General features: G+C 47.7%; 4 protein-coding genes across 11 annotated transcripts in view; 2 read left to right on the top strand and 2 right to left on the bottom strand.

Moving 5' to 3' along the window:
• Positions 1–3,014, top strand: part of LOC120915883 (inner centromere protein A-like) — a 10,848-nt gene extending 7,834 nt beyond the window's left edge. The window contains exons 2-3 of the mRNA XM_040326695.1: positions 354–1,239; positions 2,042–3,014. Coding sequence (XP_040182629.1) covers positions 354–1,239; positions 2,042–3,014 — 1,859 coding nt within the window. The remainder of the gene's footprint in view (positions 1–353; positions 1,240–2,041) is intronic.
• A 15,558-nt stretch (positions 3,015–18,572) lies between these two features.
• LOC120915723 (myo-inositol 2-dehydrogenase-like) lies at positions 18,573–115,632 on the top strand. Of its 2 annotated transcripts, XM_040326470.1 has the most exons (11): positions 18,573–18,653; positions 41,182–41,265; positions 93,846–94,195; positions 96,992–97,573; positions 100,436–100,506; positions 102,295–102,403; positions 105,420–105,550; positions 108,080–108,187; positions 109,473–109,591; positions 112,570–112,726; positions 115,014–115,632. In XM_040326470.1, the coding sequence occupies exons 3-11, from the start codon at positions 93,951–93,953 to the stop codon at positions 115,160–115,162; spliced, it is 1,671 nt and encodes a 556-aa protein (XP_040182404.1). In that variant the 5' UTR covers positions 18,573–18,653; positions 41,182–41,265; positions 93,846–93,950; the 3' UTR covers positions 115,163–115,632. The 2 variants fall into 2 exon arrangements, with proteins under 2 accessions (XP_040182404.1, XP_040182403.1); XM_040326469.1 differs by lacking the exons at positions 18,573–18,653; positions 41,182–41,265 and adding an exon at positions 90,571–90,701.
• LOC120915724 (urotensin-2) lies at positions 37,082–53,563 on the bottom strand. The gene is made up of 4 exons (XM_040326471.1): positions 53,330–53,563; positions 44,027–44,149; positions 41,160–41,197; positions 37,082–37,716 (listed from the first exon to the last, which is right to left on the bottom strand). Exons 1-4 carry the CDS (start codon positions 53,430–53,432, stop codon positions 37,597–37,599), a joined length of 384 nt encoding a protein of 127 aa, XP_040182405.1. The 5' UTR covers positions 53,433–53,563; the 3' UTR covers positions 37,082–37,596.
• Positions 115,633–134,351: 18,719 nt separating the features above from the next.
• Positions 134,352–139,205, bottom strand: part of TP73 (tumor protein p73) — a 201,279-nt gene continuing 196,425 nt past the window's right edge. For all 7 annotated transcript variants that reach the window (XM_040326467.1, XM_040326460.1, XM_040326462.1 and 4 more), the window contains exon 14: positions 134,352–135,270. In XM_040326467.1, coding sequence (XP_040182401.1) covers positions 134,950–135,270 — 321 coding nt within the window. In that variant the 3' untranslated portion in view covers positions 134,352–134,949. The remainder of the gene's footprint in view (positions 135,271–139,205) is intronic.

Genomic DNA, 139,205 nt, shown 5'->3' with positions numbered 1-139,205 from the left:
AGCTTCTTATACACAGTGATGGGTGATGGGGGGGAGGGGGCTGGAGAATCTCAGCTCTGATTACATACAGAGCCCGGGGGAGGGGACAGACACACTTATCATTTACAGTAGAGGAATATGATGGGGGCAGTTTTGATGGGGCAGTTTAATAGGGCCAATTTTGATTGGGGAAGTTTAATAGGGGCAAATTTGATGGGAGCAGTTTGATGGGGGCAATTTTGATGGGGGCAGTTTGATGGGGGCAGAGGGACATTTGGAATAGATTTATAGTCATGAATGGAAACTGGTTTGTTGAACATTATAGCTCATTATTTGGACATTTAAATTAATTTCCTTTGTTTTTTTTTCATCAGATCCCACGTCCACGGAGACCGCTGATACCGAGAAATTCAAGAAGCACCAAAGAAACCTGAAAACACAATGGAAGACTCCTTCAGTCGCTTCCACTAAAACAGCTGATACCAAGACGGTCAGCGAGGACCAAAGTAACCTGAAAAAAAAATGGAAGACCCCTTCGGGCGCTTCCACTGAGACCGCTGACACTAAGACGGTCAGCGAGGACCAAAGTAACCTGAAAAAAAAATGGAAGACCCCTTCGGGCGCTTCCACTGAGACCGCTGACACTAAGACGGTCAGCGAGGACCAAAGTAACCTGAAAAAAAAATGGAAGACCCCTTCGGGCGCTTCCACTGAGACCGCTGACACTAAGACGGTCAGCGAGGACCAAAGCAATGTGGAGATACAGAGGGAGACCCCTTTAGTCACTTCCACTGAGACCGACGATACCGAGACGGTCAACGAGGACCAAAGCAATGTGGAGATACAGAGGGAGACCCCTTTAGTCACTTCCACTGAGACCGACGATACCGAGACGGTCAACGAGGACCAAAGCAATGTGGAGATACAGAGGGAGACCCCTTCAGTCACTTCCACTGAGACCGACGATACCGAGACGGTCAACGAGGACCAAAGCAATGTGGAGATACAGAGGGAGACCCCTCCAGTCACTTCAACTGAGGAGGTCCCCATGATGTTTCCAACAATGACGGTGACAACGACAACAACAACGGAGACCAGTACTTATAATACAGGAATAGTATTCATCGATCCCAGTGTGAAATTTATCGTCAAGACCTACTATCAACTGAAGAGAAATGGCTACCTTCCATTAGCATGCATCTTAGCTGGAGTCGTTCTTCTAGTAGTCATCGTCATCATTTCATTAGGACTTTACTTTACGTAAGTTATTGCAAATTCTTCATAGGTTTTCTCCATTACACTTCATGCTATCACCCACTGTATGAGCCCTCCCAATATTTACCACTTTTCCTATAGGTGGGCAGTTGATCAGACCGAGGCGGTGTGTTTTTCTGTACTTATTGCCCGGGGTTTAGCAGCACAAGCCCCTCACTGGTCATAATGAGATTAACGCACCTCTTATGCCCCGTACATGCGATCGGATTTTCCGCCAGCAAAAGTCCGATGTGAGCTTTTGGTCGGAAATTCTGACCGCGTTTATGCTCCATCGGACTTTTGCTGGCGGAATTTCCGCCAGCAAAAGATTGAGAGCAGGTTCTCTATTTTTCCGACGAAAAAAAAAAATTCAGATCGGAAATTCCGATCGTCTGTGGCAATTCCGACACGCAAAATTCAGACGCATTCTCAGGAAACAACTTGACGCATGCTCGGGAAGCATTGAACTTAGTTTTCTCGGCTCATCGTAGTGTTGTAAGTCACCACGTTCTTGACGTTGAAAAGTTCAGAGAACTTGTGTGACCGTGTGTATGCAAGCCAAGCTTGAGCGGTATTCCGTCGATGTTTTTTTCCCAACGGAAAATCCGATCGTGTGTACGGGACATAACATTTGTTCTATGGGGGAGGGGTGAATGAACGGAGGCTGCTGGTAACAGTAACAAATGGGGTGATGGCGTGTGACTATTTGTTTTCGATCAAACACAGATTTAAGTGGCGTCAGCTATTAATTCTGAACATTTCTGCTGGTTTATGGACACATTCTTATAACATTTCTTTATCTCCACAGAATTTGTTACTGCAAGGAAAGACCGGAGATGGAGGGAGTACACACAATGAGAGAAGGAGACGCAAAGGAAGATGGTGTCATAGTGCAAATAGAAGATGGATGCACAGCAAAGGATGAAACGCGCATCATGATGGAGCAAAGCGGAGATATGGAAGGAGGAATCACTGAGAGGAACAAAATGCAAACATGGGTGCAAGAAAAACTCGCAGCGAGGAAAAAAAAACTTGCAAAGATGCAAAAAAATTGTGTAGAGACGCAAGAACTGTCAGTGAGGGAAATATTTGCAGAGATTCAAGGAAAAATGTCAGGCCTACAAAAAAAGTATGAAGAAATACTCATAGAGATAGAAGCCAAGGATGAAGAACTTGCAGTGATGAAAAAAGAACTTGCAGTGATGAAAGAACCAATAGCGACTAAAAATGAAGGTGCGGCGAGGGAAAAAGAACTCGCAGTGACCAAAAAGAGACAAAAAAAAGGAAAAATATCTCGCAGTGACCAAGAAGAGACAAAAAAAAAAAGAACTGGCAGTGAACAAGAAGAGACAAAAAAAAAAAGAACTGGCAGTGAACAAGAAGAGACAAAAAAAAAAAGAACTGGCAGTGAACAAGAAGAGACAAAAAAAAAAAGAACTCGCAGTGAACAAGAAGAGACAAAAAAAAAAAGAACTGGCAGTGACCAAGAAGAGACAAAAAGAAAAAGAACTGGCGGTGACCAAGAGGAGACAAAAAAAAAAAGAACTGGCAGTGAACAAGAAGAGACAAAAAGAAAAATAACTGGCAGTGACCAAGAGGAGACAAAAAAAAAAAGAACTGGCAGTGAACAAGAAGAGACAAAAAGAAAAATAACTGGCAGTGACCAAGAAGAGACAAAAAAAAAAGAACTCGCAGTGAACAAGAAGAACTTGCAAAGATGCAAGAGAAATTTGCAGAGACAAAAAAAAAAGAACTGCCAGCGAAGAAAGAACTCGCAGTGAGCAGTAAGAGAAATTTGCAGGGACAAAAGAAGAACCATCAGCAACTAAAGAAATAAGTGAGGGATGAAGACTAAGACTAAAGAGGAGGTCCGGCTTCACTTCCCGATTCCCTACTGCGCATGCGCGACTTGTGCTGCGCGATGTCACTGGTCCCCACTGTCTTCTGGGACCTGTGTGTCCTTAACAACTAATGACTTATCAGCTGTCGGCAGGTTTCCCGCTGACATCTGAATGAAAGCCAAAGAATTGCCAGCAATAACATTTTAAGAGGACACAGTAAGGGGGGTGGTAAGAGGGCACAGTAAGGGGGGGGGGGTAAGAGGGCACAGTAAGAGTGCACAGTAAGGGGGTGGTAAGAGGGCACAGTAAGAGGGCACAGCAAGGGGGGTAAGAGGGCACAGTAAGGGGGGTGGTAAGAGGGCACAGTAAGGGGGGGTAAGAGGGCACAGTAAGGGGTGGGGGTAAGAGGGCACAGTAAGGGGTGGGGGTAAGAGGGCACAGTAAGGGGGGGTAAGAGGGCACAGTAAGGGGGGGTAAGAGGGCACAGTAAGGGGGGGGTAAGAGGGCACAGTAAGGGGGCACAGTAAGGGGGGTGGTAAGAGGGCACAGTAAGGGGGGGTGGTAAGAGGGCACAGTAAGGGGGCGTAAGAGGGCACAGTAAGGGGGGGTAAGAGGGCACAGTAAGGGGGGGTAAGAGGGCACAGTAAGGGGGGGTAAGAGGGCACAGTAAGGGGGGGGGGTAAGAGGGCACAGTAAGGGGGCACAGTAAGGGGGGTGGTAAGAGGGCACAGTAAGGGGGGTGGTAAGAGGGCACAGTAAGGGGGGTGGTAAGAGGGCACAGTAAGGGGGCGTAAGAGGGCACAGTAAAGGGGGGGGTAAGAGGGCACAGTAAGGGGGGGTAAGACACATACTGGACAACATACAATGACTGGCATGCACTGACCTACACGAACAGAGGGGTGGGGGTAAGAGGGCACAGTAAGGGGTGGGGGTAAGAGGGCACAGTAAGGGGGGGTAAGAGGGCACAGTAAGGGGGGGGGGGGGTAAGAGGGCACAGTAAGAGGGCACAGTAAGGGGGGTGGTAAGAGGGCACAGTAAGGGGGGTGGTAAGAGGGCACAGTAAGGGGGGTGGTAAGAGGGCACAGTAAGGGGGCGTAAGAGGGCACAGTAAGGGGGGGTAAGAGGGCACAGTAAAGGGGGGGTTAGAGGGCACAGTAAGGGGGGGGTAAGACACACACTTGACAACATACAATGACTGGCATGCACTGACCTACACGAACAGAGGACGTCCAGATGTACATAAACTGACCGCTCCATGCTTTAGATCAGGGATGGGGAACCTTTTTTCTGCCAAGGGCCATTTGGATTTTTGTAACATCATTCGGGGGCTATACAAAATGATCAACTTAAAAATTAGCCTGTTATAGCGGGGATTAAACGTGTCCCCCCCTGCATCACTGGACCCCTTTACATTACACAGCACCCTGCATCACTGGACCCCTTTACATTACACAGCACCTTGCACCTCTGGACCCCTTTACATTACACAGCACCACTGAACCCCTTTAAATTGCACGGAACCCTGCATCACTGGACCCCTTTACATTACACAGCACCCTGCATCATTGGACCCCTTTACATTACACAGCACCCTGCATCACTGGACCCCTTTACATTACACAGCACCTTGCACCTCTGGACCCCTTTACATTACACAGCACCACTGGACCCTTTTACATTGCACGGCACCCTGCATCACTGGACCCCTTTACATTACACAGCACCCTGCATCACTGGACCCCTTTACATTACACAGCACCTTGCACCTCTGGACCCCTTTACATTACACAGCACCCTGCATCACTGGACCCCTTTACATTACACAGCATCCTGCATCACTGGACCCTTTACACTACACAGCACCCTGCATCACTGGACCCCTTTACACTACACAGCACCCTGCATCACTGGCCCCCTTTACATTACACAGCACCCTGCACTGTGCAGGACATTAATACATGAGTTACCATGACCATTGACCAGTGCAGGACATTTACCTAGGGTTGCCACCTGTACGGGATTGACCCGGGCAGTACGGGGTTTGAATCATGTGTCCGGGTCTCCTTCCGCCTTCAACCCGGACACATGATTCAAACTGTACTGTGGCTTAGCTGGTGGAAGAACACTAGTAGTTAAAGTTGGTAGGGGACTGTTCTTATCCTTATACAGCAGTTCTTACAATTTAATCTGAGCCCCAATGTCCTCTTCTATACAGATACACTGAGTAATGTAATTGCCGGGATCAGCAGCACAAGGATTACTCTGCAGTAGGGGTGTAACGGATCAAAAAACTCACGGATCGGATCGATCCTCGGATCAGGAGTCACGGATCGGATCATTTTCGGATCAGTGCAAAAAAAAAAAAAATGTGTGTGTGTAATATATACATATATGTATGTATGTATGTATGTATGTGTATATATATACACACACACACACACACACACACACACATTTCACGGTGGATTAAAGAGGAAGCAGGTGAGGCTGTTTGGGACTTGTTAAAAGTACAATCTTGATGTTTTTACAGCTATATATATATATATATATATATATATATATATATATATATATATATATATATATATAAGCTGTAAAAACATTAAGATTGTACTTTTAACAAGTCCCAAACAGCCTCACCTGCTTCCTCTTTAATCCACCCGTGAAATGTGCTCTCCCCCCCCCCCCCCTCCTCTCACACTTGTGCTTCTCTGCTACTATTCCCTCTCCATGTCGGCTTGCCAGAGCCCAGTGCACAGCGTGACACGCCTCCCCGGGGAGGCGGGGAGGCGTGTCACGCTGGGCTCTGGCAAGCAGACTGGGTGGAGCAAGATCGCTCCGGAGCTAGGCCGAAGCCGGGGACTTTCCTAGGCCTAGGCTCCGGAGCGCTCCGCGGATCGCGGGGTGTGCCGATCCGAACGGGGTGGCCCGTTCGGATCACGGATCGGTGACGATCCGTTACACCCCTACTCTGCAGGGACTATTTGATGGTTTTCGGGCTCAGGCGGAGTAATCCTTGTGCAGAGGTTCTCGGCAATTACATTACTCAGCGCCAGGGTATCTGTATAGAAGAGGACGTGGGGAGATTAGACTGTCGGGACTCAGAACTGCTGAATAAAGATAAGAACTTTCCCCTAATGACATTGTGATTTTTTTTTAAAGCGGGGGTTCACCCTATCGACAGGAAAAAAAAATTTTTTTTTTCTTTTACCTTTAAATCAGGCACTGTAGCGCGAGCTACAGTATGCCTGTCCCGAATTTTTTCCCCCCATACTCACCTTGTAGTCGTCCATCGAAGATACCGGGGAATGGGCGTGCCTCTGGAGACGGAGGATGATTGACGGCCGGCTCTGGCGCGTCACGCTTCTCCGGAAATAGCCGAAATAGGCTTGGTCTTCACGACGCGTGCGCATAGCCTGTGCGCACGCGCCGTGAAGAGCCGAGACCTACTCCGGCTGTCTTCGGGGAGAGTGACGTGCCAGGGCCGGCCGTCAATCATCCTCCCTCTCCATAGGCACGCCCATTCCCCGCGGGAGCCGAAATCTACGATGGACGACTACGAGGTGAGTACGGGGTTAAAAAAATCGGGACAGGCATACTGTAGCTCGCGCTACAATGCCTGTCTCGATGGTAACATCATGTGGGTCAGGGTGAACTACCGCTTTAATATGCAGCATGGGGGGAGGGGGTAAATGTCCTGCACTGGTCATGGTAACTCACAGTGCAGGAGATTAATACATGAGTTACTATGACCAGTGCAACTGTGTAGGTAGGACATTTACCCCCTCCCCCCGCCGCCATGCTGAATATTAAAAAAATCACAGACCGTCATCACAGTTAATAATCTTCAGACTGCATACAGAATGATGCAGTCTGAAGATTATTAACTTTGATGACTGTCTGTGATTTTTTTAATATGCACCATAGCGGCGGGGGGTAAATGTCCTGCACAGTGCACAGGACATTAATACATAAGTTACCATGACCAGTGCAGGACATTTACCCCCCCCCCCCCCCGACATGCTGCATATTAAAAAGATCATATTCATCATATTTACATTTAATAATTTTCAAATTGAATCATTGATGCATTTTGAAAATTATTAAATGTAAATATGATGAATATGATCTTTTTAATATGCAGCATGTGGGGGGGGGGGGTAAATGTCCTGCACTGGTCATGGTAACTTATGTATTAATGTCCTGTGCACTGTGCAGGACATTTACCCCCCTCCCCCCGCGGCTATGCTGCATATTAAAAAAATACGCCGTATTTCATGATGCTGTCAGCATATTTATGGCTGCCTTACTTGCTGCTGGAAATGGTTCCCCGTCGGTGGCGCTGGCTAGTGCCATCCCAGCCAGCCATGAATGTAATCCCCGCCCGCCGTGAGTGACGTCACGCCGCCGGGCGGGGCTGTAAGCATAGGGGAGCAGCTCATCAGCTGCAGTGCAATGGCTGGAGGCTGGCGCCGGCTAACAGGGGCGGGCGGAATAAATGCTATTGGCTGGAGGCTGGCGCCGGCTAACAGGGGCAGGCCGCAGGAGCGGAGTAAATGTATTGCTAAACACACGGACAATGAATGAATGATCGCCATGATCATTCATTCATTGTCAGTGTGTTTAGCAATACATTTACTCCGCTCCATAGTGACAATCAGCAGCGCTTTTTTTCTGATCGCATGGGGGGCCGCATGGAATGATTTCGCGGGCCGCAAACGGCCCGCGGGCCGCAGGTTCCCCACCCCTGCTTTAGATAGATATACACACACACACAACCAAATTAGGAGAGAGTAGATCGCACACACAGATTATAGGATGAGGCCGTACTACAAACATACACCCAACATTAGAGAAAGGATGACTAGCATCCAGTAGGGTAGCTTAGTCAGTGTAGGTCCTGCCCTAGAAGAGTCTACCTTGCCGTGGTGGGCAGGCTTGGAATCTCTTGGTCAAAAGTGTGTCAGCGAATGGGCGAGACGATCACTAGATCTTCACTTCTGGCCAATTGATTTTACTAAAGGACTCTTTGTTTAATCAGAGTATATATAGTTGGAAAAGGAAAAACTGTGATGCAAATCCACTGCGGGTTCCCGAATTGCACGTTTACCGGCGGCAGTTCACACTGCCCTAAGCGAACTGATGGGAGTGTCAGTTAAAAGTTAATGACACCCCCAAATTACGCGGTCGCGCTGTAAACAAAATTGATGTCCTTTTTTTCCCTACAAATAGAGCTTTCTTTTGGTGGTATTTGATCACCTCTGCGGTTTTTATTTTTTGCGCTATAAAAACGGAAAAAAAATAGAGCGACAATTTCGAAAAAAATATATATATTTTTTACTTTTTGCTATATTAAATATCCCCCAAAAATATATATATAAAAAAAATAAAACTTTTTCCACAGTTTAGGCCGATATAAAATGAAACTTCATAAGGGAGCCCTTTGTTGTGTGCATTATTTCCTGCTTTTATTTCTCTCATCTTCCAATATCACAAACACTTCCATTCTCTTAGTGGTGACCAAATAGCTTTTTTTTTTTGGATAAGGATGTTCATTTTGTAAATTTTTTTATTTTTTTAACATTATTTGTGTACACTCGCTATGAATTTTAAATTGATCAGTTTTTTTTTTCTCTTTCTGTAAAACTATTGAGACCATTGAGGGATAGAATAGAACAAAGCCTCAATTTTTAGTAGAGTGTGAGTATATGTAGGAGGCCTGCCCCCTGCCAATCCTAGTTGGGGATTGGTCAGGGCTCCTCACATGTACTCCATGTCACTACAACTCTCAGCCCTGTCCCTGTCCCTCTTCCAGAACATTCTCATTGAAAGCATGGGAGGCGTCCAAGAGCTGAAGCACATGTCAGTCATGCCCACTGCTACACTAACCACTCCTTCCCCCGCAGATCAAAACAAGCGGGCCTAGCATGCAGCATAGGCCTGCCTAAATTGTACCTGCCTGGCAGCCATCATCCAAAACACCTTACCTTGCACTCCATGCCATTACAACTCTCAGCCCTGCCCCTCTTCCAGGAAAATTCTCATTGAAAGCAGGGGAGGCGCCCAAGAGCTGAAGCACATGTCAGTCACACCCACTGCTACACTAACCACTCCCTGCCCCCAGATTAAAAACAAGCAGGCCTAGCTTGCAGCATAGGCCTGCCTAAATTTACCTGTGCTGAAAGGGCCTAAAACATCTAGCACCTACCTATGGTAGAGGGTGCTACATACATACAATACACACACCCCCATATATACACATGTAATAAACCCCCCGCACCCCCCAAATATACATATAATACACCCTCCCAATATATACATATAATGCACTCATATATAACAAACCCCCCCATACATACATATAAAACACCCCCATATATACATATAATAAACCCCCCATACACCCCACATATACATATAATACACCCTCCATATATACACATATAATACACCCCGTCATATATATATATATATATATATATATATTATATATATATACACACACACACACACATACATATACACACACATATATATATATATATTACACCCCCCATATATACAAATAATGCACTCATATATAACAAACCCCCCCATACATACATACATATATGCAGGGTAAGAGAAAATAAAAAAACAGAGGGCGCCTCCAGGTTAAACGTTTAAAAAGCTTGTTTAATACACAGACAACAGTGTTAACTTACATAATAAAATCTTAAAATCCAGTATGGAAATGTACTCATTCGATGCTGGGGGGGGGGCGGGCAGAAGGGACGTCGTTCCGGGCTAGTTGTTATGCTGATCTTGCTCTCTGGTTGCTCTCCTAAGCCTGTCAGTCCTTTTGCTGTGAAAACAGCTGGTCCGGAGGGATAGTGGAAACGAGGCCCGGAGCTCAGCGTAGGCCGCGGTGACGTCACCAAATGCCCTAGGACAACTTGCCCTAGGACAACGTTTTTGGAACCATCAGCTCATCACAGAACAGTGTCTCTCTCTCCAAGACCCATCGCATCACTCATTATTCCCAGGTTCATATTTTTCTTATTTTATTTTTGTCATTTTTCATTTTTTGAATTTTCTTTATTATTATTTTTTATAACAAGGATTCATCATCCATGCAGCTGACTCTTTCTTCACCCACGTGTCACTAATTTTCAGCGCCACAATCTCCTTTGTTTATCCATACATACATATAAAACACCCCCATATATACATATAATAAACCCCCCATACACCCCACATATACATATAATACACCCTCCATATATACACATATAATACACCCCTTTATATATATATATATATATATATATATATATATATATATATATATATATATATATATATATATATATATATATATATATATATATATATATTACACCCCCCATATATACAAATAATACACCCTCTCCCCCCAATATATACATATAATATACACCCCAAATATACATAGAATACACCCCCTCCCCAAATATACATATAATACACCCCCCATATATACATTTCCCAATATATATAATACAACCCAATATATACATATATTACACCCCCAATATATACATATAATACCGTACATCCCCCATATATACATATAATAAACCCCCAATACCCCCAAATATACATATAATACACTCCCTCCCCAAATATACATATAATACACCCCCCCCCAAATATACATATAATACACCCCCCATATATACATATAATAAACCCCCCATACACTTATAATACACTCCTTCCCCCAATATACATATAATAAACCCCCTATATATACATATAATACACCCCTCATACCCCCTAATTATACATATAAGTCACACCCACTGCTACATACACTAACCACTCCCTGCCAACAGATCAAAAACAAACAGGCCTAGCTCGCAGCATAGGCCTGCCTAAATTTACCTGCGCTGACAGGACCTTGAACACTACACATCTAGCACCTACCTATGGTAGAGGGTGCTACATACATATAATACACACGCCTCCATTAGGGTGACCACATTTCCACATTACCCCCCCCACACACACACAAAAAGATGATTTTTGACATATTTTTTGCCGATTTTTGGGGCAGGGGTGTATGAAATCAGCGGGCCCGTGTGCAAGATTTTGGTGGGACCTTCCTGACATACAAATGAAATCTTGTGTATCCGGACTAATGCCCCGTACACACCATCACTTTATGTGATGAAAAAAAATGACGTTTTTAAAAACGTCACTTTAATTGACCGTGTGTGGGGGAAAACGTCGTTTTATGTCTTCTAAAAAACGACCAAAAAAAATTGAAGCATGCTTCAATTTTATGTGTCGTTTTTCAAAACGTCAACTTTTACTTCACAGAAATTGACCGTGTGTAGTAAAAAACGTCGTTTTAAACGACGTTTTTTCACCCGCGCATGCCCAGAAGCTACTTATGAAGCGAGCTTCAATGGAAAACGTGGTGGAACGTAACCTCACTTTGCAAGATCATTGTGAGAAAAACGATGGTGTGTAGGCAACTTCGTCTTTGAAAGTTGAAGTTTCAAAAACGTCATTTTTTACTTCACAGAAAATGTCGTTTTTTTTCATCACATAAAGTGATGGTGTGTACGGGGCATAAGGGTGTGTTTATACCAGAATGCTGTGAGGGAAACCTGCGTTGTGTGCATTTCAAAATGCACTCCCATAGCGATCTGTAGTGGGTGTCAACTTAACCTTTTTACACTTTGCCTCCTGGCACACGTGATTTAAAAACTCCTGATCGCTTGCAGCGATCGCAAGCTTTCGGTTAGACGCCGGTAACTGTGAGGGGGTGCTCAGGGCGTGCGCTCTCGGCACAGCGCTACTAATCGCAATTCATTCAAATATGTGACCTCTCTGTGCCAAGGCCCAGGCACAGAGAAGCCACATATTTGTGTGTGGCCGGTGCCAAGGGGTTAATGGCTACCCAAATGCAGTGATTGCCTGCACCACAATGTATGATCAGCAGTACCATGCGATCCAGTTGCTGTGCCTTTTGTAAAGTAGCGCATGCACAGCTCTTGGTGCAGACCGAAATGGTTTCAGCCCATTCAAATGAAAGGGCTGAAATCGCACAGCACATGGAAGGCATGTGAATTGCAAAAGAACGCACAGCATGTTTCTATGTGATTTGTGGTGTGAACCAGCCCTGAGTCTTGGAGCCCATTGCTGAAAAACAGTCAAGCACTTGGCTTCACTAATTTGCACTGGCACCTGGAGCAATTGCCCTGAATCTCTAGCAAAGTTTCCAGGATTCCAAATGGTACAATTGTGCCCTCTATAGCGGCCCGTTTGTCTTTGAAGTTGGGAAGGGGGCAAGTTGTCAAAGAAGAATACTTGCAGTGATTTGGGGGATAAGAGCACGTTGTATGTGCTAGGGGGGCACACTTTGGGAGGGGAGAGAAATTGTGCTGGAAGGGGGGGTTGAATAAAAAATAATTTCTCTTCCCTCCTAAAGTGCCCCCCTAGCACATACAACATGCTCTTATCCCCCAAAATCACTTCTTTTTTGACAACTTGCCCCCCGTCTCTGTGTCTCCTCCTTCTGCAAGTGCCAAGCATTAATATTGTGTACTAACCTCAGATCAGCATGTCCCGTCCTGTTGAGTGCCGTGTGTCCATTCTCCAGTCCATGAGTTATTGTGAGGTGGGCAGGGGGAGGAAGGGAGAGATGCCCCCGCCTCGCAGCATGTGGGAACAGAAACACCCCACAGAAGCAGCAAGCCAGTCACAGGAGCAGAGGTGAAAGAACCAGCAGTGACTCCCCAGCAGCACTAGCGCGGAGGAGGAGGAAGTGAAATCCCCCTCCGCTTTCAACGTGGGCAGTGACGTCACTGGTTGCCAGACGCCAAGCGGCTATAGCAACCAGTGATCAGGAGTAGGTGGAGGCGGAGCCAGAGTCAGCGATATGGCGGCTCAGTCCGCCCCTGTTCCCAGACTGTCAGTTATATTGTGGGACACTGTATTGTCCCGCGATGAAGCTGTCCGGGACGCGGGACAAAGATGTACATTACGGGATAGACACGTGGTCACCCTAACCCCCTAATTATACATATAAGTCACACCCACTGCTACACTAACCACTCCCTGATCAAAAATAAACAGGCCTAGCTTGCAGTATAGGCCTGCCTAAATTTACCTGTGCTGACAGAACCTCAAACACTACACATAATAATAATAATGTTTACACTTGTATAGCGCCAATTACAGCGTTGCCGCTGTGTCTAAGCGCTGATAATGGTTGTCATTATTACCCAACTCAATGGTACTCATTTTACCGACCTCGGAAGGATGAAAGGATGAGTGGACCCCACCGGGATCGAACCTGCAACCCTTGGGACACAGGCAATCACAGACTGCTGCAAAGGAGCATTAGCCCCCTGCGCTATCTTACCAGCTTACATCTAGCACCTAACTATGGTAGAGGGTGCTACATACATATAATAAATACACCCCCCATATATCCCAAATATATATACATACTAGTTGAATACCCGGCGTTGCCCAGGTTTTCCTATCTTAACCTTTTGGGGAGGAAAATCATAGTAATATACCCATCTTTTATATAAGGGTGTAGGTAAGGGTTAATTTAACTGTCATATATTTTTATTTGGCATATAAGTAATATGTGTACCAGGTATTATTGAAATATCTCCAGGCGTACTGAAGTTATGTGGGAACATACATTTCCCATTGATTTGCATGGGACTTTAAACCAAAACCCTGACCCTCACAAATGGGGGTAGTTAAGGGATAAATTAACTATCCTATAGTTTAAGTGGACATATAAGTAACATGTGACCAAGTGTTATCGAAATATCTACAGCCGTTTGGAAGTTATGAAGTAACATGTATTTCCCATAGAGTTGAATGGGACTTTAAAGGAAAACCCCGACCATGGCAAATGGGGGTGGGTAAGGGTTAAACCACCTATCCTATGTTTGTTGCTGACATATAAGTAACATGTGTGCCAAGTTTCATGTTAATATCTTTAGCCGTTTGGACGTGATGCTGGAACATGAAGTAACATGTATTTCCCATAGAGTTGAATGGGACTTTAAAGAAAAACCCTGACCATGGCAAATGGGGGTGGGTAAGGGTTAAACCACCTATCCTATGTTTGTTGCTGACATATAAGTAACATGTGTGCCAAGTTTCATGTTAATATCTTTAGCCGTTTGGACGTGATGCTGGAACATACATACATACACACACACGTTGAGTTTTATATATATAGATATATATACAATACACCCCCCCCCCAAATATATACATATAATACACCCCCCATATATCCCAAAAAAATTATAAATAATAAAAAAATATATGTATATATATATATATATATATATATATATATTACACCCCCCATATATACATATAATACACCCCTCATACCCCCTAATTATTCATATAAGTCACACCCACTGCTACACTAACCACTCCCTGCCCCCAGATCAAAAACAAACAGGCCTAGCTTGCCGTATAGGCCTGCCTAAATTTACCTGTGTTGACAGGACCTCAAACACTACACATCTAGCACCTACCTATGGTAGAGGGTGCTACATACATATAATAAACCCCCCCCCCCATATATCCCAAATATATATAATACACCCCCCCAATATATACATATAATACACCCCCCATATATCCCAAAAAATAAATACACACACACATATATATATATATATATATATATATATATATATATATATATATATTTTACACCCCCCATATATACATATAATAAACCCCCCAAATATACATATAATACACCCCCAGGCATATATACATATACACTCCCCCCCCCAATATATACATATATTGCACCCCCCAAATATACATATAATACACCCCACATATATACATATAATACACCCCTCCATATATACATATAATACACCCCCCCATATATACATATAATACACTCCTCCCCCCAATATACATACAATACACCCCCAAATATGCATATAATATACCCCCATATATACATATAATACACCCCCTCAATATATACATGTAGCGCTACCCCCGCAGGAGCCGCTGGATAGATTTGGGATGGCATGTTACCTCATGGCTCCGGTGAAATGTCTAGGGTAAACGATGTATGTAATAGCAGTAAAGGAATGTCCACTAGTAGGAAGTCTCTTTATATGTGCTTTTTATTACCCAGCCGGGTAAAACAGTTAACAGGTGATGGAAGGATAGACGAAAGGTTGAAAGGAGAATAACATACTCAGGCCTTGGATATGGAAACAGTCCTGCTTCCGACAATAGTTAGTCTTTCTGCGCCACTCCAACTTGAGTGGGTATAGTGTACCTGGACAGGTCTCTCTCACCGACCTGGCAGCCAGAGTATCACTCGAATTTGAGAAGGATGTCTCTGCCACAGACTCTTCTAAATGACCGTCAGACAAGCGCCTCTGCCACAGGCCTTCCCTGAGTATAGATATGGAGGAACTCCTCCTGAGTGAAGTTTTGCCTGAACCTTCCTTCAATGTCGCCCAGGTACTGACAGAGAGGAATCACTCCCTCAGTGTCCAGTACCTCGATCCCCGATGGTTCATTCCAGTGCTGTTGGACCACCAGCCTCTCAACTGGACTCCCCACTGAACAGCTCAACTCGCTTGGGATCTTCGAAGGTGGGAACCCAGTCAGTCACTGGGTCCCCGTTCTGCTTGAACTGTTCCGGACCAATTTGGCTCCGGAACCACAAACTCTGCGTAGCACCCACGCCCCGGCTAGGTAGGCCATAACGCTCGGGGCGCGGTGATGTGGTCACCCTAAAGGTGGGTGCCACACTCCAGGATGGAAGACCCTCTCAAAAATGGCGTCTGCCTCATGAGTACCCTCTCCCAGCATGCCCAGCGAGGCCTAGGCCTCCTGATTGGCCGCTTGAAGAGAACACCCAAACCTCAGCTTCCACTGCTGCCACCTGCTGTCCCGGGGTGGAACAACACCCCAGGCACAGCAGAATGAGCCCACAGCACAGCCGAGCTGAAACAGAGAGCCCTACAATAATCAGAATTGAGATCAGAGTCACTTACACTCTGATCATTCCCCTTAAATTTACCAGCACCCGTACTTGGAAGTACATGGGCGCTACATACATATAATACACCCCCAAATATATACATATAATACACCCTCCAACATACATTTAATACACCGTTCCACCATATATACACAGTTCATTGAGGTAACCTTGAATGCCAACATGTACTGTGACATACTGAAGCAGAGCATGATCCCCTCTCTTCGGAGACTGGGCCGCAGGGCAGTATTCCAAAATGATAACGACCCCCAAACACACCTCCAAGACGACCACCTACTTGCTAAAGAAGCTGAGGGTAAGGCCCTTTTCACATTGAGGCGTTTTTCATGTGGTACAGCGCTAAAAATAGGCTTTCACACTGAAGCGGTGCGGTAGCAGGAACGCTCCAAAGGTCCTGCTAGCCGCATCTTTGGAGCGGTATAGGAGCGGTGTGTTTACCGCTCCTATACCGCGCCTTCCCATTGAAATCAATGGGAAACCGCGGTAATACCGCCTACGTGGGCGGTATTAACCCTTTTTCGGCCGCTAGCGGGGGTTAAAATCTCACCGCTAGCGCCCGAATATCGTGGTAAATACAACGGTATAGCGGCGCTACAAATAGCGCGGCTATACCGTCACCGCGGCTCCATGCCTCAATGTGAAAGAGGTCTAAAGGTGATGGACTGGCCAAACATGTCTCCAGACCTAAACCCTATTAAGCACTAGTGAACTCCATGCCCAAGAGGGTTAAGGCAGTGCTGAAAAATGGTGGCCACACAAAATATTGACACTTTGGACCCAATTTGGACATTTTCACTTAGGGGTGTACTCACTTTGTTGCCAGCGGTTTAGACATTAATGGCTGTGTGTTGAGTTATTTTGAGGGGACGGCAAATTTACACTGTTATACAAGCTGTACACTCACTACACAACATTATATACTCACACATACACAGTATATATATATATATATATATTTTTATGTTACCTGCCATGCAGCTCCACCATGGAGGAATCTTCAGAGGTTTTATCAGATACATCGTCTTTCAGCTCTTGAGGTTCTTTCAGTCTGTTATATATAATAATAATAATTAGGGTTGTCCCGATACCACTTTTTTAGGACCGAGTACAAGTACCGATCCTTTGTTCCATGTACACGCCAATACCGATTACCGATACTTTTTTTTAAAATGTGTCCATGTGTCCCCAAATGCAGCATTGTGTCCCCAAATGCAGCCATGTGTCCCCAAATTCAGCCATGTGTCCCCAAATGCAGCCATGTGTCCCCAAATTCAGCCTTGTGTCCCCAAATGCAGCCATGTGTCCCCAAACGCAGCCATGTGTCCCCAAACGCAGCCATGTCCCCAAATGCAGCCTTGTGTCCCCAAATTCAGCCTTGTGTCCCCAAATGCAGCCTTGTCCCCAAATAGAATTAGAGAGTGTGAATCTTCCTAACGGGAACAAAGACAGCAATAATAAACCTAACAACCTTAATACTCTCCTAAAATGGCTTTAGATACACTTTAAAATATTGGGCCAGATTCACAGAAGAGATACGATGGAGTATCTCAGATACACCATCGTATCTCTGATTTTTACTGGTCCTATCTATGCACCTGATTCATAGAATCAGATACGCATAGATAGGGCTGAGATCCGACAGTGTCACACTGTGTTACACTGTCGGATCTTTTTTTGGATTTAAAAATGGCGCCGGGGGCATTCCCGCTGATTTACACTGAATAAGATGTAAATCAGCGAGATACGCGAAATTCACGAACGTACGCGGACCCGACGCTGTGTTCTTACGTCGTTTCCGTAGCGCGGTACCCTTTGTATACTTACCCCTGCTAAAAGCAGGGGTAAGTATTGTTAAGTATGGCCGTCGTTCCCGCGTCGATTTTGAAATTTCCTACGTCGTTTGCGTACGCCGATTCACGAACACGCGCGTCGCAAGTCCCGCTCACGTCGCAACCACTGACGTCCTATTGACGTCAGTGGGAGCAATGCACGCCGGGAAATTCCCCGAAAGACGCATGCGTATTTAAATCGGCGCGGGAACGCGCCTGATTTAAATATGACACTCCCCTAGCCGCGGAATTTGAATTCCGCTGGGGGAGTTAGGATCCGCCGTCGCAAGTTTGGAGGTAAGTGTGTTGTGAATTTGACACTTTCCTCACAAACTTGCGAGGGCGGATCTTAAAACACATAGGTTACACGGATCTAAAGATCCGCTAACCTTTGTGAATCTGGCCCATTATGTGTATTGTTTATCTGGGTTCTAACTTGTCCAGTTAAAGAGCTTTGTACACACAGCAGCTTGTACAGCAGGGGGGTTCTTTGTTCGGCCATGACTCTGTAAAAATCTCCTCTGACACACCTGGGTATATAAAATTTGAAGGCTGCACACACCTGTATGACTTAAGGAAGTAGACTGCAGGAAGCAGGATGTAGACTGCAGGAAGTAGAAAGCAGGAAGTAGACTGCAGGCAACTAGATGGCAAATAAAAAGGAGAAAAACAGCAGGGCGCCAGGTCAGTGTAAGTAAAGCCAACAATACTTTATTCCAATATCCACTCACATCAAAGAAGCTTGCAAACTGCACGTAGAGGTGCTGTGTTATTGTGTGTGATGATACAGCATGGTAGATACTATCTAGACGGCGGCAGCAGCCCTCCTCTCCTCCATTAGGCTGCTTTCACATTGGGGATAGAGCCGCGGTGGCGGTATAGCAGCGCGATTTTTAGCGCTGCTATACCGTCGTATTTACCGCGGTATTCGGGCGCTAGCGGTGAGGTTTTAACCCCCGCTAGCGGCCGAAAAAGGGTTAAAAGGGTATTACCGCGGTTTCCCCTTGATTTCAATGGGAAGGCGCAGTATAGGAGCGGTAAACGCACCGCTCCTATACCGCTCCAAAGATGCGGCTAGCAGGACTTTTGGAGCGTTCCTGCTACCGCACCGCTTCAGTGTGAAAGCCTTCGGGCTTTCACATTGAAGCCTGCAGAGAATGATTTTTTCATGCGGTATAGCAGCGCTGTACCGCATGAAAAACGCCTCAATGTGAAAGGGGCCTTCGTGACATACCCGAGGACTGCTCTGCTCCGCTCTCCGCCTCCTCTCCACCCGCTCTCGGGTGAAAAAAAAAAAAAGCATTGGGAGCATTTGCCGCGAGTACAAGTACTCACGCAAATGCTCAGTATCGGTCGCGATACCAATACTAGTCGGTTCCGGGACAACCCTAATAATAATAATAAATATATGTAGCGTCCCCTTACTTTCTATGCGGGGGCTACACTAAAGTTAGTGGGGAATGGAAGGCTTAGTTTTACTCCCATTCGTGATTTATGGAAACTCAGGCTGCTGCCCATTTTCAGAAGCAGGGCCCGAGTTTCAGGTGCGGTACCCACCTTCACAGGGGCGTAACTAGAAATCACAGGGCCCCATAGCAAAATGTTGTATGGGGCCCCCCAGAGCCGCCCTAGTCTCAATGCAGCGTGACCTGTGCCCCATACAGCGTGACCTGTGCCCTATACAGGGTGACCTGTGCCCCATGCAGCGTGACCGGTTCCCCATACAGCGTGACCTGTGCCCAATGCAGCATGACCTGAGCCCCATACAGCGTGACCTGTGCCCTATACAGGGTGACTTGTGCCCCATACAGCGTGACCGGTTCCCCATACAGCGTGACCTGTGCCCAATGCAGCATGACCTGAGCCCCATACAGCGTGACCTGTGCCCCATACAGCGTGACCTTTGCGCCATACAGCGTGACCTGTGCCCCATACAGCGTGACCTGTACAGGGTGACCTGTGCCCTATACAGGGTGACCTGTGCCCTATACAGGGTGACCTGTGCCCCATACAGCGTGACCTGTGCCCCATACAGCGTGACCTGTGCCCCATACAGCATGGCCTGCCTGTGCCCAATACAGCCTGGCCTGCCTGTGCCCAATACAGCGTGACCTGTGCCCAATACAGCCTGGCCTGCCTGTGCCCCATACAGCGTTACCTGTGCCCAATACAGCATTGCCTGTGCCCAATGCGGCATGACCTGTGCCCAATGCAGCGTTGCCTGTGCCCAATACAGCCTGGCCTGCCTGTGCCCAATACAGTCTGAACTGCCTGTGCCCCATACAGCGTGACCTGTGCCCAATACAGCATTGCCTGTGCCCAATACAGCCTGGCCTGCCTGTGCCCAATACAGCCTCACCTGTGCAGAGGAAGAAGCAAGCCGGCCGGATCAGCAGAGAGCGGGATTGCCCGCTGTTAGGGTTGTCCCGATACCACTTTTTTAGGACTGAGTACGAGTACCGATACTTTTTTTCAAGTACTCGCCGATACCGAATACCAATACTTTTTTTTAAATGTGTCCCCAAATGCAGCCATGTCCCCCCACAGATGCAGCCATGTCCCCCCCCATATGCAGCCATGTCCCCCCCATATGCAGCCATGTCCCCCCCATATGCAGCCATGTCCCCCCCATATGTAGCCATGTTCCCCCCATATACAGCCATGTCCCCCCCATATCCAGCCATGTCCCCCCCATATGCAGCCATGTCCCCCCATATGCAGCCATGTCCCCCCATATCCAGCCATGTCTCCCCCCATATGCAGCCATGTCCCCCCCCATATCCAGCTATGTCCCCCCCATATGCAGCCATGTCCCCCCATTATCCAGCCATGTCCCCCCCATATGCAGCCATGTCCCCCCCATATGCAGCCATGTCCCCCCATTATCCAGCCATGTCCCCCCCATATGCAGCCATGTCTCCCCCATATCCAGCCATGTCCCCCCCATATGCAGCCATGTCCCCCCCATATGCAGCCATGTCCCCCCCATATGCAGCCATGTCTCCCCCCCATATCCAGCCATGTCCCCCATATGCAGCCATGTCTCCCCCATATCCAGCCATGTCTCCCCCCCATATCCAGCCATGTCTCCCTCCATGCAGCCATGTCTCCCCCCCATATCCAGCCATGTCCCCCTTACCTGCATCCCACCGCATCCCCGCTGCCGCCGACTGGTTAATACGCGCGGGGAACATTACAGCTTTCATTTGAATAGCAGTAATGATTTGCGCTGCGTATAGACACTCCCCCTTGCTCGGGATTGGACAGTTCACCCGAGCAAGGGGGAGTGTCTATGCGCGGCGCGAATCATTACAGCTATTCAAATGAAAGCTGTAATGTTCCCCGCCCGTATTACCCAGTCGGCGGTAGCGGGGATGCGGCAGGATGCGGTGTAGTGGCGACGGCGGCGGGGGGGGGGGGTGTGCAAGTATTCTATTTCGGTATCGGGGGTATTTGCGGGAGTACAAGTACTCCCGCAAATACTCGGAATCGGTCCCGATACCGATACTAGTATCGGTATTGGGGACAACCCTACCCGCTGTAATAGCTTTCATTTGAATTTCCAGTCTTCCCGGGGCTCATCGTCACATAGCCCCACCTCTTAGCCCAACGCCTTTGATGATGTCACATGTCCCACACTGGACCGGCGTTCTGTCAATCAAAGGTGCCGGGCCAAGAGGTGGAGCTATGTGACATGAGCCCCGGGAACACTGGAAGTTCAAATGAAAGCTATTACAGCGGGCAATTCCTCTCTCTGCTGATACGGACAGCTCGCCTCTTCCTCTCCTCTCTCTTCCCCTGGCTGGGAGACCATGCCGGCGATCAGGGCCGGTGCAAGGATTTTTGCCAACTCAGGCGAAGGTGAATTTTGCCGCCCCCCCCCCCGGCGCGCACGCACGCACGCACGCACATGTGCACACACACCAACACTATACAGAGAGATACCACATAATATATCTTGATAGATAGAGAACAATGCTAGTACTAGCTGTCTCCTATTGTGCCCACACTGCCCAGTGAAACTGACCTGCTCTCTCTGGTGGTCCTGGACAGCGTGGCTCTCTCTCTCTCTGGTGGTGGTGGAGGTACAGTGTGACGCTCTCTCTCTGGTGGTGCGATGCAGCGTGGCGCTCTCTCTCTCTGGTGGTGCGGTGCAGCGTGGCTCTCTCTCTCTGGTGGTGCGGTACAGCTTGGCTCTCTCTGGCGGTGCGGGTACAGTGTGGCGCTCTTGTGGTTCGGGTACAGCGTGGCTCTCATGGCTCTCTCTGGTGGTGCGGGTACAGCATGTCTCTCATGGCTCTCTGGTGGTGCAGGTACAGCGTGGCTCTCATGGCTCTTTCTGGTGGTGCGGGTACAGCATGGCACTCTGGTGGTGCGGGTACAACGTGGCGCTCTGGTGGTGCGGGTACAGCATGGCGCTCTGGTGGTGCGAGTACAGCATGGCGCTCTGGTGGTGCGGGTACAGTGTAGCGCTCTGGTGGTACGGGTACAGTGTGGCGCTCTGGTGGTACGGGTACAGCATGGCGCTCTGGTGGTGCGGGTACAGTGTGGCGCTCTGGTGGTGCGGGTACAGTGTGGCTCTCTGGTGGTGCGGGTACAGCGTGGCTCTATCTGGTGGTGCTGGGGCTATTAGTTCCCCCAGCACAGTCCTCTTTCTATTTCCCTGTCTCCTGTAGTACTGTACATGCTTTTCTCTGAGCTTTCTCTTTTTCCCCCCACAAGCAGACAGTAAGATCGATCAATTCCTCATTGAAATCCTCCTTTAGAGGGTTGCTTAAAGCGGGGGTTCACCCTATCGACGGGAAAAAAATTTTTTTTTACCTTAAAATCAGGCATTGTAGCGCGAGCTACAGTATGCCTGTCCCGTTTTTTTTAGCCCCATACTCACCTTGTAGTCGTCCATCGAAGATACCGGGGAATGGGCGTGCCTATGGAGACGGAGGATGATTGACGGCCGGCTCTGGCGCGTCACGCTTCTCCGGAAATAGCCGAAATAGGCTTGGTCTTCACGACGCGTGCGCATAGCCTGTGCGCAGGCGCCGTGAAGAGCCGAGACCTACTTCGGCTGTCTTCGGGGAGAGTGACGTGCCAGGGCCGGCCGTCAATCATCCTCCCTCTCCATAGGCACGCCCATTCCCCGCGGGAGCCGAAATCTACGATGGACGACTACAAGGTGAGTACGGGGTTAAAAAAATCGGGACAGGCATACTGTAGCTCGCGCTACAATGCCTGTCTCGATGGTAAAATGTGTCGGGGGGGGGGGTGAACTACCGCTTTAAGACTCCATAGAGACAGCTACTAGATTTCTCCAGGCTCAGCAGGCAGAGTGCATGCTGATGACTGTAATCCCCGAGACTACATTTCCCAGGATGCCCCACGAGTTCTTTCTGCTCCACTGTGGGAGGAGAGAAGAAGAAGCAGGAAACTTTCTTCTCTCTTGTCCCGTGCTGCACAGACATGAGAAAGGGGGAGGAAGGGACATCCTGACAGCGTCCCGCAGTTCCCCCCCTCACCTCACTGGGCAGACGGTCTGGACACCTATGGCTGGCAGAGCAGTAGTCAATGGGGGGCGAGAGCGGAACTGTCAGCGCGGCTCTGAGGCTGAGCTGTGTGTGAGAGCCGTGCTGACAGTTCCTTTAGATGCTGCCCGCAGAGACACTGAGACTGAGTCACTGACTACGGGCGGGCGACTGTCCCGGCGGGTCGGCGGCGGTGATGCTCTTATCCTCACCGGGCCCCCCTGATCCTCACTCAGCTGCGGGCCCCATAGCGCCCGCGTGGGTCGCTATGGCGGTAGTTCCGCCACTGCACCTTCAGGGTACGCGCATCCATGGGCCCCGCCACCGTGGCCTGCTTCGCTGAGGTTGTGCACCACGCAGAGCCTCATCCTGACATTGAGAGGGGCTCCAGCGACTTGCTGGGTCCCAATCTTCTGCTGAGAGGCTCCTAAGCTGGAGGCTGTGCGATGGGGATCCATTAAGAGGGGCTCCAGCGACTTGCTGGGTCCCAATCTTCTGCTGAGAGGATCCTAAGCTGGAGGCTGTGCGATGGGGATCCATTGAGAGGGGCTCCAGCGACTTGCTGGGTCCCAATCTTCTGCTGAGAGGATCCTAAGCTGGAGGCTGTGCGATGGGGGATCGGCTCGGGGGAACCTATAACTAGAGATTGTCCAGGAGGCCTAGACGAACCATCGGGGATCCGGTCACCGCACCATATGACAGGTATGCTCAAGCTGTCAGTGGGTGACACTGATTGAACTGACTGGGAATATTTGCTCAAATTGATCTCACAAATCCCAAGTTGTCCGGCCTGTGGCAGAGGCCCTGAGTCAGGCCTGTGGCAGAGGTCTGTTTCCTCCCAGTGATCCGCAAGTGACGCTCCGGCTGCCAGGCCTGAGATAACCGCCTGTCCGGGGGCACTTTACCCACCCTGATTGGGGTGGCGACGAATTGAGCTTTATCATTGCTGAGAGCAGGCTTGCTCTCTCTTCATATCCAAGGCCTGATACTAAAGTTCCTCTACGCTCATCAACCTTTCTCTGTCGTGTGCCGTGTTGATGTTGGCCGTGTTGGGCCTTGGAATAAAGCATTGAAAACTGAATTGATGTCTGGACACTTGTAGGTAGATTCAGGTACCTATGCCTAACTTTGCGGCGGCGTAGCTTACGGCATTTAAGCTACGCCGCCGTAAGTTAGCTAGGCAAGTACATGATTCACAATGTACTTACCTGCTAAGTTACGGCGGCGTAGCCTAAATCGGTGGGCGTAAGGGCGCCTAATTCAAATGTGTTTGAGGGGGGCGTGTTGTATGTTAATGGGGCTTGACCTTACGTTTTCCGCGAACTGCGCATGCGCCGGGCGCCTACATTTCCCAGTGTGCACTGCGGCTAAGTACGCCGCACGGGCCTATTGATTTTGACGTGGACGTAAACGGCGTAAATCCCGATTCACTGACGACTTATGCAAGCAACGTAAGAAATTTGAATTTCGACGCGGGAACGGCGGCCATACTTGACATTACTATTCCAATAGGGCCTAGCTCTAACTTTACGCGGCCTATCTCTTACGTAAACGGCGTAAAAGTACTGCGTCGGCCGGGCGTACGTTTGTGAATCGGCGTATCTACTCATTTGCATATTCTACGCCGACCGCAATGGAAGCGCCACCTAGCGGCCATCCAAAATATTGCAATCTAAGATAGGACGGCGCAAGCCGTCGTATCTTAGATATGTTTAAGCGTATCTCTGTTTGAGCATACGCTTAAACATAAGTCGGCGTAGATTCTGAGTTAGGTCGGCTTATCTACTGATAAGCCGGCCTAACTCTTACTGAATCTACCTATTGCTCTTTATTCACACTCACAGAAGTCACCCCTAGACCAAGTCAAAAAGGTAACTCAGTAAGCCGATCCCAAACTAATCAGCGGCTCCTTAGGGGGTGAGCGCTACATATATATAGTACAGTTGTGTGCAATGCATCTCCTCACTGATCCTGATTTACTAAAGGAGTGGAGCTTGTTCACGATTAAAATACATTTTCACACAAAGGGGAGTTCCAGACGTTTTTCATGTTTATTAAAAGTCAACAGCTTCAAAAAGTGTAGCTGCTGGCTTTTAATAAACATACACTTACCTGCTCCGCGGTCCAGCGCCGCGCCGCCCGAAGCTTCGCTCCTCTCCCCCCCCCTTCTACACCGGCGCCTCCATTGTAACTGTGGGCACCCGGCCGTGACAGCTTTCGGCTTCCTGGCCAGGCACTCACTGCGCATGCGCGAACGGCGCAGCGTTCCCTGAGTGGACAGGCGTTCGCCTGGGACCTGTCATGTGTCCCAGGTGATCGCCTACAGGGAGGGGCCGCCGTAGGCGATATGACGTATCGTCTAAGCCAGTGATGGCGAACCTTGGCACTCCAGATGTTTTGGAACTACATTTCCTTTACTACAGACCCTATTTTAGCCCCAGTGATGTCATCACTAAGTCTCAGTGTCTTCTCTATGCAATGCAGGCAGATCATGGCTGGTGGGAGGAGCCTGCAGGGGGCTGTACATATCTTCCTGAGAACATCACATCACCCCGGGCCTCAGTACTCCTCTCAAGAGCCCTCAGTCCTTAACCCCCTAAGGCCCGCCCTACGCATATATACTGCAGCAATAACGGCCCTCCTGCGCGAAATCACGCACTCTGTACATGATTTTGTGCACGGAGTCTGGGGCGCGTTCGGAACCCGCCGATCATTCTGAGGAGAAGCAGAACGGAGGTCTGCCTATGTAAACAGGGCAGATCGCTGTTCTGTCAGAGGGGGAAGATGGAGATCTTTACATTCTTTACATTCTTTTCATATCTTTACATTTACAGAAACACAGATCTTTACATTCCCCCAGACAAAGCACCTCCCCCACACAGTTAGAAGACACTCCCTAGGGAAACACTTAACCCTTTGTCCCGGATGTTAACCCCTTCCCTGCCAGTCTCATTAGTACAGTGACAGTGCATTCTGTTTTTCAGCACTGATCACTGTACAGTGGAACCTCAGTTTAAGAGTAACTTGGTTTGAGAGCGTTTTGATTTGCAAGCAACTTTTTTTTTTTAAACTTCTGACTCGGTTTGCGAGTGTTGACTCGCAAGACGAGCACAGAATTTAAGCTAAATAGGCCTGCAGTGCCTAATTTGGCCTGAGGTACGGGGGCGCAGGAGCCGAGAAAAGCCGAACATTGGCCTGCAGTACCTCATTTGGCCTATGGTACGAGGGCGCAGGAAACGGGCCGATGTGTCCTCTGGCCTTTTCGGACATTTTCGGCGTCCCCCCACCTCTGGCCGCATTCGGTATTGCATCCCATTGAAGTCAATGCAGAACAAATTATTTTTGCTTCTATTGACTTCAATGGGAAAACTCGCTTTGATATGCGAGTACTTTGGATTACGAGCATTCTCCTGGAACGGATTATGTTCGTATTCCGAGGTTCAACTATATTGGTGTCACTGGTCCCCAAAAAGTGTCAAAAGATTCACTTCGAGTCCGATTTGTCTGCAGCAATGTCACAGCCCCGCTATAAGTCGCTGTTCGCCACCATTACTAGTAAAAAAAAGTTATAAATAAAATTCCATAAATCTATCCTATGGTTTGTAATTCTAGATTTGGGAAGAAATTTACCATTCCTGTGAGTAGACCCTGCTGTATCACACATTTCACAGAGCCTGCCTTCTGAGCCCCGTGGTAGGTGTCAGTGAGAGAAATAATGCCCCATTGTTTCTGTCATTGGGAGGAACAGTGCCCCATTGTTGGCGTCATCGAGTAGGGAATTGTATACTATCATTTATGTCAATGGCAGTATTTGTGCCCCATTGTTGGTGTCAGTGGCAGAAATAATGTCCCATTCTTGGAGTCAGTGAATGAAATAGTGCCCCACGGGCTGGATAAGCAAATGGAAGCAAGGTTGTCTAAGTAAGGGTTGACCTTACTTGGACCACTCTCAGCCAAAAATATGTTTTAGTTTTGGGCAGAGTATAGAATGGTCTAGGTTTGATGACAGTCAACGGAAGTCCTTCAGACTTGAGGGAAGCGGGACTATGGCCAGTGGGTGTAGAAAATGTTCCAGTGCCAGTGTCAGTGAGAGTTAACCATGCATCAGGCTATGTGGGTGTAAAACAAAGCATAGTGCTTGTGCTCAGTAGGAGAAGGAGGAGAAATGGTGCCCCATCATTGGTGTCAGTGGGAGGTATAGTGCCTCAACATTGGTGCCAGTGGGAGGAATAGTGCCCCATCATTGGTGCCTGTGGGAAGAGTCAGATAAAGGCAAGCAAAGATGACTGTTCTAGGTATCCTCTGCATCTCTTTAAGGCAGGTGAAACTTTTGGAACCAGTTCATGGCTGCCTTATTATAATTAAAGCAGCCATACCATTGGGATCAATGACCATTTGTCAGGTCACTTCAGGCCAGGTGACAGATGCACACCGTTGGGGTCAGGAGTGCACCGCTATGGTAGTGGACCCTATGGCTGACTGCTGCAGATGGAACTCTGGGTGGTTCAGAATAGCAGGTCCCCCTGGAGTACCAATACTGCAGTCTAATCTTAGAGCATAATATTCCCCAGGGCGTGTAGTCTAAGAGCCAGCAGGTGTACAACAACCTATTCAACCTGTTCAACAGAGCCTCATTGCAGCCAGTGTCCCCATAGCAGCCAGCGTCCCCATAGCAGCCAGCGTCCCCATAGCAGCCAGCGTCCCCATAGCAGTCAGCGTGCCCATTGCAGCCAGCGTGCCCATTGCAGCCAGCGTGCCCATTGCAGCCAGCGTGCCCATTGCAGCCAGCGTCCCCATTGCAGCCAGCGTCCCCATTGCAGCCAGTGTGCCCATAGCAGCCAGTGTCCCCATAGCAGCCAGTGTCCCCATAGCAGCCAGTGTCCCCATAGCAGCCAGTGTCCCCATAGCAGCCAGTGTCCCCATAGCAGCCAGCGTCCCCATTGCAGCCAGTGTCCCCATAGCAGCCAGTGTCCCCATAGCAGCCAGTGTCCCCATAGCAGCCAGTGTCCCCATAGCAGCCAGTGTCCCCATAGCAGCCAGCGTCCCCATAGCAGCCAGTGTCCCCATAGCAGCCAGCGTCCCCATAGCAGCCAGTGTCCCCATAGCAGCCAGCGTCCCCATAGCAGCCAGCGTCCCCATAGCGTCCCCATAGCAGCCAGTGTCCCCATAGCAGCCAGTGTCCCCATAGCAGCCAGTGTCCCCATTGCAGCCAGTGTCCCCATTGCAGCCAGTGTCCCCATTGCAGCCAGTGTCCCCATTGCAGCCAGTGTCCCCATTGCAGCCAGTGTCCCCATTGCAGCCAGTGTCCCCATAGCAGCCAGCGTCCCCATAGCAGCCAGCGTCCCCATTTCAGCCTACCTGTGCTGGGTAAGAGAGAGGAGAGTGGAGGAGCCGCCACCGCCTGGTTGTTCAAAGCGCGGGGAACATAAGGTCTCGTACACACGATCAGTCCGTTTTAATCGGTTTGGACTGAAGTTCAGTTTCATCGGTCCAAACCGACCGTGTGTACGGCCCCTCGGTCTGTAGTCCTTCAGTCCAGAAACAGAGAAGTTGCTTTAATATCGGACCGATGGACGCCTGACCGATAGGTCAAAACCGATGGTTAGTACGCAAAAGCATCGGTTCCAAACCCGGGCATGCTCAGAATCAAGTCGACGCATGCTTGGAAGCATTGAACTTCATTTTTTTCAGCACGTCGTTGTGTTTTACGTCACCGCGTTGGACTCGATCGGTTTTTGAACTGATGGTGTGTAGGCACATCAGACCATCAGTCTGCTTCATCGGTGAACTTCAGTCCGTTTTCATCGGTTTGAACTGATCGTGTGTACGAGGCCTAACAGTTTTCAATTCAATAGCTGTGTTCCCCGCCGCGAGCCGCCATATACAGCCCCTCCCCCCTTGTCCGGGGTACTTTGATAGACAGATCACCCGTCCAATCCTGGGATCGCAAAATTCGAGCAGGTGAATGTAAATTTCGAGGGCTGGTAAAAGTATATATAAAGTTTATTCGTGACCCAGAAATACATTTTGGACATGGACATTTGAAAGTGGGACTTCTTATGGCCTATTGGGTTCATGAAAAGGTAACCCAAACTCCGCCTGGCTCTACTGGGACAAAACCACCTTTTACCTCCCACCTGTATAACACCCCTATCACTTATCCAAGGATTAGAGTGACACCAAATGTTGGGTAAAAATTGGCCGTTGAACGGCCCCCTTTATTAAAATAAAATAATTTAACAATAAACCAAAACAAAAAACAAGGCATTTTATTTGTCTACCGATCCTTGGAGGCACTACCTAGAAAATCTATTTTAACCTTATATCTGCTTAAAGCGGTGGTTCCCCCTTAAAAACAACTTTTTTTTATTCCACTGCCCCCCCACATTACAATCGAATTAAGGCTCTTATTTTTTTTTTGCTGCTGTACATACCTTGATACAGCATCTTCACCCGTGCATCCGGGTTGCGAGTCCCGCGGGAGTGGGCGTTCCTCACATGCTGTTGATTGACGTTTTGCCCAAAAACGAGCTCTCCCCCCGTCGCGTAAGCCGCGTCACGATTGGCGAAAGAAGCCGAACGGCGATGCGCATGCGCAGTATAGCGCCGACTCGCCGTTCGGCTCCTTTCGCCAACCGTGACGCGGCTTACGCGACAGGGGAGAGCTCGTTTTTGGGCAAAATGTCAATCAAACACATGTGAGGAACGCCCACTCCCGCGGGACTCGCAACCCGGATGCACGGGTGAAGATGCTGTATCAAGGTATGTACAGCAGCAAAAAAATAATAAGAGCCTTAATTCGATTGTAATGTGGGGGGGCAGTGGAATAAAAAAAAGTTGTTTTTAAGGGGGAACCACTGCTTTAAACACTAACTGGTCCCTGCCGCATTGCACCGACTCGGGGACGACCACCTTCAGCAGATATACCCATCCTTTGCCAGTTAATCCACATAACTGGTATTCACCGGGGACCCATACCTCGGATGTGTCCCCACCCATCAAATTCCCTAAGCCTGTTATACAATGCCTCCAAAGACCCAACCTAAGCCTGTTCTACAATGCCTCCAAAGACCCAACCGCCACAGCGCAAGGTGTGAAGCCTCACACCTCTGCGCCCCGCCAAAAACGAACCGCTCTTTGAATGACCTCCTGTAAACCCAGTGTCCACATGTCCATGCCCACCGAATTCAGGTGCACGCCATCGTCGCGGAGATACCTCCACGTTTCAAATTCAAGCTCCCGATGCCGGACCACCAACCCCCCAATGCGAGCCACAAACTTCCCAATCTCCTTGTTTGCTGTGTGTTTTCCTTTTAAGCCAGTTGGATTTGTATGATCCACATGATAAATGTCCATGTTTAAAGGAAAGATTTTAAGATGCTAGTCTTATCATTCGTCTTTCTTGCTGACCCCACTCTTTAGCCCTGGGTGCAGTCACTGCAAGTCAGACTTGTGTGATAAATGAGGATGTGGTCAGGAAGAGATTTCAGAGATGGATTAGGAACATGTTGGGGGATCAATAAACATCATATAGGACACCAATGTGAAGTATTGCTGCACAATTGAGGGAAAACAAGCTGCATATCTCATACAGAGCTGTTCAGGCGTGACCGTTTGGTTTTCTCTGTTAAGGATGAAGTAATAATGGCGAGGCAATCATCGGAGTTCCAGTGCATGGCGGAGATCCGTGACATGCCAGATCAGGGCTGGACTGGGACAGAAATTTGGCCCTGGACATCATCCAGACTGGCCCACTTTGATAGATCTCTCCTATGGCGGCCGGACAACTCCCGCCCCCCCCAGCCACCCAAGCCCCCTCTCCCCCTCCACTAGCCGTTCTACTTTATTAGAGTAGAACGGCTGGTACTGGTACTCTTATAGGCAGTACCAGTGGGGAAGCTAGACATTATTTCACCCGGGACAAAGAATCAGTTCGGTGCCCCCCCCCCCCCCATGGGTCAAGATTAGGCAGAAGTGAGAAACTCCCAGGCCATAGCTGTTGAGTAAGCTGTCTGTCCCCTCCCCCGTGCTCCTTCTGGTCCCCCCCATGCTCCTCTGCCATCCCCCCTGCTCCTCTGGTCCTCCCCCTGCTTCTCTGTTCCCCCCCCAGGTGAGCACTGCGGGGAGGGAGAGGAGGTGAGCGCTGCAGGGAGGGAGAGACAGAGAAGCGGAGGGGGGCGGCGGCCCGCTGTCACTGAAGCCGGCCCACTAAGCAATCGGCCCACCGGGAAACTCCCTGTAGTCCCAATGGCCAGTCCATCCCTGTGCCAGATACACTTTGAGTCAGGGGCGGTAAAGTGATTGTTTTCTGGCTACTTCTTGATTGTTTATTATAGCAATTTTGGGTAGGTTTTTGAGTATTTAGGAAAAGACTAAATTTGACATTGACATTTTTAAGTTTAAAGGGGTTGTAAAGGTTTGTTTTTCATTTTCTAAACAGGTTCCTTTAAGCTAGTGCATTGTTGGTTCACTTACCTTTTCCTTCCATTTCCCTTCTAGATGTTTTTTTCTCTTTGTCTGAATTTCTCACTTCCTGTTCCTGTTCAGTAAGCTTGCCCCCATCATCCGAGTCGTTCTGGCTGGGGATTAGTCAGAGTGCTCTCCCCTCCCTTGGGACTACATCCCTGCAGGGAGATGCTAAGACGGATTGCCCCCATCATCCTAGCCGTTCTTGCTGGGGGTTAGTCAGAGTGCTCGCCCCTCCCTTGGGACTACATCCCTGCGAGGAGACGCATCATCCGGGCCGTTCTGGCTGGGGGTTAGTCATCGTGCTCGCCCCGTCCCTTGGGACTACATCCCTGATGCTGACTAACCCCCAGCCAGAACGGCTCGGATGATGGGGCAAGTTTACTGAGGAGGAACAGGAAGTGAGAAATTCAGACAAAGATTGGATTTGAACAGGGGCTGGGGCAATTTCAAAGACAGTCAGTGCAGCATTAAAAAAAAATCTGAATTACACCCCCCCCCCGCTCCGCCTCTCCTACTAGCTTAGGGGGGGTGTATTTTTTTTCCCAGTTATCTGTGCCCCTTTCTGATTATGATGTGCTGGTCGAGGCGGAGGGAATATTTCTTCAGTTTCGGGTGCATGCCCATTTATCTCCGCTCGCATGTCCCGGCCAGCCGCCTGCCCTGCTTATCTTCTTGCCTTCCCTGGTGGAGTGATCTTCCTCCGCTCCCCACCCAGTAGTAGCCGGGGCCCGGAGAGTAAGACTTGACAGGCTGAGGCTGGCGGCGGCGGGCAGGGAGTTGCTGATTGCCATCATTACTAGTACAAAAAAAAAAAATATGTCCCCGGATTTCATTTTAAAAATCTGGTCACCTTACTGTAGGAGAAAGGCAAGGCGCAACCTACGATTTCCTTTCACAATGCGGTGGTGAATGCGGTTGCGCGGGAACAAGAAGAGGTAGATGTCACCAAGATGTTTGAGCCTGTGTATCTCAAGGAGGAGGCCCTAGCACCTTTGGCCATGCATAGAGTGTTGACAAAACTAGCTCAGGATTGCAAAGGTTTGGAGCCCGGGACCCCTGTTGGCTGCCACTCTAACTGGCCAATAATTTGCCTATCCTAATCGAAAGCATCAATTGGGTGAAGGTTCCAATCAAGGATTAGGTGGTGGAGCAGATTGGTTATGATTCGCAAGGAAACCCTGTAGTGCTGGCCAAAACTATTTTGAAGGACTTGCACTTGCCCCTCTTCCTAGCGAAATATGAGCATTTGGGCTGGTGGGCCTGGGTCCGCAGACTGCGATCAGTATAGCTTAGAGCAATTTGGTCCTTCGTGCAGTCATCTTGGGTCAGACAGAGCCTATTTAAGGCCCTGGCTCCCAGGTTTGGTGCACATTTTGCGAGTTGGTAGCATAGGGACAGTTACCCTGCCTCTTAGGGGCAGTACTAGCAGGAAGGACAAGGTTCCCAATGAGGAGGGAAAGCGTAGGGTTGCAACTTCTTGGACACCATCCCGCTTGGGCACTAGATAGCATGGCGGGCACTCTTTTTGTCAATTTCTCTTGTATTTCACAGTTGAGGCCATTCCCCTTTTTTTTTCTTGGGGGAAGAATCTGCCCCACCAATACAACTTTACTGGATCCAAATGAATCCCCCTTTTCTTGGACCCTCTTGCCTACGACGCTCTGTAAGCTGTGCTGTACTTGCATAATCCTGACGAAGGTGTTCACTGTTGCATTAGCTTCTGATTGCCAGATAGTTTCTTTAACTACCTGAGGCCCGCGCTATAGCCGAACGACGGCTACAGCGCGGACCTAGTGTTAATCCCTTCAATGCCAGTCACATTTATACAGTAATTAGTGCATATTTATAGCACTGATCGCAGTATAAATGTGAATGGCGCCAAAAATGTGTCCGATGTGTCCGCCATAATGTCGCCGTCCCAATAAAAATCGCAGATCGCCGCTATTACTAGTAAAAAAAAAAATCAGAATAGAATCAGGTTACGCATAGATAGCCCTAAAATCTGACAGGTGTAATTGACTTACACCGTCGGATCTTAGGATGCAATTCTAGGCCGGCCGCTAGGTGGCGAGGCCATTGCGGTCGGCGTAGAATATGCAAATGACTAGTTACGCCGATTCACGAACGTCCGCGCTGCCCGTCGATCTAAATTTACGTTGTTTCCGTCGAGATACGCTGCTTAAAGTTAAGGCTGCCTCCTAGGTGTTCTAAGCAATGTTAAGTATGGCCGTCGTTCCCCCTTTTTGAAATTTAAAAAATCACGTTGTTTGCGTAAGTCGTTCGTGAATGGCGCTGGACGCCATTTACGTTAACGTCTAAACAAATGACGTCCGTGCGCGCTGGGGGGGTGGGTGCTGGGGGCCCTGACTGGTCGGACGGACTCGGCAGCCGGCTCCAGGGGGGGCAGCCTGGCCTCTTCTGAGGTGAGGCCCCTTTTTTGCCGCCCCGGGGCGGATCTGTCGATTGCTGAGGGGGTCGGTGGGGATTACCGCAGGGAGGAAGGTAAGTTGGAGGTCCTTGGAGGCCCCCCTTCCTTCGTGCGTGCCCGGCCGGCTTTCCCCTATACCTTGCACAGTGCAATTGGTTTCTTTTTTCTTTTGTCCGTCGGACGGGTTGGGTCGGCCTTCGGCTCCCGGCCCCTCCTTGGGGCCCTTAAGGTTCCGGAAAACCCCTTTTAATACCTGGAGGATGGTGTGCCACCTCTGTATCTTAAATCTCAACGTAGGAGTACTGTATGGGGGAGGTGGCCCCCGTCCTCGGTCCGCCACCCGATTCTCCAGCCTCCCTTTGTGATGTTAGTACGGCTACTAAGCCCCGGTGGGACTATGTGCATCCCCTGTCTTTTTCTCTGTTATGTTGAAAAGAAATGACAAAAATGGATGGCTTATTGTTTGATGTATGATGCCTTTGACAACATAAGTTGTAATGTATTATCATGCCGTCCACAAATAAAGATTTTACAAAAAAAAAAAAAAAAAAATGACGTCCGTGCGACATCATTTAGCGCAATGCACGTCGGGTAATTGGCTTTTAGGCTGCTTTCACATTGGGGATAGAGCCGCGGTGACGGTATAGCCGCGCTATTTGTAGCGCGGCTATACCGTCGTATTTACCGCGATATTCGGGCACTAGCAGTGAGGTTTTAACCCCCGCTAGCGGCCGAAAAAGGGTTAATTACCGCGGTATTACCGCGCTTTCTCATTGATTTCAATGGGAAGGCGCGGTATAGGAGCGGTGAACACACCGCTCCTATACCGCAGTAAAGATGCGGCTAGCAGGACTTTTGGAGCGCTCCTGCTAGCGCACTGCTTCAGTGTGAAAGCCTTTCGGGCTTTCACATTAAACACTACAGGGCAGCTTTTTTTCATGCGGTATAGCAGCGCTATTTTTAGCGCTGTACCGCATGAAAAACGCCTCAATGTGAAAGGGGCCTTAATGATGAGGGAGAAGGCCTGATATTTAAAGTAGACTTTTAGCTAGATTCACAAAGAGTTAAGCCGGCGTATCAGTAGATACGCCGTCGTAACTCTGAATCTGCGCCGTCGTACATTTAAGTGTATTCTCAAATTGAGTTACACTTAAATGTAGCTAAGATACGACGGTCTGCGCCTTCGTATCTTAGCTGTCTAGTTCCGCCGGCCGCTAGGGGCGTGAACGCTGATTTACGGCTAGAATGCGTAAATCAGCGAGATACGCCTATTCACGAACGTACGCTTGCCCGTCGCAGTAAAGATACGCCGTTTACGTAAGGCGTTTTCAGGCGTAAAGTTAGTCGAACAAATAGCTGGCCTAGTCAATGTTAAGTATGGACGTCGGTCCCGCAGCGAATTTTGAAAATTTGACGTCGTTTGCGTCAGTCGTCCGTGAATGGGGCTGGACGTAATTTACGTTCACGTCGAAACCAATAAGTCCTTGCGGCGTACTTTGGAGCAATGCACACTGGGATATGTCTACGGACGGCACATGCGCCGTTCGTTAACCACTTAAGCCCCGGACCAATATGCTGGCTAAAGACCCAAGGTGTTTTTACAGTTCGGGACTGCGTTGCTTTAACAGAATAGAGATTTTTTTTGGTGGTATTTGATCACCTCTGCGGTTTTTATTTTTTGCGCTATAAACAAAAATAGAGCGACAATTTTGAAAAAAATGCAATATTTTTTACTTTTTGCTATAATAAATATCCCCTAAAAACATATATAATTTTTTTTTCCTCAGTTTAGGCCGATACGTATTCTTCTACCTATTTTTGGTAAAAAAATCGCAATAATCGTTTATCGGTTGGTTTGCGCAAAATTTATAGCGTTTACAAAATAGGGGATAGTTTTATTGCATTTTTATTTTTTTTACTACTAATGGCGGCAATCCGCGATTTTTTTCGTGACTGCGACATTATGGCGGACACTTCGGACAATTTTGACACATTTTTGGGACCATTGTCATTTTCACAGCAAAAAATGCATTTAAATTGCATTCTTTATTGTGAAAATGACAGTTGCAGTTTGGGAGTTAACCACAGGGGGCGCTGTAGGAGTTGGGGTTCACCTAGTGTGTGTTTACAACTGTAGGGGGGTGTGGCTGTAGGACTGACGTCATCGATCGAGTCTCCCTTATAAAAAGGATCACTCGATCGATACGCCGCCACAGTGAAGCACGGGGAAGCCGTGTTTACATACGGCTCTCCCCGTCGTTTGCGTCAGTCGTCCGTGAATGGGGCTGGACGTAATTTACGTTCACGTCGAAACCAATAAGTCCTTGCGGCGTACTTTGGAGCATTGCACACTAGGATATGTCCACGGACGGCACATGCGCCCTTCGTTAAAAACGTCAATCACGTGGGGGTCATGGTTTATTTACATAAAACACGCTCACCTCTTCGCAATTTGAATTAGGCGCGCTTACGCCGGCCCATTTACGCTACGCCGCCGTAACTTAGGAGGCGAGTGCTTTGTGAATACAACACTTGCCTCTCTGTTTTACGGCGGCGTAGCGTAAATAGGATACGCTACGCCGGCTCAAAAATACGCCGCCCTACGTGAATCCAGCTATTTGCATTTCACTGCATGGTCATCTGTAATTATGGAACTAATGGAAGCACTCACACAGGCTTCATACAAGGACTAACGTTCAATACAATTGTTTCTGTTTTTATTAAATAGCTATTACTTTTAAAGAAAAGAAAAAAAAAAAAACATTATAACAAATATCCGCAAAACATAAAATACTTCTTCATCTCAGAATGAAAAATAATCTACTTCTTTGGCAAGTCCGGCTTCACATTCTCAGGCGTTCTCAGATACCCTGTAGGAGTCGTTCTTCTATATACAGGGGGGTAGGGGAGAGTTGTAAAAATAAGCAGAGATTATGGGATGTATTTATATTTAAAAAAAACTATTCTCAGAGCTATGTGAAACTTCATACAGAAGAGCGAATCAGGAAAATACCACGACATGGTCAGTAGATGGAGCTGGCGTTAATAGGAAAACCTACTTACTATGATCAGCGGCGCCATCTAGTGGCCGTAATGCACTATTTTCCTGATCGACTTTTATGTATTCAATTTTTTGCCTGATTCACACAGACATATAGCTCTGAGAATATTTTTTTTTTTTTTAGAAATACACCCTAAGTGTTCACACACTCCGCATTTAGACGCAGTATTTCCAGAAACATTCGGACAGGTTTCCCGCACGCTTCTTGAATTGTTTGCGGTCTTTTGATTGCAGGCGGCTGAGCAGCGATATTCTGGGGTGCTTGTCAAACAGCTCCTAAAAAAAGGCAGGAAATACAGAATTAAAAAAATCAGCTCTAAACAACTCTAAAAAGTCAAAAGCCTGCTTATGTGTTCCAAGGGAACTGGGCCGTTCCGAATGCCTTTAGGGGCCCATTCATACTCTTTTGGTCTTCTCTTATTTTTCCTTTGGTCTGCTGAATATACCATTAAAAATGATATATTAATTTTCTTGTTAATAAAAAAAATGATATATTCATTGCTGTCCTTTGCACATTTAGGGGGTGCATTTCTAAAAAAAAAAAATAATAATTCACAGAGCTTATTATCACGTGAAACTGCATGTACATTAGGAAAGGCATGCAGTAGAAAAATACCACATTATGACCACTAGATGGAGCCAAAAATTACAGCAAATAAAAACTTAGGCCCGGATTCACGTAGCACTTACGCCGACGTATCTCGAGATACGCCGCGTAAGTCTATCTATGCGCCTGACTCTGAAAGCAAGATACGCCTGAAACTAGGCTTCATCCGACCGACGTAAGTTTCCTACGCCGTCGTATTGTGGGCGCATATTTACGCTGGCCGCACGGGGCGCTCCCATTAATTTACGATTCGAATATGCAAATGAGTGAGATACGCCGATTCACGAACGTACTTGCGCCTGGCGTCGTTTACGTAGTACGTGAATAGGGCTGGGCGTAGGTTACGTTCACGTCGTAGGCAGTGATTCGACGTATCTTAGGCGTTCGTTCCGACGTGATTCTGAGCAGGCGCACTGGGATACGTCCACGGGCCGGCACATGCGCCGTTCGTTATTCGTATCTTGATGGAGCTCGGCCCATCATTTACATGGGGTCACGCCTCATTAGCATGGCTCACGCCCACTGCCACTTACGGCGAGTTACGCCGAGGGAACCCAGCGTAGATTTGGGAGCAAGTGCTTTGTGAATACTGTGCTCGCCGCTCTGCGCTACGTCGGCGTAGCGTATATTCGATACGCTACGCCGGCATAACTATGCGCCGATGTACGTGAATCCGGGCCTTATTTTCTTATTTTTTAATGATCGTCAGCTCCATCTAGTGGCCATGCAGTATTTTTTAATTCAATAAGTTCTGTAAGAATTAATATTATTATATTTAAAAATAAAAAGCTGACAGGGGTTCTAATTTCTCTCCGTTCTATTTAAAAAAAACGTTTAATTTGATTTCTATTTTTTTTAACTTGTGTATATAAAAAAATATTGTATATTTATTTATAATTAAATTTTTATTTGTAATATAGCTCTATATAGATTTTATATAGATATCTCTCTCTCTCTCTCTCTCTCTCTCTCTCTCTCTCTCTCTCTCTCTCTATCTATCTATCTATCTATCTATCTATCTATCTATCTATATATATATATATATATATATATATATATATATTACACACACACACACATACATAATCTTCTTATTTTGATTTGTTATATATATATATTACAAACCAAAAAAAAACAAAATATATATATATATATATATATATATATATACACACATACATACATACATATACACACATACATACATACATACATACATACATACATATATATATATATATATATATATATATATATATATATATATAATATTTATATTTAAAATTATATATGTATATTACAAATAAAAAAAAATAGAAATCAAATTAAAACTCTTTTTTATTTTAAATTTGAATAGAATGGAGGGAAATTAGAACCCCTGTCAGGTCTGTGTCCTCATTGGGGGGATTCACCCTCTCTATTTGTACTGGTGACCACTATCACCGAGAGTGAAAGTGAAAATCCCAAATTTTGAGTTGACACCAGAACAGGGATAGAGGGGAAATTTTCCCATTGGGACACTAGTTCTGGAGACGACCAGGGATTGGAGGGACTTCCTCTCACTTCCTGTTGTGGTTTTGGCACAGGAGGTTATAATCCTCTCTTACTCTATCTCTTAGGCCCCGTACACACCATAGAATCCATCCGCAGATAAATCCCAGCAAATGGGTTTCAGCGGATAGATCCTATGGTGTGTACACTCCAGCGGATCTGTTTCCGCGGATATTTCTCCCCTGGGATGGATTCCAGCAGATGGATATTCGCTGACATGCAGAACATATCCATCTGCTGGAGTCCATCCCAACGGATGGATCCCATCCGTCCGAAGGGATCCCCCGCATGCGTCGTAATGATTCGCCGCATGCGTGGAATTCCTTATATGACGCGTCGCGCCGTCGCCGCGATTATGACGCGGCGACGTGCGCGACACGTCATCGCCAGAGGATTTCGGCGCGGATTTCAATGCGATGGTGAGTACACTCCATCGCATTAAAATCTGCTGAAATCCTCGAGAGGATTTATCCGCGGAAACGGTCCGCTGGACCGTATCCGCGGATAAATCCTCCCGTGTGTATGGGGCCTAAGGCCTCGTACACACGACCGAACATGTCCGATGGAACAGGTCCGCGGACCAGTTTCATCGGACATGTTCGGTCGTGTGTACGGCCTAGCGGACCGTTTTCCGGCCGAGCGGACAGGTTTCCAGCGGACAAAAGTTTCTTAGCCTGCTAAGAAACTTGTCCGCTGGAAACATGTCCGTCGGACATGTCCGATGTTTAGTACGACTCATCGGACATGTCCACTGGTTATGACGTAAAACCAGCGGCCCGAAATCCTGCGCATGCGTCAAATTGATTCGACGCATGCGTGGAAGCATTGAACTTCCGTGTCAGAGAACGTCAGTGTCTTCTACGTCACCGCGTTCTCTGTCCGCTGGGATTTTGGTCTGATGGTGCGTACACACATCAGACCAAAAGCTCCCAGCAGACATGTCCGCTGAAAACGGTCCACGGACCGTTTTCAGCGGACATGTTTGCTCGTGTGTACGAGGCCTTACTCTATCCAAAAAGTGTGAAAAAAGTTCTGTCTTTCATTTTACTTTAAAGCCCAGTTGAGCTCTCGCCCCTTTTTATAGCGCGGTCTCCTGCGTTCTGCAATTTGTGAAGAGCATTTTGAAGGGGGCGTGTCCATCCCCACATGGATGTCAAATTGGGAGCAGCGAGCGTGTCCATGCAGCCACTGCGTCCCAATTGACGTTAATGGGACTGCCTGCACGGGGGATGCATGAAACACCTGTGCATCCCTATGTGGGTAAACGTGGCCCTTGCACGGGTGTAAGCTGTAGTGCGCCCGTGTGAACGGGTTGAAGGCTCCTGCGCATAACTCCCATGGGAGCCGCAGGTGGCGTGTGCAGCTGGCCATACAAGAGAATGACTGTTGGTGGGCATGCTCGTGTATGCACCAAAGCTCTGCACGTGCATGTACAATGTATTTGCCAAAACGCGTACATATTTTTGTACGACTGCCTATTGATTTCTGAGACTGCTGCTGGCACCGCGTGATTTATTTATGGTTAATTGGTGCCGTTTAGTTGAAGTCGTCTGTCACTCACCTCTTTGTCGTCCATGTTATAGGCGTCCAGACCGAATCCTGAAAACAGAACATTGTGGGTAAGGCGGATGTACAACCCTACCGATCACATCAAAGGAGAAGTGCAGGTAACACACAATATACAACAAGACATAAGGACAGAGAGAGAAGCCAGGTTTGGCAAGGCAGCAGGATCACGTACCTAATACGTGATCCGTGCATCGGGCTAGGGAGAGCCCCTGCCGCCCCTCCCCTCCCCCCGGCTGTGCTGCGATTGGCTGTGACACAAACCAATCAGCAGGTGCTGGCCGCCGATTGTTCGCTGGCACCTGGCTCCAGATTGGCTCCAGACTTTTTTCTGCCAGTAGGTGCCCTCATGACTGGCACCCCAAATGTAGTGCGATCCTGTCACGATTATCAGGCAGCAATAACACGATTACAAATCTTGCTAAGCTTGTCGCCCGAAAAACGTAGCAGGAGACATGCATAAGGTAGCCCATTGAAGTGAATAGACTGCTCTATGCGCGACACTCAGAGACCATGGGGCAGATCCACATAGATCTGCGCCGGGCGCAGCGTATGTCAGATACGCTACGCCGCTGTAACTTACTTAGGCTTAGTTTGAATCCTCAACGAATTCACGCCGCAAGTTAGTAGTGTAGTGTATCTCTCGCGGCGTAAGGGCGCGGAATTCAAATGCGGCGGGTAGGGGGGGCGTGTTTCATTAAAATGAAGCGCGTCTCCGCGCCGAACGAACTGCGCATGCGCCGTCCCTAAAATTTCCCGCCGTACATTGCGCTAAATGACGTCGCAAGGACGTCATTGGTTTTGACGTGAACGGCGTCCGGCCCCATTCACGGACGACTTACGCAAACGACGTAAAACTTTCAAAATTAGACGCGGGAACGACGGCCATACTTAACATTGAGTACGCCACCATATAGCAGCTTTAACTATACCCCGGAAAAAGCCGAACGGAAACGACGTAAAAAAAATGCGACGGCCGGTCGTACGTTCGTGGGTCGCCAGAAATAGCTCATTTGCATACTCGACGCGGACTACGACGGGAACGCCACCTAGCGGACGCCGAAAAATTGCATCTAAGATCCGAAGGCGTACGAAGACGTACGCCTCTCGGATCTAGCCGAGATGCCGTCGTGTCTTGTTTTGAGGATTCAAAACAAAGATACGACGCGGGAATTTTGAAATTACGCCGGCGTATCTATTGATTTTTTTTGTGGATCTACCCCCATGTTCCCACCGTGTAATATCTGAATGGGGCCTCTGACTTACTGACTTGCTGACCGCACTACAGCCGAATGACGGCCACAGCGCGGACGGCCACTTCTGGGAGGCCGTTATATATGACGGGCGGTGTGCTCTGTGATTGTAGTGTCCTCTAGACACTGCTGATCACAGATTGAGGTAAAGAAGCAATGAGCGGCTCTTTACCATGTGATTAGCTGTTTTCAATCACCGATTGGATCACCAATGAAAACAGAAGATGGTTATCGGCACTCCTTTCCTCATGCTGAGAGCACGAGAAGAAGAGAGCCGATAACCGGTGTGACGGAATGGCCCGTGATACCCAGAGACTTTTGAAGGATGTGGGGTACTCCTGTGCCAGCTTCACCAATGACTCTTGGGTCTAGGGTCATCCTATGTCCAGTAGGGGCATAGGATGACTGAGAAATGATATCATGAATTACATGAGATGGGACAATAATGATAATTCATGTATTGCAGGATATCTTGGAATATTACAGGTATTTAATTCTGACTCCAACAGGTCAATAGCAGTGGGGACACACATACTGTTGAGGTGTTAATTGAGTCTGGCTCCTAAGACATTTCATTGTACTATGCTAACTAACCCTGTATTGTGTGAAAGTTCTATTGATGCTAATAATATGTGTTGTGAGTTAACACACTCTAAAAGTCATGTCTGCCATGTCAGCTATAGCAATTGATTCATGTAGATTCGATGCCAGAATGTCTGTCTGGGATGTGGATTGAGGGGGGCTCGTTAAGCACCCATTGTGTGATGTTTTGGGTGGAGTGTTTCATTGTCCCTGTGATTACTGCAGCATGCTTTCTAACTGTATAAAAAGCTGAGAGTTTACCATTAAAGCATTCATTCGTTTTGGAACCAGAGAACAGAGCTGCGTATCTCGTTTATTCTGGGGGAAATCCATATGGATCGTGTCTGCTGGATTGTCGGAGTGTCGGATAAGTTGTCGTGGGTTGGTGGAATGGAGTATCGTAAACGGTGTTAACCCCTGACCGTTACAACCGGCTTCTCTAAAAGGGACATCTACACTGATTATCAGTGCAGTCCAATAAGTGCCTATCAGTACAGCCTCCTCATCGGTGCCCATCAGTGCCTCCTCATCAGTGCCTATCAGTGCAGCCCCATCAGGGCCTCCTCATTGGTGCCCATCAGTGCTTCCTCATCTGTGCCCATCAGTGCAGCCTCATCAGTGCCTCCTCATCGGTGCCCATCAGTGCAGCCTCATTGGTGCCCTTCAGTGCCTCATCAGTGCCCATAAATGCCCATCAGTGCAGCCTCATAAGTGCACATCAGTGAAGGAGAAACATTTTCCAAAATTTTATAAAAGTTTTGTTTTGTTTTTCAAATTTTTTCGATCTTTATTGGTTTATTTAGCAAAAATAAAAAACCCAGCAGTGATTAAATACCACCAAAAGAAAGTAAAAAAAAAAAAATGCCATATGGGTACAGTGTTGCATGACCGCAAAATTGTCATTCAAAGTGTGACAATTTGCCAGGGCAGGAAGGGGGTGAAAGTGCCCGGTATGGAAGTGGTTAACAAAGCCCAAAGCTACGACCCATAGACGACCCTGTCTCTGTACCCAGGCGTTCACACTTACCCTCTTTGCTGAAAATCTCCTCGGGATCTCTCTCTACTTCCTTGTCTAGAAACATCGGCAGATTCCGCAGTAAACGCGCGTCGTCATCCCAGCTCTTCAAGTCCCCAAAATCCATCGCCGACTCTGAGAGGGGGAAAAAAGAGAGAAATTAGAGCGCCCATTAACTCACCTAATGCGTTAAGATGTATTAATGGTTTGTTTTTGGTGTGTTTTTGGTGTGTTTTTGGTGTGTTTTTGGTGTGTTTTTGATGCATTTACAGGGGTTTGTGGAGTTTTCGAAAAACGCTCATGGATCGCCTGCTTTTAAAACTAGTGAAAACTTAGCCTAGAAGGGGAACCCCCTCACTTTGGGGAGAGTTCGGCTCATTTCCTGTTGTCTCTCGAGGACAGGAAGTGAAAGGATATCTCCCTAGTGGGGCAAAAACAGCAAAAGATAAACCAAAAACATTTTTCAACTCTTCCCTACTTCACCCAAAAAAAAATAAAAAAATATGTATCAACTTTAGAAATACATGCACTAAAGAAATATGAGAGTTGATTACTGTAGGCAGTACATCACATGGGGGAGATTTACTAAAAGTGGAGAGTGCAATATCTGGTGCAGCTGTGCATGATATCCAATCAGCTTCTAACTTCACCTAAAAACCTGGAGGCTGATTGGTTACCATGCACAGCTGCACCAGATTTTGCACTCTCCATCAGGGCTGCCATCAGGGGGGTACAGGCAGTACACCTGTAAGGGGCCCGGATGGCAACCCCACTTTTTTTTATATTTTTTTTATTTATATATATATATATATATATATATATATATATATATATATATATATATATATATATATAAATTATTATTATTATTATTATTATTATTAATAAAGGGCCCAGAGGTCCCCAGGGCCCCGGATGGCAACCCCCCTTTTTTTTATAAAAGCATTAAAAAAAATTATTTTATCTCTTTTTTTTTTCTTTTTTATATAAAATATATTTATTAAAGGGCTCAGAGGTCCCCAGGGCCCCATGTGGCAAACCCCCTTTTTTATTTTTTTAAAAATGTTTATTTTTTTTATTTTTGTTTTATATATTTTTTTTCTGTTTTTTTTTTTTTTATTAAAGGGCCCAGAGGTCCCCAGGGCCCTGGATGGCAACCCCCTTTTCTTTTATTTTTTATAAATGTATTTTTATATTTTTTTTTTATTAAAGGGCCCAGAGGTTTCTTTTTTTGATTATTATTAAAGGGCCCAGAGGTCCCGGATGGCAACCCCCCTTTTTTTGTAATTTATTTTTATAAAAAAAAAAAATATTTGTGTGTGTGTGTGTATGTATATATGTGTGTGTGTGTATGTGTGTATATATATATATATATATATATATATATATATATATATATATATATATATATATATATATATATATATATATATATAATTTTTTTTTTTTAATTAAAGGGCCCAGAGGTCCCCAGGGCCCCAGATGGCAACCCCCCCTTTAAAAAAAAATATATATATTTTTTTTATTTCTTTTTTTTCTTTTTATTAAAGGGCCCAGAGGTCCCCATGGCCACCCTGGAAGGCTACCCCTCCTTTTTTTATATATATATATTTTTTATTTCTCCTTTTGTTTGTAAAGGGCCCCCCCCCCCCCCGCTAGGGTTGCCACCTCATCCCTTTAAAACAGAACACATATTAATTACACAGGTTCTGTGGCTGATTAAGGTGGTAATTAGACTCATTTGGTGCCTTATCTGCATTAAATTAGCCTCAGAACCTGTTCAATTCATATGTGTTCTGTTTTAAAGGGATGAGGTGGCAACCCTACCCCCCGCTTCTCAGTTTTAGGCGCCCCCCCCCCCCCCCGGTTCTCTGCTCCAGAAGGGCCCATGCCTGAAGCTGTGTAAGGGGCCCCATAATTCCTGATGGCGGCCCTGCTCTCCATGTTTAGTATATCATCCGCCCCCCATGGGTTAATACTGTGCAGGAGAAATTTGGAGCGAGATGTCGGAAGGCAGAGCTGGGAAGGAAAGCCGCTCTGCACACAGGTAGTTTCCTCCACAGTGCGCAACCGCCAAGCCCGTCATTGGTTGCCAGGACGCTGGTGGTCCTGGCAACAAAAGACAGAAAGGAAGATTGAAAGGAGGGGTGGGGGAGAGGCGGAGAGCACAAGTGAGAGCATGTTGCATCCAGTGAGAGCGCCCCCACTGAGTGGACCCAGCTGCCTGAACTTGTTTTCTGGGACTCTAGCCCAGCTCCACGGGACAGCCTTGAAATCTCGGGACAGTCCCGCGGAATCTGGGACGGTTGGGAGGAATGGTTTATACGCCTTATAGATGCTCCTCTAATACATTGCAATAAAAGTTTTTATGATCCGGGGCAGACCAACTTGGTTTGAGCACCACATCCCTTGATTTAATTATCGGAAAACGAGGGATTTGGGGATTGTTTTCAGACTGCGCTTCCCTCACACAAAAAAGCCATCTTAGCGGCTGTTTATTGATCGCTTTTACGTCCCCTCCCGCTGCCCTTTTACAGGTTACCTGTTTAGAGTTACAGAGGAGGTCTAGTGCTAGAATTATTGCTCTCGCTCTAACATTTGCGGTGATACCTCACATGCGTAGTACAGACACCATTTACATATGTGTGTGCAAACCAGGGAACAGGGCCCTTAAAAAAAATATATTTTATTAACCACTTCCCGACGGCCGTACGACTATATACGGCCGCCGGGTGGCTCTACTTCTCTGGGAGGCCGTGTTTTTACGGCTGCCCCTTTTCGCGTTCCCCGCGCGCGCTCCCGAGCGCGCAGCGGGGAACTGCTGTGCTGGCCGTGTCCCTTGGACACAGCCAGTCACAGATCGCCGTGAACGGCCAATCGGAGCGGCCGTTTCCTAGGCGATCTGTGCGGCCAATGAGAGATGATCTCATATGTTTACATATGAGATCATCTCTCATTCCCGGCTCTCGCAGACAGCGGTGCTGTCAGGGGAGAGAGGAGACGGATCTGTGTCTCTTGTACATAGAGACACAGATCGGTCACCCCCCCAGTCACCCCCCCTCCCCCACAGTTAGAACACTAATTAGGATACACATTTAACCCCTTCCTCACCCCCTAGTGTTAACCCCTTCCCTGCCAGTCACATTTATACAGTAATTAGTGCATATTTATAGCACTGATTGCAGTATAAATGTGAATGGCGCCAAAAATGTGTCAAAAGTGTCCGATGTGTCCGCCATAACGTCGCAGTCCCAATAAAAATCGCAGATCGCCGCCATTTCTAGTAAAAAAAAAAATTTATACAGTAATTAGTGCATATTTATAGCACTGATTGCAGTATAAATGTGAATGGCGCCAAAAATGTGTCAAAAGTGTCCGATGTGTCCGCCATAACGTTGCAGTCCCAATAAAAATCGCAGATCGCCGCCATTTCTAGTAAAAAAAAAATTTATACAGTAATTAGTGCATATTTATAGCACTGATTGCAGTATAAATGTGAATGGCGACAAAAACGTGTCAAAAGTGTCCGATGTGTCCGCCATAACGTCGCAGTCCCAATAAAAATCGCAGATCGCCGCCATTTCTAGTAAAAAAAAAAAAATAATAATAATAATTCTGTCCCTTATTTTGTAGGCGCTATAACTTTTGCGCAAACCAGTCGCTTATTGCGATTTTTTTTTTTTTTTTTTTACTAAAAATATGTAGAATACGCATCGGCCTAGACTGAGGATAAAAAAAAAACGTAAAAAAAAAAATTGAGCTATTTATTATAGCAACAAGTAAAAATATTTTTTTTTTTTCAAAATTGTCGCTCTATTTTTGTTTATAGCGCAAAAAATAAAAACCGCAGAGGTGATCAAATACCACCAAAAGAAAGCTCTATTTGTGGGGAAAAAAGGACGTTTATTTTGTTTTCGAGCCACGTCGCACGACCGCGCAATTGTCAGTTAAAGCGACGCAGTGCCGAATCGCAAAAAGTCCTCTGGTCAGGAAGGGGTTTAAGTGCCCAGTAAGGAAGTGGTTAAAGAGAAAAAAATTTACACTGTCCCTTGAAAAAAATTTTTTTTAATTAATGTGTGATCAACAATAAAGCATGACAGGTCTTCTTTATGGGGATATCTGGGGTCCTGTAAAGCATGCGATGAAAAAAAACTCTTTACATCTGTAAGTGATGTCATGAGGTCACTTCCAGACTCCTAGATCAGCGGTCTCCAAACTTTTTATACAAAGGGCAAGTTTACTTTCCTTGAGACTTTCGGGGGGCCGGGCTGTGGCCTGTTAGATGAGAAAATGGCCTGGCGTCTGATGCCCCATCATTGTTGTCAGTGGGAGGAATAGTGCCCCATCATTGGTATTACCGTACGTAATTTTTCCCCATTATTGGTGTCAATAAACGGAATTGTGCCCTTTTCATTAGTGGGAGGAATTGGGCCCTTTCATTGATGTCAATGAGAGGAATAGTGCCCCACCGTTGGTGCTGGTGGAGTGGAGCAGGTGTGCAGACCCGGGAACTCAGCACAGAGATAGTGGAAACCCCTTATAATGGGCACAGCAGGTGTACAGACCCAAGAGCTCAGCACAGGGATGTTAGGAACCCCTCGTAATGGGCACAGCGGGTGTGCAGAGCTGGGAGCTCAGCACAGGGATGGTGGGAACCCCTCGTAATGGGCACAGCAGGTGTGCAGACCCGGGAGCTCAGCACAGGGATGTTAGGAACCCCTCGTAATGGGCACAGCAGGTGTACAGACCTGGGAGCTCAGCACTGGGATGGTGGGAACCCCTCATAATGGGCACAGCAGGTGTACAGACCTGGGAGCTCAGCACAGGGATGGCGGGAACCCCTCATAATGGGCACAGCAGGTGTACAGACCTGGGAGCTCAGCACAGGGATGGTGAGAACCCCTCATAATGGGCACAGCAGGTGTACAGACCTGGGAGCTCAGCACAGGGATGTTGGGAACCCCTCGTAATGGGCACAGCAGGTGTACAGACCTGGGAGCTCAGCACTGGGATGGTGGGAACCCCTCATAATGGGCACAGCAGGTGAACAGACCTGGGAGCTCAGCACAGGGATGGCGGGAACCCCTCATAATGGGCACAGCAGGTGTACAGACCTGGGAGCTCAGCACAGGGATGTTGGGAACCCCTCATAATGGGCACAGCAGGTGTACAGACCCGGGAACTCAGCACAGGGATGGTGGGAACCCCTCATAATGGGCACAGCAGGTGTACAGACCCGGGAGCTCAGCACAGGGATGGTGGGAACCCCTCATAATGGGCACAGCAGGTGTACAGACCTGGGGGGCCGGGCTGTGACCAGTTAGATGAGAAAATGGCCTGGCGTCTGATGCCCCATCTATGTTGTCAGTGTGAGGAATAGTGCCCCATCATTGGTATTACTGTACGGAATTTTTCCCCATTATTGGTTTCAATAAACGGAATTGTGCCCTTTTCATTAGTGGGAGGAATTGGGCCCTTTCATTGATGTCAATGAGAGGAATAGTGCCCCATCGTTGGTGTTAGTGGAGTGGAGCAGGTGTACAGACCCGGGAACCTAGCACAGGGATGGTGGAAACCCCTTATAATGGGCACAGCAGGTGTACAGACCTGGGAACCCAGTACAGGTATGGTGGGAACCCCTCATAATGGGCACAGCAGGTGTGCAGAGCTGGGAGCTCAGCACAGGGATGGTGAGAACCCCTCATAATGGGCACAGCAGGTGTACAGACCCGGGAGCTCAGCACAGGGATGGTGGGAACCCCTCATAATGGGCACAGCGGGTGTGCAGAGCTGGGAGCTCAGAACAGGGATGGTGGGACTCCTCATAATGGGCACAGCAGGTGTACAGACCCGGGAACTCAGCACAGGGATGGTGGGAACCCCTCATAATGGGCACAGCAGGTGTACAGACCTGGGAGCTCAGCACAGGGATGGTGAGAACCCCTCATAATGGGCACAGCAGGTGTACAGACCCGGGAACTCAGCACAGGGATGTTGGGAACCCCTCGTAATGGGCACAGCAGGGATGTTGGGAACCCCTCGTAATGGGCACAGCAGGTGTACAGACCCTGGGAGCTCAGCACAGGGATGGTGGGAACCCCTCATAATGGGCACAGCAGGTGTACAGACCCTGGAGCTCAGCACAGGGATGGTGGGACTCCTTATAATGGGCACAGCAGGTGTACAGACCTGGGAGCTCAGCACAGGGATGTTGGGAACCCCTCATAATGGGCACAGCAGGTGTACAGACACAGAAACTAAGTGCAGGGATGGTGGGAACCCCTCATCATAATGGACACAGAAGGTTTGCAGACTGGGAAATCAGCTCAGTGATCTCACATAATGAAGAGACTGTTAAGGGGTTTATCTTTCCAGCATCTACCCAACTTTGAAATATCAAGTTTTGGGTGAACTGACTCTACTGGCAGCTACCAATCAGATCAGGACCTCCCATGACACATGGCACTCTTAGAAAAATCTAAATAAAACACAGGGATGGTGGGAACCCCTCATAATGGACACAGCAGGTGTACAGACCCAGGAACTTAATGCAGGGATAGTGGGATCCTTATTATAGGCACAGCAGGTGTAAAGACCTGGGAGCTCAGAGAAGGAATGGTGGAAACCCCTCATATTAAGCTCAGCAGGTGTACAGACCCAGGAACTCAACTCATGGATGGTGGAAACCCTTCATTAATCATAAGCGGCACTAACTAAGTGTAGGGATGTTGAGAACCCCTCATAATGGGCACAGAAGATGTGCAAACCCAGGAACTCAGCACAGGGATGGTGGGACCCCTCATAATGGGCACAGCAGATGTACAGACCCGGGAACTAAGTGTAGGGATGGTGGGAACCCCTCATCATAATGGGCACAGCAGGTGTACAGACCCAGGAGCTCAGCACAGGGATGGTGGGAACCCCTCATAATGGGCATAGTGGGTGTACAGACCCGGGAGCTCAGTTCAGGGATGGTGGGAACCCCTCATCATAATGAGCACAGCAGGTGTACAGACCCGGGAGCTCAGTTCAGGGATGGTGGGAACCCCTCATCATAATGAGCACAGCAGGTGTACAGACCCGGGAGCTACGTTCAGGGATGGTGGGAACCCCTCATCATAATGGGCACAGCAGGTGTACAGACCCAGGAGCTCAGCACAGGGATGGTGGGAACCCCTCATCATAATGAGCACAGCAGGTGTACAGACCCGGGAGCTCAGTTCAGGGATGGTGGGAACCCCCTCATCATAATGAGCACAGCAGGTGTACAGACCCGGGAGCTCAGTTCAGGGATGGTGGGAACCCCTCATCATAATGAGCACAGCAGGTGTACAGACCCGGGAGCTACGTTCAGGGATGGTGGGAACCCCTCATCATAATGGGCACAGCAGGTGTACAGACCCAGGAGCTCAGCACAGGGATGGTGGGAACCCCTCATCATAATGGGCACAAAAGGTGTACAGACCCGGGAACTCCACTCAGGGATCTCACCTAATGAAGAGACTGTTAAGGGGTTTATCTTTCCAGCGTCTACCCAACTTTGAAATATCAGTTTTGGGTGAACGGACTCCACTGGCAGCCACCAATCAGATCAGCACCTCCCATGACCCACACCACTCAGATTCTTAAAAAAAAAAAAAAAAACTTTTTAAAAATCTTGAAGCTTGGAACTGGGCGATGACCTTTCTTTGCTCGGACGGTTTGATATCCGAGGCTCAGTGTATCTGCCAGGACAATTAATTCCCAATCATGACACAACGATCACATTGGTACCGGGTGAATATTTGATATCCGAGGCTCAGTGTATCTGCCAGGACAACAATTAATTCCCAATCATGACACAACGATCACATTGGTACCGGGTGAATATTTGATATCCGAGGCTCAGTGTATCTGCCAGGACAACAATTAATTCCCAATCATGACACAACGATCACATTGGTACCGGGTGAATATTTGATATCCGAGGCTCAGTGTATCTGCCAGGACAACAATTAATTCCCAATCATGACACAACGATCACATTGGTACCGGGTGAATATTTTTTCTCCCTCTCTAATTACGGATTTGCCGGTAGGTAGGCACCAAATATCCCCCGTCAGTGATTAGTAGGGCTCACTGGAAGTCATCGTATAAATGTGTGAATACATTGTAACAAGTCATTGGGGTAGATTCAGGAAAGAATTACGCCGGCGTATCCATAGATACGTAATTCCAAAGCTGCGCCGGCGTATCTATTTTCTGTATTCAGAAAGCTAGATACGCCGACATTAGCCTAAGATACGTCTGGCATAAGTCTCTTACGCCGTCGTATCTTAGGGTGCATTCTCCCGCTGGCCGCTAGGTGGCGCTTCCGTAGTTGTCAGCTTAGAGTATGCAAATTACATACTTACGCCGATTCACAAACGTACGTGCGCCCGGCGGTCGTTTTTTACGTCGTTTGGGTTAAGGCTTTTTCGGCGTAAGGCTGCTCCTGCTATTAGGAGGCGCAGCCAATGTTAAGTATGGACGTCGTTCGCGCGTCGCGATTTGAAAAGTTTAATTTGTTTGCGTAAGACGTCCGTGAATGGCGCTGGACGCCATTTACGTTCACGTCAAAGCCAATGACGTCCTTGCAACGTCAATTACCGCAATGCACGTCGGGAAATTTTAGAGACGGCGCATGCGCAGTACGTTCGGCGCGGGAACGCGCCTAATTTAAATGATCCACGCCCCCTACCGGATCATTTGAATTACGCGCGCTTACGCCGCCCCCTTTTACTATACGCCGCCGCAAATTACGGAGCAAGTGCTTCGTGAATACAGCGCTTGCTCCTGTAATTTATGGCGGCGTAGCGTAAAGACGATACGCTGCGTCGCCGTATCAGTGCGCGCCCCGACCTGAATCTACCCCATTATTATTTTAATGCATTTATCAGATCTGAAGGTGACTTTAAAGTAAACGGGGGGGGGGGGTATTTCCGATACATCGTTCGCCTCTCGTAAAAATTAGCATAAAAGCGCCGGCGCGTTATTAATGCCGTTTAATATTCGCGGCAATTATTTGCTCCCTGTAAGGGAACGCAATGTAATTTCTAATTTCCGATTGTGCTGCTAATGGATGTCTTTTAATGAACGCGCTCTCGTCTATTCCTGAACTTCGCCATTTAAATTCCATTTGACCCCCTCTCTCTCTCTCGATCGAATCACTCATCGACGCGCGTTTGGCCGCCAAACAAAGTCTTTTTACTTTTAACCTTGAAGTAAGAGAGAGTTTAGCTTTACGAAGCAGAAGACTTTTAAAAAAAAAAAAATGTTACATTTGTTAGTTCTTACCTGAGAGGCGGAGGGAACCCTTACCGGGGACGATGATCGGCAACGACCGAAAGGAGCAGAAAGAGCCGACGAGGATTAGGCAGCAGAAGAAAAGCTTGGACATGGCGTCAGGAAAAGAAAAATTGGCGTCTTGTAGGTTCGGGGAAACTCTCCGTGATGGGCAGTGAGTGCCTTTTTTTTATCATTTAGGTGTCACCTCCTTTTATATACCGAGCGCCGGTGACGACACACACCATCACCGCCCCGTCCAAGGAGACTAATGAGGGATGGGCAGGAGTCCCATCCGCCTCTGAATTGGGAATGAGAGTCACTTTGCATTGATGTCATCCTTCAAGGTTCGAAGACGATAAATTTACTGTCTCGGAAAAGGCCTCTTGCTCCAAACTGTTGCAGCAAATGTGGCATGGCCAATCTGCCGGGATGAAAGAGCTGCCTTTTTTTTTTTTTCACTTTATAAATGATGGTTGGTGGATGGGGTCATGTCGTGGTGGAGATGACCAGGGCGGCTCGGCGCGTGATTTATGGTCCTTCGTGCTCTCTTTGACGCACGACGTCAAGCTTTGAAAAGTGGATATTTTAGCGCGCTGGATGGATGATGTGTCAGCGGGTGTTTGGGGGTGTCTCCGCCGAGAATGACTCTGAATTAGTTTCGGAGACTTCGACTAACGCGCGCTGAAAAATTACTTTCTAATTGCGCTCACTTGCCGTTTTCGTATCGAGTTTTTAGTTATTTATTGCGGGTATTTTTTTTTTCATAGCGCAGGGAATTTACATACCGTGGTCCAGATTCTCAAAGGGCTTACGACGGCGCAACGCAATGTACGCCGTCGTAAGTCCTAATCTGGGCCGTCGTATCTATGCGACTGATTCTTAGGCCGGGTACACACGAACAAACATGTATGGTGAAAGCGGTCCGTCGGACCGTTTTCACCATACATGTCTGCCAGAGGGCTTCTGTACGATGGTTGTACACACCATCGTACAGAAGTCCGCGCGTAAACAATACGCGGGGCGTGTCCGCGGTGTCGCCGCGTCGATGACGCGGTGTCGCCGCGACAATGACGCAGCGACGTGGGCGGCCCGCCTTTAAAATGCTTCCACGCATGCGTCGAAGTCATTCGACGCATGCGAGGGACGGCGGGCGCCTGGACATGTACGGTAGGTCTGTACTGACGACCGTACATGTCCGAGCGGGCAGAATTCCAGCGGACTGTTTTAAAACACGTCCAGGAATATTTGTCTGCTGGGAAAAGGCCCGGCGGGCAAATGTTTGCTGGAATTCGGCCCGCTCGCGCCCACACACGACCGAACATGTCTGCTGAAACTGGCCCGCGGACCAGTTTCAGCAGACATGTTTGGTCGTGAGTATGGGGCCTTAGAATCAGTTACGCATAGATATCCATTAGATCCGACAGGCGTAAGGCTCTTACGCTGTCGGATCTTAAATGCAATTTTTTTTTACGTCGTTTGCGTACGTCGTTCGCGAATAGGGATTTGCGTAGAATGACGTCACCGTTGGAAGCATTGGCTTTTTCCGGGTTAATTTCGAGCATGAGCACTGGGATACCCCCACGGACGGCGCATGCGCAGTTAAAAATAAACGTTGTTTACGCCGGGTCACGACGTATTAACATAAAACACGCCCCCATTACATCCATTTGAATTCCGCGCCCTTACGCCGCCAGAGATACACTACGCCGCCGTAACTTAAGACGCAAATTCTTTGTGGATTCGAAATAAAAAAAATAAGTTGCGGCGGCGTAGTGTATCTTAGATACGCTGCGCCCGGCGGAAGATTACACGCAGGTACGTGGATCTGCCCCTATAACTTTTGCGCAAACAAATCAATAAACGCTTATTGCGATTTTATTTTTTTTACCAAAAATATGTAGAAGAATACGTATCGCCTAAACTGTGGAAAAAATTTTTTTTATAGATTTTTTGGGGGATATTTATTATAGCAAAAATTTACGCTCTATTTTTATATGTAGCGCAAAAAATAAAAACCTCTCCCTGACAGGACGTGGGTCTGTGTGTTTACACACACAGATCCACGTCCTTGGCTGTGTAACGGCCGATCGCGGGTACATGGCGGACATCGCGGCCGCCAGGCTCACGCATCGGCACCTCAGTGACGCGGCAAGGCACCGCGCGCCCCCCAGTGGCCCAGGACCTGAAGAGCCACCTTGTGGCCGTCAATTGACAATGGCCCCCGGGCTCCAACAAGTTAACGAGTGAATTAAGTATTTGACCCCCTTCGCAAAACATTAATTAAAGCCATGTACACACGATCGGAATTTCTGATGAAAAAAGTCAGATGAAATTTTTTCATCAGTCATTAGCATACACAATAAATGGTCTGTAAAAGCAGACCTAATTGGCACAATGGACACAGAATGCAATCACAGCAAGACACTTAAACATCCCACAATAGGCAGACTTAATTAGCATCTCAACAGTCTAAGAGACATTCTTATTGACCTGTTGGGGTCAGAATAAGCAACCTGTAATATCTCAAGATCTCCTGCAATATATGAATTATCATTAAAGCAGGGGTTCACCCTAATTGATGTACGCTGATGAGGCTGCACTGAGAGGTGGCACTGAGAGGTGGCACTGATAGGTGGCACTGAAGGGCATTGAGACATGGCACTGATAGGTAGCATTGATAGGTGGCACTGATAGGTGGCAGTGATGGGCACTGATGGGTGGCAATAATGGGCACTGATGGGTGGCAATAATAGGCACTGATGGCTGGCAATAATGGGCACTGATGGGTGGCAATAATGGCCACTGATGGGTTACACTGATAGGCAGCATTGCTAGGTGGCACTGATTGGCACCACTGGTGGGCATTGATGGGTGGCAGTGATGGGCACTGATGGGTGGCAATAATGGGCACTGATGGGTTACACTGATAGGCAGCATTGCTAGGTGGCACTGATTGGCACCACTGGTGGGCATTGAAAGATGGTACTGGTGGGCACTGTCAGGTGGAACTGGAAGGGGGTACGTATTGCACAGATGAGGCAGAATTGTCTCTTCCTCTTCGGGACTGATGTCCCTTGCACACAAGCCGGTGATCGGTGATCACAGCGTGCGCCGCAGGGGCGCTTGGGGAGCGTGTGTGAAGGGTAGGACGTCTATTGACAGCCTCCCGACAATTTAGGTCCACGCTGTGGCCGTCATTCGGCTATAGCGCGAACGCCAAGCGGTTAAAATGAACCGTCCATTAAAATTATAGACTGATGATTTCTTTGTCAGTTGGCAAACGTACAAAATCATCGGTGGGTACAAATACTTTTTTTTCCTCAATGTAGAGAAAAGGCACCAAGGTAAGGTTTAACCACTTAAGGACCACCTCCTGCACATATACGTCGACAGAATGGCACGGCTGGGCACAAGCGCATACTAGTACCCAGCCGTGGGCGCGCGCCCGCGACCCGGTCCGAAGCTCCGGGACCACGGTACCCGCGGACCCGATTGACGCTGGATTGACGTTCTTCGACTCCGAGGAGAGCTGTGTGTAAACACGACTTCCCCGTTCTTCACTGTGGCGCTGTCATCGATCGTGTCATCCCTTTTATAGAGGGACACAATCAATGATGTCACACCTACAGCCACACCCCCCTACAGTTGTAAACACACTTCAGGTCACACATAACCCCATCAGCGCCCCCTGTGGTTAACTCCCAAACTGCAACTGTCATTTTCACAATAAACAATACATTTTAAATGCATTTTTTGCTGTGAAAATGACAATGGTCCCAAAAATGTGTCAAAATTGTCCGAAGTGTCCGCCATAATGTCGCAGTCACAAAAAAAATTGCTGATCGCCACCATTAGTAGTAAAAATTTTTTTTTTATAAAAATGCAATGAAACTATCCCCTATTTTGTAAACGCTATAAATTTTGCGCAAACCAACCGATAAACGCTTACTGCGTTTTTTTTTTAACAAAAATAGATAGAAGAATACGTATCGGCCTAAACTGAGTAAAAAAAAATATTTTTATATATTTTTGGGGGATATTTATTATAGCAAAAAGTAAAAAATATTGCATTTTTTTCAAAATTGTCGCTCTATTTTTGTTTATAGCGCAAAAAATAAAAACTGCAGAGGTGATCAAATACCACCAAAAGAAAGCTCTATTTGTGGGGAAAAAAAGGACGCCAATTTTGTTTGGGAGCCACTTCGCACGACCGCGCAATTGTCAGTTAAAGCGACGCAGTGCCGAATCGCAAAAAGGGGCAAGGTCCTTTTAGCTGCATTTTGGTCCGGGTCTTAAGTGGTTAAGTGCGATCTGATGAATTCCGAATTCTAAATTATTTATATGTTTTTTTATTTTAGTTTTTGGATCAGTAGATTGCACTTGTGTCTTGCAGCTCTTTATATACACGACCTTTGTCTGGATATGCTGTGTGATATTTAAGAAAATAGACAGACCGTATGGCCCATCTCCGAGATCCCGACAAAGCGAGCAGGCACAATTAATCAACCCTCTCGTCAGATGAGTCCGCTCCCAATTGAAAGAAAATGGTTTCATTTTTGGACATGTCGGGTGTGTCAATTTATCAAGAAGAGGAAGACAATTTGTAGAGGAGACTGTCATCCCCGGAGACGGATGGAGCGGGGACGTTCTTGTATTCCAGACAATTTGCAGACTCTTCTAGGCCAGTGTGCTGCGCAGAGAGGGACTCTGAACTAGGAGATGGGATTCCCCGGACATTGAGGTGCGTAGAGCTCATATACTCTAATGGTGGATACAGAGCCATGCAGGGCCGCCATCAGGAATTATGGGGCCCCTTTCACAGTTTCAAGCATGGGCCCCCTGGAGCAGAGAACCGGGGGGGGGGGGTGCTGGCACCTGAAATTAAGAAGCGTGGGGGGGGGGGGGCTGCCGCGAATTGAGAAGCTGGGGGGGGGGGGGCCTTTACAAAAAAAAAGAGGAAATAAAGAAAAATATATATAAAAAAAGGGGGGGGTAGCCCTGGGGACCTCTGGGCCCTTTAATAAAAAGAAAAAAATAAATAAAAAAATATATTAAAAATATATATATATATATTTTTTTTTTTTTAAAAGGGGGGGTTGCCATCTGGGGCCCTGGAGACCTCTGGGCCCTTTAATAATAATAATAATAATAATAATAATAATAATAATAATAATTATATATATATATATAAAAAGAAATTACAAAAAAAGAGGGGTTGCCATCCGGAACCTCTGGGCCCTTTAATAAAAAAAAAAATATATATATATATATATATATATATATATATATATATATATATAAAAATAAAAATAAAAAATAAACATTTATAGAAAAAAAAGGGGGGGGTTGCCATCCAGGGCCCTGGGGACCTCTGGGCCCTTTATTAAAAAATAAAATAAAAATATATATAAACAAAAATAAAAAAATAAACATTTATAAAAAATAAAAAAAGGGGGTTTGCCCTGGGGACCTCTGAGCCCTTTAATAAAAAAAAAAATATATATATATATATATACCCGGGTGGGTCCCTCTCACTGGCCTAGCAGCCGGAGTGACACACGGAATAAAGTACAGTCTCTGCCACAGACCTTCCTTTATAAGGAAACACTTTTGGTCCAGAATCCCCCTAACACAGGATTCAGCACCCGGAACCAACAGGCGATCACCATCAAGCCTCTCAGTGTACGGTGCATCCTTCGATGAAGTCTCCAGGCCTTCTCCTAAGACATCAGCCTCTTGCATGGTCCTCTCCAGGATAGGTCCTCCCCTGGACTCCCTCACCAAGTGGCTTCCTCCCGCAGGACAGACAGCACAGGATCACCTTGAAAGTGCAGACCCAGTCTGACTACTGGGCCCACTAAGCAAAGTCGCAACCCCGGACCAACGTGGTCAGGATTCAGGAACACGCACCCCAGGCCAGGCGGACCACGAGGCGCGCGGGACGACAGCCTCCCCGCCAATGGTGTCTGTCCCTTAATTACCCCTCCCCAGCATGCACAGCGGAAAGATCACTCCCACTGATTCGCTGCCGAGGGGAATACCCAACACTCCCTGACTCTGCTGCTGCCACCCTTGGTGAACAAAGGTGGTCACTCTCAGCACAGCCATGGCAGGAACAGAGGCTAAATTACCCACAATTACATTTGTCTGAGCCAAATAACAACTCGGACCCCCTCTAAATTTACAGCAGCGCCTGTTCAACAGGAGCAGGGCGCTGCAATAATAAAAAAAATGAATTAATAAAAATAAAAACTACTGACACCGTCCACTGGTTTACTGACCTTGTCAGTATATACATGTAGCGCCTGGTTACTTAAAAAGTACTGGCGCTAGTTAACCACTTAAGCCCCGGACCAATATGCTGGCTAAAGACCCAAGGGGTTTTTACAGTTCGGGACTGCGTCGCTTTAACAGACAATTGCGCGGTCGTGCGACGTGGCTCCCAAACAAAATTGGCGTCCTTTTTTCCCCACAAATAGAGCTTTCTTTTGGTGGTATTTGATCACCTCTGCGGTTTTTATTTTTTGCGCTATAAACAAAAATAGAGCGACAATTTAAAAAAAAATTCAATATTTTTTACTTTTTGCTATAATAAATATCCCCCAAAAACATATATAACATTTTTTTTTTTTCCTCAGTTTAGGCCGATACATATTCTTCTACCTATTTTTGGTAAAAAAAATCGCAATAATCGTTTATCGGTTGGTTTGCGCAAAATTTATAGCGTTTACAAAATAGGGGATAGTTTTTTTGCATTTTTATTTTTTTTATTTTTTTTACAAGTAATGGCGGCGATCAGCGATTTTTTTCGTGACTGCGACATTATGGCGGACACTTCGGACAATTTTGACACATTTTTGGGACCATTGTCATTTTCACAGCAAAAAATGCATTTAAATTGCATTGTTTATTGTGAAAATGACAGTTGCAGTTTGGGAGTTAAACACAGGGGGCGCTGTAGGATTTAGGGTTCACCTAGTGTGTGTTTACTAGTGTAGGGGGGTGTGGCTGTAGGACTGACACCATCGATCGAGTCTCCCTATAAAAGGGATCACTCGATCGATGCGCCGCCACAGTGAAGCACGGGGAAGCCGTGTTTACACACGGCTCTCCCCGTTCTTCAGCTCCGGGGAGCGATCGCGACGGAGCGGCTAAAAACAAATAGCCGCGCCGTTGTCCCGGATCGCTCCCCGAGCGGACCTGACCTCCGCATGTACCGGGGGGGGTCCCGATCGGACCCCCCACCCACGTCTAGCAGAGGACGTACAGGTACGTGGATGTGCCTGTCCGTGCCATTCTGCTGACGTAAATGTACATGAGGAGGTCGGGAAGTGGTTAAATTTAGAGAGGGGTCAGAGTGTTAACTGACTCTGATTCAATTATTATGTTCAAAACTGGGTCTCTGTCTCAGCTTGGCTGTGCTGTGGGCTGTCTATTGTTACTGGGGTGTAGTTCCTACCCCAGGGTGGGTGGTAGCAGTGGAGTCGGGGTTTGGGTGCTCTTCCCCAGCAGCCTATCAGGAGGGTTCGGCCTCGCTGTGCATGCTGGGGGAGGGTATTTATGGGGCAGACGCCATTAGTCTGGGTTCTTCTTCGGAGTAGAGGTGTCACCGCTCCAGGTGGATCTTTAGCAGGCAAATCAAGGAACCTCCCAGGAATCCAAGGTGCTGGCAGTGCACTAGGCAAACATGGAAAGCCATGTGGATGAGCCATGACTAAGCACTAACTGTGTGCGAAACGCGTCGGCTATCCCCTTATGTGACTGTATTTTTGGATTTGCATGTCCAGTTTTTATTAATAAAGACTACTTCTTCAAGTTCCTTTGGAGTGCGGCTGTCCATCCATTTCCACTTTTCCATGTTCTTCTTCGGAGTGCGGCACCTACCTTCAGGGTTACTGCATCACGGCGCCCCCGGCGTAATGGCCTTCCAGGCCGGGGTGCGCTTGCCACGCGGTGTTCCTGGTTCCGGGACCATTGTGGTCCGGAACATTTAACCACTTCCGGACCGCCGCATGTACATATATACGTCGGCAGAATGGCACGGACAGGCACATTGGCGTACCTGTACGTCCCTGCCTAGACGTGGCTCGGGGGTCCGATCGGGACCCCCCCCAGTACATGCGGCAGTTCCCGTGGCTGTCCGAGCGATCCGGGACGACGGCGCGGCTATTCGTTTCTAGCCGCCCCCTCGCGATCGCTCCCCGGAGCTAAAGAACGGGGAGAGCCGTATGTAAACACGGCTTCCCCGTGCTTCACTGTGGCGGCTGCATCGATCGAGTGATCCCTTTTATAGGAAGACTCGATCAATGACGTCAGACCTACAGCCACACCCCCTTACAGTTGTAAACACACACTAGGTGAACCCTAACTCCTACAGCGCCCCCTGTGGTTAACTCCCAAACTGCAACTGTCATTTTCACAATAAACAATGCAATTAAAATGCATTTTTTGCTGTGAAAATGACAATGGTTCCAAAAATGTGTCAAAATTGTCCGATGTGTCCGCCATAATGTCGCAGTCACGAAAAAAATCGCTGATCGCCGCCATTAGTAGTAAAAAAAATATATAAAACTATCCCCTACTTTGTAAACGCTATAAATTTTGCGCAAACCAATCGATAAACGCTTATTGCGATTTTTTTTTTTACCAAAAATAGGTAGAAGAATACGTATCGGCCTAAACTGAGGAAAAAAATGTTTTTTTATATATTTGTGGGGGATATTTATTATCGCAAAAAGTTAAAAATATTGCATTTTTTTTTCAAAATTGTGGCTCTATTTTTGTTTATAGCGCAAAAAAATAAAAACCGCAGAGCTGATGAAATACCACCAAAAGAAAGCTCTATTTGTGGGGAAAAAAGGACGCCAATTTTGTTTGGGAGCCACGTCGCACGACCGCGCAATTGTCTGTTAAAGCGACGCAGTGCCAAATTGTAAAAACCCCTTGGGTCATTTAGCAGCATATTGGTCCGGTACTTAAGTGGTTAAGCTGTGGCAGGGAGCCCAGTAGTCGACTGGGTTCCCAATCCTAAAGATCCCAAGCGAGATAGCTGTTCGGTGGGGAGTCCATCTGAGGAGAGCCAAAGAGAGGCTGGCGATCCAATAGGGTCTCGACAAACCACCGGGGATCAAGGTAGCCGGACACTGAGAGGCTGGTCACCTGTCAGTCGGTACCTGAAAAACTATCTGAAGGAGATCCAGGCGCACTTCTATCAAGGAGGATCATCTCCGTAATCACAATCACAGGGAGGGCCTGTGTCAGAGGTTTTTCCCTGAGTCTATTGCAGGAGGGTCTGTGGCAGAGACTTTTCCTTCAAGTTCGAGCGATACCCCGGCTGCCAGGTCGGTGAGAGTGGGCCTGTCCAGGTACGCTATACCCACTCTGGCTAGAGTGGCGAAGAATACATAGGGCTAGATTCAGATAGCCCGCCGTAACTTTGTGCGGGCGTAGCGTATCTCAGATACGCTTACGCCGCCGTAACTTAGTGAGGCAGGTTCTGTATTCACAAAGAACCTGCGCCCTAAGTTACGGCGGCGTAGCGTAAATCTGCCGGCGTAAGCGCGCCTAATTCAAATTTTGAAGAGGTGGGCGTGTTTTATGAAAATAAAACATGACCCCACGTAAATGACGTCTCTAACGAACGGCGCATGCACCGTCCGTGAACGTATCCCAGTGCGCATGCTCCTAATCACGTCGCAAATAGTCAATGCTTTCGACGTGAACGTAATTTACGCAAAGCCCTATTCGCGAACGACTTACGCAAACGACGTAAACGTCGTAAAATTTGACGCTGTCCCGACGTCCATACTTAACATTGGCTATGCCTCATATAGCAGGAGTAACTTTACGCCGGAAAAAGCCTTACGTAAACGACATAAAAAAATCCGCCGGTCGCACGTACGTTTCTGAATCGGCGTATCTACCTCATTTGCATATTCTACGCGGAAATCAGCGGAAGCGCCACCTAGCGGCCAGCGTAAATATGCACCCTAAGATACAACGGCGTAGGAGACTTACGCCAGTCGTACCTTAGCAACATTTAAGCGTATCTCAGTTTGAGCATACGCTTAAAGTTGCGATGGCGCGAATTCGGACTTACGAAGGCGTATCTACTGATACGCCCGTCGTAAGTGTTACTGAATCTAGCCCAAAGTATTGTTGGGAGCAGGACTGTTTCCCTATCGTTGCGCCCGAGTCTGCTACTTCTCCTTTTTATTTCATCTCTACTCTTCTTTACAAGTTTAATGTTTTTACCTGGCTGGGTAATAAAGAGCACAGAAAGACACCTGTCGTGGACATTCGGTTACCGCTATATTCACTATACACCCTTAGATGGCGGAGGAGCCATGAGGTAACATGCCACCCAAAACAAACCAGCAGCTCCTCCGGGGGTAGTGCTACATACAGTACTACTGTGACCCGACGTGATTGACGTTTTTGCGGAACGGCGCATGCGCCGCCCGTGGAATTTTCCAGTGTGCATTGCTCCAAAGTACGCCGCAAGGACGTCTTTGGTTTCGACGTGACGTCATGTCCAGCCCCATTCACGGACGACTTACGCAAACGACGTAACTTTTTCAAATTTCGACGCAGGAACGATGGCCATACTTAACATTGACTGCGCCTCATATAGCAGGGGCAACTATACGCCGGGAAAAGCCTCGTAACTTTACTGCGTCGGCCGCACGTACGTTCGGGAATTCGCGTATCTAGCTAATTTGCATACTCGAGGCGGAATTCGACGGAAGTGCCACCTAGCGGTCAAAAAAAAAATGCAGTTAAGATCCGACAGTGTGAGAGACTTACGCCTGTCGGATCTAATGGATATCTATGCGTAACTGATTCTAAGAATCAGGCGCATAGATACGACGGCTCGGATTAGGACTTACGACGGCGTACATGGAGCTGCGCCGTCGTAAGTCCTTTAAGAATCTGGGCCTCTATCTGTAGCGCCTGGTTACTTCAAAGTACCGGTGCTATTTAAATTTAGAGGGAGATCAGAGTGTAGTTAAAATATGATCTGGTTAAAATGTTCAAATTTAGGTCTCTGTTTCAGCTTGCCTGTGCTGTGCACTCATTCTGTTGAACTGGGGGGTTCTTCCCACCCCAGCGCAGTAGATGGCAGCAGTGGAGTCAAGGTTTGGGTGCTCTTTCCCAGCAGCCAATCAGGAGGGTTGAGCCTCGCTGTGCATGCTGGGGGAGGGTATTTATTGGGTAGACGCGATTAGTTCTGGGTCCTTCTTCAAGTGCAGCATCCACCTTTAGGGTGTCTGCACCACGGTGCCCCGGCATTGCGGCCTACCTGGCCGGGGCGTGGGTGCCACACAGTGTTAGTGGTTCCGGGACCATGTTGGTCCGGAACATTTGAGCAGCGGCGGGGACCCAGTGATCGACTGGGTTCCCACTTTTGAAGATCCCAAGCGGTATTGCTGTTCGGTGGGGAGTCCGTCTGAGGAGCGCCAATGAGAGGCTGGCGGTCCAAAAGGATTTCGACAAACCACCGGGGATCAAGGTAGCCGGACACTGAAGGAATGATCCCCTGTCAGTCGGTACCTGGGCGACGTTAAGAAGGAGATCCAGGCGTAATTCTTCAGAGGAGGATTTTCTCCATATTTGCAATCAGAGAGGGCCTGTGGCATACCTCCCAACATTTAAAAAATCCAATGCGGGACATCTTGTTGGGGGGGGGGGGGGTGCCGGGGATCAAAGTTGTTGAGCGGGGGGGGGGTCAAAGTTGTTGAGCGGGGGGGGATCAAAGTTGTTGGACGGGGGGGGCGGGCATTAAAGTTGTTGAGCGGGGGGGCCGGGGATCTGAGTCGTTGAGCGGGGGGGGATCAAAGTTGTTGGACGGGGGGGGCAGGGATCAGAGTTGTTGAGCGGGGGGGGGTTCTCCTACCTGTGCAAATACCTCTGTCCCGACTCCTCGCTTCGCCAGCACCATCCACCTGCAGCCCGCCATCCACCTGCACCTCCATCGTCCACCATGGTCCGTATTTCCCGCACTGTGATTGGGCGTATAGCGGTCATGTGCGGAGGCGGGACTTCTAGACGTTGGCAGACAGGCCAGCCCCACGACGCACATGACGCCAATACGCTCAATCACAGGCCAGGCACCGGACACCAAACATGGCGGGGGAAATCAAACATAGAGGCACGGAATGTTGCCCCCCGGTAATGTCGCGCCCGGGGTCCTGTTTTCCGGGACTCTAGGGTATAAGGGTATATAGTGGTTGGTGGTTTGTAAGCCCGAAGAAGGGGAAGCTAATTCCCCTGAAACGCATTGACTTGATTTGTTTATTCTTAATTCTCAATTAATGATTGATATCCTCGCATCAAGTGTGACATCACTCCAGCCAGACACCGGGTGCTCCTCTTTTCTTATCTAAATATTAATGTGGCCGTGTCTCCTCCACCTACCTATGTGCTCCAATCATCCCCCTGGCCACTTCCACCACTCCACTCTGTTCATTCAGAGACTGTGGCTGCAGAGAAGGAAATTGAGGAAGGAGGTCCTGATCCCTCTATATAGATCTTAATATCACTAGAGGGGTCACCAGCAGGAGGAAGGAGGTCATGATTCCTCTATATAGATCTTTATATCACTAGAGGGATCACCAGCAGGAGGAAGAAGGTCCTGATTCCTCTATATAGATCTTTATATCACTAGAGGGGTCACCAGCAGGAGGAAGGAGGTCATGATTCCTCTATATAGACTTTATATCACTAGAGGGGTCACCAGCAGGAGGAAGAAGGTCCTGATCCCTCTATATAGATCACTAGAGGGGTCACCAGCAGGAGGAAGGAGGTCCTGATTCCTCTCTATAGATCTTTATATCTCTAGAGGGGTCACCAGCAGGAGGAAGGAGGTCCGGATTCCTCTATATAGATCTTTATATCTCTAGAGGGGTCACCATTAGGAGGAAGGAGGTCCTGATTCCTCTATATAGATCTTTATATCACTAGAGGGGTCACCAGCAGGAGGAAGGAGGTCCTGATTCCTCTATATATGCACATCCCATTTGCATTACGCCGACGTAACATAGTGAGGCAAGTACTTTATTCACAAAGCACTTGCCTCCTAAGTTACGTCGGCGTAGCGCAAATGACCCGGCGTAACCCCGCCTAATTCAAAATAGGCAGGTAGGGGGTGTGTTGTATGGTAATAAATCGTGACCCCATGTAAATGAGGGCTGTTCATATGGCGCTTGCGCATGCTCAGAATCACGTTGCAAATACTCCCTACGTCACAACGTCGGCTCAATGCTTTCGACGTGAACGTAACCTACGCCCAGCCCCATTCACGTACGCTTACGCAAACAACGTAAAATACGACGGCTGTTCCGTCGTCCATACCTTGCATGGGCTGCGCCATCTTTTTGGTGATTTATCTTTACGCCAGCGGATGTCTTACGTAAACGTCGTATCTTACTGCGACGGGCGTACGTACGTTTGTGAATCGGCGTATCTTGCTCATTTACATATTCTAGGCGTAAATCCACGCACACGCCCCTAGCGGCCAGCGTAAATAGGCAGCTAAGATACGACGGCGTAGGAGACTTACGCCGGTCGTATCTTAGCAACTGAGAAGCGTATCTCATTTTGAGAATACACTTAAAGATACGACGGCTCGGATTCGGACTTACGACGGCGTATCTACTGATACGCCGTCGTAAGTCTTACTGAATCCGGCTATATGTGTGTATATTGTGTGTCTGTGTGTGTATACTGTGTATGTATACAGTATGTGTGTGTGTATGTGTATAGTGTGTGGCCCCATAATCTATTGCCCGGGGGCCCTATAATCTCCTATTGCCCGGGGGCCCCATAATCTATTGCCCGGGGGCCCCATATTCTCCTATTGCCCGGGGCCCCATGAGTTGTCAGTCCGCCCCTGCATACATATACAGTATATTGTGGTATTTTGTGTGTTTTATGTAACAGGTGTTGCGTATACATTTTTCTTATGTAAGGTTGTATGACTAACCGCAAGTCAACCCCTCGCCTGCTGCGTAACGCCCTATAATTTTTGTTTTGCTCAGCAATTTCGCAGAGAAGAGCCTCTTTTCAGCCCCTATGTGATCTATCCTTTACTAATGAAGCGGCAAACCTCTCTTTTTACACATCAATGGCCCCCTTGGCTGGGAAGATATATTGCCCTTGGCTCTATGACCAAGATGAAGTGTTGGTACGTAGGCACCGCTATCTCCTCCATGACTGGAAACCTCAATAGGCGTGTGAGGAGTTCTTGTTCAGTTTCACTAGAGCCTATCCCTCTATTGCTTGGGGAGAGCCCTAGACCCCAACGTCTCAGGTTTATGTTGCTCATCTCATGGTGGCATGGCCGGGGAAACACAAGGTCAGCATGGACCCGGCCCACTGGCCCAGAGTTGGAAGGACATTATCGGCTGCATGGTTGGTTCCGGTTTTGGCTAATACGGAGAGCTGGCTGCTTCTCGGCAACAGATGTTCTTTCTGTAGAACTCTCCATATGTCCAAACACAGGTGATGTATTGTGATGCCTTGTGCCAGCTCCAGAGGCCCCCCCGGAGTTGGGTCATGCAACGCGTAGCATACAGATGGGAACAGCTACAGCCCCAGCAATCTGCCAATGAGAGACTTAACCTTGTCTAAATTATTCTTAAAGTGAAAGTGTATCTAAACTCAAGAACAACGTCATATATTGTAGCTTACCGGTTCATAGATGTGTTGGCTGTGTTGGCAACACAGTTTCTGGCATAGGGGTGGCATCAGTGCCGGCCCAAGACATTGTGCTGCCTGGGACCTAGAATGAAATGCTGCCCCCCCCCCCCCCAGAAAAAAAATCACGCCAACCAAAAGGCCCCCACATTCATTATTTTATATCATGATAACTAAAGGGGACCCGTCATGGCTCTATACATGTATATAGGAGTATAAAGAGGACCTGTCATGGCTCTATACATGTATATAGGAGTATAAAGAGGACCTGTCATGGCTCTATACATGTATAGGAGTATAAAGAGGACCTGTCATGGCTCTATACATGTATATAGAGGACCTGTCATTACTCTTTACATGTAAAGGAATATCAAGAGTACTTGACATGGCTCTATACATGTATAAAGGAGTATAACGAGGGCCTGTCATGGCTCTATACATGTATATAGAGGACCTGTCATTACTCTTTACATGTAAAGGAATATCAAGAGGACCTGCCATGGCTCTATAAATGTATATAGGTGTATAAAGAGGACCTGTCATGGCTCTATACATGTATAAAGGAGTATAACGAGGGCCTGTCATGGCTCTATAGATGGATAAAGAGGGCCTGTCATGGCTCTATACATGCATATAGGCGTATAAAAGGACCTGCCATGGGCTCTATACATGTATATAGGAGTATAAAGGGACCTGTGAATTGCCAGCGGCCACAATGTCTTTTGCGCAAACTAATCAATGTACGATAATTGTGTTTTTTTTTTTTGGTACCAAAAATATGTAGAAGAATACATATTAACCTAAACTGAAGAAAATAGTTTATTTTTTTAAATTTTGGGGATATTTATTATAGCAAAAAGTAAAAAAAAAAATATATATTTATAGCACTAAAAATAAAAACCGCAGTGGTGATCAAATATCACCAAAAGAAAGCTCTATCTATTTGTGGGAAAAAAAGGACATCAATTTTATTTGGGTAGCGGAGCTGGCGGAACGGGCTGGCGGGCATCAGTATGCTGCCCCCCTAAAAGTGCTGCCTGGTACCCATGGTACCACCCGGTCCCATCATAGGGCCGGCCCTGGGTGGCATGGTTTACTCATTGTACTGTATATGGAGGGCCAGGGTTTGTCACCCTAGGTCAGGGGTGTCAAACTCAATTTGCATCAGCATTATGATTGCCCTCAAAAGGGTCGGTTGTATTTGTAAGATTAGATGTCCAGCGCATCCCCTCACCATATATTAGATGTCAAGAGCCACCCCACCATCAGAAGTTGAGTCCCCCACCCTCCCTTACATCACAGTACACCCTACTTACCTTATACTGCTGCAAGGAAGAAGATGGATGCATTGCATGAAAGCAGAAACTACAGGGTCTGAAGGAGGTCCAGAGGAGGGCAGGAGAGGTGCAAGGGCCACATGAAATGTCCTGGAGGGCCGAAATCGGCCCGCGGGCCTTGTGTTTGACACCTGTGCCCTAGGTCATGACTCAGAACATTCCCCCTCCCCTCTTCTCCATAATACAGGAGTAGGGATTCTGTAGTCTACAATGAGAACTGGGAACAAGATTACTGATAAGTCAGCTCAAGTTGAGTGCACAGGATGTTATCCGTTATCTGTGGCAGGATCAACAGCATTTTTTTTTTATGTTTTCAATGGTATACTTCAGAGGTTCTCAACCTGGGCTCGGTACTGGGCCGCAGCCTTCTTCCTGCCAAGCCCTGACTTTGACAGCTAAACGTTAGCTGTTGGGGGAGACTAGACTCTAGCTGCTGGCGCACACGGGCCACAGCTTGGCAAGAGGGTGCTGTCCTGCACTAGTCCCATCAGCTCCTGGAGTTGCGAGTCCAGCCGCAGGCGAGCGTTGCTCCTGTACTCCCAAATCCAGGAGCCAGGCAGAGTGCAGGACACCATCCTCCTGCGAGATCGAGGATTGATTCTAAAGGCCCGTACACACGGTCTGACTTTTTGCCAACAAACTTCAAAATGAGCAAGTTTTCAAAATAGTCTGACCGTGTGTACGCTCCATCGGACAAACTTTTTCGGCTTTCATCGGACAAAAAGTTCGGTCTGCAAACGGACAAACTTTACGTCAACAAGAGTTCGATGATGCCTAGTCCGACTGTGTGTACAGCAAGTAGGGGTGCAACGGATCAAAAAACTCACGGATCGGATCGATGCTCGGATCAGAGCCACGGATCGGATCATTTTTCGGATCAGCAAAAAAAAATTGTAGCCTCTCTGTGCCCCCATTGCAGCCTCACTCTCACCTCTACCTGGAGCTCCTCTCTTCCTCCACCTTCTCGCCCGATGCTCATCTCCTCCCCTGAATGCTCGGTCGTGTGTACACGAAGGAAAGAAAGAAAAAGAGAGAAAGTAAGAGGGATGGAGGGAGAGAGAAAGTAAGTAAGAAATAAAGAAAGAAAGAGGGATGGAGGAAAAGAGAAAGAAATAAAGGGAGAAAGAGGCATGTCGAGAGAAAGAGAGAGGGCGAGAAAAAAGAAAGAAGGAAAGAAAAAAGAGAGAAAGAGAAAGAGGGATGGAGGGAGAGGGAAAGAAATAAAGGGAGAAAGAGGCATGTCGAGAGAAAGGAAGAGGGCGAGAAAAAAGGAAAGAAGAAAGAGAAAGAGGGATGGAGGGAGAGGGAAAGAAAAAAAGGGAGGGAGCAAAAGAGAGAGAGAAGGAAAGGAAAAGAGGGGTGGAGAGAAAGGGAAGGAGCAAGAGAGAAGGAAAGGAAAAGAGGGATGGAGGGAGAGGGAAAGAAATAAAGGGAGAAAGAGGGGTGGAGAGAGAGGGAAAGAAATAAAGGGAGAAAGGGGAGTGGAGAGAGAGAGGGAGGGAGTGAGAAAAAGAAGTAAAGAGAGAGGGCTGGAGGGGGAGAAAAAGAAAGAAAGATGGAGAGAGAGGGGGAGAAATAAAGGGAGAAAGAGGGGTGGAGAGAGAGAGAGAGAGAGAGAGAGAAGGAAAGAAAAAAGAGAGAAAGAGGGATGGAGGGAGAGGGAAAGAAATAAAGGGAGAAAGAGGCATGTCGAGAGAAAGAGAGAGGGCGAGAAAAAAGAAAAAACGAAAGAAGAAAGAGAGAAAGAGGGATGGAGGGAGAGGGAAAGAAATAAATAAAGGGAGGGAGCAAGAGAGAGAAAGAGAGAGAGAGAGAGAAGGAAAGGAAAAGAGGGGTGGAGAGAAAGGGAAGGAGAAAGAGAGAAGGAAAGGAAAAGAGGGATGGAGGGAGAGGGAAATAAATAAAGGGAGAAAGAGGGGTGGAGAGAGAGGGAAAGAAATAAAGGAAGAAATGGGGGTGGAGAGAGAGGGAGGGAGTGAGAAAGAGAAGTAAAGAGAGAGGGCTGGAGGGGGAGAAAAAGAAAGAAAGATGGAGAGAGAGAGGGGGAGAAATAAAGGGAGAAAGAGGGGTGGAGAGAGAGGGAGGGAGAGAGAGAGAGAGAGAAGGAAAGAAAGAGAGAGAGAGAGAAGGAAAGAAAGAAAGAGAGAGGGCTGGAGGGGGAGAAAAATAAAGAAAGAACGATGGAGAGAGAGAGAAATAAAGGGAGAAAGAGGCATGTCAAGAGAAAATGAGAGGGCGAGAAAAAAGGAAGAATGAAAGAAAAAAGAGAGAAGGAAAGGAAAAAAGAGAAAGAGGGATGGAAGGAGAGGGAAAGAAATAAAGGGAGAAAAGAGGGGTGGAGAGAGAGGGAGGGAGTGAAAAAGAGAGAGAAGGAAAGAAAGAGAGAGGGCTGGAGGGGGAGAAAAAGAAAGAGAGAAATACGGGGGGGGGGGGGAGAGAGAATATACTGTATTTAAAGCTCTTAAGTTTAAGACCACCTTGTAAAATTGGGTGGAACTCTGCTTTAAATATACATTCCCCTTGTTTCAGTGTATTCTCTTGATCAGAAACCTTACAGAGATCCGGTAATTAGATGTAACATTCTGTGCAGAAAGACAAGTCCATGTAAAATGGAACACGGAACACGGTGTCAGCTCAGCGTGATAAAATCCAATAAAATGACAACAAAACGGAGAGAAACCCAAGACAACTCGCCTCGTTCTAGTATAGGAAATCTTTGGTGATCGATGTTAATGTGATCTTCCAACCTTCAGTCGTGCTTTCCTTCTCGTGAATGGTATTAGTAGCTCTATTAGACGAGGAGGTGTATTCAATACGATCAATCAGAACTAATCATTTCAAGTTACACTTCAGTCATAATTAAGAAATCAAAAACCTTGAAATGTCAATAGCAAGCACAGCCCTCCCGTACAAGTGAAAAGATATACAGTATACTGTGTGTGTATATATATATATTTACAATGCCTCGAAAAAATATTCATACCCGTTGAAATTTTCCACATTTTGTCATGTTACAACCAAAAACGTAAATGTATTTTATTGGGATTTTATGTGATAGACCAACACAAAGTGTCACATAATTGTAAAGTGGAAGGAAAATGATACAAATAAATCTGTGAAAAGTGTGGGGGGTACATTTGTATGGCGCCCCCCGGAGTCAATACTTTGTAGAACCCCCTTTCTCTGCAATTACAGCTGCGAGTCTTTTTGGGGGTGTCTCTACCAGCTTTGTACATCTAGAGAGGGACATTTCTGCCCATTCTTCTTCTCTGCAAAATATCTCATGCTCTGTCAGATTGGATGGAGAGCGTCTGTGATCAGCAATTTTCAAGTCTTGTCACAGATTCTCAATGTGATTTGGGTCTGGACTGTGACTGGGCCATTCTAACACATGAATGTGCTTTGATATAAACCATTCCATTGTAGCTCTGGCTGTATGTTTAGGGTCGTTGTCCTGCTGGAAGGTGAACCTCCGCCCCAGTCTCAAGTCTTTTGCAGACTCTAACAGGTTTTCTTCTAAGATTGTCCTGTATTTGTCTCCATCCATCTTCCCATCAACTCTGACCAGCTTCCCTGTCCCTGCTGAAGAAAAACATCCCCACCACATGATGCTGCCACCACCATGTTTCACAGTGTGTTCAGGGTGATGTGCAGTGTTAGTTTTCCCCAACACATAGCGTTTTGATTTTAGGCCAAAAAGTTTAATTTTGGTCTCATGTGACCAGAGCACCTTCTTCCACATGTTTGCTGTGTCCCCTCCCCCACATGGCTTCTCACAAACTGCAAACAGGACTTCTTATGGCTTTCTGTCACTAATGTCTTTCTTCTTGTCACTCTTCCATAAAGGGCAGATTTGTGGAGAGACCACTAATAGTTGTCCTGTGGACAGATTCTCCCCCCTGAGCTGTGGATCTCTGCGTCTCCTCCAGAGTTACCATGGGCCTCTTGGCTGCTTCTCTGATGAATGCTCTCCTTGCCCGGCCCGGTCACTTTAGGTGGACGGCCATGTCTTGGAAGGTTTAGAGTTGTGCCATACTCTTTTCATTTTCCAATGATGGATTGATCAGAGCTCCGTGAGATCTTCAAAGCTTGTAGTAATCTTTTTAAGACCTAACCCTGCTTTATTCTTCTCCGCAACTTTAAGATGGTCATTCATTATTGGACAATATTTATGGAAGATCCAGGGCTTCTTGTGTATGTACTTAGGTGTTTTAAAATATAACTAAATGCAATATATATTTTTTCTCTCTGGTGAATTCCAGGGATTGGAAAAAGTGGTGTTATACCGCGCTAGAGTTAAAACATACATATACCACTGCAACAAAAACCTTCAGATATCTAGTACAGAAAAAATTATGTAAAAATAAGTTGCTCTCATATAACGTGACTAATCACAAGTAATAAGTGCAAGCCCTACATTTTTCGCCATACGTGACGTCTTCCTGGTGCACGAGGAAGACGTTACGTAATGACGAAACATGTTGGGGCGGTGCTACGCGCTGACATCATTATGCCACACGTTACCCCTGGAACACAGGTGTTTTTTAGTATAGCTTGCCAGTTGTGTTTTTTATGTGTTATGCAGGTTTAACTGCTCGCTTTTTTAGCAATAAAGGCTGAATTTTTTTATATTACTACACTATTGGAGTTTTCTGTCCTTTTGCACTGGTGATTTTTGGTCAGAGTGTGCACCCCAAACTGGATTCTCTGCTTCTTCCAATCTGGATACCGTGGAGGATTTCTGGCAGTATCAGGAGGATTCCAGGGATATGGAGGACCATTAGACCCTGCAGAGGGCTAATTCTGATGGCGTATATGACCTTGCTCTTTAGGGGGTCCACCAGTTCGGGTAAGGGTTCCCACGTATCGAGTGGGATTCTTTCGATTTGAGAACTCCCCCCCCCTCTTCTTCTCTTTCTTGATGAAGGTGGAAGGAATCTGGATTTTATTACCTCATTGGACTTATCATTTTTTGCATTTTTTGTCTCTTCTTCTGGATATATGGACTCAATTGTGTGTTTCATCAAAAATATTATTTCACTTATAACTTGTGATTATTCACATTATATGAGCGCAACTTATTTTGACTACCAGGGATTCCCATTTTTTTTCTCACTTCCTGTTTTTGGTTATGGGACAGGAAGTGAAGAGAAATCTCCCCATTGGGACACAGATAGCAAAAAACAAATGGATGAATAAAAAAATACTGTATTTATTGGCGTATAACACTCACCTTTTCACCCTGAAAAACCCTGCCTCTGGAGGAATGGGAAGGGGGGTGGGACAGGTCAGATTACATACAGCAAGAATCTCCTGTTTACTCAGCGGCCTCTGTAATAGGAAAGTCAAGCTGCATTGATGGGCAATGGTGAGGCTGCAGAAGGAGCAATGGTGAGGCTGCAGATGGGCATTGATCAGGCTGCAGATGGGCATTGATCAAGCTGCATTGATGGGCAATAGTGAGGCTGCAGAAAGAGCAATGGGGAGGCTGCAGATGGGCATTGATCAGGCTGCAGATGGGAAATGGTGAGGCTGCAGATGGGCACTGATCAGGCTGCAGATGGGAAATGGTGAGGCTGCAGATGGGCATTGATCAGGTTGCATTGATGGGCAATGGTGAGGCTGCATTGATGGGCACTAACCCTTATTTTGCTTCAAAGTTCTCTATTTAATTGTTTTTTCCTGAAACTTTCCTGTCCCCTCCGAGGCAGCAGTACTCTGAGGTGAGGCTGCAGATGGGCATTGGTCAGGCTACATTCGGGCAATGGTGAGGCTGCAGATGGGCATTGGTCAGGCTGCATTAATGGCAATGGTAAGGCTGCATATGGGCATAGATCAGGCTGCAGGTGGGCAATGGTGAGGCTGCATATGGGCATTGGTCAGGCTGCATTCATGGCAATGGTAAGGCTGCATATGGGCATAGATCAGGCTGCAGATGGGCTATAGTGAGGGTGCAGATGGGCATTGATCAAGTTGCATTGATGGGCAATGGTGAGGCTGCAGATGGGCATTGATCAGGCTTCATTGATGGGCAATGGTGAGGCTGCAGATGGACATTGATCAAGCTGCATTGATGGGCAATGGTGAGGCTGCAGAAAGAGCAATGGTGAGGCTGAAGATGGGCATTGATCAGGCTGCAGATGGGAAATGGTGAGGCTGCAGATGGGCATTGATCAGGCTGCAGATGGGAAATGGTGAGGCTGCAGATGGGCATTGATCAGGTTGCATTGATGGGCAATGGTGAGGCTGCATTGATGGGCACTAACCCTTATGTTGCTTCAAAGTTCTCTATTTAATTTTTTTCCCCTGAAACTTTCCTGTCCCCTCCGAGGCAGCAGTACTCTGAGGTGAGGCTGCAGATGGGCATTGGTCAGGCTACATTCGGGCAATGGTGAGGCTGCAGATGGGCATTGGTCAGGCTGCATTAATGGCAATAGTAAGGCTGCATATGGGCATAGATCAGGCTGCAGATGTGCAATGGTGAGGCTGCAGATGGGCATTGATCAAGTTGCATTGATGGGCAATGGTGAGGCTGTAGAAAGAGCAATGGTGAGGCTGGAGATGGGCATTGATCAGGCTGCAGATGGGAAATGGTGAGGCTGCAGATGGGCATTGATCAATTTTGCATTGATGGGCAATGGCGAGGCTGGAGATGGGCATTGATCAGGCTGCAGATGGGAAATGGTGAGGCTGCAGATGGGCATTGATCAGGCTGCATTGATGGGCAATGGTGAGGCTGCAGATGGGCATTGATCAAGCTGCATTGATGGGCAATGGTGAGGCTGCAGAAAGAGCAATGGTGAGGCTGGAGATGGGCATTGATCAGGCTGCAGATGGGAAATGGTGAGGCTGCATATGGGCATTGGTCAGGTTGCATTGATGGGCAATGGTGAGGCTGCAGATGGGCATTGTTCAGGCTAAATTGATGGGCAATGGTGAGGCTGCAGATGGGCAATGGTGAGGATGCAGATGGGCAATGGTGAGGCTGCATATGAGCATTGATCAAGCTGCATTGATGGGCAATGGTGAGGCTGCAGATGGGCATTGATGGGCAATGGTGAGGCTGCAGCAATGGTGAGGCTGCACATGGGCATTGATTGATAAAGCTGCAGATGGGCAATGGTGAGGCTGCATTGATGGGCACTGACCCTAATTTTGCTTCAAAGTTCTCTATTTAAAAGTTTTAATTTTTTTCCTGATAAATACGGTAAATAAAATAAACTTTAGTTCTACTTTAACCTTTTTTTTTAGCTATATGTACACTTTAAGCTCCTAATAATATATTGACTTTTATTCCGCCGTTGTAACAACCTAGAGATGATAAAGCGTAACTCCATTCTCCTGCTTGCCGTTGTACACTGTAGCTAATTTGCCCTTTAATTCCAGAAATGATGCTTCACCAATGGCACTTATCTAGAATTATGGATCCGATATCCTTCACATCCAGATACGGGGACGCCCTCCCTGACTACACATGATGTCACTTGGCAATAAAGGGAGAGGGGGCGGCTCGTAAATCTTGCCGGAAAGACCTGTTGAGTGTATTAATGTTTGCACTCAGGAATCCTCCTTGGGCTGCCAAGGGCTGTAGGGAAGTGATTCATCCCGAAGGTAGGTGGCACACGACGGTTGCCAAAGACATCACTAATGAGACGTTATCATTGAAAGGTATTGTGTTTAATATATACCAATTATAAGCTGATTCATCTCTCCCGCAATTTCGTTCCCTTTCTCTGTTCCTCTCGCCCTTCTGCACTCGATCATTTAAAGATTGACTCGAAATTTAAAAAATAGCCCTTTAAATGCCTACAGGGACACCATATATCTGCTTCAGTGACATTTAAAGTCTACGCTATATGCAGGGCCGGATTTGCTCTCCCTGCCGCCCCCAAGGCCAGGTTCCGCGATGCACACCCTCCCCACCAACCAAACTACCCCCCCCCCCCCCAAATCAATGGAGAATGGCAACCGGATGGCAGGGGCGGCACGGTTAGTTCAAATATTTTTTTTTTTTTTACTTTTTTATCACTTTTTTTTTTTTTTTAGTTATTTGTAGCTTGTCGCTTACTTTTTTTTTTTTTTGTATAATTTTCTTATTATTTTTTCTTATTCTTTACTTTTTAACTACTTTTTTATTTTATTAATTTAATTATTATTTCTTATTATTTATTTATTTATTTTGTTATCAATTTTTTTCACTTTTTTGCTATCATACAGGAGAAAACAATTCCCTGTGTGATAGCAATTGGAGGTGACAGGTTCTCTTTATTGACCCTGTCACCTCCAAAACAGGAGTCCTAGCACTGTGCTAGAACTCCTGTCACAGCTGAGATGGGAAGAGCACAGCTCTCCCCTCTCACTGTGTACATCGGTGGGAGGAACAGGAGACAGACTCGGTGGCCGGGGGGAGGACGGAGTCCCGAAGACAGAGCCAGCAGAGAGAGGTATGTGGGGTGGGGGGGGGGGCGGAGGGGAGGACGGACGGGAGCACACATTTTACAAGTGATTTCGGCTACATCGCCGCAATCACTTGTTAACAAGCGAGCGGATTCCCCCATAACTTACCGCCCTTAACTGTATGTTACGGTCGGAGGAGGAATCCATGCCACTGCCGCCCCTTGGTGCCCTGCCGCCCCAAGGCCTGGCCTCAGTGGCCTTGTGGGAAATCCGGGCCTGGCTATATGGCCAGAAGTACGTAGAACCCCTTACAAGTTGAGTTCAGGTGCTTCCAATGAAGGGTCCGGCTGCCAGGTCAGCAAGAGGGGCCCGTCCGGGTACGCTAAACCCATTCCGGCGGGAGCGGCGCTATTAAGTGTTACGCTTGGAAGCAGGACTGTTTCCTATCATTGCGCCTGAATCTGCAATTCTCCTATCTTCTTCAGCTTTACTTTCCTCACCACAAGTTTTATTGTTTTTACCCGGCTGGGTAATAAAGAGCACAGCAAAGAGCACCTGTCTGGACATTCCTTTTACTTCTACTAAATGTACTATACATCAATTACCCCTAGGAATTTCAGAGGAGCCACAAGGTAACACGCCGCCCAAAAATCCAGCAGCTCCTCTGGGGGTAGTGCTACATATATATATAAAAAAAATTATAAAAAAAGGGGGGGTAGCCCTTTAATAAGAAGAAAAAAGAAAAAAATAAGAAAAAAAAAATATTAATTTATTTAAAAAAAAAAGGAGGGGGGGGGGGTTGCCATCCGGGGCCCTGGGGACCTCCGCGCCCCTTACAAAAAAAATAATAACAATAAATAAAAGGGGGGTTACCATCCGGGCCCCTGGGGCATTGCTAGGTGCCAAGAAGACCAGGGGCTTCAGCCCGAAGCCAAGCTGACACGGGGGGGGGGGGGGGGGGGGGGGGCGGTGCGGCCGGTGGAGTGGCACAGGGTGACCTACCTGACACATACCCAGACCTACGTGTGTGTGTGACAGTACACACACTGACATAACCTGCATACACTAACACTGACCTGACTACACTACGCTGACCTGACTACACTACACTGACCTGACTACGCTGACCTGACTACACTACACTGACCTGACTACACTGACCTGACTACACTGACCTGACCACACTGACCACACTGACCTGACCACATTGACCTGACCACATTGACCTGACCTGACTACACTGACCTGACTACACTGACCTGACTACACTGACCTGACTACACTGACCTGACTACACTGACCTGACTACACTGACCTGACTACACTGACCTGACCACACTGACCTGACTACACTGACCTGACCACACTGACCTGACCTGACCACACTGACCTGACTACACTGACCTGACCACATTGACCTGACTACACTGACCTGACCACAGGGAGGCTTAGGACTGGAGCCATGGAAGGAGAGCCGCTGAGCAAGAAGCGGGGATGTGGCGTGGTGTGCCCGTCATACAGAATAGATATGCAGCCACTGCAGTCAGCCAGAGGACTCGGAAGCTCAGGAGCCGTGGAAAGCGAGCGGGGATATCGCATGGCGCGCCGGGCAGCACTGTAATTCCCGCCTTCTAAGCTTGCGGTGCCTATGATGGATGTCACACGTCCCACGGTCCCGATTGGACCAGTGGGACATCCATCATAGGCGCTGCAGGCTCCAGAAGGCGGGACCTGTTGTGTCCTTCGGTGGCACTCGGCCACAAAATGGTCCCAGCTCGGCGGGATTCGGGGCTTTTCAGCGGCCCATTCGGGGCTCCAGCCTCCCCAGCCCACCCCTAACAACACCCCTGCCCTGGGGACCTCCGGGCCCTTTACAGGTGTACTGCATGTACCCCCCTGATGGCGGCCCTGTGTGTATATGTATCAGTGGCGGCTGGTGCTCAAAATTTTTGGGGGGGCGCAAACAAATGAAAAAAATAAAAAGACAATTGCAGCCACACTGTGCCCATCAACGGCAGCCACTGTGCCCATCAAAGACAGCCACTGTGCCCATCAAATGCAGCCACTGTGCCATGCCATCAATTGTCGCCACTGTGCCATGCCAAATGCAGCCACTGTGCCATCAAATGCAGCCACTGTGCCATCAAATGCAGCCACTGTGCCATCAATTGTCACCACTGTGCCCATCAATTGTCACCACTGTGCCCATCAATTGTCACCACTGTGCCCATCAATTGTCACCACTGTGCCCATCAATTGTCACCACTGTGCCCATCAATTGTCACCACTGTGCCCATCAATTGTCACCACTGTGCCATGCCAAACGCAGCCACTGTGCCATGCCATCAATTGTTACCACTGTGCCCACATCAATTGTCGCCACTGTGCCCACATCAATTGTCCCCACTGTGCCCACATCAATTGTCGCCACTGTGCCCACATCAATTGTCGCCACTGTGCCCACATCAATTGTCCCCCACTGTGTCCACATCAATTGTCCCCCACTGTGCCCACATCAATTATCCCCACTGTGCCCACATCAATTGTCCCCACATCAATTGTCCCCACTGTGCCCTGTAAAATGCTGCCAGTCAGATTGCCCCCCCCCCCGCCCGGCACTTACCTTTCTGGGGTTCGCCATCCTCCTTCCACGGTCCCTCGATGTCTTCTGCCGCCCTCGATGACGCCTCAGCCAATCAGGTTACTGATAACCAGAATCGGTGAACCTGATTGGCTGAGACGGCCGTCAGTCTTATCCAAGGGACGTAGCCCACTACGTTCCTAAGATAAGACATCCGGGAGTATGAAGGGCTGTACTGGGAAAGCCGCTGGCTCTGATAGGCACTTCCGCACAGCCAACCAGCTGTCCTTATTCAGATAATCGGCGCCCAATGTCCGGTTATCTGAATAGGCTGGCCACAATAACATACAATGCATGAGTGTATGTTATTTGCGCGGCGCTGCAAAACAAATTTTTAAAAGCCTTAAAGGGCCGTTTTTTTTCCTTTCTTTTTTTTTTTTATGACTACAGGAGAGGGGGGGGGGGCCGCGCCACTGATATGTATGTATGTATGTGTATATATATATATATTGTTTGGGTGTTCTAAGTAATTGTTTAGCAAAAAATACAGATTTTAACTTGTAAGTAACAAATGTCAGAAAAGGGCCTGAAAGTGGTTAAGAATGCGTTGAAGTTTACATCATTATTTATTTATTTATTTCAACTCACAAGAGATGAATTTTGGAGACCAGCCAAGTTATCTGCATTGGTGTTTTTTATTTCCGAATCGTAGATCCATCAGCTACCGATGAGCGTAATATTTTCATGTGTTTAGCTTATATTAACCACTTAAGCCCCGGACCAATATGCTGCTAAATGCCCAAAGGCGTTTTTACAATTCGGCACTGCGTCGCTTTAACAGACAATTGCGCGGTCGTGCGACGTGGCTCCCAAACAAAATTGACGTCCTTTTTTTCCCACAAATAGAGCTTTCTTTTGGTGGTATTTGATGACCTCTGCGGTTTTTATTTTTTGCGCTATAAACAAAAATATAGCGACAATTTTGAAAGAAATGCAATATTTTTTACTTTTTGCTATAATAAATATCCCCCAAAAACATATATAAAAAAATGTTTCCCTCAGTTTAGGCCGATACGTATTCTTCTACCTATTTTTGGTATAAAAAAAAATCGCAATAAGCGTTTATCGATTTTATTGCGTTTACAAAATAGGGGATAGTTTTATCATTTTTTTTTTTTTTTTTTACTACTAATGGCGGCGATCAGCGATTTTTTTCGTGACTGCGACATTATGGCGGACACTTCGGACAATTTTGACACATTTTTGGGACCATTGTCATTTTCACAGCAAAAAATGCATTTAAATTGCATTCTTTATTGTGAAAATGACAGTTGCAGTTTGGGAGTTAACCACAGGGGGCGCTGTAGGAGTTAGGGTTCACCTAGTGTGTGTTTACAACTGTAGGGGGGTGTGGCTGTAGGTCTGACGTCATCGATCGAGTCTCCCTATAAAAGGGATGACACGATCGATGCAGCCGCCACAGTGAAGCACGGGGAAGCCGTGTTTACATACGGCTCTCCCCTTTTTCAGCTCTGGGGAGCGATCGCGAGGGGGTGGCTAGAAACGAATAGCCGTGCCCTCCTCCCGGATCGCTCCCCGCGGGTGGTTTCCGACCGCCGCATGTAGTGGGGGGGGGGGGGGGCCCGATCGGACCCGCTGAAAGGCGGGGACGTACATGTACGCCCATATGCCTGTACGTGCCATTCTGTGGACGTACATATACATGCAGCGGTCGTTAAGCGGTTAAAAAAAAAAAAAGCCGCCTCTGAAATGAGTAATACAATACTCAGAGGAAGTTTTAACTTTAATCAAAGTGACCTTGGCGGTTCCAATCGTCATTACGATACATTAGACTCGATCTGCAGTCAGGTTAATGAAATCTCATCTCACAGAGATGGCGTTTAATCCACCCCAACCCCTCCCCCTCCCGCTGAGAGGCATTAAAACAAACAGAATTATCCCAGGCCTATAATTGTAAAGAGAAGTACAGGGAATAAAATATTTTCTAATTGAAGCAATAAATATGAGGCGATCGGACATCACAATAAGGAGTGCGGAGCCGGAGCACGATGGCCTCTCTGGCTGCAGACTCGCAATCAATACGGAATTTGATGAGACTATGGATTGACTGCTGACGTCAAGACCTGTAAAAACCACGCCAGGATTAATGGTAGGCCTGGACTTTTTTGTCAAAGGGAGCAAAGTTTCATTACCGTGACTGTACAAATCTCAGGGAGATAGAGCGGGTCTGATTCATGAAGACGTGGGACTCGGTAACTTTGGCCGATACGACGTCTGCTCTGCTCCTTCTTGACGCACATTTGGTATATAAATGTCTATCAAAGAAGCCGCGGCGTCTCCCGCGCTCCACCTTTCCTACCCGGAATGGTTTGTCTGCCCTCTAATCTGCTAAAGTCAAACATGACTTTAACCACTTCGGCCCCGGACCATTTGGCTGGCCAACGACCGGGCCACTTTTTGCGATTCGGCACTGAGTCGCTTTAACTACCGTATTTATCGCGGTATAACGCGCTCCCGCGTATACCGCGCACCCCCAAAGTTGACCCTAATCCTGTGGAAAAATATTTTTTGGGTGGTTTTTGTACTTACAGTTTTGGTGTCTTGCGCGGCGGCCTCGTCGGGTCCGGCATTCGTCTGCGGCTTCGGGTGTCCTCTTCGGCGGGTCCGGCGTCCTTCTGCGGCTTCGGGTGTCCTTCTGCGGCGGGTCCGGTGTCCTCTTCGGCGGGTCCGGTGTCCTCTTCGGCGGGTCCGCGTCCTTCTGCGGCGTCCTCGCGTCCTCCCCGCTCGTTTCCCGCGCCGAGTTTGAATACTGCGCCGACATATACACAGCGCAGTTCACTCGTGTATTGTCGGCAATGCTCGGCTACCCGCGCTGACGTCCTGTACGTCCAGGACGTGAGCGCGGAAGGAGCCGAGACTGCCCGACTATACCCGAGTGTACTGCGCTCGGTATATGTCGGCGCAGTATTCAAAACTCAGCGCGGGAAAGCGGGTATCGGCGTATACCGCGCACCCACGATTTTGCCCTGATTTTCAGGGCAAAAAAGTGCGCGGTATACGCCGATAAATACGGTACTTGCCTACCAGCCGCCGTTATTTTACGGCGGCAGGTCAGGTCCCCTGCGCGAGAGCCCGTAGCTATACGTCGGGCACGCGACTCCCGTGGGCGTGCCCGGCGGGCACGATCGCCGCCGGGCACGCGCAGTCGCTCACTAGAGAGCGGCGACCGGGAGCTGTGTGTGTAAACACACAGCTCCCGGTCCTGTCAAGGAGAGAAATGCTGATATTCTGTTCATACAATGTATGAACAGCGATCGGTCATTTCCCCTAGTGAGTCCACCCCCCCTACAGTTAGAACACACCCAGAGAACATACTTAACCCCTTCCCCGCCCCCTAGTGTTAACCCCTTCACTGCCAGTGGCATTTTTATAGTAATCCAATGCATTTTTATAGCACTGATCGCTATAAAAATGCCAATGGTCCCAAAAATGTGTCCGATGTGTCCGCCATAATGTCGCAGTACCGGAAAAAAAATCGCTGATCGCCACCATTACTATTTAAAAAAAAATATTAATAAAAATGCCATAAAAATACCCCCTATTTTGTAAACGCTATAACTTTTGCGCAAACCCATCGATAAACGCTTATTGCGATTTTTTTTTTTTTTTACGAAAAATATGTAGAAGAATAAGTATCGGTCTAAACTGAGGAAAAAAAATGTTTTTTTATATATTTTTGGGGGATATTTGTAAAAAATATTCATTTTTTTCAAAATTGTCGCTCTATTTTTGTTTATAGCGCAAAAACTAAAAACCGCAGAGGTGATCAAATACCACCAAAAGAAAGCTCTATTTGTGGGGGAAAAAGGACGCCAATTTTGTTTGGGAGCCACGTCGCACGACTGCGCAATTGTCAGTTAAAGCAATGCAGTACCGAATCGCAAAAAGTGCTCTGGTCTTTGACCAGCAATATGGTCCGGGGGTTAAGTGGTTAACTGACAATTGCGCGGTCGTGCGACGTGGCTCCCAAACAAAATTGGCGTCTTTTTCCCCCCACAAATAGAGCTCTCTTTTGGTGGTATTTGATCACCTCTGCGTTTTTTTTTTTTTTTTTTTTTTTTTGCGCTATAATCAAAAATATAGCAACAATTTGGAAAAAAAAATTTATTTTTTACTTTTTGCTAAAAAAAATATCCTCAAAAAATATATAATTTTTTTTCCCCCTTAGTTTAGGCCGATACGTATTCTTTTACATATTTTTGGTAAAAAAAAAAAAAAATCACAATAAGCGTTTAATTGATTGGTTTGTGCAAAAGTTGTAGCGTCTACAAAATAGGGGATAGCTTCATGGCATTTTTATAATTTTTTTTTTTTACTAGTAATGGCGGCGATCAGCGATTTTTATCGTGACTGCGACATTATGGAGAACACATCGGACTCTTTTGACACCATTTTGGGACCATTGTAATTTTTACAGCAATCGGTGCTATAAAAATGCACTGATTACTGTAAAAATGACACTGGCAGTGAAGGGGTTAACCTATAGGGGGCGAAGGAGGGGTTAAGTGTGACCTAGGGAGTGATTCGAACTGTTAGGGGGCGTGGCTACGAGCGGCACGTCACTTGTTCGCTGTTCCTGATGAGAAGGAACAGACGATCAGTGACCTGTCACTAGGAAGAACGGGGAGATGTTGTGTTTACACTGACATCTCCCCGTTCTTCAGCTCTGTGACCCGATCGCGGGACACCGACGGACATCAAGTCCGTGAGTCCCGCGGGCACGGTCACAGAGCTCGCGACCACGCAACGGCAAATTAAAGGGGACGTAAATATACGCCCATTTGCCCAGCCGTGCCATTCTGTTGACGTATATGTTGGTGCGGCAGTCGGCAAGTGGTTAAAGCTCTGGTGCCCAACCTGTGGCCCTTTGGTGCTTACTGCGCCACCCTTGGGGGGGGGCAACCGGTGGTCTTTTTGGCTTTTAATCATCATGACCACCATTCTGCAATCCATTTTTTTTTTCATGATATAGTATGAAAAAAAAAATTAAGTTGGGTATTTTAACCCCTTCACGTCTAAGGAGTTTTCTATCTTCTGGTTTTCACAGTGGGCGGGTCCTTCTTCAGATCACAACATTCACGACTCGGTAAAGTGAACACTCCCCATTGGTTGTCCTTACAAGCTCCAGACGAGTGGGCTGGCGTTGTGACGTCATAATGAGGTGTAGCAACAACAGCGATTGGTGGCAGGTCTGGACTGCAGCAGTGGACTTCTAATCTACATTGCCAGAGGAGGCTCTGTTGAGGGTCATGTGATGGCCGACTCGAGAGTAAAACAGGGTGGGGGGATTTTTTTTTTTAATTGGGATAGACTCGCAGGGGTCTCAAACTGGCTGCCCCCCAGCTGTTGCGAAACTACAAGTCCCCTGAGGCATTGCAAGGCTGGCAGCCACAGGCAGAGGCATGATGGGACTTGTAGTTCTGCAACAGCTGGAGGGCTGCCAGTTTGAGACCCCTGGCGATAGAGGGAGGGAGATTTTCATTGCTTTAGTTTTGGATAGAGAGGGGAAAAGGTAGAACTTCGGTCAGCCTGTTACTACCAACTGTGTCCCCATAGGGACATCGGAGATGTGTTGATGGAGTGGCTTTCTCCAGTCCTGTATTGGGGGTTCTACCATCCATACCAACCTCTATTCTCTGGGGTCTATCCCTCTGGTAAGCCGCATTTGGTGGAATTTTGCACACGCAGGCAGCATATTGCCCCTAAGGTACAGCAATGCTCGAAACGCATCAGTTATTATGGAAACGCTACATATGTCATGTTAAGGGTTTTTAGAAAAAAGGTGTTCATTTATTTTATTGAGCCTTGGAATTTCATTTTACTGTATGATTTGATTCTGATAACAATAAAGTTGTGTAATACGATGCTACACACCTCCGGCTCATCAAGTGATAGGATTTTAGAACGACCTGAGACTTGGCTCCTCCCAGGCCACGCCCTCTGTTGGAGTTTCATTTGCTCCCCTGGGCTTATTTCCTAATCGCCGGTGGTTGGGCGAAACGTGTCAGTGAGGGGGCATGGGAGGAGCCGAGGCTCAGGCTGTTCTTACATCCTGGCGCTTGATGACTTGGAGGTGCGCGGCGTCTTCTTACTGCATGGTTAGATTGTTCTCTGGATAGGGTTTCATTTGTGGATTACCGGACCGGGTATTACAAGGACCATGAGCGGAGCTGCAGGAGGTTGTGTTGTTGTGAAAAAGTTGTGACATTTTATCTATTTGGTTGTTTGTAATATGTGGCGCCATCAATGTCCACTATACCCTCTGGTGTAGATTCAGCTAGGTGCGCGCACTGATACAGCGGTGCAGCTAACCTTTTTTACGCTACGCCTCCGTAAATTACTGGAGCTACGCTTCATTCACGAAGCATTTGCTCCGTAATTTGCGGCGGCGTTTTGTAAAAGGGGCCGGCGTAAGCGCGCGTAATTTAAATGATCCCGTAGGGGGGGCGTGGATCATTTAAATTAGGCGCGTTCCCGCGCCGAACGTACCGCGCATGCTCCGTCTGGAAAATTTCCCGACGTGCATTGCGGTAAATGACGTCGCAAGGACGTCATTGTCTTCGATGTGAACGTAAATGGCGTCCAGCGCCATTCACGAACGAGTTACGCAAACGACGCAAATTTGGAAAATCGCGACGCGGGAACGACGTCAATACTAACCATTGGCTGCGCCTCCTAATAGCAGGAGCAGCCTTACGGTGAAAACGACGTACGCAAACGACGTAAAAAACGAGTGCCGGCCGTGCGTACGTTTGTGAATCGGCGTTAGTATGCAATTTGCATACTCTACGCTGACAACTACGGAAGCGCCACCTAGCGGCCAGCGTCAGAATGCACCCTAAGATACGACGGCATAAGAGCCTTATGCCAGTGGTATCTTAGGCTACAGTCGGCGTATCGAGCTTTCTGAATACAGAAAGTTGATACGCCGGCGCCACTTAGCAATTACGCTGCGTATCTGGCAGGCGTAATTGCTTGCTGAATCTACCCCTCTGTTTTTCTTTCTATCTGTATGGTGTGTGTGTGTGTATATCTATATCTATAGATATATACACACACACACACGCTATATTGTCAAAAGTATTGGGACGCCTGCCTTTACACACACATCAACTATAATGGCATCCCAGCCTTAGTCCGTAGGGTTCAATATTGAGTTGGCCCCGCCCTTTGCAGCTATAACAGCTTCACCTCTTCTGGGAAGGCCGTCCACAAGGTTTAGGAGTGTGTCTATGGGAATGTTTGACCATTCTTCCAGATGCGCATTTGTGAGGCCAGGCACCGATGGACGAGAAGGCCTGGCTCGCAGTCTCCGCTCTAATTCATCCCAAAGGTGTTCTATCGGGTTGAGGTCAGGACTCTGTGCAGGCCAGTCAAGTTCCTCCACCCCAAACTCGCTCATCCATGTCTTTATGGACCTTGCTTTGTGCACGGGTGCGTAGTCATGTTGGAACAAGAAGGGGCCGTCCCCCAAACTGTTCCCACAAAGTTGGGAGCATGAAATTGTCCAAAATGTCTTGGTATGCTGACACTTGAAATGCTCTTCTGGAAGAATGGTCAAACATTCCCATAGACACCCTCCTAAACCTTGTGGACGGCCTTCCCAGAAGAGATGAATCTGTTATAGCTGCAAAGGGTGGGCCTCAATATTGAACCCTGTGGACTAAGACTGAGACTGGGATGCCATTAAAGTTCATGTGCGTGTAAAGGCAGGCGTCCCAATACTTTTGACAATATAGTGTAGTTGCATTGGTCAAAGCACAACTCCAGAAATTGCAGCACTTTTACAAGTCTGAGCACCAGAAGTATAATGATACCCGTACTCCTGGCGCTAAGTAAAAATGTGCTACCCTCCTGTTATTGATACCAACTGCCCCCTGTGCTACCCCCTAGCACTACCACCAACTGCCCCCTGTACTAGCCTCTTGGCACTACCACTAGCCTTCTGTTACAAATTCCATCTGCCCCCTGTACTACCCTCCTGGCACTAACACCAAATGCCCCATGTGCTACCACTCTGGCTCTACCACTAGCCCCCTGTATTGCCCCCTTATTACTGATTCCAACTGCCCTCTGTACTACCCTCATGTTACTGATTCCAACTGCCCCCTGTGCAACCCCACTGGCACTACCACTAGCCCCCTGTACTGCCTTCTGCTACTAATTCCAACTGCCCCCTGTGCAACCCCCCTGGCACTACCACTAGCCCCCTGTACTGCCTTCTGCTACTAATTCCAACTGCCCCCTGTGCTACTCCTCTGGCTCTACCACTAGCCCCTTTTACTGCCCTCTTGTTACTGATACCAACTGCCCTCTGTGCTACCCTCCCAACAATACTACCTCCTACTGCCTTCCTGTTACTGATACCAACTGCCCCCTGTGCTACCCCTCTGGCTCTACCACTAGCCCCTTTTACTGCCCTCTTGTTACTGATACCAACTGCCCCCTGTGCTACCCCTCTGGCTCTACCACTAGCCCCCTTTACTGCCCTTATGTTACTGATACCAACTGCCCCCTGTGCTACCCCCTGGCTCTACCACTAGCCCCCTTTACTGCCCTCTTGTTACTGATACCAACTGCCCCCCTGTGCTACCCCTTTGGCTCTACCCCTAGCCCCCTTTACTGCCCTCTTGTTACTGATACCAACTGCCCTCTGTGCTACCCTCCCAACAATACTACCTCCTACTGCCTTCCTGTTACTGATACCAACTTCCCCCTGTGCTACCCCTCTGACTCTACCACTAGCCCCCTTTACTGCCCTCTTGTTACTGATACCAAATGCCCTCTGTGCTAACACCCCCCCCCCCCAATAATACCACCTCCTACTGCCTTTCTGTTACTGATACCAACTGCCCTCTGTGCTACCCCCCTGGCTCTACCACTAGCCCCCTTTACTGCCCTCTTGTTACTGATACCAACTGCCCCCTGTGCTACCCCTCTGGCTCTACCCCTAGCCCCCTTTACTGCCCTCTTGTTACTGATACCAAATGCCCTCTGTGCTACCCCCCCCCAATAATACCACCTCCTACTGCCTTTCTGTTACTGATACCAACTGCCCTCTGTGCTACCCCCCACCCCCCCAACAATACCACCTACTGCCTTCCTGTTACTTATACCAACTGTCCCTTTAGAGCGTTTTAAAGTGGACCTCCAGGAATTGCAGCACTTTTACAAATCTGCTGGCTTATAATGAGTTGGGTGTAACAAGGTGTATGCCACCCCCTGAACTTCTCTCCTTTTATTTGCCACTTACGTAGTACCAGGGGTATATACGTATTGCCACATTTCCGGCACTCTGACACTGACTGGGCCCCCATGTCTCTCTCTGGTACGGCAATTGATAGGGGTCCATATTGTGGTCTCACCCCCCTTTTTGCATTTCACACTTTGTCACATTGTATCAAAAACATAAAATAAAAAGGATGTTGTCTCACCCTGGGACCTTCCCAGGGTGATGACCTTGTCCGCATTTGTGCAATCTATATATGTTTCCTGTATCAGTGTGAGTGTGATGGTTACAAGTCTATGTTAAAATGGAACTCTACCCCCCCCCCCATCAACTTTATATGAATCCTCATGCCCCCTTTTTCTGTGTGGGAAGCCCTCCCTGCACTTATTATTTCTGACCTGTACGGTTGCCATGGCCTCTGTGGGATCCCCCCCCCCCCCATCATGGGTCCCTCCCAGGATGTTGCTGGGTGCTCTATGGCGCACGCGCTGCGTCTTCCTGGGAGCTGGGTGTGTCTTCATGTAGGTCTGCACACTGCACAGGTGTATATTTGCTGCTCATTGTACTGGATTGTGCAGCAAGATTGTAACTATTTGTTCCCTGTAATTCTTCACTCAGTCCGCTCACTTTAAGGTTTATTTACTAAAACTGGAGAGTGCAAAATCTGGTGCAGCGCTGTATAGAAACCAATCAGCCTCCAGTTTTTATTATTAAAGCTCAATCGAACAAACTGAAGTTAGAAGCTGATTGGCTCCCATGCACAGCTGCACTCTCCAGGTCTCCTGATCTCTGGGATTTCTCCCAGCTTGTGTACTGTGGGAGAAACCTGGATAAAATGGTTGCAGTACCCATCAGCGACCACTAGATGTCACCCGCACAAAACCAGATCACCGACCAGCGATGTACTTTATTTCCGGGTCACTGTACTGTACTTCCGGGAGAGCTGAGAGGAGTCCTTGTTTCCGGAAGTCACCTGGAAGAGGCAGAGAGTCCATAGAGGAGATCTGGGGGCGTCCTAGGAGCCGGCTGGGGGGTCCATTACCGCCTTCTTCCCTGCCAGTGTGTGCTGATACCTACCTGTTCACCTACTACCCTCCTGAGACTTCACTGTACTACCCCCTGACACTAACTGCCCCCCCTTTGCCACCCACCTGGCACTGCCCTCTCTACTACCCCCCTGTGCTACCCCTCTGACACTGCCTTCTACTACCCCCTGTACCACCCCTCTGACCCTGCCCTCTCTATTACACCCCTGAAACTGACCCCTGTACTACCCCTCTGACACTGCCTTCTACTGCCCCCTGTACCACCCCTCTGACCCTGCCCTCTCTATTACACCCCTGTGCTACCCCTCTGACGCTGCCTTCTACTGCCCCCTGTACCACCCCTCTGACCCTGTTCTCTCTATTACACCTCTGAAACTGACCCCTGTACTACCCCTCTGACCCTGCCCTCTCCATTACACCTCTGAAACTGACCCCTGTACCACCCCTCTGACCCTGTCCTCTCTATTACACCCCTGAAACTGACCCCTGTACCACCCCTCTGACCCTGCCCTCTCTATTACACCTCTGAAACTGACCCCTGTACCACCCCTCTGACACTGCCTTCTACTGCCCCCTGTACTATCCTCCTGACACCAACTGCCCCCTGTGCTACCCTCCTGACACTGCCCTCTACTGCCCCCTGTACTACCCCTCTGATGCTGCCTTCTACTGCCCCCTGTACCACCACTCTGACCCCGCCCTCTCTATTACACCCCTGAAACTGACCCCTGTACTACCCCTCTGACGCTGCCTTCTACTGCCCCCTGTACCACCACTCTGACCCTGCCCTCTCTATTACACCCCTGAAACTGACCCCTGTACTACCCCTCTGACACTGCCTTCTACTGCCCCCTGTACTATCCTCCTTACACCAACTGCCCCCTGTGCTACCCTCCTGACCCTGCCCTCTCTACTACCCCCCTGAAACTGACCCCTGTACTACCCTCTTGACACCAACTTCCCCCTGTACTACCCTCCCGACACTGCACTCTACTGCCCCCTGTACCACCCCCCTGACACTGCCCTCTCTACTATGCTCCCTACTATCCCCATGTACTACCCCTCTGACACTGCCTTCTACTGCCCCCTGTACCACCCCTCTGACACTGCCCTCTCTACTACCCCCTGAAACTGCCCCCTGTACTACCCCTTTCACACTGTCTTCTCTTGCCCCCTGTACTACCCTCCTGACGCCAACTGCCCCCTGTACTACCCTCCTGACGCCAACTGCCCCCTGTACTACCCTCCTGACGCCAACTGCCCCCTGTACTACCCTCCTGACGCCAACTGCCCCCTGTACTACCCTCCTGACGCCAACTGCCCCCCGTACTACCCTCCTGACGCCAACTGCCCCCCGTACTACCCTCCTGATGCCAACTGCCCCCCGTACTACCCTCCTGACGCCAACTGCCCCCGTACTACCCTCCTGACGCCAACTGCCCCCCGTACTACCCTCCTGACGCCAACTGCCCCCCGTACTACCCTCCTGACGCCAACTGCCCCCCGTACTACCCTCCTGACGCCAACTGCCCCCCGTACTACCCTCCTGACGCCAACTGCCTCCTGTACCACCCCTCTGATATATCTGAATATAGGGCTCTATGGTGATTAGGGGAATAATGAGTGGTCTATAGGACGATGTTATGGGCAGTTATCGGTGTCACCTTCATCTTTTACCTCCTGGTGATGTCAGTGGTAGGGTGACTATATACTAACTACTAGGGTTGTCTCTATACCGGTACTGAAACTGAGCATTTGCCCGAGTACTTGGGATGTCGGGGATGATCGGTGCGACACTGGGGAGGAGTTACAATCACAATCTCCCTGTATAGATTTCAATAAAGCAGCTGACAGCTGCGAGAGGGAGAGGAGGAGAAGCGTCTGTCAGCTGCTTTATTGAAATGTATACAGGGAGATGAATGATTGTAACTCCTCCCTAGCTCCGCACCGATCATCCCTGACTGTCCAGGTATTGGATCAAGCATCGAAGCATTTGCCCGAGTACAAGTACTCAGGCAATTGCTCAGTTTCATTACTGATACTAGACTAGTCTGTATCGGGACAACCCTAGTAGTCAGTATGTAGTCACCCTATAGACCCCTCATTATTCCCCTAATCACCATAGAGCCCTATATTCCAGGAAGGCCAATCCCTGCTAACCATAAATTTCATAGCAGTAGATACTCTATCCTGTAGTATTGGGGAAATTATTCTACAGACTTTTTTTTTTTATTAAATATGTTTTTAGCCGATTTTTTTTTTTTTTTTTTTCAATAATATTTTAAAGAAATTATATGAAATTATTGTTGTAAAAGCTTTAAAGTAAAACTAAAGGCAAAACTTTTTTTTTGCATAGAGTAAAGGAGGGTTCTATAACCCCTGCCCTCTGTCCCATTGGGGGAGAGATTTAGCTTCACTTCCTGTCCCAGGTTGTCCCCATTGGACGATTTCTCCTCTATTCCTGTTGTGGTGACAACCCAAAATTTGGGATTTTGCTTCACTCTTTGCAGAATAAATAAAGAGGTAGCCTCTTTCTAACTGGGATGCAGATGGCAATATAAACCTGAGAGAGGTTCTTATCCCTTTCCACTCATTCCAAAATAAATGTTGCTTTTAGTTGTACTTTAACTTTGTTCTGTCTAATGGAGGCAGATTCTCATCTATGAGATATTTAAAAAAAAAAAAAGACAATTTGAGTCATTTTGATTTTTTAAATTATTATTGTTATATATTTTATTTTAATATTATTATAGATTCTAATAAAAAAAGATATTTTGTAACTTTACAAGAGTGAGAGATGTTGAATGTTAAAGTGGAAACGTATTTGTCTACTTGACGAATGATAAGCAGTTGATAGTTAGGAAGGTCATCTTTGATGTAGGACAGGGATATGCAATTAGTGGACCTCCAGCTGTTGCAAAACTACAAGTCCCATCATGCCTTTGCCTCTGGGTGTCATGCTTGTGGCTGTCAGATTCTTGCTATGCCTCATGGGTCTTGTAGTTCTGCAACAGCTGGAGGTCCGCTAATTGCATAGCCCTGCTGTAGGAGGATGATTTGTCTGAAAACAAAGCGGGATTCATTAGACGAGTTCCCCCCTTGTATTGGTTCCGAATCCTTAGTGTGAATGTGACCGTTGTGTGTTATTTTATTCAAGGCATGAAAGTCCATCTTGGAGGAAACCTCCTTCACAAGTGCCTGGTCCAACGCGATCTTCCCAAGACAAGACTTTGATCCTCATTGATTTTTTATTTTGGACATCATGGGACGGAAAAAGAAAACCTTACACGACTACGCCGCCGAGTTCTCGGACTTGGCGGTCAGGAGGCATTTGCTTGAACGCAATGACACCGGGGAGACCACCGTGGTGGAGACGCTGTACTGTAAGTCCTGTGAGATTCCGATGCGGGTCAGGAGGGACCGGATTTTGGAGCACCTGGCTTCGGGGAGGCATTACCGGAACAGGCGGCTGATCAAACAGCACTGGAACAGAGCCCCCATTTTAGTGTGAGTGTTTAAAGATGTAACAAGTTTTTACTTCTTTTTGATGATTTATTGATTCAGTTGGGTAGATTTACCAAAACTGGAGAGTGATAAATCTGGTGCAGCTCTGCATGGGAGCCAATCGGCTTCTAACTTTAGCTTGATCAATTTAAAGAGAAGTATGGAAATCTGGTGTTTTTTTTAAATATACTTACTTACAGCATCGGTCCCCTGCCAGCTCTATCACTGAGAACCGAGCGACCAAACACCACCGATTGCTCAGTTCTTGCAGCTCCCTCAGCAGAGTGCTGGTGACTGTCAGGGAAACAGTTAAGACAAGAAAGGGAGGAAAGAGGTGTAGACTTAGGCTTCATTAACACAAGGCGGATTCCGTTGCTACGGAGTCCACCAGCTCAGTGGGAGATCTCTTCACTGAGCTGGTGGGTGACAGGTCCCTCTTTGCTCACTGAGCGGGGAGGGGCTTGTCCAGCACTGCTGTCTCCTATGGAGAAATCGGACGAAAACGGACAGCATGTCCATTTTCATCAGATCTTACCCGATTCGATCTGCCATGGATGGATGGGGACATGTAACCGCTGACATCCGAAGCTCCATAGAGATGTATGGAGTGGCCGTTCAGGTCTGCCGACAAAACTGACAGGCGGACCTGAACGGTCCGACCGTGTGAAAGGGGCCTTAGGCAGGAAGAGGAAACAGAACCTGCAGGGTTAGATGGTGTTCTAGAACGGTCCAGAATACACAAGCTGGCTGAGGGAAGAGTGGGGAGAGCATAAGACCACTATGGGTTCCACACTTTGAAGATCTGCAAAAAAAGTACAAATTAAGTAAAAAGGTACATTGCTTACCTTCAGTGTGGTGTGTCCCTTGTGCTTCAGAACTACCCCAGAAACACTCACCTGCACCCTCCAGCGATGTGGTAGGTACATTTTCCCCATGGCTACTTCCAGGTGCTGGGCTTTCAGCCACTTTACTGTGCATATGTGATGAGGTCACCGGCCACTAGTCAGTCATTCCGGCACAGCCACAGTATGCTCGGAATGCACCCCAAGCTGCGCAGCTCAGTGCACATTCAGTAGAAGACTGCAAGCAGGAAGATAAGTGTGGATTCTTGCAAAGCATCATGTCTCTTCTGCATTAAAGAGCTGCCTTAGTGCAATTTTTTTTAGAAGTTTGTTTCTTTTAACAGCAGGCATCTGAGCTAGTGGGAGTGGGGGAGATAAGCTTACAAGTCACTGCTGAGAAAAAGGGAGTAAGGTGAGCTGCTGTCACTGCTTGGACCATGGATAGCTAAGCTGCTGTGTCAGTAGTTGGAGGGGGTGCAGGGGGAGATGACATTGCAAGTCCCTGCTGGAAGAGGGGGAAATGGGGTAAACTGACCTTCTGAATCGCTGGTAGGAGCAGGGGGTAGCTAAACTGAGTTAGTGTTTGGAGGCAAGCAGGGAGAGAAGAGCTTACAAGTCACTGGAGGTGGGATACAGGGTAAAGACCAATGTGTGTGCGCTGGAGGAAGCACACCGGGTAAAAACCAATGTGTGTGGTGTGTGCTGAAGGAGGGACACCGGGTAAAGACCATTATATGGTGTGTGCTGGAGGAGGGACACTGGTTAAAGACCAATGTGTTGTGTGTGCTGAAGGAGGGACACCGGGTAAAGACCAATATGTGGTGTGTGCTGGAGGAGGGACACTGGTTAAAGACCAGTGTGTGCTGAAGGAGGGACACCGGGTAAAGACCAATATGTGGTGTGTGCTGGAGGAGGGACACTGGGTAAAGGCCTATGTGTGTGGTGTGTGTGTGTGCTGGAGGTGGGACACCGGGCAAAGACCAATGTGTGGTGTGTGCTGAAGGAGGGACACCGGGTAAAGGCCAATGTGTGTGCTGGAGGTGGGACACCGGGCAAAGACCAATGGGTGGTGTGTGCTGAAGGAGGGACACCGGGTAAAGACCAATGTGTGCTGAAGGAGGGACACCGGGTAAAGACCAATGTGTGCTTAAGGAGGGACACCGGGTAAAGACCAATGTGTGTGCTGGAGGAGGGACATCAGGCAAAGACCAATATGTGGTGTGTGTGCTGGAGGAGGGACACTGGGTAGATACCAATGTGTGGTGTGTGCTGAAGGAGGAACACTGGGTAAAGGCCAATGTGTGTGGTGTGTGTGCTGGAGGTGGGACACCGGGCAAAGACCAATGTGTGGTGTGTGCTGAAGGAGGGACACCGGGTAAAGACCAATGTGTGCTGAAGGAGGGACACCGGGTAAAGACCAATGTGTGCCTAAGGAGGGACACCAGGCAAATACCAATGTGTGCTGGAGGAGGGACACCGGGTAAAGACCAATATGTGGTGTGTGTTCTGGAGGAGGGACACAGGGTAAAGACCAATGTGTGCTGAAGGAGAGACACCGGGTAAATACCAGTGTGTGTGTGTGCTGGCGGAGGCATACAGGGAAAAAAACATGGTGTGTGTGCTGGAGGTGGGACAGTGGGTAAAGACCAATGTGTGTGCTGGAGGAGGGATCTCAATGGGGGAAGATCAGTGTGTGTTGGAGGTGGATCTCACTAGGAAACAACCAATAGGTGTGTGTGTGTGTGTGTGCTGGTGGAAGGATTAGGATCTTATTAGGGCAGGACGAATGCGTGTGTGCTGGAGGTGAGATCTCACTGGGGAATGACCAGAAAGAGACTGATTTGCACAGTGGCAAAGTATTAGCAGAACTAGAAATTCTTTAAAGAAAAAAAAATATATATATTCTGTTGCTTTTTGTATTTATTTTTATTTATTAAAATGTCATTTTTCTTAATAGCTCAACTGGTGGTGATCAGGTTGGCAATATCCCAGTGCCTCTAGACTCGGCATGGCACCCTCAGCCCTCCTTCGTGCTGCAGTCTAGCTCCAGCAGTAACTCTGTTAGCACCACAAACCTGGTGCCATCGCCTCCTCCTCACCATCACCCCTCCTGGATCTCTGGCACCCTGAACCCCATCAGCTCCACCACAAACATAGTCAGCAGCAAAGAAGATCCAGCACCGTCTACCTCTTCCTCACTCCCATCATCGTTTGGCACAAGCCATGTCCAGAATCCATCCATATCATACAAACACATAAACCAAAGGCATGTCATTTCCGAAGCCACCAACAGCATGGCTCCCGGGCGACCAGTCGGCAGCTTTGGCTCACGCGGCAGTGGCATTGGATTAGCAGTAGTTGGCGTGGGTCATGGAAGCAGGGCGTTGTTGAGAAGCTTAACAGAGGAACATGGCTGTTACCTGCATTACATTGTAGAGAATCAGTTGTCTGAAGTGGAGAAAGCCTTCGGGGGTGGACTGTTGACCAAAACGAGAGTATTGCCCGAACAGGATGTGGACATTGCCCTTGGCGACCAACGGTAAATTTCATTTTTTTTTTTTTTAAGAACTCTGCACTGTTAATGTTTCCATCAGCTGTTGGGTGCTGCTGTCACCATTGCAGCTAAGGGAACCCGGCAGTGTAGCCTTTCGGCTTCGCGCCGGGAACTCTACTGCGCATTTGTGAGGCCCACTCCTCTCTCCTATTGACCTGGCGGCCAGGGGAGGAGGGAGCCACGCGGTGACCTCACAGGCCGTGACCCGGACTCCCTGGAAGTGGGGAAAGGATACCTGTCAAAAACGGGTATCTTGTCCCCCCCCCCCTTCCCCGAAAGGTGCCAATTGTGGCACCGAAGGGGGGGAGGAATCAGATGAGCTGAAGGTTTAAAGTTAAAATTATATATATATATATATATATATATATATATATATATATATATATATATATATATATATATATATATATATATATATATATATATAAATAAAATATTTTAGCAGAGACCCTAGATCAGTGATGGCGAACCTTGGCACCCCAGATGTTTTGGAACTACATTTCACAGGATGCTCATGCACTCTGCAGTGTAGTTGAGCATCATGGGAAATGTAGTTCCAAAACATCTGGGGTGCCAAGGGTCGCCATCACTGCCCTAGATAATAAAACGGTGGTTGTTGCAATATTTTATGTCACACCGTATTTGCGCAGCGGTCTTTCAAATGCTTTTTTTTGGGGGGAAAAATACACTTTAATGAATGAATAAAAAAAAAAAAGCCCAATTTTTTTTGTATAATGTGAAAGATGTTACGGCACGAGAATTGTGATCTTTATTCTAAGCACAATAATTGTGATTTCTCAATTTTCCAGAAACATGCAGCTGTAGTGACCAGCAGGGCCTCTAGTACACCAGTATAAAAAAGTTAATCAAACTGGGTAGAAAAATGGTTTGTATTAGTATTGAAGCAGTGAAAGTAGAATAATATATAGCATGCTCCGACATGCCAATAAAGTGATATGGCAGAGGACTCCATAAATATGGAGGAGAAAATAGGACACAAAACCACAACAAAATGGCGGAAATAGAACATATAAATACAACATAACGCCAACCTGTCCAATGGAATGCCCTTTGTGGAAGTCGCGCGACGCGTAGTGGAGGGGTAAGAGGACGGCATGGCAGCTGTTCCCAAAGATGGATACGCTGCATACCTAGCGGCGTGTGCTGGATCACGGAGACCGAATGTATTTTTAAAAGTGATAAGAGTGTGGTGCGCTACAAGCACCCAATAAATGTGAGTACTCAATTGTTACATGTTTAACCACTTCCAGCCCAAGGCCATCATATGACGTCCTTGACTTTCAGTGGTGATATCTGAATGATGGGTGCAGCTGCAGGCATCATTCAAATATCATTCTTTTCTGCCGGCGATTCTGTGCACCGTAAAAGAATGATCATAGCGGCGGTTCCACCGCTTAATCATTCTTACAGGCGACGGGAGGGGGCATCCCCCTGCCGCCCTCCAGTGCTTCTCCGGGCTCTCCCGTGCCATCGGGACCCGGAGAAAAAAATCGGCCGCCCGTCGGATGAAGAGCATCTCTATTACAAGGGATGTTTACATTCCTTCTAATAGGAATAAAAGTGATCAAAAAAATAAATACATTTTGAAAGAAAGTGTAAAAATAAACAAAAAAAATTACAATAAAATAAGCAATAATATATATCCAGCTACGCGCAGAGCGCGGGGTCGACGAGGGGGAGCTACGCGCAGAGTGCGGGGGTCGAGGAGGGGGGAGCTACGCGCAGAGTGCGGGGGTCGAGGAGGGGGGAGCTACGCGCAGAGGGCGGGGGTCGAGGAGGGGGGAGCTACGCGCAGAGTGCGGGGGTCGAGGAGGGGGGAGCTACGCGCAGAGTGCGGGGGTCGAGGAGGGGGGAGCTACGCGCAGAGTGCGGGGGTCGAGGAGGGGGGAGCTACGCGCAGGGTCGAGGAGGGGGAGCTACGCGCAGGGTGCGGGGTCGAGGGGGGGGAGCTACGTGCGGGGTCGAGGGGGGGGAGCTACGCGCAGGGTGCGGGGTCGAGGGGGGGGAGCTACGCACAGGGTGCGGGGTCGAGGAGGGGTAGCTACGCGCAGAGTGCGGGGTCGAGGAGGGGTAGCTACGCGCAGAGTGCGGGGTCGAGGAGGGGGAGCTACGCGCAGAGTGCGGGGTCGAGGAGGGGTAGCTACGCGCAGAGTGCGGGGTCGAGGAGGGGTAGCTACGCGCAGAGTGCGGGGTCGAGGAGGGGTAGCTACGCGCAGAGTGCGGGGTCGAGGAGGGGTAGCTACGCGCAGAGTGCGGGGTCGAGGAGGGGTAGCTACGCGCAGAGTGCGGGGTCGAGGAGGGGTAGCTACGCGCAGAGTGCGGGGTCGAGGAGGGGTAGCTACGCGCAGAGTGCGGGGTTGAGGACGGGGGAGCTACGCGCAGAGTGCAGGGTCGAGGAGGGGGAGCTACGCGCAGAGTGCGGGGTCAAGGAGGGGGAGCTACGCGCAGAGTGCGGGGTCAAGGAGGGGGAGCTACGCGCAGTGTTCAGGGTTCAGCTCTCTTTTGACAGGCTGTTCACATCTCGCTTCCTCCCCTCCCCCTGGGTGTGAGGGCCACATGAAATGGCCTGGAGGGCCTGATTCGGCTCGAGGGCCTTGTGTTTGACACCTTTTGTGTTAAAGGGAGGCCTGGGCTGGGTGGGAAGACATTAAATGAAAAGTTCCGTTTGCGTCCACTAGGGGCACCATTTGTTATGCTGGCGAAATGTGTCAGAAAGTAATATTTGATATCGACTTCACATTTTCTGACTGCTGCACAGGTGATGCGTTTTCTGTTATGTTTCTGGTTTTGTCTTTTACCTTATGTTTGGTCCGTCATGCCTTTCAGTGTGTCTGGTATCGTCATCTGCTGTCCGCCTGTCGCAGCGGCCCGCTTGACCCTGGAAGCATTACGTGCTGGTAAGTTATCATTGGATTGCTGGTCCCAGCCACATTAACACATACTGTAGATGTCCAATCAAAGCACAGATTCCTTTTCTACTTAGAGCTGAGCTCCAGGCAAACAACTGAATACCTAATTGATATGTGAAATTGGTTACCTGACAAATGATTTTTTTCAAGTGGTTGTTAACCCACCAAGTGAAAAATTACAGTATCCTCTCTGTTCATTCCTGTGCTCCTGTGTCTGTGCCTATATACCAGCTATATACCTGTTTACAGAGCGCCGTTTGATGTTCACGTGACCCGCCCATCGGCTCTTTCCTCTCCTTGCCTGACAGCTGCAGCTGTTGGGGCCTAAGGATCCCCCGCTTATGTCAGTCAGGAGGGGAGGAGGAGGAGGAGAGAGGCGGCTGGTCATGTGAGGGCCAATCCGCACTTTGTAAAAAGGCATATAGCTGGTATATAGGCACAGACACAGGAGCACTTTACATGAATAAACAGAGGATACTGTAAAAAATGTACAGTAATTTTAGCTGCAGTGGGCGGGCACTGACACAGAGCTGACAGGCAGGGAGGGAGAGGACAGAAGAGAGAGCGGATGACGGAGGCACATAAACTGACCACTGTGTCAGGGCTTGGGAGCCATGATACACCGTGGTCAGTTTACATGGGGGGGCAGGAACTGGCAGGATCAGCCAGATATTACATGGGACCAAATGACACAGCACAAGCTCTGTGCTGTATATGTTTTAAAGGAACAGGATCTCTTGAGACAGCGGCTGAAGCTGCCATGCTCGTCGCCGGAAGGAACAGGTTCAGGGAAGTAAAAGGGGGGGGGGGGGCTGCTGCATCACAAAAGGTTTTTCATCTTAATGCATAGAATGTATTAAGGTGAAAAACACTGAGGGTTTCCAACCCCTTTAATTCTGAGGCATTGAGACCTCTTTTCCGATTCCCTGGTGGAAATGTATTAAAACAGTTCCTGATAATCATTGGAAGGGAAGACACGTGTAGCTCTCTAGTATCTGTAGCTGAATTGGGCATCTTGGGCCAGATTCACAAAAGAGATACGACGGCGTATCTCTGTTTCTATCTATGCGACTGATTCATAGAATCAGTTACGCATAGATAGGCAGAAGATCTGACAGGTGTAATGGACTTACACTGTCGGATCTTAGGATGCAGTACCGCGGCCGCCGCTGGGGGGAGTTTGCGTCGTAAACCAGCGTCGGGTATGCAAATTAGGAGTTACGGCGATCCACGAAGATTTTTCACGTCGTTGCGTTGTCGCGAGTGTTAGATTTCCGTCGCAAAGATAGGGCACCTTTAACATTGTGTAAAAGTACTCCACCATGTTAAAGTATGCCTGTCTTTCCCGCGTCGCTTTTTAATTTTTTTAAAATCTTTTATTTTTCCCGGCGTAAATCTTTTTTCACGTCGCGATTCACAAAACGTTGGTGCGTCGTAATTTCGCGCAAAGCACGTCGGGAAATTTGCGACGGGAGCATGCGCAGTACGTCCGGTGCGGGAGCGCGCCTAATTTAAATGGTACCTGCCCCATTTGAATTGGGCCGCCTTGCGCTGGACCTGTTTACGATACACCGCCGCAAATTTCCAGGTAAGTGCTTTGTGGATCGGGCACTAACTCGGAAAAATTGCGGCGGTGTAACGTAAACCGGTTACGTTACGCTGCGCCCGCTGTACGTAAATCTGGCCCCTTGTTGGGTTGTATCAGCTGCCATATAAACTGAAAGCATGTGTGGAACTCACAAATATTTCCATAGATCTCTGTGTGTTCATTTCAAGGGAAAGCAGTCCTGTGCGAGAATCTCCTCAGTACCAGCACACAGATTGTAGAAGCATGCTTCGATGAGGCGGAGAAACGCAGCAAGCCGCTAGTATGCGGCTTTTACAAGTAAGTGATATATGGGTGATCTTGTTGTTATGGTTGTACTAGAGATTTATTTTCTGCTTAATTTTTTGCTAAATACACTAAAAACACAGAAAAAATAAATAAAAACATAGTTTGTTATAAACTTTTGCAAACAGGTAATTTTTCTTCACTGATGTGCGCTGATGAGGCACCACTGTTTGTCTGCACTGGTTGGCACCACTGTTTGTCTGCACTGGTTGGCACCACGGCTGCACTGGTTGGCACACTGTTTGGCGGCACTGAAAATCAGGACACTTCTCAGTGCCCTGCTTATCCGTGTAGATATCCCTTTCACACAAACCAATTACCAGCTCTCCTCTCCACTCCTCTCATGCTGTTGGCGTGAGGAAAGGAATGCCGATAAAACAGCTTGGGCTAGATTCACGTAGGGGGACGCAAGTTTGTGCGGGCGTAGCGTATCCTATTTACGCTACGCCTCCGCAACTTAGACGGGCAAGTGCAGTATTCACAAAGCACTTGCTCCGTAAGTTGCGGCGTAGCGTAAATCTGCCGGCGTAAGCCCGCCAAATTCAAATTGTCAAGAGGTGGGCGTGTTTTATGTACATAAAACATGACCCCACGTAAATGACGTTTCTCACGAACGGCGCATGCGCCGGCCGTGAACGTATCCCAGTGCGCATGCTCCTAATCACGTCACAAATAGTCAATGCTTTCGACGTGAACGTAATTTACGCAAAGCCCTATTCGCGAATGACTTACGCAAACGACGTAAAAAAAAAAAAATTTGACGCGGGAACAACGTCCATACTTAACATTGGCTATGCCTAATATAGCAGGAGTAACGTTACGCCGGAAAAAGCCTAACGTAAACAACATAAAAAAATCCGCCGGGCGCACATACGCTTCTGAATCTGCATATCCAGCTCATTTGCATATTCTACGCTGAAATCGATGGCAGCGCCACCCAGCGGCCAGCGTAAATATGCACCCGAAGATACGACGGCGTAAGAGACCTACGCCAGTCGGATCTTAGCCTAATTTCAGCGTATCTTGCTTTCTGAATACAGAAAGAAGATACGCCGGCGCAGATTTGAATTTACGCGGCGTATCAATAGATACGACGGCGTAAATTCTTTCTGAATCTAGCCCCTTGTGTTTACCTCGTGATCAGCTGTGATTGGACACAGCTGATCACGCGGTAAAAGGCTGCTGTGGTTGGCCCTTTACCGCAATCTGTGATCGGCTGCGTCCTAAGGATACACAGAGCACAACACACACGTGGCGCTCAGGAAGTGTGATCACAGGAGGACCTCATATGACGCCGTCCCAGCAATGTGCGACTGCGCTGTAGCCGACATTCGGCTATAGCAAAGTCGGGACGTGGTTAAAGAAGAAGTTCACCTTTTAATAAAAATAAACAAACAAATGCACATTTTTTTTTTTTTGCAGGTAAAATTTTTTTCTATTATTATTATTATTATTATTTGTATTATTATCCTTTACCACTTGGGATCCGCGCTATAGACGAAAGACGTCCACAGCGCGGCTCTCAAGTGCCGAGTGGACGTTTTGGAACGTCCTCTTGTTTACATTCCCCGTGCGCGCCGCTGGGGGCGCGCAGCGGGGAAACACTGTGCCCGGCGCATCACTGGGAAGCTGATGCGTGTGCCTGGCGGCCGCGATGTCCGCCAGGTACCGACGATCGGCGCTGACAGCAGGGACATGGAGATCTGTGTATAAACACAGAGCTCCACGTCCTGTCAGGGAGAGAGGAGACCGATCTGTGTCCCTTGTACATAGGGACACAGCATCGGTCACCTCCCCCAGTCAGTCCCCTCCCCCCACACAGTTAGAACACACCCAGGATACACATTTAACCCCTTCCTCACCCCCTAGTGTTAACCCCTTCACTGCCAGTCACATTTATACAGTAATTAGTGCATTTTTATAGCACTGATCGCTGTATAAATGTGAATGGCCCCAAAATTGTATCAAAAGTGTCCCATACGTCCGCCGCAATATCGCAGGCCTGACAAAAAAATCGCAGTTCGCCGCCATTACTAGTAAAAAAAAAATAAAAAAAATCATAAACCTATCCCCTATTTTGTAGGCGCTATAACTTTTGCGCAAACCAATCAATATACGCTTATTGCGATTTTTTTTTTTTTAACAAAAATATGTAGAAGAATACGTATCAGCCTAAACCGAGGGAAATTTTTATTTTTTATTTTTTAAAATTGGGATATTATTATAACAAAAAGTAAAAAATATTGTGTTTTTATTTTTTTCTAATTTTTCTGTATTTTTTTTATGTTTATAGCGCAAAAAATAAAAATTGCAGAGATGATCAAATACCACCAAACAAAAGCTCTATTTGTGGGAAAAAAATTATAAAAATATAATTTGGGTACAGTGTTGTATGACCGCGCAATTGTCATTCAAAATGCATCAGCGCTGAAAGCTGAAAATTGGTCTGGGCACGAAGGGGGTTTAAGTGCCCCGGTAATGAAGTGGTTAATAATAATAATATTATTTTTTCTTGGGAGCCTGTAATGCATTGCACTGGGATCAGCAGATCGTGGGGTCAATGTCAGGCTCTTGCAGACTGTCAGTACACTGGCTGTACCTTTTTATACAGGCGGGCAGTTACTGAAGTCCAGGAAGCTCAATGGACTATGAGTGCGTTCACCGGCGCCCTCACAGTTCATTAAAAACTACAAACCATCAGCCACAATGGCTGACCGTACTTGTAGGCATTCATTCACAGAACAGAACTCTGTGAATGAATGATGGAGCCGTGTGGGTGGAGTCCAAATAGTTCAAATTGTGACAGCTGGTGCGGGGAGAAGGATCCCTGCCCGCTGTCTCAAGGGGGGAGGGGATGGCTGCTCAACACATTGCACCCTAAATACAGGTGAAGGTGAACTTATCCATTAAGTGTTGGTTCATAGTAATCCTTGCCGATCTTTATGTGTGTATTGATTGAATTTTTTTATTTTTTTTTGTAGTTTTAAGTATCTATTTCTTTCTTATACAGGCGGTTTGACCCAGCGCTAAAGTACTTATATAAAAAACTTCACGAGTCCAGCGGCCTGGGAAGAATTCAGAGGCTTTCTGCAGTCAGCCGGCTCTATCCTCCGATTCCTCTCAGCAGGTTGAAGATGTCAGGTATAGATACTGGACCCCCAAATACACATTACTGATCCACTATAGGCAGGCCTGGGCCTGTGCAGAATGTATAGGTTACAGTAGAGCTGCACGATCAAGAATCGTTATCGCAGTTTTCTATTTTTTTTCCTGTTGCGATCTTGACCAAGTATTTCCCGATCTTTCTATGCAGAGAATTCTCTCTGCTCGGCTGAATCCAACAGCCCTCAAAAGAAAGGGGAAACAAAAAATCCAGGCGGTCTGCCAAGTATCACAACATTATTTAGCAATGGAACTTAAGTCTAAACATTGTAGCAGTTTGTCTTTTAGATCAAAGGAATAGACTTCTGTGTGTAAATGAGGAAAGTTTAAAGTGGAGGTTCACCCTATAAAAAATTTCTAAGACTAGATCCAGCCCAGTTCTGCCTATAAAATGACACCGACCTTTCCCCCCCCGTAGATAGCGTTTAGCCGTGTAATTCATCGCGGCTTCCGGGTAGGGAATCCCGCGGGAGTGGGCGTTCCTATCGACATGCCAATTTATTGACATGCTAAACGACGGCGCTCACAGCGCGTCACGACTTCCCGAAGGAAGCTCGGGTCGGCTCGGCTCTATTCGGCGCCGGTGCGCAGGCGCCGAATAGAGCCGAGCCGAGCTTCCTTCGGGAAGTCGTGACGCGCTGTGTGCGCCGTCGTTTAGCATAGGAACGCCCATTCCCTACCCGGAAGCCGCGATGAATTACACGGCTAAACGCTATCTACGGGGGGGAAAAAAAAAAGGTCAGTGTCATTTTATAGGCAGAACTGGGCTGGATCTAGTCTTAGAAATTTTTTTATAGTGTGAACCTCCACTTTAACCACTTAAACCAAGAGAACCCAACCTCTCTCTCCCCCTCTCCCTCTCCCTCTCCTTCTCTCTCCCTCTCCTTCTCCCTCTCCCTCTCCCTCTCCCTCCCTCTCCCTCTCTCTCCCTCTCCCTCTCCCTCTCCTTCTCTCTCTCCCTCTCCCTCTCCCTCTCTCTCTCCCTCTCGTTCTCTCCCTCTCCTTCTCTCCCTCTCTTTCTCTCTCTCCCCCTCTCTCTCTCTCCCTCTCCCTCTCCTTCTCTCTCTCTCTCTCTCTCTCTCTCTCTCTCTCTCTCTCTCTCTCTCTCTCTCTCTCTCTCTCTCTCTCTCTCTCTCTCTCCCTCTCTCCTTCTCTCTCTCTCCCTCTCTCCTTCTCTCTCTCTCCCTCTCTCCTTCTCTCTTTCTCCTTCTCTCCTTCTCTCTCTCTCTCTCCCCCCCTCCCGCTCTCGCTCTCTCTCTCTCTCACGCTCCCATTCTCTCGCTCTCTCTTTCTCTCTCGCTCCCATTCTCTCGCTCTCTTTCTCTCTCGCTCCCATTCTCTCGCTCTCTCTTTCTCCCTCGTGCGCTCTCTTTCTCCCTCGTGCGCTCTCTTTCTCCCTCGTGCGCTCTCTTTCTCCCTCGTGCGCTCTCTTTCTCCCTCGTGCGCTGTCTTTCTCCCTCGTGCGCTCTCTTTCTCCCTCGTGCGCGCTCTTTCTCCCTCGTGCGCGCTCTTTCTCCCTCGTGCGCGCTCTTTCTCCCTCGCGCGCTCTTTCTCCCTCGCGCGCTCTTTCTCCCTCGCACGCTCTTTCTCTCTCGCGCGCTCTCTCTCGCGCGCTCTCTCTTTCTCTCTCTCTCTCGCGCGCTCTCTCTTTCTCTCTCTCGCGCGCGCTCTCTCTCTTTCTCTCTCTCTCGCGCGCGCTCTCTCTTTCTCTCTCTCGCGCGCGCTCTCTCTTTTTCTCGCGCGCGCTCTCTCTTTCTCTCTCTCTCGCGCGCGCTCTCTCTTTCTCTCTCGCGCGCGCTCTCTTTCTCTCTTTCTCTCTCTCTCTCTCTCTCTCTCTCTCGCGCGCTCTCTCTTTCTCTCTCTCTCTCGCGCGCTCTCTCTTTCTCTCTCTCTCTCGCGCGCTCTCTCTTTCTCTCTCTCTCGCGCGCGCTCTCTTTCTCTCTCTCTCGCGCGCGCTCTCTCTTTCTCTCTCTCTCGCGCGCGCTCTCTCTTTCTCTCTCTCTCTCTCTCGCGCGCTCTCTCTCTCTCTCTCTCTCTCTCGCGCGCTCTCTCTTTCTCTCTCTCTCTCGCGCGCTCTCTCTTTCTCTCTCTCTCTCGCGCGCTCTCTCTCTCTCTCTCTCGCTCGCGCTCTCTCTTTCTCTCTCTCTTGCGCGCGCTCTCTCTTTCTCTCTCTCTCGCGCGCGCTCTCTCTTTCTCTCGCGCGCGCTCTCTCTTTCTCTCGCGCGCGCTCTCTCTTTCTCTCTCTCTCGCGCGCGCTCTCTCTTTCTCTCTCTCTCGCGCGCGCTCTCTCTTTCTCTCTCTCTCTCGCGCGCGCTCTCTCTTTCTCTCTCTCGCGCGCGCTCTCTCTTTCTCTCTCTCGCGCGCGCTCTCTTTCTCTCTCTCGCGCGCGCTCTCTTTCTCTCTCTCGCGCGCGCTCTCTTTCTCTCTCTCGCGCGCGCTCTCTTTCTCTCTTGCGCACTCTCATTCGCTCTCACACCATAGTACTAATTATGTTATCTACTTTTATAGGAGGCATCTTCTATAGCACGGCTCTACACGACATCGATATTGTCAACTGGTTGCTTGGAGTGAGTGTTCCAGATACCGTGTTCTCCCTGGGACATGCCTTCTGTTCTGGTACGAGGCTGATCATCATAGAGTGCTCAAAGCTGAACTCAGAGACCCATAACAATGCTGTTTAGGAACTTGGCCCCCCCACCCCTCCATTCCACTTTACTGGGATTTCCATCATTTACCTTTTTTATATCGCCTACTTACATATGCTTTTATTCTACCCAGAGTATTAATGATATGTGTACAAGCTGGTCAGGCATCCTGTTATACAGAGATTCATATCTGCTCTACAGTACAGCACTCGTTACCATCATACAGGTTACCCTGTGACACAGCCTGAAGATTGCCTAGGCCAATATGTATTCTGCTACATATTTTGGTACATTTGGTGATGTACTTCCTATAGTTGGGGACACTTTGTGCTGCTGGCCAATAAATCCCAATAAGCGTATATTGCTTAGTTTGCGCAAAAGTTAAGAGTCTACAAACTATGGGATATTTTATTTAGTTATTTATTTGTATACTAGTAATATCAGAGACTTATAACACGACTAAGATATTGATGGAGGACAAATCTAACAGGGCAGCACAGTGGTTTAGTGAGTAGCACTTTCGCCTAGCAGCAAAAGGGTCGCTGGTTCGAATCCCTACCACGACACCATCTGCCTGGAGTTTGCATGTTCTCCCTGTGCCTGCGTGGGTTTCCTCCGGGTACTCCGGTTTCCTCCCACACTCCAAAGACATGCTGGTAGGTAAATTGGATCTTGTTCAAATTGGCCCATATATACGTATATCTGTGTGTATGACTGTGTGTCCCAAGCGTGTCACGATCCTACGGGGTAAAATGACCGCACCAGCCAAGCAGACTCTGGCTGTAAAAAGCGCCCAGAGGCGATTCAGTTCGCATGAGTAGCGCTATACAAGTCATTCATTCATTCACCTAAGGCCCCTTTCACACTACCACGATTTTACAGCGATTTTTGCCGCAATTTTGCTGTGATTTAAGGGAGACTTGAGGTCTCCGAGTGTGTGTGTGTGTGTGTATATATATATATATATATATATATATATATATATATATATATATATATATATATACACACACCGTATAAGCTGAGTTTTTCAGCACATTTTTTTTGTGCTGAAAATGCCCCCCTCGGCTTATACTCGAGTCAATACGTTTTCTCAATTTTTTTTTGTGGTAAAATTAGGTGCCTCGGCTTATACTCGCGTATATACATTGTGTGTGTATGTATATGTATATATATACTCCGGCGTATTTCTTCTGTGAATCTGTCCTTTTGTGTAATACCGCAACCATTTACTTCATACTTCTTTCCTTGCCTAGATCTGGGCACAATGAAGGACGCGGACACTGTGAACATCAGCATGAAGTTTTCCAGCGGAGCCATAGTGAGTTTGGACATCAGTCAGCACTGCACAAAAACCTGCGACCAAAGGCTGGAGGTAAGGCCGGGCGACGTGAGAGAGAAAACCTAAAACGTGCACATAATTCATAATACACATGAAAAACTCAGAGCACACCCGGCTTCCTTATACAATACACCCCTTGTAGTGGTGTCCTCGGCCCGGATTCTCGTACGAGTGACGCCTGCGTATCTCCAGATACGCCGTCGTAACTCTGAGTCAGAGCCGTCGTATCTATGCGCCTGATTTTTAGAATCAGTTACGCATAGATTTGTATTAGATCCGACCGGCGTAAGTCTCTTACGCAGTCCTATCTTAACTGCATATTTACGATGGCCGCTAGGGACGTGTATGCTGGTTTACGCCTAGAAATATGTAAATCGGCTAGATACGCCAATTCAGGAACGTACGCCCGGCCGACGCAGTACAGATACGCCGTTTACGTTAGACTTTTCCCGGCGTAAAGTTACCCCTGCTATATGAGGCGTAGATGAGGCGTACCAATGTTAAGTATGGACGTCATTCCCGCGTCGAATTTTGAAAATGTTACGTTGTTTGCGTAAGTCGTTCGCGAATAGGGCTGGGCGTCATTTACGTTCACGTCGAAAGAATTGGCTTCTTGCGAGTTAATTTGGAGCATGCGCACTGGGATACTTTCACGGACGGCGCATGCGGTCACATAAAATTTACATAACACACGCCCACATCTACCACATTTGAATTAGGCGGGCTTACGCCGGCCTATTTACGCTACGCCGCTGCAACTTTGGTTTGAGAATACGGCACTTGCCTGTCAAAGTTGCGGAGGCGTAACGTAAATAGGATACGTTACGCCCGCACAAAGATACGCGATTCTACGTGAATCCGGGCCCTCCTCTGATAATGGCTTATATCCCTGCTCTCCTTCGGTTTTCCACCTATTAGGGCTGATGGTCTTTGAGGAATTTAGGAGCTGAACCTACCGATTGTTTATACACCTTATGAGTCCAATTTTTTTTTTTTTTTTGGGTTAAAAAAAATATTTATTGCCTTTGGTGTTCGGTTGCAAAGTGTTTCGCCACAGCAAGCAGAGTCCATTCCAGGTGTAGATTTTCTATTACGGTCCCAAAACTAACCTCGAAGTTTGGAGGTGCTGATTCTGGAAAGAGGAAAATAATATAACAATAAATTAATTACAGTATATACTCGAGAATAAGCCGACCCAAATATAAGCCAAGGCACCTAATTTTGCCACAAAAAAAATGGGAAAATTGACTTGAGTATAAGCCTAAGGCAGGCATGTCCAAAGTCCGGCCCGCGGGCCAAATGCGCCCCCCCTGTTGATTTAATATGGCCCCCCTGGGGATTTGGATATATATATATATATATATATATATATATATATATATATATATATATATATAATTTTGTTTGTGGCCACAAGATATTTACCGTATTTATCGGCGCTGCCTTGGAGGGGGCAGGACGAGCGCTGTCAGATTACATGAAGAGAATTCCCTGTTTACTCAGCAATGTCTGTATTGGAAGTCCAGTCTCCTGGGATGCCATTGGACGACTGTTCTGTCTATCGTAGGAGGCGGGACTTTGTATTAAAGAGGCCACAGAGTAAACAAGATTCTCCTGTTTGTAAACTGTCAGCACTTGTCCCGACCCCCTCCCTCTCTGCCCTCCGAGGCTGCAGAGGGGCATCAATCAGGCTGCACTGACGGCAATGGTAAGGCTGCATTCATGTCACGTGAGGCTGCATTGATTGCAATGGTAAGGCTGCATTCGTGGCACATGTGAGGCTGCATTCGAGGCACATGTGAGGCTGCATTCGTGGCACATGTGAGGCTGCATTCGTGGCAACGGTGAGGTTGCATTCGTGGCAACGGTGAGGCTGCATTCATGGCAATGGTAAGCTTGTGCGTATTATACGCCAATAAATACGGTATATCCAAATAACACGCCCAAGCTCATCCTTAGTCCTGAGCAGCGCTCTGGGATTCATTGGGGACACAAAATAAATATATACAGTATATCCAAATAACACACCCAAGCTCATCTCTTCTCTACACACAGCCACAAAGGCAAGAGAATTTTTGTTGGGCTGTGTATTAGTGCTCAGGAGGAACACCCTTAGACCGAATTTTATGGGTTCAAAGAATGTCAGGTAAAATAGTCCACCCTCACGCATGTTCACTTCATCAAATCTGGCCCTCTTTGAAAAAAGTTTGGACACCCCTGGCCTAGGGTGTCCATCTGCATGCCTCACTGTGCCCATGCCTCACTGTGCCCATGCCTCACTGTGTCCATGCCTAGACTGACGTTTAACATGGGAGTCTATGGAAGGAGTGCCCGGCTTTGAAAAATCGGTGCTCCCCAGCCGTAGGTTCTCCAGACAACAAACTTTGCACACTTATAGAGGAGAAATAGGGCTACATGTGTGCCAAGTTCCGGCTCCAGGAGACCTACGACCTGACGGTACCGAGTCCCCAAAATCACTGGAGAAATTACTGTTTAACATGGGAGTCTATGGAAGGGGTGCCCAGCTTTGAAAAGTCTGTGCTCCCCGGCCGCAGGTCCCCCGGAAAACCAAACTTGGCATACTTGTAGAGGAAGAGTGGGACTACATGTGTGCTAAGATCCAGGGGACCTATGGCTGGCCGGTACCGGGTCCCCAAAGTCTGGGAGATCAGGCGCAATAAGGTGACTCGAGTATAAGCCGAGGGGGCATTTTCAGCACAAAAATATGTGCTGAAAAACTCGACTTATACTCGAGTATATACGGTAATAGAAATCATCCAGCCCAGGATGTCATGCACCTCCTTGGACTTAACTCATAGTGTGCCTTCGCTTTTTACAAAGTGACTGAATTCCTGTAAATTGTGGATGTTTATAAAATCCGGGGATCAGCCAGATTGCACAATGCTTTATCTTTTGTCTTTTAAAGGTTCAGTTTTTTGTAGTTTGTAAGATGTTCAAAGCATGAAGTCAACGGTTTCTGCAAAACTAACCCAGTGTCCTCTTTTCCTTAGCTGTACGGCTGTCAGGGATCATTGCGTCTAGACAATCAGAATCCTCTGTGCATTATAGAGAATAACTCGTCTTTCCCAACCCTTTCCCATTCACATCATGAGAGGTATAGAGAAGCTTACAAAGATCTCTTCCAGCACTTTATACGCACCATCAAAGGTCAGTATTGCCACCTTCTTAAAGAGACATAGGCCCAGATTCACAGAGAGCAAGGCGCACATTACGCCGCCGTAGAGCAAACACCGTACGCCACGCCAACGTAGCGCGGAGAGGCAAGCATTGCATTCAGCAAGCCAGTGCGCCCAACGCTGCGCCAGCGTGGCGTGGGTTTCGAAGGCGCACGCCGGCGTAGGTGGAAGTGGGCGTGACCCCATGCAAATGAGGCATGACCCCATGCAAAGGATGGGCCGAGCGCCAGACAGTTACGTATCACGAACTGCGCATGCGCCGTGACGTGGACGCATGCACAGCACCCCCCTGCGCCTGCTCACAACCACGCCGGCACAACTGCCTAAGCTACGCCGGATCACTGCGTACGCCGTGAACATAACGTACGCCCAGCCAGACACACGTCCAATGCACAATACGCCGTCTTGTGTTCCCTGGTGCAGACCTGTGCATGTCTGTTGCCGGGTTGCACCTCATTTATGGGGAATAACTTTACGCCGTACGTACAAATTACGCGCATCTCGCGTAGCATGCGCCGGGCACACGCACGTTCGTGAATCGGCGTATTTCCCTCATTTGCGTGTTTGAATGGCTAATCAATGGGAGCAGCACCATGCACCCAGCCCATATGTGCGCCCACCCTGTTTTTAGGTGCATGTTGGTTCGTGGGTCTGCCGCACATTTGCACTTACGTCGGCGTAACGTGTTATAAGTTGGCGTAAGTGCTTTGTGAATCTGGCTCAATGTTACCTTTTATCTATTCCAGGCAAAGTGACTGTGTGAATTCATATGTGCCCCCTTGTGATACATGATGGCATTGGGTTATTGTAGTGGTGGCCAGGTAGGGAGGAGCAGTAGGGGATCGCTGCGGAGGTTAGTTTAACCACTTAAGACCCGGACCAAAAGACCAGGCCCCTTTTTGCGATTCGGCACTGCGTCGCTTTAACTGACAATTGCGCGGTCGTGCGACGTGGCTCCCAAACAAAATTGGTGTCCTTTTTTCCCCACAAATAGAGCTTTCTTTTGGTGGTATTTGATCACCTCTGCGGTTTTTATTTTTTGCGCTATAAACAAAAATAGAGCGACAATTTTGAAAAAAAATGCAATATGTTTTTTACTTTTTGCTATAATAAATATCACCCAAAAACATACATTTTTTTTTTTCCCTCAGTTTAGGCCGATACGTATTCTACTACCTATTTTTGGCAAAAAAAAAATCGCAATAAGCGTTTATCGATTGGTTTGCGCAAAATTTATAGCGTTTACAAAATAGGGGGATAGTTTTATTGCATTTTTATTTATTTATTTATTTTTTACTAATGGCGGCGATCAGCATTTTTTATTTTTTTTTGTGACTGCGACATTATGGCGGACACTTCGGACAATTTTGACACATTTTTGGGACCATTGTAATTTTCACAGCAAAAACTGCATTTAAAATCAGTAGATACGCCGACGTAACTCGGAATCTGCGCCGTCATAAGTTTAAGTGTATGCTCAAACTGAGATACACTTAAATCTATCTAAGATACGACAGCCTGCGCCGTCGTATCTTAGGCTGCAATTTTTCCGCTGGCCGCTAGGTGCCGCTTCCGTTGAGTTTGGCGTAGAATATGTAAATGCCGATTCACGAACGTACGTGCGCCCGCCGCAGTAAAGATACGCGTTTACGTAAGGCGTTTTCCGGCGTAAAGTTATCCCAACAAATAGCTGGTCTAGCCAATGTTAAGTATGGCCGTCGTTCCCGCGTCGAAATTTGAAAAATTTACGTCGTTTGCGTAAGTCGTCCGTGAATGGGGCTGGACGTAATTTACGTTCACGTCGAAACCAATACGTCCTTGCGGCGTGCTTTGGAGCAATGCACACTGGGATATGTACACGGACGGTGCATGCACCGTTCGTAAAAAACGTCAATCACGTCGGGTCACCAAACATTTACATAAAACACGCCCCCCCGTCCTCCTTTGAATTAGGCGCGCTTACGCCGGCCCCATTTACGATACGCCGCCGTAAGTTAGGAGGCAAGTGCTTTGTGAATACAGTACTTGCCTCTCTGACTTAAGGTGGCGTAGCGTAAATACGATACGCTACGCCGCCTTAAAGATGCGGCGCCCTACGTGAATCTGGCCAATTAATTTTAGGCAAAATTTTTTTTTCCCTTTACAACTCCTTTAAGCAAATTTGTCAAGCCCCGCTATAGAGGAGGGATGTGCTTTGTTCATATTTTATGTGTGAAGTTTACAACCACTTTTAAAGAAATGTCTTCCTTGTTTTGCAGGCAAGGAATGTCCAGCAGTCACCAAAGAACAATACCTCTGCGCACTGCAGATCGCGGCGGCGGCCGAGCAGTCATGGCGGAACGGATCAGCTGTAGACCTGCGGAACGAAGCCGTAGATATATCCATTATAAAGACGGAGGTCATGTGATCTGTTGGGAAGCAGAGGAAGGGTTTACATTCTGAATTAGAAATCTTTATTATTTTTTATTTTTTTTTGGCGTCAAAGTTCTTCCTTTTCTCGACCTGCAGAAACGGTCGCTTGCACTTGTTTTGACTCCGAGGTTTTATCCAGATGGTGCTTCACACTGACTGCTGTGTCTCACATCGAAATCTGAGGTCTGATTATTCATCTCTCTATGAAGGATAACAAAGAATTCACAGCGGTATTCACTTCCTACAAAAAGAGCCTAAGAGGCGATGTGGGCCTCTCTTCCCGTTATGACTTCCTTCTCTGATTGGCTGAGGTGCCCTGCTGGATTCCTCTTTCCTGGTGACCCCCCGATTGGTTAATCTTTCTGCCAGAGCTCATTGCTCCTTTCCGCCTTAAGACCCCTTTCACACTGGGGCGGTTTGCAGGCCCTATTGCGCTAAAAATAGCGCCTGCAAACTGACCCTAAACAGCGGCTGCTGTTTCTCCAGTGTGAAAGCCCGAGCGAGGGCTTTCACACTGGAGCGGTGCGCTAGCAGGACCACTCCAAAAGTATCATAGCCGCATATTTGGAGCGGTGAGAGGAGTGGTGTGTTTACCGCTCCTTCCCATTTCAATGGGAAACCACGGCTATACCGCCGGCAATGCGCCTCTGCAGGGCGGTATTAACCCTTTTCCGGCCGCTAGCGAGGGTTAAAACCGCACCGCTAGTGCCCGAATACCGCCGCCATTTCTGATGGTATATCGGCGTTATACCGCCACCGCACGTCCCGCCCCAATGTGAAGGGGAAGAGTTCCCTTCTTACATCGGGGCCCCCATCTGAGTTGTAATTTCTTCCCCCCCCATATCAGAGTCCCCCCCTTTTACATCAGAGCCCCCATCAGAATCCCTCCTTGCATCCCTATCCAAGTGCCCCTTACCCCAGAGTGTGTGACTTGTCCTGCGACTTGGGACCGCAAAGCCGCACCCTATGATTTCCAATGAGTACCGTTCATATCTGTGCGACTTCAAGTCGCACTGGCTTCAAAGTAGTTCCTGTACTATTTTGGTCCAACTCTGATGCAAGTTGAGGTCCATAGACCTCAAGCTTACACAGGCATTCCATGAAATTTCATCAACATTGCGGTAAAATCACCCAAGTGTCCCCCAGTCGTGCTACCAGTGCATTTTAATATTTCTGATTCTAGTAGGTGTGGACACTGGGGGGGGGGGGGGGGGCGGCTTCTTGATCATGATTGCTGTGATTGGTTTCCACATCCGTCACATGATCAGGAGCTCGTGCCACTGGCTCCTAATTGCAGAAAGCTGCAATAAAATGTATTTTACAATAAAATATGAATGGACACGGCGCATACTAAATCATTTATACTGCGGATCTCAGTGCAGATTCTCATGTTTTCATAAAGGGGGGTCTCCAACTTCAGGTGACTCAATCTGATCCACTTGTGCGGGTCCTTTATAGATTATACTAAATACTTTGCCGTTTTACATCTTTTTGTTCTCTGTCACAAGTGTTTAAGGGGCAGATCCACAGAGAGAGTACGCCGGCGTATCTACTGATACGCCGGCGTACTTTCAAATTACCCGCGTCATATCTTTAGTTTGAATCCTCAAACCAAGATACGACGGCATCTGGGTTCGATCCGACAGGCGTACGGCTTCGTACGCCTTCGGATCTTAGATGCAATACTTCGGTGTCCTCTGGGTGGAGTTCCCGTCGTTTTCCTCGTCGGGTATGCAAATTAGCTATTTCCGAGGATCCACGAACGTATGCGCGGCCGTTGCATTCTTTTACGTCGTCTCTAGTCGGCTTTTTCCGGCATTTAGTTAAAGCTGGTGTTTTGCGGCGTATAGTTAGATTCGCCATGTTAAGTATGGCCGTCGTTCCCGCGTTTAATTTTAATTATTTTTTTTTTTTTGTGTAAGTCGTCCGTGAATCGTGATGGACGTAAGTCACGTCTATGTTCCAAAAAATGACGTCCTTGCGACGTCATTTAGCGCAATGCACGGCGGGAAATTTTAGGGACGGCGCATGCGCAGTTCATTCGGCGCGGGGACGCGCTTCATTTAAATGAAACGCGCCCCCTAATCGCCGATTTGAATTCCGCGCCGTTACGCCGCTTGAGATACACTACGCCGCCGTAGCTTACGGCGCGAATTCTTTGGGGATTCGAACCAGCAAAAAGTAAGTTACAGCGGCGTAGCGTATCTCACATACGCTGCGCCGATCTATTTCTATGTGAATCTACCCCTAAATCTTTTTGTCTTGGAATGCAACACAGGGCTGCTCTCCGTATATCGCAAAGGAAAAAGCCGGGCTGTGTCGTATCTCCGGTATAAACTGCGAAAATTATCCATTTATATAGTAAAAGTACCAGAATTGCACAAAGCAGCCGCTCAAATTCACCTTAAAACTTTCTGGCACTGAGGACCTTAGGCTGCCAGCTGAGGTCAGTGTGAAGTGCCTTATTATTGGGTGATTAAGCCCCCGTGTATGTTGATCAATGGGAGGCGGACCGCTGCTACAGCCAATGGCGCCTGCCCCTGGTGGAGTGATTACCTGTAAATGATTGGCTGTGGACATTGGCCCTGGATACAGGCAGTCAATCACTCGCAGGTAATTGCTGGGGTTCCTGTATATCAGGGATATTCAATTAGTGGCCCTCCAGCTGTTGCAGAACTAAAAGTCCCACGAGACATAGCAAAACTCTGACAGCCACAAGCATGACACCCAGAGGCCGAGGCATGATGGGACTTGTAGTTTTGCAATAGCTGGAGGTCCGCTAATTGCATATCTCTGCTGTATGATTTTTATATATAATGTATACACACAGTAATCCTTGGATTACAAGCATACTATGTTCCATAAGCATGCTTGTAGTCCAAAGCACTTGTAATATCAAAGCGAGTTTCCCCATAAGAAATGATGGAAACTCAAATGATTCATTCCACAACCACTGCTGGTGTATGCAATACTGTATGTGGCCAGAGGTCCAGGGGCGCTGGTGTATGCAATACTGTATGTGGCCAGAGGTCCAGGGGCGCTAGTGTATGCAATACTGTATGTGGCCAGAGGTCCAGGGGCATGCAATACTGTATGTGGCCAGAGGTCCAGGGGCCATGGTGTATGCAATACTGTATGTGGCCAGAGGTCCAGGGGCACTGGTGTATGCAATACTGTATGTGGCCAGAGGTCCAGGGGCCATGGTGTATGCAGTACTGTATCTGGCCAGAGGTCTGGGGGGCGCTGGTGTATGCAATACTGTATGTGGCCAGAGGTCCAGGGGCACTGGTGTATGCAATACTGTATGTGGCCAGAGGCACTGGTGTATGCAATACTGTATGTGGCCAGAGGTCCAGGGGCACTGGTGTATGCAATACTGTATGTGGCCAGAGGTTCAGGGGCGCTGGTGTATGCAATACTGTATGTGGCCAGAGGTCCGGGGGCGCTGGTGTATGCAATACTGTATGTGGCTAGAGGTCCGGGGAGCGCTAGTGTATGCAATACTGTATGTGGCCAGAGATCCAGAGGCGCTGGTGTATGCAATACTGTATGTGGCCAGAGATCCAGAGGCGCTGGTGTATGCAATACTGTATGTGGCCAGAGGCGCTGGTGTATGCAATACTGTATGTGGCCAGAGGTCCGGGGGGCGCTGGTGTATGCAATACTGTATGTGGCCAGAGGTCTGGGGGGCGCTGGTGTATGCAATACTGTATGTGGCCAGAGGTCTGGGGGGCGCTGGTGTATGCAATACTGTATGTGGCCAGAGGTCTGGGGGGCGCTGGTGTATGCAATACTGTATGTGGCCAGAGGTCCAGGGGCGCTAGTGTATGCAATACTGTATGTGGCCAGAGGTTCAGAGACGCTGGTGTATGCAATACTGTATGTGGCCAGAGGTCCGGGGGGCGCTGGTGTATGCAATACTGTATGTGGCCAGAGGTCTGGGGGGCGCTGGTGTATGCAATACTGTATGTGGCCAGAGGTCCAGGGGCGCTAGTGTATGCAATACTGTATGTGGCCAGAGGTTCAGAGACGCTGGTGTATGCAATACTGTATGTGGCCAGAGGTCCGGGGGGCGCTGGTGTATGCAATACTGTATGTGGCCAGAGGTCCAGGGGTTCTAGTGTATGCAATACTTTATTTTGCCAGAGGTCCAGGGGGGCTGGTGGCTGCCAATCCTTCCTGGAGTACTCAGACACTCAGAAACTGTTGACACTTCCGGGTGCTCCGACGCACGTTTCGCCCACCCCACCCAGCTGGGAGTGTTACTGAGTTCTTCAGGAAGCCACCAAAACCCCCAGACCTCTGGCCACATACAATATTATATACACCAGCGACTTGACTCCTGCTCGTCTTGCAAAACGCTTGCATATCGCGTTACTCGCAAACTGAGGTGTGTGTGTGTGTGTGTGTGTGTGTGTATACACACATCCAGTTGAAGACCAAGCTTTTTCTGCCTCTTTTTGTTTACAAGGTCAAATCTGTATTTTTTGCCTCGAAAATTACTTATAACCCCCCCCCATAGGCGACGCTTTAATTGATATGTATTTTTTATGCATTTTACTACTGCTTAAAAGGGCAAAAGATTCAAAAAGTTTTTGTGTTTTTTTGATCATTTGCTTTAAATAAATAATAGTTTACTTCTGTCCTAGAACGAAAGTGACGTCATGTCGCTTCGGTCCTCCAAGGCCATAGAGGCAATCAGAGACAATCTAATCTCTCATTGCCTCTGTGACCAGCCGGCTGTACAGTTGGATCGTTTCTTGGGTGCGCCGGTGAAAACGGTAAGCCTGAGAAACACTGGCGAGTTGGGGGGGGGGTACGTCACCTCACGTATCTTAGGAACGCGATCTAGTAACTAATGAGCCGCTTGGACCACTTTCATAATAGAGCCAGCCGCTGGCTTAAAAAAGTAAAAAATTACCCCGGTAAACTAAATGCAAACCGCAACGTATATATTGTATATGTATTGTGGTCGGCAAGTGGATATACTATACTGTACATATGATCATATTCCCGTAGCTAATGGCGCCTGCTCTTCCTGGGCAATTACCTGCGAGTGATTGGCCCTGGACATAGACTGCCTGCATCCAGAGCCAATCACTTGCAGATAATTGCTGGGGTTCTATGGGCCAGATTCACAGAGCAGATACGACGGCGTATCTCTGTTTCTATCTATGCGACTCATTCATAGAATCAGTTACGCATAGATATCCCTAAGACCCGACAGGTGTAATTGTTTTACACTGTCGGATCTTAGGATGCAGTACCGCGGCCGCCGCTGGGGGGAGTTCGCGTCGTAAACCAGCGTCGGGTATGCAAATTAGGTGTTACGGCGATCCACGGCGGTTTTTCGCGTTCGCTACATCGCCGCTAGTCTAGTTTCCCGTCGCAAAGTTAGTCGTTTTTTTTTGGTGCCTTAACTTTACACAGCAATCGTATTGCTGTATAAAGTATTGCCGTCGTTCCCGCGTCTAAATTTAAAAAAATAACGTCGTTTGCGTAAGCCGTCCGGGAATACGGAATTACGCTACGCGCGTCGCCGTTGGAAAAAATGACGTCACTTCGCGCAAAGCACGGCGGGAGTTCGGAAACGGAGCATGCGCGGTAGGTTCCGGCGCGGGAGCGCGCCTAATTTAAATGGCGCACGCCCATTTGAATTGGCCCGCCTTGCGCCGGCATAGGTTTTCATCGCAAGTGCTTGGTGAATCAGGCACTTGCGATGAAAACTTGCGGCGGTGTAACATATCTACGATACGTTACGCCGCCGCTCTTCTACGTGAATCTGGCCTTATGATCCTACACATGCCCCATTCTAAAGTATTAATGGGCCCTAAACATAAAACTATTGTGCCTTTGTATTCCTTATATTGTGCTTCTTTTTTAATGAGATGTGTCATGACACGCATATCTATGAATCTCACATTACATATTTTCCACTATATATCGTGTGAATTATTAGCCCCCCGGGAAAAGACGTTTTCTTTTCCTAGAAATCAGAAGCTGAAGGTTTCCGAGCCTGGACCTGCAGGCCTGTATGTAAAGAGAACCTGTCTTTCCTTGAATAGCCACCCATCTCTGTAGGCTGCCGTGGCATGATTGCCAGGAGCCATGAAGGTTTCCAGGGCGGAGCACAACGAATGGCGGTCCTAGAACTGGCAACTTGTAATGTTAATTGATCATAGAACCTCCCCGTGTTAAACCGTTTCAGACCCACAGTTATTTCCTGTGTCATTTGACATCACAGTCCTGTATAGTTTAGGTGGTCTATAAAGTCATTATGGCCCGGATTCACATACAGCGGCGCATATTTATGCCGCCGTAGCGTATCTCCTTTACGCTACGCTGAGAGGCAAGCACTGTATTCACAAAGCCAGTGCTGCCAAAACTGTGCTGGGTTTCCTTGGCGTAAGCCGGCGTAGGTGAAAGTGGGCGTGAACCGTGCAAATGAGGCGTGACCCCATGCAAATGATGGGCCGAGCGCCAGACAGATATGTATAACGAACGGCGCATGCGCCGTCCTGTGGACACATCCCAGTGCGCATGCTCAGAATCGCGTCGGAACTACTCCCTAAGATACGTCGGATCACTGCCTACGGCGTGAACGTAACCTACGCCCAGTCATATTCACGTCCAACGTGAACTTCGTAAAATACGTCGGCTTGTGTTCCCTTTGCATGAATGCTGCTGAGTTACACCTCCTTTAGGCTGCATTCACACCTGAGCGACAAAACGCCCGACGCCGGACGCTTCTGCCGCTAGAGGGGAGAATTCCCATTGCTGTCTATGGAGATGGTTCACATCTCATAGACGCCGAACGCCTGTCGCCTGAAAAAAAGTCCCGGACCCTTTTTTTCAGGCGACATTGGCGTTTGCCCATTGACAGCAATGGGAAGACTTTGAAAAAAAAAAAAAAAATTGAAAGTTTCACACTTGCGGCAAAATACGCCGCTACCGCCGAACGCGGCTGTCGCTCAGGTGTGAATGGAGTCTAATGGAACATGACTTTAGGCCGGGCGCAGGGCCGATCCTAGGTAGGGTGCATTGCACCCAGGCACCTGCAGAGGTGGGGGCGCCAAACATCTAACAGAAGCCCTCTCTTTGTCCATCACAGAGGCCCTTCTCCAGGTGGTTGAGTCATTGTCATAGAAACATTTGTAAGGGGGAGGAGTTAGTAAAATGACGACGCCCAAGTGGGGGCGCCAGAAATATTTCTGCACCCAGGCGCCTGTGACCCTAGGATCGGCCCTGGCTGGACGTATGACTTTACGCACACTTCGTCGGACGGACGGACGGACGGACGTTCGTGAATCGGCGTATCTCCCTCATTTGCATATGTGAATAGAAAATCAATGGGAGCGCCAAATACGTCCAGCGTAAATATGCGCCCACTCTACCCCGGGGTAGGCAAGTTACGTCGGTCGGATGAAGCCTATTTTCGGACGTATCTTAGTTTCTGAGTCCGGCGCACCGATACGACGGCGCATATTTGCACTTACGCGGCGTATCTGGAGATACGTCGTCGTAAGTGCTGTGTGAATCCGGGCCATTAACTCTTCTTGTCTACCATAAAACAACTTCTCAGTGTAAATTGTTGAAAATGTACCTATAATAACTGCTTAGTATGAGATTTCACCTCCGCTTTGGTGGTAAATAAACGCGTTCGGATGTTTGTAGACCGTAAGCACAGTTACCCATAGGTCTTCCTTCACGAGTACTGCCAGGATTTTCAGCTTTGTGTGTGTATAGTGTTACTTTTACTCTAAAGAGGTTCCCCCTGTTAAAAAAAAAAACTGCGTCCACGTAGAGAGGACAGTCCTTGGCTCACTATAGAATGGGATCTCTGACGGCACCTTCCTTAACAGCCATTCATCTCATAGTGACTGCTTCCATGTAAGGGCTCAGACCACACACAGCCCTCTGCTCCTCTATGGAAATAAAGAGGCATTGCAGGCCAGCAGTCTGAAGGATAGGAGCTGGTATCTGGTCAGTATGAATTCCTTTTATAAGAATTCTCATTCACGAGGCAAAGAAGATGAAATGTATTGTCCATTGTACATGTCATTGTTATGTAATCTGTTGTCACTTCCTATTTTCTTGTATGCATCTGACCTTCACTCTGTATGTAGAAAACCAAAGGCAGCTCCTAATAAAGAGAATTATTTATCTTTTCAGAAGTGGCCGGTGTTTGTTTATTCGAGTCTTTTCTTCAAGTAAGTTCTGATTTTTCAATGGGTTGTGTAACATCCTGGGACTCTTTAACACAGGGGTGGCAAACTCAAATTCATCGGGCATTCATTATCAGTATGGTCGCCCTCAAAGGGCCAGTTGTATCTGTAAGACTATGTGTCTACTATTTATTATCATAAATAATTTTCACTGCATTTGTTTATTACTGCTTTAATGGAGCGCAGGGTTCAGGAGCTTGCTGCGTACGAAATGCAGGATACAGGAGTATGCTATGGACCGTGTGCAATATCTGACCTCTGCACCCTCCACTCTCCTTTCATCCTCCCATCCACCCTGGGATGGGGTGGGGTAGGATGGCATGGGGTGGGGTAGGATGGGATGGGGGTGGAGGTGGGGTAGGATGGGATGAGGTGGGGTGGGATGGTATGGGGTGGGGTAGGATTGGGTGGGGTGGAGTGGGATGGGGTGGGGTAGGATGGCATGGGGTGGGGTAGGATGGGGTGGGGTGGGATGGGATGGGGGTGGAGGTGGGGTAGGATGGGATGAGGTGGGGTGGGATGGGGTGGGGTAGGATTGGGTGGGGTGGAATGGGATGGGGTAGGATGGGGTGGGGTGGAGTGGGATGGGGTGGGGTAGGATGGGATGGGGGTGGAGGTGGGGTAGGATGGGATGAGGTGGGGTGGGATGGGATGGAGTGGGGAAGGATGGGATGGGGATGGTATGGAGGTGGGTGGGGTAGGATGGGATGGGTGTGGGGGTGGGGTGGGATGGGATGGAGTGGGGAAGGATGGGATGGGGATGGTATGGAGGTGGGTGGGGTAGGATGGGATGGGTGTGGGGGTGGGATGGGATAGGATGGGATGGGGACAGGATTTGGTGTGTGTGGAAGTCTTGCAGATCTCACTCATGACCAATCGAGCACACAGTAAGTATCCATACCCCCAACCCCTGTGTGTTGTAACTTTTGCGTTGCGTTTTTTTGGCTGGGCGGTGGGGTTGTGTGGCGGTGGGTAAACTCACTTGCTGCCTGGCTTACCAGTGCCCATCAATGACCACTAAACTCACCTACCTGACATACACTGACTTCACCTACCTGACATACATAGACCTACCTGACATACACTGACTTCACCTACCTGACATACACTGACTTCACCTACCTGACATACACTGACTTCACCTACCTGACATACACTGACTTCACCTACCTGACATACACTGACTTCACCTACCTGACATACACTGACTTCACCTACCTGACATACACTGACTTCACCTACCTGACATACACTGACTTCACCTACCTGACATACACTGACTTCACCTACCTGACATACACTGACCTACCTGACATACACTGACTTCACCTACCTGACATACACTGACCTCACCTACCTGACATACACTGACCTCACCTACCTGACATACATGGACCTACCTGACATACACTGACCTCACCTACCTGACATACATGGACCTACCTGACATACATGGACCTACCTGACATACACTGACCTCACCTACCTGACATACATGGACCTACCTGACATACATGGACCTACCTGACATACACTGACCTACCTGACATACACTGACTTCACCTACCTGACATACACTGACCTCACCTACCTGACATACACTGACCTCACCTACCTGACATACATGGACCTACCTGACATACACTGACCTCACCTACCTGACATACATGGACCTACCTGACATACATGGACCTACCTGACATACACTGACCTCACCTACCTGACATACATGGACCTACCTGACATACATGGACCTACCTGACATACACTGACCTCACCTACATGACATACATGGACCTACCTGACATACACTAACCTCACCTACATGACATACCTGACATACACTGACCTCACCTACATGACATACATGGACCTACCTGACATACACTGACTTCACCAAAGCTGAAAAACATAGCAACAAATGATGAAATGGGTGATATTTTTCTCTATTGGCTAATTAAAAAAAACACTGAAGCTCAAAAACATAATTAAAAAATGCTGTACAAAAAAAAAAAAAAGAAGAAGCAACGCTCAGGTGTGAGTGCAGCCTTGGTGGTATTTTACCAGTCTCTAGCACCTACCTGTATGGATTTGTAAGTGTTCCTTCTAGGTGTGTCCACAAAGTCTGCAGTGGTTGTGTATTGTCAGAAGACACAGAAATATATGCGCAACATGAATGATCAAGTGGATGTCGTAGGACACAATGTCATATGCCAAGTGCCTTCGGTGCCAATGCTGTGCCCAGACACAGTAGTAGAGACCTGGTAAGTAGCCGATTTTATACAGAGTTTCATGTTTTGCCTATTCCTTCCCTTTTAACTGTATAAATCAGTGCTGGTCAACTTCTGAGCTCAAAGGGGTTGTAAAGGTTTGTTTTTTATTTTCTAAATAGGTTCCTTTAAGCTCGTGCATTGTTGGTTCACTTAGCTTTTCCTTCCATTTCCCTTCACATAGCTAGATTCACGTAGGAGAGCCTAACGTTAGGCAGGCGTAGCGTATCGCATATAAGCTACGCCGCCGTAAGTTAGAGAGGCAAGTGCTGTATTCACAAAGCACTTGCGGCCTAAGTTACGGCGGCGTATCGGAAATGTGCCGGCCTAAGCGCGCCTAATTCAAATGAGGAACAGGGGGGCGTGTTTTATGTTAATGAATCGTGACCCGACGTGATTGACCTTTTTTTACGAACGGCGCATGCGCCGTCCGTGGACATATTCCAGTGCGCATGCTCATACATAATTTTCATCTTCCATACGGATCTCACAGGTATGGAATATACATAGTTAAAGCGGGAGTTCACCCGAAAAAAAATTTTTAACCTTAGATTCATGCTCATTTTGTCAAGGGGAATCGGGTAGTTTTTTTAAAATTGAAGCAGTACTTACCGCTTTAGAGAGCGATCTTCTCCGCCGCTTCCGGGTATGGTCTTCGGGACTGGGCGTTCCTATTTGATTGACAGGCTTCCGACGGTCGCATCTATCGTGTCACGAGTAGCCGAAAGAAGCCGAACGTCGGTGCGGCTCTATACGGCGCCTGCGCACCGACGTTAGGCTACTTTCGGAAAATCATGACGCGATGTATGCGACCGTCGGAAGCCTTTCAATCAAATAGGAACGCCCAGTCCCGCAGCCCATACCCGGAAGCGGCGGAGAAGATTGCTCTCTAAAACGGTAAGTACTACTTCGATTTTAAAAAAACTACCCGATTCCCCTTCACAAAATGAGCATGAATCTAATGTTAAAAATGTACTTTTTGGGTGAACCTCCACTTTAAATTCAGGGCCGGATCCAACCTGTTTGATGTGGGGGTACGGTAAATAATGTCAGGGGGCAGAGGATGGGAGGTCAGCAGGGCAGAGGATAGGATCAGCAGTTTGTAGGCCAGTGTACCGGAGCTATTCGTTTTTTAGGACAGCAGGGGTCAGCTGGGAAGTGTACAGGAATTGGTAAAGCAGTGTGTACTTGGAATCTGTAGTGACAGGGGTCACTGCTGGCAGGGCAGAGGACAGGGGTCGCTGCTGGCAGCGCAGAAGATGGAAGATGGACTGCTGGCAGCGCAGAAGATGGGAGGACAGCAGGGAAAAGTACATGGGGGTCAGCAGGGCAGAGGATAGGATCATCAATTTGTTGGCCAGTGTACTGGGGTGATTAGTTTTAAGGACAGCATACAGGGGTCAGCTGGGAAATGTGCAGTTGGTTAGCCGAGGAGCGTACAGAAATTGGTAAGGCAGTGTACTGGGAATCAGTAGGACCGAGGGCGGATGTTGCCGCCGTCAGGGGAGTGGACAGGGGTTGCCGCCGTCAGGGGAGTGGACGGGGTTGCCGCCGTTAGGGGAGTGGACGGGGTTGCCGCCGTTAGGGGAGTGGACGGGGGTTGCAGCCGTCAGGGGAGTGGACGGGGTTGCCGCCGTTAGGGGAGTGGACGGGGTTGCCGCCGTTAGGGGAGTGGACGGGGTTGCCGCCGTTAGGGGAGTGGACGGGGGTTGCCGCCGTCGGGGGAGTGGACGGGGGTTGCCGCCGTCGGGGGAGTGGACGGGGGTTGCCGCCGTCGGGGGAGTGGACGGGGGTTGCCGCCGTCGGGGGAGTGGACGGGGGTTGCCGCCGTCGGGGGAGTGGACGGGGGTTGCCGCCGTCGGGGGAGTGGATGGGGGTTGCCGCCGTCGGGGGAGTGGACGGGGGTTGCCGCCGTCGGGGGAGTGGACGGGGGTTGCCGCCGTCGGGGGAGTGGACGGGGGTTGCCGCCGTCAGGGGTCGCCGCCGTCAGGGGAGTGGACGGGGGTCGCCGCCGTCAGGGGAGTGGACGGGGGTCATTGTTGGCAGGGCCCTCAGCAAAGCTCCCATCTCTACACTGTACATACACAGCCTGAGCACAGGCAGCAAGCTCTCCTCCTCGGCTCTTCTGCACACAGCTGAAATCCGATTCTCTTTCACACAGCTACAATCTGCACTGTGTATACCTGGTCACTATGTTGCAATTCTGACCTGTGAAATTTCCAGGTCAGAATGTCTGTAGTCACCAGCCACACACAGTGCAGATCGTAGCTGTGTGAGAGAGAATCGGATTTCAGTTCTGTATTGTGTGGGGAAGAGATGAGGAGGAGATCTTTGCTGTCTGTGCTCAGGCTGTGTATGTACAGTGCATGGGTGGGAGACGGCCGGGTGTCAGGCGTGGAGGAGGGTTGTGAGTGGGAAGCTCTGGGGGGGCTGGGCTAGCACCCCCCCTAGATCCGGAAATGGTTACATTGGTCCAAGATGGGCCAAACCAACTATGCAATAATACCCATACCTGGAATTCAGCTTTAAAAAAAATTAAATTGTGTTCGGCCACCATTACAGTTTAAGAGCCGTCATTCTGTCTCCCCGAACCCTAAATCTTGATAAAGAATGAACAAATCCCATCACACACAGGGAAAACAATCTTATTTTCTTTATTACATGACATAGAAAAAAACAAATCACGACAAAAAATACATTTTGTTCTCCCATCAATATTACAATCTTACAAAGAATGTATGTACAATCAAGTATGGACTACAGAGTACTAATACTGCCCGTTCCAATCATCAGATTTACCTGCACAACCTGAACAAAGAAATGTATCTTAAAGCAATAAAGTGCTTTAAAAGGCAACTGCATCGAACGTTCGTCCATGGGTAAACACTGGGGTGGGCCCCGGCCCACCAGGACAGGGGGGTGAGTTAATTAGAATGGTGGAGGGGAGGGGGGGTTACTCATTCATGTCCCGGCCCACTAGGATAGGTGGATAAGTTAGAATGGTTGAGGGAGGGGTTACTCATTCATGTCCCGGCCGACTAGGATAGGTGGGTGGGGTTATATAGAATGGTTGAGGGGAGGGGTTACTCATTCATGTCCCGGCCCACTAGGATAGGTGGATGAGTTAGAATGGTTAAGGGGAGGGGTTACTCATTCATGTCCCGGCCGACTAGGATAGGTGGGTGGGGTTATATAGAATGGTTGAGGGGAGGGGTTACTCATTCATGTCCCGGCCCACTAGGATAGGTGGATGAGTTAGAATGGTTGAGGGAGGGGTTACTTATTCATGTGCCGGCCGACTAAGATAGGTGGGTGGGGCTATATAGAATGGTTGAGGGGAGGGGTTACTCATTCATGTCCTGTCCCACTAGGATAGGTGAGTGAGTTATATAGAATGGTTGAGGGGAGGGGTTACTCATTCATGTCCCGGCCCACTAGGATAGGTGGGTGGGGTTATATAGAATGGTTGAGGGGAGGAGTTACTCATTCATGTCCCGTCCCACTAGGATAGGTGGGTGGGGTTATATAGAATGGTTGAGGGGAGGGGTTACTCATTCATGTCCCGTCCCACTAGGATAGGTGGGTGGGGTTATATAGAATGGTTGAGGGGAGGGGTTACTCATTCATGTCCCGTCCCACTAGGATAGGTGAGTGAGTTATATAGAATGGTTGAGGGGAGGGGTTACTCATTCATGTCCCGGCCCACCAGGATAGCCGGGGGAGTGACTTAATTAGAATGGTGGCGGGGGTAACTAATTTTGTGTTAAATATAATATTACTTTAACATTTTCTTTAGACTCGTGAAACATGAATGTGTCACCCTTAGAATTTGGTGTTCGGGGTCTCTTGATGGGTGAGTGAAATTTCAAATTTTATCACATATTGACTAGAAATCCATATGTTAAATTGTCCTTGTCCCTATACTTAAGTTATCCAAGAAAAGAACAAAAATATATTTCCTGCCACCTGCTTTACTGAACTCCGTTCATAAGAAACCAACACGGGGCGTGACTTGACACCCGACATGTGCTCTTAAAGTCAGAGCGCATGTCACACCAGTGTAAACTGGGCCTAAGGCATTTCAAACAAAAACCTGCTACAAATCAACACCTATTGTTTTTTAGAACTATAAACAGAAAAAAAAAAAAAAACTTCAGTTGGACTTTAAAATGACAGAAGCAGGTAAAAATCCCAACAAGTTTCAGGTCTATAGGGCACTTTGTCCAAAGATTTCTGAAAAAAATTATATCTATTTTCTCTATTTATAGAAACGCGTTGCCTTTGTAGTGATGAAAATAAAGTGTTCACTTAAAGCATGAGTTCACCTTTCCAGAAAAAAAGAAAAAAAAAAGAGTGGTCCAACCCTGTAAACCCTCTCCACCCCGCCCCCCATGCTATACTTGCCTCCATGAGTGATGAGCTGCCAGTGTAGCAGTCTAGGGTTTTCAAATCCCTGTCTTCTACCTCTTCTTTCTGTAGCACTTCCTGGGATGGATCAGAGAGATGCTCTGTGTCGGCGCTGACCAATCAGAATCGTTCTGATGCATCCCAGAAGTACTGCAGGGAGAGGAACTGCAAATCCCAGAGCACTGTACAAGCTGCATGGGCACTAGACAGACTTGTGCAATTTATTTTGTTACAATAATTTTTTTAACGAATTTTGACAAATTTGCATATTTGGGAATATACAAATTAAAGGGGTTGTAAAGGTACAATTTTTTTTCCCTAAATCGCTTCCTTTACCTCAGTGCAGTCCTCCTTCACTTACCTCATTTTGCTTTAAAATGTCCTTATTTCTTCTGAGAAATCCTCACTTCCTGTTCTTCTGTCTGTAACTCCACACAGTAATGCAAGGCTTTCTCCCTGGTGTGGAGTGTCGTGCTTGCCCCCTCCCTTGGACTACAGGAGAGTCAGGACGCCCACTAACACAGAGCTCCTTTCTCTATCTGCAACGTAGAGCATCCTGACTCTCCTGTAGTCCAAGGGAGGGGGCAAGCACGACACTCCACACCAGGGAGAAAGCCTTGCATTACTGTGTGGAGTTACAGACAGAAGAACAGGAAGTTTTTCTTTCAAATATTCGAAAATTTTAAATTTCTGGATTTACGGAATTCCAAAATCTGAACATTGTGAAATTTTAAATTCGAAAAGCGGAAATCAGAAAATGTGAAAGTCGGGAAATACGAACATTTTTAAATCTGAAAATAAACAAAATTCAAAAGAACAGAAATAAGAATGAAAATCCGAAATAAAAACTCATAATAACTTAACTATTACGAACTATTACATTTATAGGTATTGGAATGTCCTTTCAAATTTCGGCTGTTAGTGAATGTAACAAATACAAATTTATCCGAAGTTACAAAGTTTCCGAAATAACGAATGCCGCATCTAAGCGAATAGAACGTAACTAATTAATAATAATAATTAACAATAATAAAAACTTTTTTTTATAAATTAGTTCCATTCGATTTGTTTAGATGCGATATTCGTTATTTTGGAAAATTCGTAACTTCAAATAAATTCGTTAACTAACGGCCAAATTTGAAAGGAAATTCCAATACCTATAATTTTAATAGTTATTTCGAATTTTCTGGATTTCGGATTTCTCTTCCGTTCATGGACGGACACAGCAGCATTGACCTTGGGGTTATATACCTTTCCATCTAGGAGAGACTAGTCTCTCCTAGAAGGAAAGGTATATAACCCTAGGGTCAATTGCTGCTGTGTCCGTCCATGAACTCAGAGAAATGGATTTTACGGTGAGTACAAAAATCTTATTTTTCGATATCTCAAGTTTTTTAAATTTTCAAATTTACGTTTTTTTAAAATTTCCAAATTTCCGATTTTTAGAATTCACGGATTTTTTTTTTTCAAATTTCCGAATTTTCAAATTTCGACTTTACTGATTTCGGATTTTTGAATTTTCAAATTGAAGGATTTCGGATTTCGACCATAACAAATAGCACAAAAAACGTAAAAACAAAAAACGTATGAAACGAAAACTGAAGCCCCGTACACACGGTCGGTTTGGTCCGATGACAATGGACCGAAGTTCATTTTCATCGGACCAAACCGACCGTGTGTATAGGCCATCGGTCTATTTTTCTTCGGTCCAAAATTTTAAAACATGCTTCAAAACCGAACCGATGGACCGCTGTCCCATTGGACCAAACCGATGGTTAGTACAGAAAAGCATCGGTTCAAAACCCGCGCATGCTCAGAATCAAGTCGACGCATGCTTGGAAGCATTGAACTTCGTTTTTTTCAGCACGTTGTGTGTTTTACGTCACCACGTTCTGACCCGATCGGATTTTGAACTGATGGTGTGTACACACATCAGGCCACTTCAGCGGTGAACCGATGAAAACGGTCCGTCGGACCATTCTCATCGGTTTTGTCCGACCGTGTGTACGGGGCCTAACACATTTTTTCAGCAGTGCCACGTTTAATGGGCACTGACAGCTCATCACCCACAGAGGTATATACAACGGGGATTGGGAGGTTGTAGACCAGGGGTAGGCAACCTGGGGGCCCCTCCACCTGTTGCAGAACTACAAGTCCCACCATGCCTCTGGGAGTAATTGTAACTGCAAGCCTTGCAATGCCTCATGGGAAATGTAGTTCCACAACAGCTGGCGGGGCCCTAGGTTACCTACCCCTGATGTAGGGTGTTCATTTTTTCTGAAAAGGTGAACTTACACTTTAAGTGGCATCAGTAGCGGTAAACCCGGACCCAACCCCCTTTACCACAACATCCCTTTAATTGAGTTGTCTTTGTTTTTACCACCAAATATTAACATTTGTCGTATGAATAATGAAATGTAGTCCTGTTTACATTGATTTGGACAAGAAATCGTTTTATACATCAAATTTAAACATGTAAAGCATATCCTTGCCCTGCAAGGTGAACTGAGCAAAATATACATCTATTATAAGGGAACACATTAGCGGAAAATCCTATGGGCTACTAACCACTGGAATATATATGGCAGAGAGTATATATATAAGGCAGGGGTCTCCAAACTGCGGCCCGGGGGCCGGATGCGGCCCTTTCCTTGCCTTTATCCGGCCCTTGAGGCACTAATCCTCCCACTGATATGAGACACTATTCTGACATCTAACACCAACAATGGGGCACCATTTCTTCTACGGACACAAATAATGGAGCACAATTACTCCCTATGATAGCAAAGCTAGGCCATTATTCCTCCTAACCTGATGCCAGAAAAATTTCCACTCCCACTGGCCACGATCCGGCCCCCTTCTAAAGTCTGAAGGACGGTAAACCGGCCCTTTGTTTAGAAAGTTTGGAGACCCCTGATATAAGGTAACCGTTGCTCTTGGGCGCGGGATGAATTCATTTGGTTGGCCCAGCGTGATCTTCTTTTCATTCAGGTATAAAAGTATACAATTTGTTCTCACCTTTTACCAAAAATTGCCTCTAGGTCAGTGGTTCTCAACCTTCTACTGCCGTGACCCCTTGATAAAATTTCCCAAGTTGTGGGGACCCCCTAACAGTAAAATTATTTTCGTAGCGTGGATTGTCGGCACCCAAAGCAAGACAAGTAATTTGCCCATTACATAGGCCTCCCCTGTTGTAAATCAAGTTATCCGCTGTAGTATTATTATTATCCAGAGTTCACTTGTTTCTTTTGAATTTGGGATCTATTTAAAAATATGACAGTAACCGAACCAAATTTTCTTTTTTTAAAACCTATTTACAACTACACAAAATACAAGACGACAATGTACTTCTCTCCCAATTCATAAAAATAAAAAAAGAAGCTTTAAATATGAAACACACTGAAGGACCATTTGCTTAAAGCGGTAGGTCACCCCCCCCCCCGACACGATTTTACCATCGAGACAGGCATTGTAGCGCGAGCTACAGTATGCCTGTCCCGATTTTTTTAACCCCGGACTCACCTTCTAATCTGACATCGTAGATTTCGGCTCCCGCGGGGAATGGGCATGCCTATGGAGAGGGAGGATGATTGACGGCCGGCCCTGGCACGTCACTCTCCCCGAAGACAGCCGCAGTAGGTCTCGGCTCTTCACGGCGCCTGCGCACAGGCTATGCGCACGCGTCGTGAAGAGCCAAGCCTATTTCGTCTATTTCCGGAGAAGCGTGACGCGCCAGAGCCGGCCGTCAATCATCCTCCGTCTCCATAGGCACGCCCATTCCCCGGTATCTTCGATCTACGCGTACAAGGTGAGTACGGGGGTAAAAAATTCGGGACAGGCATACTGTAGCTCGCGCTACAATGCCTGATTTTATGGTAAAAGAAAAATTTTTTTTTTTTTTTCGTTGATAGGGTGAACCCCTGCTTTAAGTACAAGGAAGGGAAAAAAATAAAATAAAAATACATCCACATGTAAAATAGACAACGTGACCGATTGACTTATCCAGTCCTCCGATGTTTTAAATGACATCTTTACGCCCAAAACAGACCGGACTCAGCGGGCCAAATACGGGACCCCCTTTAATCATGAATTAAGGAGAGATCATGAATATTTTATATTACAGATAAATAAAAAAAACAAAAAATATCATACCACTTAGGATTCAATAACTATATATATATATATATATATATAAGAGAGGCTCAGTCAACAATGAATGGTGTGGTGTGCCCCTAAAACGCAGCTGAGATGACTGAGGTTTTTCATTTAAAAATTATTATTATTTTTTTTTTAAATACACCATTTTCGGCGCAGTTCTGTAGCTCCAAATCATGTTTTACTTAAAACATGTTTTGTTTTTAAAACTCATTAAACGTCACAAGCACAACTAAAAAGGACATGGATAAAAAGGAGAAAATACTTTTTTGGCAGTTCAGCACACTTCTTTTCTTTTTTTTTTGTCCCGTCAAAGTGTTTTCTGTACCAGCCAATGGCTGACCTTTTTTATGTGTCAGACCGGCTGATCTCCCAACCCGCTCAGGGGGTGTTGACTGTAGTTTAAATAAAACAAGTGTGTTTTGTGTTATTGGGTACCAACCGCATCGCACCTCCATTTTCGACTCGCTCCATTAAAATTAGTTTTGTGAAAATTTAAGCAACAACTGACTTTGATGTTCCTTGCAAAGCTGGCCCTTGGTGAAAAACCACCTAGCTGTGTGCAAACGCCGACCGCCACTACCAGACCGATGGCCGATTTTGAAATATGGCTGCCTGCAGTTCCGCCATTTTTGTTTTTTGGGTTCACCAAAAAAAAGGGCAATCATTTTTTTTATTTATTTTTTTCCGGGTTGGCCTGGTTTTCAACAAGCAGAGCGTCGTTTTTAGTTGATATCGGATTCAGCAAACTCTTCTTTGATGGAGTGTTTGCGCGCTTTGCAGTCGGGTAAATCGAAACCAAAGTCCGCCCATTCGTCAGCGCCGTTCCGGTTGGGAATGGTGATGGTGTGGCGCACGCGGAAATGTACGGCCTCCATGACGCGCTGGCGCTGAAGCTCTCCGGAGCTGCCGATGGAAATGGTGGAGGCGTTACTGCTCGAGCGTATTAGCTGTTGGCCGCCATAGTCGTGACCTTTGTTCAACTCTTGGATTCCACGCCAGATAATGGCTTTGTAGTGTTCTGGAATCTTCAGGGCTCCTAGATCCTGCCATAGAGAGGGAAGAGGAAGAACGGTCATCAACCGTAATATTATCTGAACACTATACAGTCATTTAGTTAGTGGGAATCACTTCCTATGGAACACTTTGTAGCTCATTTATAAAACTCTGTAATACTCATATAGGTAGATTCACAGAGAAAGGCTTAAACTTGCGGCGGCGTAGCTTAGCGTGTTTAGGCTACGCCGCCATAAGTTAGCTAGGCAAGTACATGATTCTCAATGTACTTGCCTGCTAATATACGGCGGCGTAGCCTAAAGCGGGCGGGCGTACGGGCACCGAATTCAAATGTCTTGGAGGGGGGCGTGTTTTATGGTACTGAGGCTTGACCTCACGTTTTTTACGTTTTGTGTTTAATGCGCATGCGCCGGGCGCCTACATTTCCCAGGGTGCATTGCGGCTAAGTACGCCGCACGGGCCTATTGATTTTGACGTGGACGTAAATGACGTAAATCCCGATTCGCGGACGACTTAAGCAAACGACGTAAAAAATTCGAATCTCGCGGCGGGAACGGCGGCCATACTTTAACATTGTTATTCCACCTAATAGATGGAATAACTTTAGGCCTGCTAATGCCTTACGGAAACAAAGTAAAACTACTGCGGCGGCCGGGCGTACGTTCGTGAATCGGCGTATCAACTAATTTACATATTCTACGCCGACCGCAATGGAAGCGCCACCTAGCGGCCATCCGAAATATTGCAATCTAAGATAGGACGCCGCAAGCCGTCGTATCTTAGATATGTTTAAGCGTATCTCTGTTTGAGCATACGCTTAAACATAGGTCGGCGTAGATTCTGAGTTAGGTCGGCTTATCTACTGATAAGCCGGCCTAACTCTTTCTGAATCTACCTAATAATGCCCAATCATCTTTTAGCCCGCCCCCCCCCCCCCGTAGCAGCTTTTTGTCCTTGAAGACCCTTCATCTAAAGTTTCTACTGTGTCATTGTGCGTTTTAGTGCACATTACTGCAATTGTTAAAGTGGAAGTAAACCCATCCATAAAACAGTTTAACCACTTCAGCCCCGGACCATTTGGCTGGCCAAAGACCAGAGAACGTTTAGCCATTCGGCACTGCGTCGCTTTAACTGACAATTGCGCGGTCGTGCGACGTGGCTCCCAAACAAAATTGAGGTCCCTTTTTTCCCGCAAATAGAGCTTTCTTTTGGTGGTATTTGATCACCTCTGCGGTTTTTATTTTTTTGCGCTATAAACAAAAATAGAGCGTCAATTTTGAAAAAAAAGCAATATTTTTTATTTTTTGCTATAATAAATATCCCCCAAAAAATCTATAATTTTTTTTTTCCCCCCTTAGTTTAGGCCGATACGTATTCTTCTACAGATGTTTGGTAAAAAAAAATTCACAATAAGCGTATATTGATTGGTTTGCGCAAAAGTTATAGCGTCTACAAAATAGGCGGATAGTTTTATGCCATTTTTATTAATATTTTTTTTTTACTTGTTATGCCGGCGTTCAGTGTCTTTTTTTTTTATTATCGTGACTGCGACATTATGGCGGACACATTGGACACTTTTGACACATTTTTGGGACCATTCACATCTATACAGCGAATAGTGCTATAAAAATACTGTGTAAATGTGACTGGCAATGAAGGGGTTAACCACCAAGGGGGCGGGGAAGGGGTTAAGTGTGTCCTAGGGAGTGATTCTAACTGTTAGGGGGTGTGGCTATGGGTGACACGTCACTGATCTCTGCTCCGGATGAAAGGGAACAGACAATTAGTGACAATGTCACTTGGCTGAACGGGGAGGTGCTTGTTTACACTGGCCTCTCCCCATTCTGCAGCTCTGTGTCCCAATCGCGGAACACCGGCCGACATAGAGTCCGCGGGTCCTACGGGCACAGTCACTGAGCTCGCGCCGGCGGTGGGAACTTCAAAGTGACGTAAATACGCGTTACTTTGCCCAGCAATGCCATTCTGCTGACGTATAGCTGTACATGAGCCTTTCGGGTACCGGTTAATTTTCAACACGTGTCGGAAATGTAACACTCCTATTGGTTGTGCTCTCAACCAAACTGTCAAACCATCCAATGGGCTGGTGTCATAACTGATCACATGTGCAGCATCATGGCAGTTGTAGATTAAACAGAGGCCAAGATGGCAGCTTCCATGGCTAAAAACAAGGGGTTTACTTACACTTTAATGAGTGAAACCACAGTGGCATTCACGCTGAATGGTACCACGGTTCACCCAAACTAGTGGCAGTACAGCGCACATGCCATGAGCTTCGTTTAAAGGATTTGTTAGGATTTGCTGCCCTTTATTGCACACACACTATATTAACCGGTTCCTGACCAGCGCACCACTATTTACGTCGACAGAATGGCATGGCTGCGCATATGAGCGTATATATATATATATATATATATATATATATATATATATATATAATGTCCCCTTTAAGATGCAAGCTGTGTGGTCGCGCGTGCTCGCGACCCTGTCACAAGCTCCGTGATCGTCGCGAGTGTCCCGTGATCGGGTCACAGCTGAAGAACGGGGAGATGTGTATACACAACATCTTCCCATTCTGCCTAGCTGACACTGTCACTGATCGTGTTCCCTGTCATCGGGAACAGCAATCAGTGACGTGTCACGGCAAGCCACGCCCCCTAACAGAACACGCCCTAGTTCACACTTAACCTCTTCAGCTCCCCCTACAGGTTAACCCCTTCCCTGCCAGTGTCATTTTTACAGTCATCTGTGCATTTTAATAGCACTGTTCGCTGTAAAAAATGACAGTGGTGTCAAAAGTGTCTGATGTGTCCGCCATAATGTCGCAGTCACGATAAAAATCGCTGATCGCCGCCATTACTAGTAAAACATTTTTATTTATTTTTTTTATTACATAAAACTTTCCACTTTTTCGTAGACGCTATAACTCTTGCGCAAACCGACCAATAAACGCTTATTGCGATGATTTTTTTACGTATCGGTCTAAACTGAGAAAAAAAAGATGTTTTTATATATTTTTGGGGGATATTTATTATAGCAAAAAGTAAAAAATATTTGTTTTTTTCCCAAAATTGACGCTCTATTTTTGTTTATAGCGCAAAAAATAAAAAAGGCAGAGGTGATCAAATACCACCAAAAGAAAGCTCTATTTGTGGGGAAAAAAGGACGTCAATTTTGTTTGGAAGCCACGTCGCACGACCGCGCAATTGTCAGTTAAAGCGACGCAGTGCCGAATCGCAAAAAGTGACCGGGTCATTTGGCTGCATAATGGTCCGGGGCTGAAGTGGTTAATAAGTAAAAAGGTGCAGCGCAATGAATAAAGTCCATATACTGTAGTAAACAATAAAACAGTGATGGGACACCCCGCGATGTAGAAAATCTTCAAACGATAATCTGAAAGTGACAGGTCCTCCACCAATAGAAGTGAAAACTCTTACCAGATGAGGTGGACCACTGGATGAACAGATGGTCAATATCGCTTATTCCCACAGAAGTGGTGATGATGGTGATGATTCAGTCCAACAAGGTGGCAGACGGGCATCGATCAGTGATAAAACCATATGAAGGAATACAAATATGGAAGCAATCTAAGTGTGGACTGGTATTTTATTCCAAAAGTACAAAAGCAAGCCAAAGAGGCACAGCAGCCTAGTATAAAAACAGCGTGCAACAGCGGTGTGGTGACCGCGAGCTGCAACAGATGGGGCGCGGGTGACGTCACGAATGGTAGCTCCTCCCCCGTGAGGCGCTACCGTTCGTGACGTCACCCGCGCCCCATCTGTTGCTGCACGCTGTTTTTATACTAGGCCGCTGTGCCTCTTTGGCGCTTGTTATTTGATTTCAAGCTTTTGTACTTTTGGAATAAAATACCAGTCTACACTTAGATTGCTTCCATATTTTTTAGGCCTTCACATGGTTTTATCACTGATCGATGCCCGTCTGCCAC

Source organism: Rana temporaria, chromosome 10, assembly GCF_905171775.1.
Source record: "Rana temporaria chromosome 10, aRanTem1.1, whole genome shotgun sequence".
Classification (NCBI taxonomy): Eukaryota; Metazoa; Chordata; class Amphibia; order Anura; family Ranidae; genus Rana; species Rana temporaria.
This window is presented reverse-complemented; position numbering and strand designations above follow the sequence as displayed.

What these genes read in the sequence shown, in the direction of transcription:
- LOC120915724 (XM_040326471.1), bottom strand. Translation starts at nt 53,432, where the DNA reads ATGTCCAAGCTTTTCTTCTGCTGCCTAATCCTCGTCGGCTCTTTCTGC. An exon ending in GGGTTCCCTCCGCCTCTCAG is followed by an intron (nt 44,150 to 53,329) that starts GTAAGAACTAAC and finishes TCCCCCTCTCAG; the next exon opens with AGTCGGCGATGGATTTTGGG. An exon ending in ATAACATGGACGACAAAGAG is followed by an intron (nt 37,717 to 41,159) that starts GTGAGTGACAGA and finishes GCCTTTTTTTAG; the next exon opens with GAGCTGTTTGACAAGCACCC.
- LOC120915723 (XM_040326470.1), top strand. Translation starts at nt 93,951, where the DNA reads ATGGGACGGAAAAAGAAAACCTTACACGACTACGCCGCCGAGTTCTCG. An exon ending in AACAGAGCCCCCATTTTAGT is followed by an intron (nt 94,196 to 96,991) that starts GTGAGTGTTTAA and finishes TTTTCTTAATAG; the next exon opens with CTCAACTGGTGGTGATCAGG. An exon ending in CAGCAGGTTGAAGATGTCAG is followed by an intron (nt 105,551 to 108,079) that starts GTATAGATACTG and finishes CTACTTTTATAG; the next exon opens with GAGGCATCTTCTATAGCACG.